A 144,179-nucleotide genomic window follows, 5' to 3' on the forward strand; every position below is an offset into this window, starting at 1 on the left:
AAAGATATTTTCAAAAGAAAAATGACTACAGGGACACCAAACTTAATTTCAAAAATTAAGAAAAATTTTAACTAAAATAAAACTCAAATTTTTGAAAATACAAAATTATCACAAATCAAAAACTAAAAACACGTAATCTAAGCAATCAAACAACTAATAGTTGTTAATCACAGTCAATCCCTGACAACGGCGCCAAAACCTTGTTGCGAATTTTTGAATACCCACAACTTAACCGGCAAGTGCACCGAGTCGTACCAAGTAATACCTCAAGTGAGTGAGGATCGATCCAACGAGGATTGATGGATTGAGCAACAATGGTCGAATGACTCACTTAGTTAGGCAAGAAAAAGGTGATATTTTGAGGTTATAAAACGCAGAAAATAAGAAAGCAAATAATAAAAGTAAAGTAAATTATATGAGAGAATAGTTAATGTCTCGGAGATGTTTATCTTTCCGAATTAAAACTTCTTACTAACTATTTTAACAATGAATGATTCATTATATAGAAAACCATAAGTGATTAAACCCTAATCCCTTAACGATTTAATTTCCTCTAATCCTCATCAAGCGCCACTCCCGTGGTCACTCAATTCATATTGGAGGGTGCAGTTCAGAAAGCTGGTTTATACCACAAAGGCCTTAATCACCCCAATCCCGGCTGAATAGATATTGCGTATTCCCATCAGGTTGTGTGATTAGCCGTCAAGGAGGTGTTTTCAAGCTATAGTTCAAGCGAGATAACTCTTCCGAGAATCACGAGAACTCATGTAAAAAAGGGTCATACTCCCGTTCCACCCAATTCATAAGATTAAGAATGAAAACTACACCTTAGAATTGAATCAAACATATATTAAAATAAAAAAATAATAATCTCAATCTATAGAAATAAACAGAGCTCTTAACCTTAACCATGAGGTTTAGTTGCTCATACTTACAGAGAAAACAAGGTTCTGAAAAAGTGCGGAAGGAAGAAGTCCCCCTCCCGGAGGCGTGATCCGAGAAAGGGTGCATCTTATTCCTTAAAAAGTAACCTAATAATAAATACTAGACCTAAAAAAGATATTGTTTGTAATTAATAATTACAATAAGCAAATAATATAGGCTAAGAAATGCTAAATCCATTTGAGAGGCCCAAAGAGGAGTGATTTGGGCTGCTGCTGGCATTTAACGCCAATAATGGGCGTTAGACGCCCGAAGGGGGTCAAAATTTGTGTATGCTGAAGTCCCATGCTGGCGTGAAACGCTGGGTGGGCGTTCAGCGCCGACAGGGGGAAGTTTCTGGCGCTGGTTCTGTCCCTCTTGGGTGCTAAACGCCAGGCTCAGAGTTTAGCACCAGATTTTGTAGTGATTCTAGAAGCAAAGTATAAACTATTATATATCGTTGGAAAGCTGTAAAAGTTAGCTTTCTAATGCTGTTAGAATCGCATCAATTAGACCTCTGTAGCTCAGGTTATGCTCATTGGATTGCAAGGAGGTCAGAGTTGATAGCATTTACTATCCTTTCTTTGTCTTCGCACAAAACTCTGCCAAATTTGCCCGAATTTCACTTGAAATTATAAAAATACCACAAAAACTCAAAGTAGCATCCAAAGAGGATTTTTGCACTAAAATATAATAAAACTTAATAAAATCTAACTAAAAACAACTAGAAAATGCTAGGAAAAATGGTATAAGATGCTCACGCATCATATGCCCAAAGAGCATCATCAAGTTTCCTTGCCCAATCCTTCCTTGAAGTGATAACAGTCTTCTCTAGGATCCTATTACGTTCTCTGTTGGAGACCTTAACCTGTCCACTATTCTGTGGGTGATAAGGGATTACCACCTTATGACAGACTCTATATCTCTGCAGAAGTGAGTCCAACTGTCTAATTCAGAAGTGACTTCCTCCATCACTAATAAGTGTCTTTGGGACACCAAACCGGCTGAAAATATATCTCTATAGAAAGATCAACACCACTTTGGCATCATTAGGATGTAAGATCCCAGATTTTTTAAAATTAAATAATAAGTTATTTATGAACTATAATATTTATTGAAGATTATATTTTCATAGATTTTTATTATTAATTAGATAATTTTTGTATTCCAAATTTAAGTTTGAGTAATTGAAAAATAATGTGAATTGTATATGCTTTAATTTGAATATGTAGATTTTTAAACCTTATTTTATGAATAAGAGAAAATTAATTTCATTATCTCTAATTCTTGAATTAGAATATTTATTTGAGAATAAATGGTAATATGATGAATAAATAGTATTTTATTTAAAGATAATTTCGTTGGATTAAAATTGATTATCAATTATTATATTACCTCTATTTTTATTAGAAATTACCAACATATCCTTACCCCTTTTTTCCAAATTAAAATCGTAAACCCTTATTTCATCAAAACTCAACACACACAACTCTGACCCTAAGTTTTCTTTTTCATCCACCACCCACCCCCTTCCCAGACTCACCACGGAAAGCAAAAAAGAAAAAGAGAGGGAGCACGCCGAAAGGGAAGAGAGAAACGGAGAGAGATATTGCTGCCCTACTACTACGGTCGAGCTGCTTCCTGCTGGTCACCGCTGTTCATGAAGCCAACCTCGTCGTCACCATCGTTGACAAGGAGAAGAGAAAGAGAGCTCACAGGTGAGAGAGGGAGGTGTCGTGCCAGCCACCTTCATCATCGTTCGTGCGTCGCCACCACTGCACCTACCTGCCATCGATGGGGAAGATGTCACCATGCACGCACACCGACGCTGTCACCAAAGGAAGCCGTTGAACCCTCCACCATCACTGTTGCTGAGGAGCTCGAGGGGGGAGAGAGAGATCAATGGAGGGAGCTTCTGTTTCTTGTGTCGTGCCTCCACTGCCGCTGACCGTGGAGCCACGGGAAGCGTCGTTGCCATCGTTTCTACCGTCGTTGCTGCTGTCTGGGCTATCACCGGCGGAAGTTGCCACTACTGGAGCTCTCAGCCGAAGTTTCTAGCCACCAAGTACGGCTCTGTTGTCGCTGGAATCACTCCAGAGTTGCCGCTGCTCAGTTCTTAGTTCCTTCTGGGCACAGTAAGTCATTTTCCTCCGAAAACCCCTCTTTGTCAGTATTATGTTATATATCACTAAGGATTTCACGATATTAATGTCTTAGAGTTGAGCTATCGAGGTTGCATGCTGCATTCGTTGCTGTCGCAGCGTTACGAAAGAGTTTCTATGGACGTTGCAGCTGCCGCTACTGTGAACAAAGGATAAAACGGAGTTTGTCGCGTAGTTGACCCGCGATTGAGGTAGAGACAATTTCTTAAACTCAATTTACCATCAAGAATTGTTACAAGTCGATATTAATGCAAAAAATATATTTTTATGATTTTTGTAAGTCTTATGGATTGAATTAAATTATTTTGAATGACTCTAATCATTTGTTTGACTGAATTATTGATTGGTTGTGATGGTTAGAAATTATGATTTTTAATTGATTATGTTGAAGTTATTTTAAATTGTGATTTACTGGAACTGGTTTGATTTTGCTGCTAATGAATTAAGATTTGAAAATGATTTGAAAAGACTTTGAGAAATGGTTTGGATGGGACTCGAGAAGGGTGGCAAAGTCCAAGTTCTAGGAAAGGTGCTACCAAAATTTTTATGAGAATTTTGGGAAGTTTTATTTTAGTTAATTTAGATTGAAGAATTATTTTATTTGATTTTGATTCATTTAAGAAAAGAATGAATTATGTTTGAGTTTAAATTACTAAGAAAATACTTATGTTTTGAGTTTGATTAAGAAATTACATTTAGAGGAATTTTAGTGAATTTAAAAAGTAATTGGTTTTTGATTGAATAATTCCGTTTTGCGACATTTTGGAAAAATTGAAGAATTCGAATTTGGATTAACAAAACGGGACAATCTCCGAGCCTTTGGGAATGTTTTAAATTTAAGAATGAAACTGAAATTGGTTTTGGTTTAAATGATTTGGTTTTGAAATTGGCTTGGAACTTTTAGTTTACATAATTTGGTTTTGGTTTAAATAATTTGGTTTTAGTTTAAATGATTTGGTTTTAGTTTAAATTTTATTTTGATCGATTCAAATTGAAAAGCTATTATTTTAAGGATTTTTAATGAATTTAAGGAAATGAGATTGGTTGTCATTCCCCTAAAGTTTAGAGGCCTTGTCGAGTGGTTTAACTAATAAATGATTTTCTTTTGTCTTTTGAAAGAAGAATTGGTTTTAAGTGAAATTATTTTGAAAGTTTTGAAGAATGTCACAAAGAGGTGGTATTGGTTTTAAAGCAAAAAGAGATTTGAGATTTGAATTACCTGGTAAGACGCAAGGATTGTTGTTTGTCTCACTTGCTCTAGGTCAAGATTTTAAAAGATTGTGGTTTTGAATGCGAGCTTTGACCTGGTAAGGATCGTGGTGGTGTACCGCTTGTCCAGTGTCGCAATGTGTGTGGGGATCGTGGTGGTGTATTTCCCACGGATTGTTCCAATTGAAAATCTTGTGAGGATCGTGGTGGTGTACCGCTCACCAGGTAGGGATCGTGTTGGTGTACCGCTACCGGATTTCAAGAGGACGATATCCGGGTTAGCTACCGGATGTGTCGGGTTCTGGCAAAGTAACTAACATGTGAGCTCACATCCAGTAGGATATGCATGCATCATGTTGCATTTGTTTGCTTTATTTGGGTGTGCTTAAGTGTTTTGCTTTGCCTATCTGATGAATTCTGTGTAACTGGTAATTATGATACTTGCTGTAACTATTCTTTAAATGTATTTGCCTTGTATTTGTTTGTGCTTGTGATTGATTTCTGTTTGTGCTTGTGATTGATTGCTATAACTATCCAGAGGTCAGAATTTGATTATATATTGGGAAAGAGCCTGTGATTGGTTATATTTGGAACAAAGGCCGTGATTGGTGGGTTTTTAAATTGATTGACCCTTTGGTATGTATTGAAATGTTATGCGAATAGTCGAGATTGGAACTTTTTATAAGAAAAGATATGAAGTTGATTTTTTTTTGTACTATTAATCGTTGTGGTTTAAAAAGGATTCATAAGACGAACGAAGATCTCTGTTTTCAAAATCCATCCTTCTTTTTATACTTATTTTCTTATGACAATTCTTAAACCCTCTACCGAGAACCTGCGAGGACGACGTTTTCACCCCCTACAGACTTCTCTTTTTAGGACGGACGAGGAAGCTGATGAAGCTTTTGCTAAGTTCCTTAGATGTACTGTTTCTGTTTGTACATATATTAGTCATAGTTTTTTCCTCGCCTTTGTCATTATAATTTTGTAAGAGAGATAGGAGTTGTATGATTTGTATATATATAATATGTATAAGTTACTTGTATAAGAAGTTTTCTATATATATATATATATATATATATATATATATATATATATATATATGCATGTTGATAAAAATTTAAAAGTATTTCCAGTTTTTCCAAGAAAAATAGCGATGCAGTTTCGAGTTAAATGCTCATATCTTATTATTAAATATATGAAAGCCGTTGTAATATTCTTACTATTAAAGTGACGCAGCCAGAAGCGTGACATTCTGACGTATAATAGGGATAGAAACACAATATAATGGAACTGGTTTAAGTAACAGATATCATGATAATATTAAAGGTTGTACTTTATATATACAATTTATTTTATTTCGAGTACTCATTTTTAATTTTTAAAAGAAAATTCAAAAGACAATATACTCCTTGTCTTATTCCATTTTTTACATCCAAAGTTTGTAATTTTTTGTATAAAATTGAATACCACTGCTACTAATTTAATGTCTCAACAAATTTCTTATTTAAACTAGTTTCAAACAATATATAAAGTCAATACTACAATATTTGATGTCTAACTTTCGAAGAAATCATTTGTCTTCAAATAATTCATTTCACAAAATAAATTTAATGGATAAAATAACAACAATAATTTTTTAAAATATTTTATTTTCATCATACAATATGTAATATTTATTCAAAATATTTTTCGTAATGAATAAATTTAAAGATATGTTATTATAACTACTATATAAAATGCCTAATAACAAACAAAATTATGAATTTTATAATAAATAATTAAAATAAAAAATTTTAAAATAGACAATACATTCATAAGACTAATAATAGTAATTTTGTAATAAAGATAATTCTTTTATATTTTATATTTTTTAATTAAAAATAATATTTTAATATAAAATTTTTCTAATATTATAAAAAAATTTTGACACAATAATTGATAATGAATAAAAAATATTTATATTTTTTATGAGGTTATACAAGTTTTATTTATTTATTTAAAAATAAAAGAGATTATATTTGTCATTTTAAATTATATGTAAAAAAATTATTTATTCATTTACCTATTAATATATTTTATATTTATTAAAATCTAATAATATGCATGCATAACATATTTAAATTTAAATGCTTTATATTAAGTCCATAATTTTCTTTGAATAATAAATTAATTTAACAACTAATGTATTAATAAGCATGTTAGTCAACACTATAAACGTAGTTATACTCTAGTTATTAGCTTAATTGGATTTTAAACATGTGTATATAAACTAATGCTCTATAGTTAATTTAGAGTGATTAACCACTAATAAAAATTTAATTTTTGTTTTCTCATTTTTTTTCTAATTTTTGTCCCTTTTGTTACGAAATTGTTAACTCATAGTAAAACAGAGTTATTCAAATATATGTATTTTTATTAAATTCATAACCAAGAAACTGAACTTTTAATTATAAAACTAAAATTAGTTAAAGTACTATAAGACCTAGAAAACTTGTTAGCTAATTAAATTGGACCGGATGAATTATTAATGGGTAGGTTTAGATTAAACTGTGTGCACCCCAAGAGCCCAATGCTCACTCACATATACATATTATTAAACTACTCTTTCATCTTAACTCATGACAACAATAAAAACGTCTTACGATCCACAAATTTAACAACAAAATATACATATTTAATTATAATTTTAATCTTTATCTTATCTTTATTTGTTTTTATCTTTCATAGATCAATACTCTATATATACTTAGTTTTACTTTCATAATTTACATTTTTTAATCAATTAACAATCAATAAAATTTCTTCATCTTTTCTTTTTTTTTTTATTATTCTTTTACAATTTTATTATTTTTGTGTACTCTTTATGTACTCTTTCCATTTTATTAACATCTAAACCCTAAATACACTAATTAAACGTACCATCCTTTCATACAACTAAAGACACACACATCAGCTCCATAAGAACGATTATACATAACGCTTATTGAGATGCTATTTTTAAATAGGGATAGCGATACATAAGCCGATTTGTGAAAAGTTTTTGGGTTTTGGAAGTGACTAACACTTATTATAGACATTATCATGTACATTTGATTATACTAAAGTATAAAAAGAATATAAAAACTAGAAAAGTTTTAAACTTACCACAATCTCCTTGACTTCTTATTTCTGTTAAGTTGTGTGGTGAGTCATTCGATTAGTCTCCGTAGACAAAATAAGTGATTGAAACCAAAATTAATAATCGAATAGAAAACTTTTAAATCTTTTAATATAGCATAACATTGTAACTTAAAAATTTTAAATAATGTTTATTGACTATTAACAGTATGTCCAGTTATAAATATTACCTTAAATATTTTTGATATAGGTGTATTTTTTCTTTTTGGTCCCAGAGTACTGAAATAGTACTACACAAAAAATAGTACTATGAAGCATTGACATCATTTTTATCGATTATTAACCAAAGTATAATTTTTGTTTCAAATATAAAAACACATTATACTAACTATTTTCATTAAAAATAAACTCAAACCAAAAGGTCATATCATCAATTTGATGGGAATTTTGAAACTTCAAATAATAGTGTAACCAATGCCTTCAGTTAAAATCCAAATTAATGAATTATGTTTATAAGTTATTTTTGTCATTTTATATAGGTAGATTGTGTAATGTTGATATAAATTAAAAAAAATGTTAGTCACAGATTTTTTTTTATCTTACATTTACATCAATACTATATAATTTTCTATCTTATTACTAAAAATATTAACTTCCTGACATTTTCTATAAATTATATTTATTTATAGGTTAATTTACATATTTAAAATATTTAGACTATAAAATTACATGAATATCCTAAAAGAAATTTCACTACATGTTTGTGCTCAATTTTATTTTGTAAATTGTGGAATTTGGCCTTGATTTCTGTTTGGTATACGTGATGAAAATCAATGATTGAATTAGAGAAGTAAAAATGGTATAAATCATTAATAATTTCCAGATTTATGTTCACCAATAAATGGCCTTGATTTTACTTCTAGTCAAAGATAAAGAAGCTATGACATTTGTGCTATAGTTCGTTACAGAAAGATCAGTATATTACCACTTGTATAATTCATTAAATTTATTAAATAAACATTGTAATGTTATTGTAACGTTGTAGTAAAGAATCAATCAAAATATACTCAAATATATTAGATGTACTCAATGTTTTTATTACTCAATTTATTTATTATCTTATCAATTTGATAGAAAAATAGATTGAAATCAATTTAACCGTAAATTATTTTTTCAATTATTTATAAAATTCTTTTTTTTCCCTAATTTTTAAAATAATTAAAAAATAATTCAAGTTTAAATTAAAATGAAATCAAGTATTGAAGTGACAAATTTTATATTAAATTTTAAATTAAATTTTATGATATATACTCATAAATACCTATGTGATAATTTATAAAACCCAAAATAAAATAAAATTAAAACTAAACATTGAAAATATGAATAAAGATGGGAAGGTATATAAAAGCAATGCAGAGTTATCGTTTTGCTAGAAGAGATACATGATAAATTCATGTTCTAAAGTTATGATTTAGCAGTCACAAACACAACCAAGAAAGGAGAAGAAGGGGGATCAGCTCAACACACAACAGAACAAAGTGATTTTTATAAAACTTTTTATGGGTTAAATAGAATTGTTCAATGAGATTTTTACTAGTTCATCTATAAAACAGTACCGTTTGAAATTTTAGTGTACAACTAATATTTTTTAACATTCAAATTATATGGAATAACAAAAGAATGATAAGTTTGGACATTTTCATTTAAATATGAAAATAAGGCGCCAAATTATGTTTAATTAAGCCATTTTAAAAATTTAGTATGAAAATGTTTTTGAAAAACTTTACAAGATTACAACCGATATTTTAGATTTTGTGTTGGAATGTGAAAACTGTTTTGATAGAAAAACATAGATATGATGAACTTTATTTGCTGTATTGTTTCTCTCTTGTTCGTTTCTTAGACAACTTAGATATTATTAATATTTGATTTTCACATTTTTCTAAATCTAAAATTTTAAAAATAAAAACTGAATATATTTTCTAATAATAATATCATACATTCATATCTTTTGTTAATTAAATTCAATTAAATTGGTCTAACATTACAAAAATATAGCTACATTATTCTAAATCTTATTACTTAATTTAGTTAGACTTAGTTCATAAAAAGATTTAAATTCATAGCATTATTAGTTTTCTAAAACCAATTACATATAAATTGTAAACAAACTAGTAAAATTAATATAAGATTTAAGTAGATACTTTGTTCCAAATCTTTACAAAATTATTTTTAAATTACAAGACAGATAGCTCTCGAACCAAGTTCACTTGAGTGTGAGTTTTTTATATGACTTATAAGTTATAACTTATAAGCACTATCAGGGCTAAAACTAATTGACAAAACACCCGAAATAAAAGGTAGTCTCCAACTAAGAAGGGGATGAATAGGTACTCAACAAATTCAAAATAAAAGCACACAAAAAGTTATTGGACAAAGAGCATTTTTTTTGACATGGTGAGAAACGGACAAACCCGGCCCACTCCGTGTAGATATACTAAAGATGGATGTGGCCTATTGATTGTTTCCGTACTTGTAAGGCCTTCGAAGAGAGAATTCTTTGGAATCTTTTCAGAAAAAACCTTTCACTCTATTTTTTGGTTTGGACAGTGGCCAAGCCAAACTGACGCGACCCGGATTCTCCACCCAGTCCCAACAGAACCCATCCCAACCCAGATCCTAATCTACCAAGAAATCTTTTCTGCGCTTCTCATGGCCACTGTTAAGACGTTCGGATGACGCCTGGACCTTCACCAACTACAGCTTCTCCATGCTTCCCCGGTCAACATCCACTACTTCTGTTCAACTCTGCTTCTCCCCACATTGACGCTAGTCTCATTCTCATGTTCAAAAGCGCCGTGACCGGATCTTTCTTCTAGCAGCACACTGTGCTCACCTTCATGTGAGCAGAAAACTTTCCCTCTTGTCCATCGAGTTATAATTTATAAAAGACTTGAAATAGTTGGATTTTTTGAATTATCTTCAGTCACGTTTTTTTCACGCACCATTTCATTTAACGATTTCATGGATTAATTCCAAATAAAATGATTGTTTCTCATGGACTGTTTGCTTTTTTTTCCATGTTCTTTAAGAACGGAAAGAGTAAAAAAAAATAATAAAACCAAGACAACAAAGCACTATGCTAAAAACAATACTATTGCAATTAATAAAATTATAAATAAAAAATAATATCACACGTGTCGGTGGATGAAGTACATTAAGTAATAAAAAATAGTATCATCTTCCGGTCGCATTCTTCTCAGTTCCCTCCTTGGCCCACCTTCGTACCATTTTTATTCACTAAATTTGAATGTGCTTTCATAAATGAACATACATTGTTCATGGTTTCATTTATATTAGATGGATTCTAAAGTCACGACAAATGAATGAAAAATAAGATAATTATATAAAGAGAGAAGAGATGGGGAGAGGGAGACAGAGAGAGGAAAGAGAGCGACGGGGGAGACGAAGAGAGGTGGGAGAGAGAGGAGATAAGGGTGTGCATGGGTCGGGTGAAACTGGGTCGTTAACATTATACCGAGCCTATTTGTTAGACTCGAACCCGACCCTAAACCCGATGAAACCTATACACTTTCGGGCCACGATTATACTAGGTGAAAACCGGGTCGTTAACATTATATTACCTTGATACCTTCTTGTAAGTTAGCATGTAAAAATATTCAAATTTCCAAAACTCCAACCATTATTTGATATGGTAAAATTCACTTAGAAAAATATAATAAGAACTATCTCTTCTCTAAAATTAAAGTATAACCATAATCAATACTAATATTGCCTAATAACACCAAATATTTAAATCAATACAAATAACACAAGATTATGCATTAGTCTAAAGTCTTATGCATTTTAAACATAAAACATTAACTTATAGTCTTATATATAATGACTAATAACACAAAATATTAAGATTTACAATATTTAAATTTCACATAATAATAGCTATCATTCATCACTAATAACACAAAATATTAATTGTGTATGATGACCGGATTACCGGGTCATTTAAGGTGACCCGAGCTATGGCACAGACCCGACTCGAAATAATGATCGGGTTTACTTTTGAAACCCATACCCGACCCTAGACTAGTTCCTAAAGTGTTCGAGATCGGGCCGGATCTTCGAGTCGGATCGGGTTATGCACACCCTTAAGAGGAGATACAGAGAAAAGAGAAAGAAAGAGGACTGAAAGAGAGAGAGAGGAGAGGAAGAAAGGGAGAGAAAGGGGGTTAAAGTAAAAATTATAAAAACAAAAAAATAACACCATAAACAATGCAATGAAGTGCTATACAATAGCACTATCAATTCAAAATGAGAAAATTCATGAACTTGTTTAAATTGTTAGGAATTAAAATTCAATCAAAAGTTAAATTTTTTTAAATAATTAAAAATAAATTATTTAATTTTTTTATTTTAATTTTTATTTTTTCTTCATTTGTAAACAAAATAAAAAAAATCTAATTTTTAAATTAATTATCTTTCTTTATTTTTTTTTAAATTTAAATTCTGTTCTATTAATATATTATAATTATTTTAAATTATAGAATTAAATTTTAAATAAAAATAAATTCTTTTTCCTAAAAAATAGAATTTATTTTTTATGTTAAACAATTTTCAAACATATTAAATAATTTTCAAACAAGCTAACAGCCTCGACAACTCGAGAAAAGAAAAATCAATCTTATAATTGCCAAGAAATCGCTGAAAATGTTAAATTAACAAATTGCTAATCAATCAAAAGGTTCGAAACTCAAAAGAGACTAAAAATTTCATTAACAAACTTAAAACAACAAAAACCTAGAAAATAAGCACAGAAGAGACTCCCAATTTGAATCCATTAAAGAACTAGTAGAAGAATGCTTACCTGAGAAGAGAAGACCGGGAGCAATAGAATCGTTTGCCTGGAGTTGATGGCAGAAGTGACGGCAAAGTCCAAGCGTTCAGGACGGCTAGTAGAACAGGGCTGAGTCGAACAGAAAGATGTTCGGCGGCAACGGCACCCTCGGGCTCGACGACGCGGGGAAAACGGGGTATGCAGCCAGGGACTCACCAAGAAAAATCAAGAAGATAATACGGCGAGCCGAAGAATCTAGAAAATCCAATTAACGAACATAAAACAGCAAAAACCTAGAAAATAAGCACAGAAGAGACTCCCAATTTGGATCCATTGAAGAGCTGGTAGAAGAATGCTTACCGGAGAAGAGAATACCGGGGAGCAATAAAATCGTTTGCATGGAGTTGATGGCGGAGGTGAGGCCAAGCTTCACGTCGGCTAGGAGAACAGGGCTGAGTAGTCGAACAGAAGAGATGTTCGGCAGCAACAACGCACCCTCGGGCTAGACGAGGAGGCAAAACAGGGTATGCAGCCAGGGACTCACCAAGAAGAATCAAGCAGATGATATGGCTAGAAGAAGAATCAAGAAGACTACGAACGGAGAGGCAAAGAATTAAGAAGACGACGACCTCCCAAGATGAGAGAGTTTGACCGAGAAGTTTTTGTAAAATTTAAAAAATATTTCTAAAAAATTAATTTGATTTGTCAATTAATTTTTTTCCATTATATCTTTGTTTCTAGGTGTATTGGAAACGAATTAAGCATAAAATAGGCTTTGAAAAATAGGTCGTAGCCCATGGTGAAGGTATTTAAGGCACCACCACAAGAAATTATCAAAATAGCGATTGATTGGTTGGTTGCTGAAATCTTGATGGCTAATTAAAAAAATAGCAACCAATTTCGGTAGCTAACTGTTAGCGACCAAACTAGTATCAAATAATATTAGTCACTAAATCGTTCGGTCATTTTGGTCAATAAAAAAATCGATTGCAGTGACAGAGGCGAAGCAGTGACCGAGAGAGATGCAGCGAAGTAGTTAAAAAAGGGAAAGGGAAGCAAGGCATTATGGAGGCGACATGGCGATGGAGGAGAAAACTGAAGGAGCAACGGTAGACCGTGAAGCATTGAGAGAACGAGACATGGCGAAGCAGCGAAGGAAAGGGAAGGGAGGCATGGCAAGGCAAGGCGACAGATGGCGATGGAGCAGTGGCCGGCAGCGGTATTAAGGGAAGAGAATGAAGGCCCAGAGAAAAGCAAGATCGAAGATATGTTTGTGTGTGATAAACAAAGGGAGCTTGAAACCTAGCCTTATTGTTAGTGGCGATGAGTCGAGAGCATCAGAAGGGGAGAAAGAAGCAAGTCAAAGGCTTCGATGGTGTTGATAAGCATATCATTGTTAAGGCGCCGAAAGAAATTCCGAAGATTGCATCATCCTGCTAGCAGTTGTGCCTTCTCATTGTGCAAGTGATGATGTCTCTTTCCCCCTGCATTTCATTCATTTTTTTATGCTTCTTTGTTCTCACAAGATAGTGTTTGTTTCTCCAAATTGACAAATCTTGAATTCTAGAATTTCTTACCAATGTTGTTTGCTCCTGGTTTCGCTATCTAAAACTGTTATGGCAGTGCCTGAAGATTATGTTCTTATGGAAACCTTTTTCAACAGATAAATGTCCGGATTAAAATTGTTTCTAAATCTCCTTATAGAGCAGTAGCATTGAGCTTTGATAGATGGCAAAGGACTCATCTAAGGTTTTATCGTGGTGCGATTTGAAAAACGTAATTAGAAACCCAAGCAAGGAACTGAGGAAGAGAGTGATAACGAGAGAGGAGAGTAATTATTAATGTGTTTTTTCGTAATTAATTTTGTTAGCCTCCAAATCTTTTAATAATGAGAACTAGAAATTGATAACAAAATTTGACCATGAGTAAACTTTTCAGAATTTACCATGATGAGAAACTGTTTTTTTTGTATTACCATATGATGAGACTATAAATAATGATAACGAAATTAAACAATGTCAAACAATTACTTTTTTTTTTTTTTTGACAGAATGTCAAACGATTACTATATAGCCAGAGCAGTAAAATCCACCAATATACTATGGAGATACTAAATTCAAGCCGAAACTTCGGTTTGGAAGTTTGAAAGAGTTATAAAAATGTGCACTACTTTAGAGTGTCTGTCTACTCACGCTTAGTTAGGAATAACTAAGTTAATAGACATGCTTTTATTTTAAAAAGTGTTCAAACTAGAATGCATACCCAAAACCACTACATAGAAGAGAAACCATAATACAACTATACAAGTTATCCTTGCAAGAAAATATCATATTTGACGAAATATGCTTTACAAAGATAATTCAAATTCTCTGGAAAGAAAAAGTAACGTTCAGACAATGAGCAAGTGTTTCGACTTTCGCATTGTCTTATTGCTAAATGGCTAAATGCCAATCTAACGTTCTAATGTTTTAGAATTGGAACCCATGCCTTTAAAAAATTATTCAAAAAATTTAAACAGTTTAACCATGTCAATTTTAAATATTACAGAACAACATAGTAACAACTAACAAGAAAATTTTAAAAACAATACCTATGGGTTGTCAATCGGCTTATCACTATGATAGAAATCTACATTTTTTGGTAAAAGCTCGTCACTATTTGAAAGACACTATAATTTTGTATTTGCGGTGCAGAGAGTAAAAAAATTTTAGTATAGAATTGACCAAACATTTACATAACTAGATTGAGTTGGTCAGCATGCAACATAACTGACTTGGACAAGCTTCCTGAAACCAACGTAAGATTAAATTAGAAGAGATGCCTGGAAACCTTAAAATTCTCTGTATTTTGAAATGCAGAATAACAGGAACCACGTCAAAAGGCAAAATCTAATACAAACCACAAGGATGAGACATTTGAAATAATTATGTTTATCATTTCTCATTTGTCAACATTCTTATAAACAAGAACATCATAACATTAGAAGAAGATATCTTAAGGAGACAAGAAATGAACTTATGAACCTCACAAGAAGCTACAGTGAATTACAAAAATAACAGGTAAAGCAAAAAAACAATAACTTTCATGGTTAAAAAAGGACAAAAGGTGATATGACTAATATAGTTATGCAGGTGATTTAACAACCGTTCAAATAATTATTCGGAATCACAAAATCAAAATATAAAAACCTTGTTATTAAGCAATAATGCAATGATAGAGAAAACCTCATTTTCATATTATCAAAACACAGAATCTGCAAACAGGTGTCACAGCTCATATATCATATATAGAATTGTAGATGACATACAATTGGTAATTATCTTGCAACAACAATTAGAAGGCAAAATAACAAAGGATTAGACATAAAAACTAAAGATAGGAGGATTGTGTGTATATCTAGCTAACCCAAAATAAACAGAACATCAGAACAGAAGCACAACAAATACAAATCGGGATAATTAAATTAAATTAAACTAAAGGAGATGCTTGTCACCTCCACATTCTTTATTGCAATTCAAATAAGTACCATAAGAACAACATCAGAAGTTGGGCACAAATGACAAATGCTTAAATTCAGTACGGACAATAAGAATATGAAATATTTGAATTCATTACATCTCTAATTTGTCATTTGTCAACAATCATATACATTATCCAGGAACATCAACTAAAAATTGATTTATAAGTCTTAATGGCATACAAACTAAACACATTCTGTCAATAGATGTGAACATTCACCAATATATGGATGATAGATAGAGAATTAGTCAATGTCTACTTTGGGCAGAATATTTAAAAGGAAAAACCATTAGGCATAAATTAAGATCCAAAGGCGATTGGGGTTATGTGCTATATATCTAACTAGTTTAAACAAACAAAACCATAATAAAAAAGCTCATGTAACATTTATACCTGACAAACTCACACATGCTCCTCAATATACTTCTCACAAGACATAACCTGCGAACCTTCGTCCATTATCTTTTTCCATACCCTAGCACGAAAGATTCCATGTATATTGCCAGATTGCGCCCCAAAAGTAATGTAGAACATTGTGCCAGCAACACATTGAGCATTTGATTTGATAAGCTTCTCAAATATAAAAGTTGTATTCTGCATAAGAGTGCAAAGATCCACATGCATAATATAATTAGAAGAATATTTAAGCACATAATATCACCATACATAGATTAAACTTAGAATCAAAATCATTATAGAACCAATATACATTGCTCTCATTGTAGACTTTCAAAGCTTGCTTGGAAAATTCTATCAATGGAGGGCGGTTTGCTTCGGTCAACGTATAGGGCTTAATTGAACCAGGTAGAATGCCTTCAAACCAGTCAACATCGAATCCCTGGAAAGCCAAAATTGAAACCCTAACTAGCAAGATTATTATATCACAGAACACGAGAACAAAATAGTTAAATCACTAAATGTGTTGTGAGAGATCAGAAGGCGTACCTTGCTTTCAGCAACCTGCCTCCGATGTTCACGAATTTCTTCATCAGTCATTAAACGTCTAGGCGTAAACTGCACATATTCGGAATCAGAATCGGAATCAGTATCAACTTCTGTCTCTTCCTCCTCTTCTTCTTCGTCAGAGGCAGCCGTATCCTCAACAACTTTCCCTTCTTCTTCTTCTTCTTCGGAGGAGGTATTGCCTCTGATACAAGGCCGTTTGGCGTGCTGCTCCAGAGTCTCTTGTTTCTCGTTCTCCAATTGCACGATACAATCATCCAAATCCATCTGATTTCCCTTTTCTACTCATACATTTTCCAATCGCAATAATCAGAATATATTATACAGATAACCGAACAAAAATAACAACAATCACAGTCATGATAATAATAAAAGCAGAAGATTTAGAGACGAAGAAGGACTCAACATTCACCTTAAACTTGCAAATTGCAACGTAGTAGCAGAACCTCCTCTTGGAGTTTTCGGTGAATTGGTTCGGGTTAGGGTTCCAATTATCAGAAAACGGTTTTTTTAATTTGATCAGGAGGAAGTGGACCGAAAACAAACGCTCGTATCTTTAATCTTTATTAATACAAAAATCTTAGGGAGAGAGAAGAGAATCAGAGTTTTCATTTAATTTAGAAAATTGTTGTACATAAAGCACCTAAACTAAAAGGCTCTTTATAACTAAGGATAAAGATAAGATAAGATATATAAAATTACAACTATTAGTAAATTATATTTAAAGAAACGGATATTTGATAGCAACGACTTTTATTTTCTCTTGTGCTGTATAGAAAATTATGTCAAAATTATAAATATGATTTAATATTTTTATAAATTGTATATAGATTTGTTAATTAGGTTATTATTTGTGAGTTAAATTAATTGTCAAAGAGTTATAGGATGTTGATTCGAATTTGAAAATTATAGCATTAATTTGTCTCTCAAAAAAATTTTGAAAATTAATGTATTCTTGAATTTTTTGTAATATCAATTCTAGTTTGTGACAAATTAAAATTTAGTAGGTTTTAATTTAGGTATTACATTGACTTCAATAGTTATGAGTTAATTTAAACTCAACTCGTTAATAGTTTGATAAGCTGAATTTGTAAACTAAATTTAAGCCTGAATTTGAGCTCATATATTAATAAGTTGAGTTTGAGCTTGAGTAAGCTCAACTTATTGACTCATAAACGAACTCGATTATATAATATAGGGTATGTCTAAAATGAGCACGACAATTATATGCTTATTAAATATGCCACATTTATATAGACCATTAGATTATATTAAATAAAAATCAAAGGTTAACATAAAAGAAGAACATTGATGGACTCTGATAAATATTTTAAATACAGAATATTCTAGTACATAATTAAATACTTTAAATACAATACTTTAATACACAATATTTTAAATAGTAACATAATATTTTATTTTTTAAATAATTAAATACAAAATATATGAGTTTTTTATTCATTAAGATTAATTATTATGCAAAAAAATTTATAATATCAAAAAATTATATTAAAATAATATTTTAAACTGTAACATAAAAATATAAAATAATTAAAATTTTATTTTATATTACTTAACAAATAATTAGATTATTATATTCAAAAATTATTAACTAACTACTTTTGTTAAAGATATTATTATATAATATAATTTTTTATCAAAATATTTTAAAAATATAATTTATTTATATAAAATATTATATATAATACATGAAAATATTAACTTTTTTATTTTTTTTATTTTTTTAGGAAAACGGAATAAATAATATAATTCTAAATACATACCTATCACATTATATATTTACTTATATTAGTAAGACCTAAACTAATCACACTTATGTAATTAAAAATATAAAACATATAAATATTTTTTATTCATTAAAATTAATTATTATGCAAAAATTTTTCTATAATATTTAAAAATTATATAAAATGATATTTTAAACTACAATATAAAATTATAAAATAATTAAATTTTATTTTATATTACTTAATAAATAATTAGATTATTATATTTAATACTTAACTAACTATTTTTGTTAAAAATATTATTATATAATATAATTTTTTATCAAATATGAATATAGTTTATTTAAAATAGTATATATAATGCATGAAAATATTATTTTTTATTTTAAATAAAAAACTGAATAAATAATATGTACCAACTACGTATATGTATCATATATGTGTATCTAATAGTGACTGATATAGAATTAATATATATTTTTTTATTCTTTAAACTCTAATATATATGCTACCTCATGACTCTCTCTTCTAATCTTTCTTATTCATATTTATTTTGTTGTAATATTAAGTAGATAATAATTTAAAACTATTTTTTAAATTTAACATTTATAGTTTCATATATGTAATATTTATAATTATATAGTTATAATAAGATCATTTTTATTTTTTTTATTTTCAAATATTTTTTTAATTTTCTGGCTAAATTTTTTATTCTTTAACTCGAGACTTTTATATATATATATGAGAAATTGGTGTATAAATGTCTTTTATAAAATATTTTTTTCATATATAATTTATTAAAAATATATTTTGTTAAATCTAAGAGTAAAATATATAACTTTTTAGTTTTAAGGTAACAAATTTAATATGTTATTTGATTTTAATGTTATTATATTATTATAATTATTTAATATATAAAAAACTAATAAATATATATATATAAAGAAAATTATTACATATTTTATTATATAAAAGTAAAATTTTTTGTTTCAAAAAATATAAAATAGATAAATACAAAAAAATATAAATATTTTTTATTCATTAGGATTAATTATTATTTAAGAAAATTTTTATAATATTAAAAAATTATATTAAAATAATATTTTAAATCACAACATAAAAATATAAAATAATTAAAATTTATTTTATATTACTTAACAAATAATTAGATTATTATATTTAAAATTTATTAACTAATTATTTTGTGAAATATATTATTATATAATATAATTTTTTATTAAAATATTTATAAAAATAAAATTTATTTAAAATATTATATATAATACATAGAAATATTAATTTTTTTGTTTTTTCAAATTTTTATTGTGATATTATACATTTATTGTTTTCACGTTAGTTGTGATATATAATATACATGGAAATACGTTTAATATTTTCAAATTAAGTTTGTCAAAATATTTTTTTAAATTATATATAACACATGCAAATATTACGCATTTTTCAAATATTATATAATAATTAATTTTGTTAAAATACTATTATATATACTATTTTGAATAAAATGTATGTTTACAAATATTTGAATAAAAAATTATGTTATATAATAATATATTTTTAATAAAGTTAACTATTAATAAATATTTTTAATGAATAATCTAATTATTTTTCAATAATATTTGTAAACATACATTTTAAAAATTATGGCATTAATTTGCCTCTCAAAATTTGAGAATTAATTTATTTTTGATTTTTTTGTAATATCAATTCTAGTTTTTGAAAAATTGAAGTTTAGTAGGTTTCAATTTAGGTATTATATTTGACTTCTATAGTTGTGAGTTAACTCAAGTTCAGCTTGTTAATAGTTCGATAAACTGAGTTCATAAGTTTATAAGCTAAGCTTGAGTCTGAATTTGATTTCATATATTAAATAAGCTGAGCTTGAACTTGGGTAAACTCAATTTATTGACTCGTAAGTGAAATTGATTATATATATATATATATATATATATATATATATATATATATATATATATATATATATTGTATTTACATATATACATATATAATTATGATAGAAGACATAAATTATAATTGATAAAGACATGACTTTTTATTTATATCAAATTATAAATTATGTTCTTATTATTTATACCAACTCGTGAACTCGAATTAGCTAGTAAACTTTTGCTAAGCTGAATTTGAATTTTTTAAATAGGCTCAATTATAAATAAATTGAACCATAAGCCAAACTCAATTTTTATGAACCGAACTTAAATTTAATCTTACTTGACTCAATTTGACTCATTTCCATCCTAGTTGTGTGAGCCACACAAATTTTTAATCTCTTCCACCATTAGGTTTCATCCACATCTCTCATAAAAGCTTTAAATTATTTATTTTGATCACTTCAATTTTACAATTAACTATATTTTTTTTCTATCTTTTACTTTATTATAAGGCTACATTTAGTAAGATAATTTGCGAAAATCTTTTGTTATGATTGGCATACTTTTTTTCTAGTATTTTGCATATGTATATATTTTTTACATAAAAACTTTCGAAAGTCCAAATTAAAGAGGGTAAAAAAAAGTACTCGGTAGAAATGATCTTTCCCTAACGTGTTTCTCTTTTTCTTATTTAATTATAAGAAATATTGTTAGTAAAGTAAAAATGATAGGTCAAACTTTGTTTAAGTATCAATAAATATATTATTTTGTATTTACATGTTAGATCAATTACTAGTTTAAATCTAAGTTATTTATCAAATAAAAAAATACAGACACTTTCTATATTTTATTAAAAAATTCTACTTAAATAAATAATTTAATATTTATAAAAGTATAAATTGACTGAATTAGTTTTCAATATATAATTATCATTATATTTTAAAAATAAAAAATTTTTATTTAATCAAATATTTCTATTTGTATATATATAAAAAATATAAATTTACAAAATTATTTTTTTATTATATTATTATCATTGTACTATACTACAGTATTTATTATGATATATTTTTTTATTTTAAGAATCATAAGTTTTTATAATTAATTATAAAATAAAAAAATCCTATTGATTATCATCTTAATTATTAAAAAATTATATATAAAAAAATAATTTTAATTTTTCACGCATTGCTCAAGTGTAAGTTTGAATCTAAGTTAAAAGTAAAAGCCAATTTGGCAATTTCAATTAAGTTCGGTCCTTTTTTATAACCCGATATATGTTAATTTTTGGGCATGGCCACCAATGTGGCTGCAGAGGCCCTAACCATGTCAGTCTTAGCCATCCTCTCATCCTTATTTGATGCAGATGAAGCAGTCATTGCAGCCACTTAGATAGTAGCATGCAGCTGAGCATTGTGAGTTCTTGTTTCTTTTTTCTTCTTTTTCCTTCTGTCTCCCTGGCCATGCTGGTAAGTCGGTGCAAATATCTAGCACAACATCTGCAAATTCAAGATTAAAAAGAATTTAGTTAATATATTACTATATGAAGGATCATAAGTAGAAAGCCTTGGTTTCAAAATATATGATCGAATAATACAAACATATAAAAAGAAAAGACAAAAGACAACGTATCCATTGATTACCTCAGCTACTACCACAAGTAACCTGCACATATATCAATGAAGCTTAGTTTTTATTATTGAGATGTATAAAATCTCTTCATCATAACATAATTATTTTAAAACTATACTATTACATTAGAAAATCAAATCATTAATGAGCTGACACTTGAAAATTACACTCATCGCCTCTGAATCAAATTATACCTTTGCTACTTGGTCTTGTTCATATTGAGACGATAAAGATACTTTCATGATCCTGATAACACTAAAAACTATTTTTATGCCTAAGATCAGAATTTTAAAACAGTTGCACAATCACAAAATATGAAGGAGAAAATAAAATCCTTGGTGATGAATGGAAACAAACAGTAAACACTGTATTAGTTGTGCTGAATGTGATCAAATGCCAACTTCTTCACGTCCTGTCACCTAAGGTTTGAAGCTCCATGAACAACGACAGAGTTTTGCCAATATCAACAATCTGCCAAAATTCAAATAAAAAAATCACTACAGCATCACATTTTTCACAATTGCAATAATTCAATTGGCTCCACACTTATGTTTTGACCACTAACATGAATTCAAGTATAATGAGAGTTGAAGAATTTGGCAAGAAACTCTCTTGACTGAATCTATCAACCTCTTCCTCCATAAAAAAATAGCTTACTTACATCCTGAAGCATCAAATAAAAATAATAGCTACCTCTTGGCATTCTATAAAGTCTGTGCTGTCCAAATCATAGAACTTAAATGAAACTGCAAGAGAATTGTAAAATTTATACTGTCTAAATTATAGATCTGCATGCAGTAAAATTCTAATGTCAAAAAGATATCCAATTAACTGAAATGACTAGCACTTAGAGATACCATGAAAAACAATAAAATTTATTACTAAGTGGCAACTAGCAAAGACTCAAAAACACTCATTTCTATATGAAAATTTAAACATAAAAATCCATGTGCTTTTATATCTAAACAAATACTGACCTCTAACTAAATGGGGAGACTACAATGCAGTGATGAGGTACCCAGATTTTTTAATTACACTTAATTCAAATGGACTTCCCCCTTAAACTAAATCAATAAGGCACAAACACACATATAATATATAATGAACATAAATGCAAAGTTATGCAGTGCATGTCTGTAATGTGTATAGTTCATCAAAGTTGTGGAGGCACACGTGCAGGGACAGATCCATAAATATTATTATGGGGTCAATAATATATATAATATTAAAAAATTATGTAAAAAATTATATAATATAAAATATATTACAAAAATATACCGATAGAGAATATATTTTAAAGTACAAAAAATATGTATGTACTTTTTATTAACGAAGTGATCAATTCTTCATATCAAACAATTCATCAATAATAGGACATGTGTCAAATTTTTTAGCAATTTTTTTCAATATAATTAAAAGACAATTAGCAAGAAATTCATATTTTATTTTGTTTAATTAAAAAATATTAGTAATAATATATTTTCAGATTTTTTTTATATTGTTACTTACTTTTTAGATATTATAAATCATTAATATTTAGGTTAGACTGAACTTTTTATTTATATTAGACTAAATACTAAATAATTTTTTTAAAAAATTAATACCTACTTAATAACTTATTACTATTAAAAGCGGGGGGAGGGGAGAGGCCTCCACTCGCTCGTATGTCCATCCCTGCACACGTGCAATGTGTAGCTTAACTTTACGAACCACCTTCAGGTTAGGGGGAGAGGCCTCCACTCGCTCCCAGATGTCCACCCCTGCACACGTGCAATGTGTAGCTTAGCTTTATGAACCACTTTCAGGTTAATTTCCATTAACATACATGGCTTACTTCTCGCCCCAATCTACCCATACATATTATTTAGTAGTAGATGAATCACATGCCCGTAAATTAATGTTTTAAATTAAATAATTACAATTACTAATGGCTTAAATTAAAGGAGTATCTATCTATGCATGCATATGCAATCTCAGGAAGAGCCAAAAACAAATGCAAGCACAGAACATTCTGATTTGTACCAATATCTACTCTGCCTGATCCTATCCTTCATCAGTTGAATCTTCAATTAAATTCTACCATTGTTGGGCCTTTCAAGAGTGGATTATATAATTAATAGTGGATAATTTGTTAATTACCATATTTAAATGGAAGACACAATTTAGCTAAAAAAGGAAACAGAACAAGACTTGACCTTACAACTACTCAGCTAATCAAATAATATATAGATTACAAAAATACTAAACAGCAGCATATATGTAAATTTCAAACTGATCAGCGATCACATTGAGCAGCCTTTAGGTTGAAGTTAAATTATTTTTTATAAGTTAAAGTAGTAAAACAAGTTTTTCATTGAAATAGCTATTGCACACAAAATTCATCAAGCAGCCAAACCATTGTTTACAACTTTACAAGATAAAACTATTGAAATAGCTATTGCACACAAAAACTATCAAATGTTTAAGCACTTGTGGCAGCTGTAGCTAAAACAAAGCTTCCAAGAATTCTCCCTCCTCTCTCTCTCTCCTCTTCTCTTCCTTCTCTCTCTCTCTCTCCCATTTTCTCTCTCTTTCTCTCGTTCTTTTCTCTCTCTCTCCCCTCCTCTCTATCTAACTCTCTCTCCCCTTCCCTTCTTTCTCTCCCTCCCTTTTCTTTCTCTCTCCCCATGCTCTCTCCCTCTCTCCCCTTTCCCTCTTTTTCTCTCCCACCTCTCCCTCTCTTGTTCTCTTTGCTCTCCTTTCTTTTCTCTCTCTCCTTCTCTTTTTCTATCTCTCTCTCCTTCTCTCTCTCTCCTTGCTCTTTCTCTCTTTGTCCCCTTTCTTTTCCTCTTTCTCTCTCCTATCCTTCTTCTCTCTTCTTATCTCTCTCCCTTTTTATTTCTCCTCCTCTCTCTCTTCTCTCTTGCTTTAGAGAGAAGAGGGATAGAGATTGAGAGAAGGTTGAGAGAGAAAGAGAAAAGAGAGAGTAAGAAAAAAAGAGAATAAGGAGAGAAAAGAAAGAGAGGAAGAGGAGGGGAGAGAGAAAATGGGAGAGAGAGAAAGAAGAAAAGGAAAGAGAGAAGAGCAAGAGAGAGAAAGAGAAAAAAGAAAAAGAGAGAGAGAGAAAGAGATGAGAAAGGAGAGAGATATGGGGGAGAGAGAGAAAGAAGGAGAGGAGAGGAGAGAGAGATAGGATGGGAGAGAGAGAGGAGGAAGAGAGATAGAAAAAGGGGAGAGATGATTAGAGAGAGAAAGGGGAGGAGAGAGAGAGTAAGAGAGAGAAGGGAGGGGGAGAAAGAGGCAAGGAGAGAGAGAGAGAGAGAGGAAGTGATAGAGCGGAGAGAAGGAGAGGGGATGGAGAGAGAAGGAGAGAAAGAGAGATATGGAGAGAAGGAGAGAGAGAAAGAGCGAAGAGGAGAGAGAGGGAAAGAAGGATAGAGAGAGAGAGAGAGAGGGAGGGGAGAGAGAGGGAGAGGGGAGAGAAAGAGAGAAAAAGAGAGGAAGAAAGGGAAAGAGAGAGATAGGGGAGAGAGAGGATCAAAGGAGGAGAGAAAGAAGGAAAAAGAGAGAGAGAGGAGGAAGAGATGATGGAAGGAAAGGAGAGAGATAGAGAGAGAGAGAGAGAAGGTGGAGAAAGAAGAAGAGAGGGAAAGGAGAGAGAGAAGGGGAGATGAGATAAAGAGGAAAATGAGTGAGAGAGAGAGAGAGAAGGGAGAGAGAGGGGGAAAGGAAGGGGGAGAGATGGAGAGGGGAGAGAAATAGGAAAAAAAAGAAAAGAGAGAAGGGAGAGAGAGAGGAGGGAGAGAGAAAAAAGGAGAGGACAAAGAGGAGGACGAGAAATAGGAAAATGAGAGAGAGAGCAGGGAGAGAAGGGAAAAAGAGAGATAGGAGGAGAGAGAAAAGGGAGAGAGAGAGAGAGATAGAGATAGAGAGAGAGAGAAGAAGAGAAAGAAGGGAGGGAGAGAGAAAGAGAGAGGAAGGGGGAGAGAGAGAGAGAGAGAGAGTATAATTTGGTTTTGAAATTAGGTTTTGATTTTAATTTAGTTTTGGTTTTAGTTAATCGGTTAAAAATTGATTTTTTAAATTTGGTTTTGGTTAACCAATTCTAAAAAATATGAATATGGTTTTTAAAATTGTTTTAGTAAACTGGTTAACCAAAATGTGGTTATAATTTTTTAACCGGTTAACCACATTTTGGTTTTTTTATAAACACCCCTAAACTTAACTCATTAGATTGTGAGCTAACTCGATTATATATATATTAAAATTTTATAGTCATTTTTTATATATAATTTTGATGTAAGATATGAATAAAAAATTATAATTGATAGATAGTCAATATATAAAATTGATCTTTTTAAATCTTTTTTAATATATATAAGTTATAATTTATTGATATAGAATTATAGATTATGTTCTGTTATTTGAGCTAGGTCGTGAGTTTTAATTTCGGTGAACCAAATTTGAGCTTAAAAAATATATATATTCGATTGTTAATGAACCAAGGCGTAAGCCAAACTCAATTTTTGTGAGCCAAATTTAAACTTGGTTTAACTCGACTTAATTCGACTCGCTTCCAGCTTTACACGTTGATACTTAATATAAATATTTGGGACAATAATGATAATTTGTTGTTTATTTATAAAAAGAATTGTGTTTAGTTTGAATAATGTAAACAACTTTATATATGATATTATGCAATGAAGTCGTATTTATTTTGAATATTTTTTGTTAAACTTTATACTTAAATATAATTTAGATAAAGATTGTTGTCTAAGTTTTTACTTTCCCGTGCGGACCAATGCACAGCCAACATGCTGCATGTGTGGCGTTGGCGTATAGTTTGAGCCGCCTGTGTTGAAAAATCTTTCGAAAGGAATCCACTGTAATGGTGAGAGTGTGATCCTTGGAAATAGAAAGATGCTTGAACACAGCGGTGTGAGAAGAAAAAAGAACTGTATAGTACGTTAGTTTTCATATCCATATTTGGCATTTCTTGGCCACTTGGAGGAAGAAATAAGCACAAATTTCTAGGTGAGTAGACGGTTTACCTACAGATCAGAGAAGATAGGAAAATACATAGGAAGCTGAGGGCTGATAAAAACAAATTTTACTTTTGATAATCACAAATATTTTTAAAACATTATAAAACCCGATAAAATTTTAAAAGTCTAGAATTCGATATTTGTTAAACTTAAGGAAAATTTTTTTTGGCATAAAGTTAATACAATAATAGATAAGTAAATATTAAGCAAGAGAAGGAAAAATTTAAAGAAAAAAAAAACTAATTACCGTTGGTTGAAAAAATTTGATTGCAAGTATATTTCTAATCTTATTGTCAATAATTTTGTATTCATAGTTATTACAAGAGATTTTAAATGTATTTTTATGATAAATAATGTGTTTTAAAGAACTTAATAATAATTTTATTGAAATCTGTTTTTAAGAAACAAGAAGTTATTTTTACTATTATTTGATTGTTTACAATTATTTTTACTATAATCATCATAAATATAGACACACTAAAATCCACCATTATATATGAAACCAGACTCGTTTATTTTCACCGAAAATTCTTTGACTTAACAATTATAGGATAATAATGACATGTATGATCGATCAAGTAAAGTAACTACTTATATTTTATGGGAGTGACTCATGTACAGTGGTAAAAAACGTTCTTAGAAATAGTATTAATTAATTAATATAATCAAAGTTGTAAATATTAGAAAAACAAATTGGTTTATAGTTTCCGATTTTAAGTGAACCAAATGAATAGGATCACACTTTTTTAATTAGACGACAATCATGATATTCGCCTTGTCAAACAAGAATATCTGTAATAGAAATGGCCTGGATTATATATTGGACTTTTATAATTTGGAATTTTTGTTGCTTTGGCATGCATTTTTAAAATTAAATTAAAATTTTTTAATCCATAAATTAACTAATTAAGCATGATAAATTACTAATAAATTATTAGATAAAATAAAATAAAAATAAATTAATTCAACCGAAGAAAACATATAATGAAAAATTTGGAACTATTTTAAGTGATAAATAAAATAGTAACGGTAAAAGATTGAATTAATATAAGTAGATTATAATTAACAAACATAAATTTTATAATTATGTATGTGTAAAATTATATATCATTATTGTGAATTAAAATTATAAAATATAAAATATACGTATTATTATACGTAATTATAATAAGTAATATATAGTTATAAGTTTGATTTATTTAAAGTTAAACTCGATTCATTTAATATATGATCTTACATTTAGGTTCAGCTTTAGGAATAAGTTTATAAATTCAGATTATTTAGTTATTAATGAATTGAGCTTAAAATTGGCTGATGAATTAGTTTGACTTACTTCTAATTTTAGTCATGATAAATTATTTGTTGTATATTAAAATACTGTACTTTTAAACAAATAATTAACATAAATTAACCAGCAATAGTAATTAAAAACTTATGATAATTATACTTTTAATCAACACTTTTAAGAGTAAGTCCCAAAAAAGTATATTGCTAGCTAGTTAGTAGGAAAACAAATCTAAAATATGATATAATTATTTTGGAAAAGTACGATGAGCCAATGGAATATTTGTACAACACGTACAATGGAGGTTTATGGAGTATTAGAAATATAACTATTAGTGTTACCTTTTTCAATTAGCATAAGCTTCCGGGATGAGTAGTATCATGACATGGTATAAGAGCTCTAGATTCGAAAGGTCAAGAGTTCGATCATTGGTGAACCCCAAACTCAGTTTAAGCTTTTGGGATGAGTAGTTTTATGATATGAGATGTTTATTATTCCTAGTTATTCTAAATATTATGGGTGATGTTCATTTTGTAACTCATATCGCCCATTGTACACATTGTACAAATAAGCTATTAGCTTCCTAGCAGGACTCAATTATTTTTTAAAGGAAAAGTATAGGTAAATAATGAAAATATTAAACAATGTAAACAATAGATATATCAGATGTTCATTTTATTAGTGTACGGATGGTTATTTTAATATTAAAATTTAGAGAGTTAATTTAGAGGTGTAGTGTGTTTTTATTTGATTGGTAGTTGTACATATTATTCAATAAAGTCATTGTCCCAGCATTCCCCTTTTTAGAAACAGTTTTGGAAATAATACTTTTATTCAAGAACAAGACCAAAAAAAAAAAACATGTAATTAAACATGAAGTGGTATACCCAAACAAAAATGAAGTTATGGTGATTATTTTTTATATTTATAAAAGTTTGATTATGTGACTGGAAAAACGCTTAATTACTTTGTTATGAATAGCTTGATTTTTTGGTTAGGATTAATTAAAAATAAATTAATTTTAAAAAGTCAGAACCTTTTTATTTTATGTAAAGTTAGTTGTGCAAATCAAGAACTTATTCTTCTAAAAATATTCTTTTTTTCGTCTATTATTTTTTTTTAATTATTCTGTTACTTTCATTCTTAATTTAATAAAATTATTATAATAACTATTGTGACTATTATAATTACGATTTTTTTTATTTAGAAGAAAATTATAATGAAGAAAAAGGATATTTTTGGAAGAAAATTTTTTAATTTTGACCAGATAATTAAAATAGGACAAAATAAAATGTTTAAAAATAAGACGTTTCAAATGTTAGAGATGAAATTAAGATTTAGTTTAAATATTAAAGATTAAATAAGTACTTTACTTTTTTAGTTTTATTTTTCAAAAATGCTATTTGTACACTAAAATTAACCACCAATATATTTGTATATAAATACAGATGTGATTTTATTTATTTTTAATGTGTATTTATATTCCAACATATATTTTATATTGGTAACTAATTTTGGTGGCTGATTTTTAGTATACACGTAACATCATCATTTTTTTTAACGCTTCATGATGAACACAAAAAATAATAATTATATGTTTATTCAATCATGTTATGTGTACATAAAAATTAACTACCAGTATAAAATATATAATAAAATATAAAATATACACTGAAATAAATTGAATAATATGTGTATTTATACACGAATATATTGTGACTAATTTTTATTGTATGCATAATAATTTTTATATTTGTTTATATTTATATATATTATTTCCTTTTTTTTAACAATGACCAACCACGAAACTAATCAAACTTTTCAAACCAAAATAATCAAACTATTTATAATAGAATAATTAGGCGTTTCAAGGTTGCACAATTAAGTCTTTTATAAAAACAAAAAATAATCACTGTACCTTTGTTTTTAATTACATATTTTTTATTTTGGACTTGCTCTTAATTAATTAAAAGTATTATCTCCATAAGTTTTTGTAAAAATTAAATTGCATCATATCTTAGATTTATTTTCAAATAGTAATATTCTTTTTTGGGAGGTGCTCGATATATATATATATATATATATATATATATATATATATATATATATATATATATATATATATATATATATATATATATATATATATATATATATATATATATATAAATAGAAGTTATAACTAGATATTATTTATTATAATTATTTATAATAATACATATATTATATATTTTATAATTTTAATTTACAATAACAACATAAAATTTTACATACACATATATTATAAATTTCATTTTTGTTAATTACAATCTACTTATGTTAATTCAATCCGTTGACGATTTCTATTTTATTTGTCACTAAAAAATTCCAAATTTTGCATTTTTTATGGTTGAATTAATTTATTTTACTTTTACTTTATCTACTAATTTATTATGCCTAATTATTTAATTTATGATTTTTGAAAAAATTCTAATCACATTTTTAAAAAGCATGCCAAAGCAACACAAATTCCAAGTTATAAAAGTCTAATATATAGTCCAGCTGGTCATTTCTATTACAGATATTCTTGTTCAAGAATTCAAATCCCATGATTTTTGTTTAAAAAAGTGTAATCATATCTACTTGGTTCACTTAAAATTGAAAAGTATAAACCAACTGATTTTTTTAATTAATAGCATTTCAACATGCGTACATCAATTCTTTCATCCACGTTGTTGTCCTTAGAAAAAGACGTTTTTGGCGACTGGATGCGAGTCGCTCCCATAGTTTATTTGAGAGACACAGTTTCACTAAAAAGTTTGATGACCATACAATTTTATTCCAGAAAACAAATCAAAGTACACTGCTGATGAGGTAATTAACCCAATGTATGGTGCAATACCCAAACAGCGACTAAAGATAGAAAAGTACATTTCCTCACAACATAAAAATTATTTGATAGTTAAAAAGAGTATTAGGTAGATGAATAATGCTATGCCATGCTAATATTAGAAGCATGGTATATATGTTTTATTTGAAACATATATAATCTAACCCAATACTTATTTAAGATTTATTTAGGGTTAAACCCGTAAAAACACACAAGTAGCAAATTCGAGCAAACCAGCTTAGGGCACAATGTAGAAAGCTTTACGGATCTGCTCTTTATCGTCCTTTGAAAGGTCCACCTTCCTTTGCTGGTCCGGCAAAATGGAAGGATACATAACGGATTCCTTGTGAGACGAGTGGTTAAGCCCCAGAACGTGACCAATCTGGTGCATCGCCACCGTCTCCAAGTCAACCACCCCTAATTTCCACAGCGGTGTGTCAGCCAAGTTGTCGTCGGGATACGCCCAGTACTTGGAGCTATCAATAAGCATGAATATACGATGATAATTGGACTGCTTTACCATAAATGCGGCCCCCACCGCTTCCACTCCAAATAGTTCGTTCATGGCGGCATAGCCAATCTGGATGTTCGCCTTATCGAAAGCCTTCGCCTCCGTGAAGTTGATGAACCCCCGTAAGGGAAGCGACCACCGCTTGAACGAATCTCTGAACACCTTGATCGCCTTCGGCGAGAACTTGCTCGCCGGGTAAAATCCATAGGTGAGCTCCGTGCGGTGCTTGGGGAACCAACCCGTGCCAAGAGGCCATAACAAGGTTTCGGAGAGTTGGAAGGAATTCACGTCCGGTACACCGCACCGTAGCAGGGACATCTGTTTAACAGTTTCTTTGTCGTCTAAGGTTCCGCTAGCTTTCAGATTGAAGAACTTCTGGTAGTCCTCGATAGCTGATTCCGTGCGGCGGTCGAGGACGTTGGTGAATGATTTGGAGCGCGGCATGTATCCGTATCTGGACAAATACTCTTTCACCGTCTTGAGGCCGTCGATTTCCACTTTATTAATTTGACTACTCTTTGGCATTAATTTGTGCCACTCTTCACGAACTTTTGTAAAATTGCTAGGAGGTCGTCGGGTTTTTAAATTTCCCTTTTTATCTGTATTCTTGAAATAGTTAATAATGTAGGTCCTCAATAATTCTTTATTGAGGACTTTGTTAATAACACTTTTTGGGAAACCGGATAAAGATTTATCTAGTGCCTTTTGGATGTTTTTTGTTAGTTTTGGGTTATTGGTCTTTAGTGGTAGTGGCTTAAATTCGAATGTTAGCGATGATGAGATTGTTGGGACTGTGTCGAGAATGACAAAGATAAGTAACAGGGAGAGAAGATATGGTTTCATATTGATGACGATAGCTATTTTATTTCTTGGGGTAGATGAGAGTCTTTGAGGAATATTGTGAGCACTTGTTGGAGATGACAAGAGAGTATTTATAGAGGATTAGAGGAAGACGACCATGAGGGTTCCACGCATAGCCATCATCGTCAGCCATGCATGGGTCTTCGTCAATTCGGAAATTTCATCACAGTTCACCTAGCTAATAATTTAATAATTTAATATGAAGAAATGGTTTTTTAACACCAAATTAATTAAATTGAATATATTTGAAACTGAAAATTTTAGAAACCACCGTCAGATTTTTGCAAGGCGAAAACTTAAGTGTAGTCGACTTCACGTGAAGTTGATATCTGAAAGTCATTAGATGAAAATTTAGTCAAATCAGTCAAATCATCTAACGACTCTCAAGTATCAACTTCACATGAAGTAGACTGTATCTGAGTTTTCACCTTTTAGCAATTGCAAGCACAAACATCAAATTATCTTCAATAAATAAATTTTATTTATTTATATGTATATAAATTTAAATAAATATGAGTATAAATATATTAATTTACCAAAATAAACAAGTGGGCCTCCAATTTTACCAAATTACACATTTTATAAAACGGATACCAAAATATATTTTTTTTATAAATTATGTAATTCGTGGGATTCACGGTTTACAAATGAACGTAAACAGCTATAGGATTTCGTGGATTACGTTCAAAGCCCAAATGCACATAGTCTGCGGTAGCGGTGTTTTGTATATGATGAGATGAGAATATGCATAAACCGTGACCCTTTTCGCTTTTACATCTCCATTTTCTTGCTCTGCATCACCATGCATCACTATACTCTGGCATTAGTCCCACTGCATTACTTTTTTTTTTTGGTTTCCCACGGTATCCCCTGACCCGGCAGGTCAAGGACTAATCCGTCGCGGTACTGAGCTCCATTTAAGGGTTTGCCGCTGGCCAATGGGTTGCTGCATGCACAAGGCGGGATTCGAACTGTCCCACTGCATTACTTGATTCTCCCATCATGTTCTCTAATTCTCAAGTTATTCTGCTTTTTTTTATATATATATATATTTTTTGTTGATTTTTTTAGTGACCCTTTTATTATTTTGTTTTAATTTTATTAAAAGATTAATTTTTTTAGGACACGAGATGTTGTGTTTATTTATTTATTTTTGTTTTTATTTTTTTCAGGCTATGTCTTCTCTAACTATTGGCTCCTTTCATTGGCTAAGTTCTCTGCCATTTGATCAAAGAAATCTCAATGATGCTCCTGATTTTTCTTTCAAATTTAAGAACAATTTATTTTTATATAATATTAAATATGAAATAAATTACAATCTTAAAATAATTAATTGTATTTATACAGATCAACTATTAAAAAATAAGACTAATAAGTTAATCTATTATTCACCATAACTCTTTTAATTTAGGTAATACGTATTCAGTACTAAATAAAAAAAATTTAACAAATATACTTGTTCAATCCTAAATTTTAGAACTATAAATTTGAGAACTAAATTGACTATACTTGTTCAATCCTAAATTCAACAAATGTATTTCATGTTTGATATTATATAAAAATAAATTATTAACTTAATTAAAAATTAAATAACTAAAAACGTACATTTAATAAAAATATAATTTTATATTTTAAAATATTAAAAAATATATTTTAAAAATAGATCAGCTAAACATATTTTTATTATTTTTAACATTTAGAAATAAGGTACTTTTAAAAAAAAATTTAATGTAAAAAATTAAAAATAAAAATTATTTTTAAAAAATGAAAATAAAAAACTAAATCTAAACCTGTTCTTAACAATCACTTCTCTCTTTTTGTGAAACATCCAAGCTTATTATTGTTTAAGTAGGAAGATTCAATATGATCGTTCCTTATTCATCCTAATATTCTAATACAAGTCATTTCGTCTGTAATAGTAGAAAAATAGCCGCTGTTCTATTTTGTAGGCGTCCCATTTCATAGCTGTCAATGGATAAATATAAAAAGATGATTTCAATTTCTAATTCGCAGGCACTATGACTAAAATGATGTGCAATTTCATTTCCTATTTAAAGAAATAACCATTTTATCTTATTTATTTATATAAAAAAGCACAAACCACACCTTGGTCGTCTAGCGTCAGGGCTTTCCACTTCCACTGATGAGATATCAGACATGGGTGAAGCACTGAAGCTAAAGCTGGTGAAAACTATGCTAAAGTTAAAGGTCGAGGTTGGAAAAACGTTCAACTGAGAGCAAAAAAATATATATACATAGAAACCGCGAGACCCCTCGCAGTTTCTAGCCATTTTGCATATCAACATAAACTGCTATAGGAGTGTAGCGGTTTACGTTCATTTGTAAACCGTGGGTCCGCTGTCGCGGTTTACATGCATAGTTTATGAAAAAAAATGCATTTTGGTATCCGTTTTGCAAAATGTATATTCTGGTAATATTACAAGCCATTTTATTTATTTTGGTAAATTGCTCTATTTTATATGTGTAAATCTTTATAAATATGGGTATAAATCATGGACAAATAGTTAAATTCATTTTCGAAAGTTTACTTGTTTTTTAAATTAGTCATTGAAAGTTTTTTTTTAATTAAATTCGTCATTCAAAGATTTTATAAAGTAATTGTGTTAGTTTTTCGGTTATTTTTTTGTTAACGATGCTAGAATTTATTAATGTGGTATATTAAGTGATACTACAACACATATAAGAGTTTTAATTGACTATTAATATGATAACTTTATAAAATTAGATCAAATAATTAAAATTTAATTAAGGGAAGAACTTGAGACATTAGAATCTTTCAATTTATAACCACCAATTAGGACTACTAGCATTATAAAAAAAATAGTATTTATAACAAAAAAAATTTTACAAAAAATGTCAAATTTGTTACGATAGAATTTTGTAATAAAAAAAATTGTTACAGAGTTGTTGCAATATGTCCGATGACAAAAAAGTATTTCTTGTAACAAAAAATAAAATTATTAAATACAAAGTACTATATATTTTATAACAATATTTTTTAATACAAAAACTGAAATTTGTTAAAAAATTAATAATAAATTTGATAAATAAACTCTTTTTTATAACAATTTAGATTTTTTTGTCATAATATTTTATTACAAAATATTATTTATTTTTATAACTTTTTTATTCTTTTAGCTAAAAAAATAGAAGATTCATTTTACAACATTTATTTACATAATTAATTGATATATCAATTGATTTTTTAAACCGACTAACTCAACATTTTTATATAATATATAATGATATAGATATATAATTAAGATTCTTTTATAATAAAATAAGTTTTATAAATTTAACTAAACAACTTTTTTATAACATTAAAATTTGTATCATGTAGAATTTAAAATTTTTGACTCTTCTAATATGTTGCCATCAATTTTGTACCCTACAAATATAAACAATGAAAACCAAAATTAAAAGCAACACATAATACTATCTTCGTCAAAATAAAAATTAAGTTAGAACTCTATAAATTAAAATTAACTTGTTTTTTGATAATTATTCTCAAAGTTTAGAACCAACCAATAAAAAATACAAATTATCAAATTATCAAGAATATTCTCTTTTCTCCCAGACTCATTGACATTCCAGTGGTGGTGGAAGCCCTTCGCTTCCACTACAAGACAGGCAAAACATATCGGTCAAAAATTAACAGCCGTTTATCTAACCGCCGCAAATAGTGGAGATAACAGCAGTTGATATCAGAGCACTTTCATGTGCTGTAGAATTTGATTGATTAGCAGCTATTTCATGAAGAACTGCTGTTAATCAGGACACTTTATCATACTTTATTCAATCCTCTACATCTTCTAACTAATAATCCCCCAGCAGAAACCCGTGAACTGAGAGTGGTAGCATGCAAAACCCCAGTTCTTTGCTCCACCATATGCATTTGCTGCCCATGCATCTTTCTCTCCCCGACGTCGACCTTTCGCCTTTCCTCCACAGTGTGTGAAACCCCTACTCCCTTCTCCACAGTAAGCGAAATCCCTATTAAACTCTACCGTGCGCCTCTGTGTGGTTGTGGAGTCGCGTGGCTACTATCCATCCTTCTCTCACTAGCGTCGACCTTTCCCCTCTCTTCCACAGTGCGTGAAACCCTTACTCCCTCCTCCACGGTGCGCGAAACCCCTATTCTCTGCTCTACCATGCGCCTATCTGTCGTCGTGGATTCGATCACGTGGCTGCCCATACATTCTCCTATCACCGTCGTCGAAGTTTCTCCTCTCCTCAATCGTGTGTGAAACCCTTACACCTTTTTCTACCGTGCGCGAATCTAAGCTATCGTGGCCTACCACTGGTTCGTTCTTCCACATTGCTCTTTCTTTCTTCTTTTTATTCTTGATCACTTACAAAATTTGAATCCTATTTTTCTCAAAATTTGTCTATATCTTCTTAATTAAGATTATGCTTTCAGATTAATTTGATTCAAATCTCGACTATATCTTCTATTAATTTAGGTTAATTATGGCTATTTATAGTTAAGAATTTGAAGGTACTACTATTTTAATTTATTGTGTGCTTTGTAGTAAATTTTCAGTTAGAGTAAATAAATGCAAATAGTTAATGATTGTTTGATCGTTTGATTGATTCAGTTTCAATAATATTTGATTCAGTTTCAATAGTTTTTGCATCATCAAATTCAACAATAATTTACACATTGCTTCAAATGATCATTCAAGCATCATAAATGGCACAATTTCACTTTCAATTCATCAACACATCCATAAATCAACAATTAGGAAACTAAGTAAAATGACTCTTCCTAACTGTTAACTTAATTCCAAACTTTTTAATCAATTCTTGAATATTCAAACCACAACAAAGCCTTTGAAGCTTGAAAGCTTTGCAACCTAAATGTGTAACACCCTACCACCCAAAACTTTACGCTTAAGTCGTAAAATAGAGGTGGCAAGGTATTACGACTTCTAAAAAAAATTAAAATACATACTTATAATAGTAGAAAGAATATAATAGACTAGGAGCCTTGAAAAATGGGTAAAACAAAATCGCAAAATGAAAAGCGCCACGCTCCGAAAACGGAACAACTTGCGTGTGAGGAAAACTATAACTATCAAACGTAAGGTAATAAAAGTAGGAGTAGAAAGCCAAAGGTACAAAATAACAAGCTCCTAACTCAGTCCGCGAAGTTAAGGCTGGCCAGAGAATATTTACATATATATATATATATATATATATATATATATATATATATATATATATATATATATATATACATATCCAAAATCCAAGACGTACATAAATAAAATCCTGCCTCTCCATAAACCTCTAAGAGGATAAAAAAGAATAAGTTATGTGGAGAGGAAGCTAAGTACGTGTATATACATCACTACATAACAAAATAACACAGTAACCACTTCGCTTCAGGTGTCCAGACGCCTAATGAGATACCTTTCGACTTGCATCTGAAAAACAACAACATAGTATGGAATGAGAACCGGAGGTTCTCAGTATGGTAAAGGTGCCTGCATAGTTAATGTAAAAGGTCTCGGGAGAGCCAGAGGCACTCCTAGAACTTCGACACTCAGATTTCAGCTTAAGAATTCAACTAAACCAGAAATTAGGTAAGTTGTCTAAGGTATTCAAGTCCTGAATCTAACTTTAACCGAATACTTCACATTCTGTCTCCTCAAATCCTCTGAATCACTGGTGGAATAACCCTCTCCCCTCACACCTTCGTCAAGAGGGATTTCTCAGAAGACATACACATACAGTTCAAGCAAGGAAAACACAGATAGAGAAGCATTTATAGCAAGTAGAACAAGTAGCGGATAAGCAGAATTAAACAGTTAAGCAAACCAAAACGATGCACACTCAAGCAAACAAACAAATGCATATGATGTATGTCTGTCCTATGGCTGATGAGTCTCATCTGTTGGTTATACAGCCAACCCGACATGTCCTGGTAGTTAACCATTGGACAGTCCCTCTGTGCGCACATCCCCAAGCTCAATAATATTCCATGGAGTCAAACTCCAAGCTCAAATATAATATTCCATGGAGTCACACTCCAAGCTCAATAATATAGTATTCCATGGAGTTAAACTCCAAGCTCAATAATATAGTATTCCATGGAGACGAACTCCAAGCTTAAATATAATATTCAATATTTATATATATATGCATGCCCATGGGGGAATCCGGGGAGTTAAAGTGCCCGGTCACATCTTGCGACAGAGGGTCAACAAATAGTCTCAAATACACAAGCCACATAATAATATCTTTCTTTTTTAAATACCACCTCAAATCAAAACTTCAATCCTTATAGAAGTTTTGGTAGTATCTCCTCTAAAGCTCGAATTTCTGCCCCCCTTCAAGAGTCCCAACTATCAAATCCAACAACTCTCAGTCCTTCAAATCATTTCCGGTAACAAATTATTTCAAAATCAAACAAATACCAATATTAAATCTTTTTCAAAACCAACCAACTTCAATAGCAAATTATTAACAATAGCTAAACCACATAATTTATTCTATATACACAATCCATCAATTATACGTTCAGTTCATTCCTATCTTAAGGTCTTCTAGCCTAAGATTCCACGTGGCATTAAACATTAACTACGAGAAACTAAAACCATACCTTCGTATGGAATCAAAATATTCAAAGCTCCGGAGAAGCTTTTTGACCGATCTATCGAAGAAGAAAACGTCCAGAATCGTCTGTGCCTCCTAAAATTTCCGTTGGCCAAACCCAAGAGATAAAGGAGCTACGTCACTGTCAACTTTCACTAATAAAAAATAATGCCAACGTGTAGAGGAGGAGGTTACGAATACTCTTACTGGATTAAATTTTTTATTGGAGTTACAGATTGCAAGAAATCGAAGCCGTAAATTCGAAGAGATTTACGTTATTTCTTTTTCTCTTCGTTACGCTATTCTCTCTTTTTTTTTCTTTCTTACGATGTTCATATATATATATATATATATGACTTATGAAGGTTTATAAGCCGCCTTGGCTTTCTTTATTATTATTACATATTTATATGTATGTATATATGCATAATAATAGTGATAATATATATATGTAACTTAATCCAAAATATAAACCACCTTTGATTTTCATCCTTTATAATTAATAATAGTAATAATAATACTAGCAATAGCAATAGCAATGATGATCATGTAATAATAATAATAATAATAATAAACGTAATAATAGTAATAATAATAATAACGTAGTGAATATAATAACAATAATGAATACATAATACTAGGGTTTAAAACTATATAAATTTATAATACATATAATACTCATGACAATTGTATCTAATGTTTATAATAATAATAATAATATGGATTTGATTAAATTCAAATTATTATAAAATTAGTTCAATTACTGATAATAAAAATAATTTTCTAAAAATAAGAAATTCTAATTTTATAAAATAAATTATAACTTATTTATATTTATATTTTTAAAATTGAGGGTCGCTACATTCTACCCATCTTACAAAAATTTTCGCCCTCAAAAATTGATATAAAATAGAAAAGATTCATAATAACGTAACTTCCCTTCTTAAACATATCAAAGAAAAACAGAAAGATTTGACATGCTTAGTTTGCAAATCCAGGATATTCTTATAGCTTAAAGTCTACGCAAAGCGAAAGATACAAGATAGATTTGATGCAGAAAGGTTATAAGGCAGGTTGGTATTAGAACGACGGGTTTATCGCTTCTAATACTCGCTTCATTTAGCTCCTAAGTTCTGCTGATTCTAATGGTGTCATTGGTGCACGAAATTGTGATCTCCAGGCTCGAACAAATCCTGGTAATGGCTCCAAAGCTTGGTGCTCTAATCTTAATTCATAATTGTCACAACTTCGATACAACTAACCAGCAAGTGCACTGGGTCGTCCAAGTAATACCTTACGTGAGTAAGGGTCGAATCCCACGGAGATTGTTGGTATGAAGCAAGCTATGGTCACCTTGTAAATCTCAGTCAGGCGGATTTAAACATGATACTTTATTAGATTAAAATAAACAATAAAAGGGATAGAGATACTTATGTAGATTCATTGGCAGGGATTTCAGATAAGCGAATGGAGATGCTTTTCGTTCCTCTGAACCTCTGCTTTCCTGCTATCTTCATCCAATCAGTCTTACTCCTTTCCATGGCTGGCTGTATGCAAGGGCATCACCGTTGTCAGTGGCTACATCCCCTCCTCTCAGTGAATCATATGCTCACGCACCCTGTCACGGCACGGCTATTCATCTGTCGGTTCTCGATCATGCTGGAATAGGATTCACCCTCCTTTTGCGTCTGTCACTAACGCCCAGCACTCGCGAGTTTGAAGCTCGTCACAGTCATTCAATCATTGAATCCTACTCAGAATACCACAGACAAGGTTTAGACCTTCCGGATTCTCTTGAATGCCGCCATCATTCTAGCTTACGCCACGAAGATTCTGGTTAGGAGATCTAAGAGATACTCATTCTAGCTTAATTCATGTAGAACAGAAGTGTTTGTCAGGCACGCGTTCATAAGGGGGAAGGATGATGAGCGTCACACATAATCATCACCTTCATCACGTTCTTGGGTGCGAATGGATATCTTAGAAGCGAAATAAGAAGAATTGAATAGAAAACAGTAGTACTTTGCATTAATCTTTGAGGAACAGCAGAGCTCCACACCTTAATCTATGGAGTGTAGAAACTCTACCGTATGAAAATACATAAGTGAAGGTCCAGGCATGGCCGTGTGGCCAGCCCCCATGGTCTAAGAACAATGCGTTCAAAGATGGTCAAAAGATTAGTAAAAGGTCCTATTTATAATAAACTAGCTACTAGGGTTTACATGAGTAAGTAATTGATGCATAAATCCACTTCTGGGGCCCACTTGGTGTGTGCTTGGGCTTGGGATTGAGTGTTACACGTGCAGAGGCCATTTGTGGAGTTGAACGCCAGTTTCTGTGCCAGTTTGGGCGTTCAACTCTGGTTTTGGATCCTTTTCTGGCGCTGGACGCCAGATTTGGGTAGAAGGCTGGCGTTGAACGCCAGTTTACGTCATCAATTCTTGGCCAAAGTATGGACTATTATATATTGCTGGAAAGCCCTAGATGTCTACTTTCCAACGCAATTAAAAGCGCGCCATTTCGAGTTCTGTAGCTCCAGAAAATCCACTTTGAGTGCAGGGAGGTCAGAATCCAACAGCATCAGCAGTCCTTTTCAACCTCTGAATCTGATTTTTGCTCAAGTCCCTCAATTTCAGCCAGAAAATACCTGAAATTACAGAAAAACACACAAACTCATAGTAAAGTACAGAAATGTGAATTTAACACAAAATCTATTAAAAACATCCCTAAAAGTAACTAGATCCTACTAAAAACATACTAAAAACAATGCCAAAAAGCGTATAAATTATCCGCTCATCAGTCATCATGTGTAATACTATCGAAACTAGTTCAGCCTCTGGCACTAAATCTATCACAACTTACTTTTTCTCTCGACACCTAACTGGTTATCAAAGAGATATTTCTATCGGCCTAAATTCCTAGTCCGTATTCAAGTCCAAAACTACGTCCAGTCTTTCCAGTCCTAAACTTCCATATCCGGTTATGTAACCTAAACGAAAGCAGGGTCCTAGCTCTACATAGAACAAATCTGCCTACGCATTCTATATCATACTTACCTCGATCCTGTCGTGGTCAACTCGCATCTGTGGATCTCCCACGCGAACAATCTCTAGACATGTGTCCCGGTGCTCCACATCGAAAGCACATTCCCAGTCCGTACCTGCGCGGCTCCTCTGGAGTAGTCTCACCAAAGCCTTCCTGTAGCAGTGTCCACTTCATGGAGCAATCCTCTGCGAGCTGGCTCTTCTTAACCAACTCAGTGAAATTTGTTAGCTTTTGTGGATACACGTAATTAAAGATATCTCTCCTTAGTCCTTTCTCATACTGAGCACACTTCCATTCCTCATAATCGGCTGGATTTCCTTGACAAGTTTTTGAGAAACGGCACAGATTATCGAATTTGCGAGTATAGTCAGCAACGGACATATCATTTTGCTTCATCTGCATTAATTCCAATTCCTTTGCAGTGCAAAACGCATGCAAGAAATATTTACCGTAAAACTCTGTCTTGAATCTATTCCAAGGGACATCTGTTAACTCCACCTGCAAGGTATGACACAACTCTTGCCACCAATTCTGAGCATCTCCCTCCAACATATGAGTCACTATCTCCACTGACTGTACTTCAGGAACTTGCTGAGGTGTACAAAAACCTCTCCACTTCTCGGAACCACTGATCAGCCTCCAGGGCATTGGCATTTCCGTTAAACCAGGGTGGACCACTCTTGAGGAAGTTAGTAAGGGTCATAGACCTATAGTATCGACTTATGTTACTTGTACTAGCACTAGGGTTTCCACCTCGACGTCCTTGCATTGGTTCAACCACGGGATTTCCTCTCTGAATACCTCGTTCGGATCCACGAGACGACATTTGGTCCCTGTTCACACCAAACAAGTGATATTAAGTTGATCAGTCTCAATATCGCAAGTTTAATGCTTCAAGTTCCAGATGCATGCTCATGAACATTTATGCCACATATATCAATCAGATATCCTAATAGCACATACACACACCCAGAGTATGCCAGAAGCATAATCAGTCCATCCCTCAGGCTCTACAGGAACGAACGGCTCTCATACTATAATGTAACACCCTACCACCCAAAACTTTACGCTTAAGTCGTAAAATAGAGGTGGCGAGGTATTACAACTTCTAAAAAAATTAAAATAAATACTTATAATAGTAGAAAGAATATAATAGACTAGGAGCCTTGAAAAATGGGTAAAACAAAATCGCAAAATGAAAAGCGCCACGCTCCAAAAACGGAACAACTTGCGTGTGAGGAAAACTATAACTATCAAACGTAAGGTAATAAAAGTAGGAATAGAAAGCCAAAGGTACAAAATAACAAGCTCCTAACTCAGTCCGCGAAGTCAAGGCTGGTCGGAGAATATTTACATATATATATATCCAAAACCCAAGACGTACATAAACAAAATCCTGCCTCTCCATAAACCTCTAAGAGGATCAAAAAGAATAAGTTATGTGGAGAGGAAGCTAAGTACGTGTATATACATCACTGCACAACAAAATAACACAGAAACCACTTCGCTTCAGGTGTCCAGATGCCTAATGAGATACCTTTCGACCTGCATCTGAAAAACAACAACATAGTATGAAATGAGAACCGGAGGTTCTCAGTATGGTAAAGGTGCTTGCATAGTTAATGTAAAAGGTCTCGGGAGAGTCAGAGGCACTCCTAGAACTTTGATACTCAGATTTCAGCTTAAGAATTCAACTAAACCAGAAATTAGGTAAGTTGTCTAAGGTATTCAAGTCCTGAATCTAACTTTAACCGAATACTTCACATTCTGTCTCCTCAAATCCTCTGAATCACTGGTGGAACAACCCTCTCCCCTCACACCTTCATCAAGAGGGATTTCTCAGAAGACATACACATACAGTTCAAGCAAGGAAAACACAGATAGAGAAGCATTTACAGCAAGTAGAACAAGTAGCGAATAAGCAGAATTAAACAGTTAAGCAAACCAAAACAATGCACACTCAAGCAAAAAAATAAATGCATATGATGTATGTCTATCCTATGGCTGATGAGTCTTATCTGTCGGTTATACAGCCAACCTGACATGTCCTGGTAGTTAACCATTGGACAGTCCCTCTGTGCACGCATCCCCAAGCTCAATAATATTCCATGGAGTCAAACTCCAAGCTCAAATATAATATTCCATGGAGTCACACTCCAAGCTCAATAATATAGTATTCCATGGAGTTAAACTCCAAGCTCAATAATATAGTATTCCATGGAGACGAACTCCAAGCTCAAATATAATATTCAATATATATATATATATATATATATATATATATATATATATATATATATATATATATATATATATATATATGCATGCCCATGGGGGAATCCGCTGAGTTAAAGTGCCCAGTCACATCTTGCGACAGAGGGTCAACAAATAGTCTCAAATACACAAGCCACATAATAATCTCTTTCTTTTTTAAATACCACCTCAAATCAAAACTTCAATCCTTATAGAAGTTTTGGCAGTATCTCCTCTAAAGCTCGAATTTCTGCCCCCCTTCAAGGGTCCCAACTATCAAATCCAACACCTCTCAGTCCTTCAAATCATTTCCGGTAACAAATTATTTCAAAATCAAACAAATACCAATATTAAATCTTTTCCAAAACCAACCAACTTCAATAGCAAATTATTAACAATAGCTAAACCACATAATTTATTCTATATATACAATCCATCAATTATACGTTCAGTTCATTCCTATCTTAAGGTCTTCTAGCCTAAGATTCCACGTGATATTAAACATTAACTACGAGAAACTAAAACCATACCTTCATACGGAATCAAAATATTCAAAGCTCCGGAGAAGCTTTCTGACCGATCTATCGAAAAAGAAAACGTCCAGAATCGTTTGTGCCTCCTAAAATTCTCGTTGGCCAAACCCAAGAGATAAAGGAGGTGCGTCACTGTCAACTTCCATTAATCAAAAATAGTGCCAACGTGTAGAGGAGGAGGTTACGAATACTCTTACCGGTTTAGATTTTTTATTGGAGTTATGGATTGCAAGAAATCGAAGCCGAAAATTCAAAGAGATTTACGTTATTTCTTTTTCTCTTCATTACGCTATTCTCTCTCTCTTTTTTTTTCTTTCTTACGATGTTCATATATATATATATATATATATATATATATATATATATATATATATATATATATACGTATGACTTATGAAGGCTTATAAGCCGCCTCGGCTTTCTTTATTATTATTACATATTTATATGTATGTATATATGCATAATGATAGTGATAGTATATATATATATATATATATATATATAACTTAATCCAAAATATAAACCCCCTTTGATTTTCATCCTTTATAATTAATAATAGTAATAATAATACTAGCAATAGCAATGATCATCATGTAATAATAATAATAATAATAATAATAATATAATAATAATAATAATAATAATAATAATAATAATGTAGCGAATATAATAACAATAATGAATACATAATACTAGGGTTTAAAACTATATAAACTTATAATACATATAATACTCATGACAATTGTATCTAATGTTTATAATAATAATAATAATAATAATAATAATAATAATAATAATAATAATAATAATAATAATAATAATATGAATTTGATTAAATTCAAATATTATAAAATTAGTTCAATTACTGATAATAAAAATAATTTTCTAAAAATAAGAAATTTTAATTTTATTAAATAAATTATAACTTATTTATATTTATATTTTTAAAATTAAGAGTCGCTACAAAATGAGAAGTTGTTGTATATAAATTCAAACAACAATTTTTACATGAAGTTAACATGTGTACTAATATGTTATTTTTATCTATTAATTGTAACTTTCAGATATGTTGTACTTACTTTTTTTCGTGACCAAATTGAGGAGAATAACATTTTGTTCTAAAATAAAAAAAGAATTGTGCTGACGCATACATTCACAAAGTAAAAAGACAACTCAACCTTGAGAATTAATTAGAAGAAAAGCTTCTAAAAATAACAGAATAAAAATTATTGTGCAGAAATTAAAATATCAATCATCCAACCATGCAGACAAGTCTATCTGAAAAGGGTGACAAAAAATTAGAGAAAAGTAACAGAGAAATATTATTCCTATTTAATTTATCTTTGTATATCTTTGGACAGAAATTATTTTTGATACGTAATATTTTTTGGTGTATTTGTTTAATATTGGAGAAGCTCCGGTAACCAACGTCTCTGGTCGAAGAAGCTCTATAAATTGAGTGGAATGCATCATGTGTAGTGTGTGTTATATGGTGCAAAATGTGTGTGTTATATAAAGAAAGAAGAAGAAAATAGGTTGAAGAAGAGGAACCTAACTGTATGTTGTAATGCGAAGAGTGTGTGTGTTATACAGAGAGTTAGGATTTAGGTAGTGTTTAAAGAAGAAAAAATATATAAAAGAATTATTAGTTTGTGGTGATTAAAAATGGTATGTGATTATACAACACTCGAAGAACATATCATCAATTACTTAGATCATCCAATTTATGTAAGTTGATAAATTTTATTATTCTATATATTTAAATTATTTTTTTTATTTTTGTTGTTGTTAGTATTATATAAAAATATAATATTATTATTTTAGTCTTATTATTTTTTGTATTTTATTAATATTTTCGAATAATAAAAAAATTTGTCCAACATAATTATATTTTATTTTATATAAATATTATTTATATTTATTTATTTTTGAATATAAATAATAATGATATTTATTATTTGTCTTTGAAAATAAATATTATTTATATTTATTTATTTTTAAAAGTAAAAATTATTTAAATTTTTTATTTTCAAATATAAATATTATTAAATATTTTATTTATTTTTGAAAATAAATATTATTTATATTTATTTATTTATTTTCAAAAATTAATAATACTGATATTTATTTATTTTCTAAAATAAATATTATTTATATTTATTTATGTTTGAATATAAATATTAAATGTATTTATTCATAATATTTAAATAAGTAAATGTTTATTTATGATTAGAAATAACTATATTTTTTATTTATTTAAACTAATATTTAGTGAATAAATATATTGTTGTTGAACCAGCCAAACAGTAATTTGATAGTTCGTAAACTGGATCCGCTGCAGACGTGGAATTTGATGGTCGAAAATTACTTACGCTCAACAGGATTCTACCACGTCTCTAGGATTAGGTTCATAAAAGGATTTTATCCCTTATTAGCTGCTTTGGTGGAAAGGTGGAGGCCAGAAACCCATACCTTTGTATGACTGTTGAGTGAGGTTACTGTGACACTGAAAGATGTCGCTCATATATTTGGCCTATACATTGATGGAGAGCCTGTGAGGGGCTGGACAGATAGTAGTAGCGACTTCCTACAAAGTCAGAGTATCGCGATATTCGGTTGCGAACCGGTTGTCAGTAGTTCTTCAAAATCTTATATAAAGCTGGGTTGGGTTCGACCCTATTGGAGACCGAGGAGTCTAATAAGAGATACACCAGATGCCAGATTTTCTATTTTTTGGGTTCGACCCTATTCACGGATAAGTCGACCACATATGCTAACGTGAAGTATCTACCGTTGCTTTGCGATTTCGAGCGGATCCATACTTATAGTTGGGAGTCAGCATGTCTCGCGCATCTTTACAGGGCGTCCTCTTAATCTGTTGTTTGTTTGGGCATGGGAGCGACCGCCGTGTCTTATGCCTGTACCCAGACAGTCCCTTCCACCGGCTGAGATACCAGTTGCCATGAGGTAACAGTTCCTATTTTAGTTCTGTATTATATTTCAGTTGAACTAGTGTCATTGTAGGTTGTTATTAGGCCAAGAATATATACCAACTACCTTAAGTATTGTTAATTTTGCTAAGGCTTACATATTGATGGCACAATGATGGCACAACAAGGCACCACAAACCACTTCTAACTGTATCTTTAAACCACAAATCTTTACTGCAACACTCTCAAACTCAACTGAGCTAACACATTCTCATATTAATTAAGTACACTAAATTGTGGTCTACAATTCAAAATATTTTTAGACCTTAGGATATATGGCTTCTACAATTCGAAGTAAAAAAGTGACGCGGACAATAAAAAATTCATAAACGGTTCTGGGATCTATCGAGGCCCAATTCTAGTCTCATGGTTAAGAAGAAAATGAAGGATGAATTCAGAGGAATATCAGAAACACTCACTAAAATTATTTGGCTATAGTATCTGCTATCTAAAATCAAAATTCCTTACTTGACAATCAAAGTGTAATACTACTGTGTGCTAACTAAATTTACATAACAAGTCCGATCCAAACACTTTGCGTCCGATCCAAACACTTTGCATCAGATCAATCCTTTGTTAGAAATCAATTGATAAAGAAAGAAGTATTCGCTGAACACATATATATCAGTCCAAGATTAGGTGGTAAACATATTGATCAAACTCCTTTTAACACCTACTTTCCTCGAATTCAAAGACAATAAGTATACAAAACAAACCCTTTAGTTTAAGGGGGAATATTAGGCTAATTTGCAACAGCTAGCTCATTAGTTAGTTGCATTGCTTATGCTAGCTACCCAATTTGTTCAAATTAGTTATACGAGTCAATTATATACAGATTTTGTAACTGTTACTATCAATTAAACAATATTTTGCAAAATAACTTCTCTGTATTTTTCTCTTCTCTCTAGCTTCTTTCTTTCTCGCTTTTTCTTTTCAATTTATTTCGGCTCTTATAGTTTTTCACAACTCTACTTAATAACTTACACATAAGAATTTAATATTGATATAGTATAGAAAAATAATTATATATGTAATTTTTAGAGTAAATAATTATTTTAGTCTCTACAAAATTTTTTATCAACCACTTTAATCTTCAACAAATTTTTATTCTCAAAATTTTTTTATAATTACTCTCATCAGACAGATTGGTCCCTAGGTCACTTTAAATCAATTGTTCCATATGTATTAGACAAATAAATCTCTAATAAACTTTATTATAAGATAATTAGATCCTCAAAAAATTTACTTTAGGACAAATTAGTTTTCTTTCAAAATCACGCAAGCATCAACCTGTTTGACAGAAATAATTCTTAAGCACTTTAATTTTTGAGAATAAAAATTTGTTGAAAATCAAAATGTCTGATATAAAATTTTTTAGAGATTAATTTGAATATTTATTCTAAATTTAAATGATGTATTGTCACATTAGTAAAAATAATTATATTATTTTTTTAATTTTTTCATTTACCGTATACATGGCACTACAAGAAAAAAGGCCTGTCGGCACATTTTTTTTCTTGCCACGCTTTAAAAGCGTGGCCAAAAGTGGTCAATGGCCACAATTTTATGAGAGTGGCGGTTGATTACTGATTTGGCCATGCTTTTTTTTGCCACGCGTCAAAAGCGTGGCCATAGAGGGAAATCGGCACGCTTTTATGAGGGTGACAACTAATTATTGATTTGGTCACGCCTTTTTTTGCCATGCTTTAGAAGCGTGGCGATAGAGAGAAACAAATACGCTTTTGAAGCGTGCCTAATTTGTCTCACTCTGGGCACTCTAAAAAAAGCGTACCGACATAGTATTCACCAATTTTTTTCAAACACTTTAATTTTTTTTCCAATGAAACACTTCAACCCTAAATTAAAGAAGTGATGATCCTTTCACTACTCAGGCCTTCGAACCCTCGCTGCCAGCCCTTCATCTTCATCACTACCATGTCCCAATTCATCACTACTGATGAGAACGCTTGCACGCCCTCTCTCCCAGCCCTTCATCTTCATCACCGCTGAGAACCCTTACACCCAGCCCTTTCTCCGAGCCCTCTATCGCACCTTCTCGCACCTGCTCTGTCGCAACCCTCACACCCTCAATGCAAGCCTCCTCCTCGGATTCGCCACCCTCGCACCCTCTCTCGCAACTCTCTATCGACGTTGCTCCGTTGGCGCACCCTGCATCGGCGTGCCCTCCCTCAGTGGTCTCTCTCTCTCTCGCAAACCCTAAACACTAAAGATGCTACCTCTCTCTCGCTCCTCCCTTAATCGGTGCTTTCTCTCCCTCAATTGGCGCTCAACCCTCACCATGAACACTACAAGGTAAGTAGTTCTTTCTTCTGTTTCTCTATTCCTGTGATAAGTGCCATTATTTTGGTTCCCTGGCTGTTTCGCTATTCCTATGTTGCAGTGATATGAAAATGAAAGTTTAAATATTGACACATTAAATTTAGAAAAATGTTAGGTTCTGATTTTTATCGTAAAAATCTATTTCGCTGTTCCCTGATTTGTTTGATTCTTGACCTATTATCGTAAAAATATTAGGAAAATGTTAGGGTACTGTTCTGTGGATGGAGAAAGAGGAATTCAAAGACTACTTGTATACGAATATATGTCGAATAAAAGCTTAGAATATCATCTTTTCAATAAAGCCTATGATCCTCTTCCTTGGAAAACAAGACTTGATATAGCACTTGGAGTAGCTCAAGGGTTAGCATATCTGCATGAAGAATCAAAAGTTCAGGTAAGCATTGCCATGTTATATTAGTAGTTTTAAACATACTTACATACATGAACTTCTAATGATATCTATATTTTTGTTCAGACACATTTGGCATCCAATTTTCCCAACAAACTAATCTTCTTTTTCTTCTAAAATGTTTTTGACCGAAGGTGATATATCGGGATTTTAAATGCTCAAATATACTACTGGATGAAAATTTTAGGCCAAAACTTTCAGATTTTGGCCTCACTAGGGAGGGACCGGAAGCTGGACATACTCATGTTTCAACTGCTGTAACTGTACTGATTCTGGTGACATTATAGATTTTTAAGTGATGAAGACTTTCTTGCTCGATTATTCCAAGTATCGAATTGTTGTTTTTAGTAGGGAATCTTCAAATGTGTGTGCTTGGTTCTGAAAGCTTTTTTTTCTTATTATTTTAGACCTGAAGATTCAACAATCATGATCAGTCTTGCTTGTGGTAGTCTTTCAGGCATTGCGTCATCAATAAGTGGGTTCTTGATGATAATGTTGTCTTTAATTGGTTTATCTAAGTTCTCAAGTTTGTTTAGATAAAAGATTTTGTATCCTCTTCTGCTAAAGGCCTGCACTGTATGTTGAACAAACTTTTTAATTATTAGGGGAATCTTTCATCTGAACAATCTTTTAAAGGATTACTTCAAAAGCAAACATGAGAAACTTTTCTATGTTTAGATGTAATTCTTAAAATACATTTTTTCCTTTTTTTCATTTAAAATCAAAATTAGAATTTATATGTGATAACTGAAATATGCATATACATTCCTTATAGATGAGTTGTCATGCTTAGTAGATGGAGTTCTATTTATTCGTTGGCTTTAAGTGGGGATGGCAACGGATCCCATGGGGGCAGGGACATGCCCCCCGGCCCCCGTCCCCCGCCGCCAAAACCTGTCTCCATCCCTGTTACGAGTAACGGGGACTCCGTATCCGCCGGAGACTGGGGTCTCCGCAGATATCCGCGGATTTTTGTAAAAAATAATAAAAATAAAAAAAATGAAAAAATAGAAAAAATTTTAAAAAACAAAGATAATCCCAAATTACATTAAAAAACAACTAAACATAATATCATATCCATAATTCATAAACAGTCAAACATAATTCATCACATCATAAAAATATAATTCTCAATCATTCTCTAGCCTTTTTCATCTTGTAATAGTTGTAATAGTTGTAATGGTAATGATGGTAGATTCTGATTTACTTGAATCCTACAAACATAAATTATAGAAATCACAAACATAAGTCATGCAAATCAGAATCGGAATAAAAAACACAAATCATAAATAACCTAACTCAAAAAAATTATAACACAATCACATAAATTATATAAATCAGAATCAAAATGAGAAATTGTAACATAAACAAATAAAATTACATAAATAACAGAATTAACAAAGCATCACATAAATCATAAAAATCAGAATCAGAATAAAAAACATAAATTATAGTTAACTTAACTCAAATCAAAGTTAAAAAAAAGTAAAATTTCTGATGCTTTAAACCACAAACTAAAAATCAATATCAGAATCACAAACTAAAAATTTCTGATGCTTCAAATCAAAATTAGAATCACAAATGCTTCAAATCAAAGTAAAAAAAATTCAGAGTTCACAGAAGCTACTTACCGAAAGAAAGAGCAGAGGCTTGGACGCTCCGGCAGCGAAGATGGCGAAGATTGAGAAGCGGCACAGAGGCTCGGACGCTCCAACGCAGAAGATGACAAAGACTGAGAAGCGGCACAGAGGCTCGGACGCTCTGACGATAATGACTCACTGCAGCTGTAACGTCGAGACTGAGAGGAGAGGATTTTAATGTTGTCGGTGAGGGACTGAGGGGTAGGAGGTGGCGGTCGGCGATTAGTGTTCGGCAGTTGGCAGTGATGAATCCGTAAGAGGAAATGGTTTGAAAGTGATAGAATTGAAGAAAGGAGAGGAGAGGATAGAAGAGAGGAGTAACATGAGTGACGGCTGGGGTTTGCTCCAACTCATATCTTTTATATATATATAACAGGGGCATTTTAGTATTTTCATATAAACAGGGATTAAACGAATCTCCACGGGGCGGGTACCACTATCCGTGCCCCCGCCCCATATAACAAACGGGTCCCCTCCCCCCGTCCCTGTGGGTTCAGAACACTATAAGGGGCGCAAAATCAAAGGCCGACGATTCACCTGACCGCCCTGGTTATGGGTGCCGGGATTAGATTTGGCGGCGATTTTAGGAAATTGCTGGTATAACCGCCGCTAATTACTTAGATGTTGTCAAGTTGGTGCACGTTTAGCGGCGGTGTTAAACACCGCCGCTAAACTGTTCTAAGGTTTCGGTTACAGTTACCGGCGGTTGCAAACCGCCGTAATATATAACAGATTTTTTAAACTTTCAATCATTTATCGGCGGTTTAAAACCGCCGCAAATTAAAACATTTTAAAAAAATTAAATTTTGAGTTTTTATAAAAAGAAAGCATATAAATTTTTAGAATATTATAAGAGTATTTTTTTCTTTTTACATTTTTTACAATTTTAAGAGTTAATATTTTCAACCTTAGTATCTAAACTTGTAGCAAAAACAATAAGATTATATATGCAAAACAAAATAATATATTCATGAAAATACGAAGAAAACAAATATCTTGCAAAGAGTTGCATAATATAATTGAAAATAATGTTTTAATCAATCCAAAATATCTCCAATCCTAACATACTATATTTCACTCTATCATTCGGAATTGCTCATCCCTGCAGTGATGTCTGGTGGCAGCTCCTCACCCTGCCGTTGAAATAGATAAATCAGAGCACTCTCCATCGCCTGCCTCTTTTTCTTCTCTGCTGCTGCCTCATCCTCCATCGCCTTCCTCTTCAACTTCTCGCCTTCCAGCTCTACCTGCAGTTCAAGCAGCTTCCTTTGGGTCTCCTCTACTTGGATTCTGTTGCCCAGCGCATGTGAATTCGAACCGAAGAGTTGACTAGGAGTCGGTCCGAAACCCACACCATGTACTCTACCCGGTTTCTCTTTTCCGAAAACCTGTTCAATAGAATCATTTTTAGACAACATTCTAGAAGACTCATCCTGTTACTCAATCTCCTCAATTATTTCCTACATACACAAATTAGCAAATACCATCATTTTGTTGATGGGTCCATCAGAACACGCCAAACATGACGATTAATTATATCACTTACATCACAATAAAAAACACACAAATATAGTATTAAAAAGATTGGTATCAAAAGTTATTTACATAAAACAACCAAAATAGAAAATCTATTTCATAGAATGCCAACCACTATAAAAATAAATAAGGGATAAGTGAAACTGAATTATTTCGAACATAACAAACAGAATTTTCATAGTAAATGTGAAACTCTACTTAAGGATTGAAATCTCATGCAGTAACAACTATCCTAGGTAACATATTTATAATCTGCAATAATAACTAAGGAATTGTAATCCACAAATCAATGAAATCACAGATGAAACTCAACCATAAGCATATCATTAGGCACTCGAATTAGACCTGAGATTACTTAATCTGCACCCCAAAAATAACCTCCTTTATCAAAATTTGATGTAATCTTCGTTAACTACTATCCATTCATCTAGATTTAGAAATAACACAAACAATAAATCTTATGACACATAAATAAATAAGCCAGAGAAATAAATCACCAAAAAATAGATGAGAAAGATGAGAAAGAACATAATTTGTTGAATCAACTAAATGAATTCTAAGATAATTAGATAACAACAACATCTCCTTTCCCACAAGTCCCCACCATATCTTAGCATTCACCCTTTAAATGTCAACAGCCCTTACCAAAACCTTGTCTTTCAATCTTCCTTTATATTAGCTTTGAAATAATGATTCAATAACTAATAGCAATTTAACCAAAATAAATTCTAAAACCAAGAAAAAAAAGCTCAAATCTTTTACAAAGAGAAAGATTATCAAAGGCTTAAAAAGAGCAAAAGTGTCAACTACGAAAGAAATTTTGGAATTGCATATTTTTCCCTACGAATGAAGCTTATATAAATTATAATCAACATGGTGCCAAAATTTTATAAGATTTAAAAATTACACAGAATCAAATTTGAATGTTTGTCGGTCATATATCATAGTATAAATGCCACAATAAAATTAAGAAAAGATCATATAGCATTTCATATAGAAGTAAACTATTACCCTATTTGAGATCATAATTTTATCGATAATTATAACAAGTAGTACTTACACCAATTGCTCTTGCTTCATCACTGATATATGCGCCATCCTTTTTTTTATGTACTGTGATCCATAACTCTCCTCTACCGACTCTCCTTCCTTGTTGTTTTGACTGTAACAACAAAGTTTTTGCCATTACCGTATTCAACAAAATCAAGAAAAATTAAGTCACAGAGATAGTCTAAAGAGTGAATAAAAAAGTAAAGTACCTTTACTTCCATCCGCCGTGCAAAGCTTTTCGAACCGCCAGTGTCGGTATATAGTTGTTTTGATCGATTGATCGCATTTTTTCTGCACTTCTCCTATTGGTCCATCAGAGACAAAGGGCGATTAGAAACTGATAGAAAAAGACTCAAGGCAACATAAATGGTATTGTTGTGTAACAATGATACACTAGATTACATTCGTCTCAGGTTTGGCGCGATAGTCAAGGAACCATATCTAATGCTCTCGATCAATTCCCAGTGAGCGATGCTCAATATTTTGTTCAATCGTGAATGTTGGCTCATAAAAATCATCATACAACCTCAACCTTGTTTCCTTCCAAGACTTCCCCATACTTTTCAAAATATTTTTCTTGATAGTTCCTTCGCTATTTTCATCAAAGTGGAAAATTTGCTACACAGATAATACAAGTTATCAATAATTATAAAAATAAGCAGATTTAATTCAAAGGGGATATAAACTTTTACCTTGACACATTTGTTATAAACCTTGTCTTTAGTGGTAATCTGACGCCAACTTTCCCTACAGATAGGAAATTTTCCATAATCAGATCCCAGCAGACCAAGCACGCTACTCAACAATCCAGCTTCGTCTCCAATTGCTTGCTTTGCGTTGTTGAACTTGAGCACAATCTTCCTACCGTTAGGCCATTCCAAAGCCTCCCTCACGCTTAGTTTTGACGGCTTGATTGTGCCGTCAGAATCTATAAGCCAAACATAATACCTTATACGTGTATCCGTTGTGGACAGCATGCGAGAAAATTAATATATAACATAATAATATTAACATAATACCTTATTATATGCTTAGCAAAAGAAGCATGATGGATTAGACCAGCATAAAACATGCATAAATTGGTGTAGAATTGCAACACTTGAAACAAATTAAAAAAAATGTCTGACTTTTAATGTAAAAAATTAATAATAAGTACAAATTTGAAATTGAGTAAAGTATTGTTTTTATCTCCAACATTTGAGGTAAGTCCCAAAGTTGTCCCTAAAGTTTGAATCGTTCTATTTAAGTCCCTAACGTTTCAAAATTGACTCAATGTTGTCCTGCTGTTAGGAATCTCTTAACAGAATTAACGGCGGGACAAAATTGAGACGATTTTGAAACGTTAGGGACTTAAATAGGACGAACATATTGGAGACAAAAACGATACATAGAAATAAATTTTAATTTTATTCTTCAATAATATCAATTTTTACGGTACATAGTTATTCAATTAATTTTTAATCACATCTAAGTAAATTACACTTAATCACATTAATTTTATTCTAAATAAATTTATTTTTTATAATTTTATTCTTAAAAATGTTTACTCATCATAAAATGTTTGTAGAATGACTAATACATAAACTTGTGGGAAAAAATGATACATATACAATAAAATAATGTGATTCAAGTCATTTTACAAATATTTCATGATGAGTAAAAATTTTTAAGAGTAAAATTATAAAAAAATAAATTTATTTAGAATCAAAGTAATGTGATTAAGTGTAATTTACTTAAATATGATTAAAAAATAATTAAATAATTATGTACCGTAAAAGATTGATATTGGTGAAGGATAAAACTTAAATTTATTTCTATGTATCGTTTTTGTCCCCAACGTTTCAAAATCGTTTCAATTTTGTTCCGCCGTCAATTCCGTTAACAGATTCCTAATGGCAGGACAACATTGAGTCAATTTTGAAACATTAGGGACTTAAATAGGATGATTCAAACGTTAGGGACAACTTTGAGACTTATCCCAAACGTTAAGGACAAAAGCGATACCTTACTTTAATGTCGGAGACAAAAATTAAATTAATATAATAATTTAGAATTTTTTAAAATATTTTGATAGGCCACAGAATACATTTTATCTAATTAAAAAATATAAAACAAGAAATAAAAAACACAATTCAAACAATGGAGAAGGTCAAATGTCATTGACTGTGTTGCAATGGAAAGCATTTGGGATGAACGAGTTAGAGTATAGTGTAAATTAACAATGGGTGGAGCCTAAATCATGTTGATCGAAGAAAAATAATTAAATACGCTACCGATGATCTTAACCGTCCAAAGCTCTGTAGTCTTGCGTCCTCTGTGACTCTGAGCTCCAGAAGCATCAAGGAGGTCGTCAACTTCTTCATCAAGAAGAGGTACCTCATTTGCATTAGCGTCCAAGTTTAGATTGCCTGGCAGCGAGTTCTGGGCATTATTTGTGCTCATCTATGAAGCAGGCCTTGGTTCACTTCGCGGGGGACGGAAAGGGCGTGAAGTTGCGGGGACACTATCACCACTTGCAGGGACACTATCACCACTGGTCGGGAGAATTTGAGAGCCATCCCATCATGGTGAGAGTCCGAAGTCGCAGTCGCTCCATTTGAGGTTGTTGAAATCCTGGTCCCAATTTTGATTTTTTCGTGTATCGACCTTTCCGAGCCATCTTAAACTCCTGATACCAACAAGCACACAAAAAATTATACAAATAGTCATGGTTCATAGTTGTTTTTTCTGATTCATAATCGCAAGTAGCTCATGAGGCATTTCATTCTTGTTTTTTTAATGCATGTTAATTTTAAATCTTTGAAATCGGCAGACTATGAGGTTTTCAAGAACAGAGGAAGGCAGGGAGTGGAAAGTTACCCTTTGAGGGTGGGGTGTTCAAAATTAAGCTAAAAACGTCACTTTCATTTCTTACTATCTTTTTTTTCTATTTGATCCTTACCCAAAACTTTTATTGTTGTCTCACTTTTTCACCAAAATTCATGTACAGCCTCCTTCTCAACTAATAGTGTGGCCGTTTACTATGTGTGCACTCAAACAAAACAAATATCTCAGCATAATCTGTACTCGACTTAGTTAGTTTACAAAGTAAACAACGAATATTGGAGAATGAAAGTGATCTTGTAGCCACATATAAAGCGCAATATGAACATTTTCCAGGGATGTCATGTAAACGAAAGCCTTGCCTCCAAAGTCACAACTTGGAATCAAAGAAAAATGCTCCTAATACAATACAGTTTCATGAACTATACCCCTGGGTCATCTATAAGCAAATTATACAGCCATGCATGTTGCTAGGTACAGGTAAAAGCTTCAGTCAAAATATATACATAAAAAATCATTGGTGGACGAATGCTTACCCGAGAAGAGAATTGAAGATGGGACAACAGCCTTTCAAAAGGCAAGAGCTGCGACAGACGAGAGAAGCGGCAGGTCAGGCCTTCGTCAGGAGAGGCCTTCAACGGCTTGAGGCTATGGGAGACACGGCTGGAGGTTAGGTTCAATTGGAGTGATGCAAGGGAGAATGAGGATTTGGGCGCCGTTTCTTATTTGATTTCACTTTTGGCTTTAGCAATGTGTTAGTGTGGAAAATTGATTTCCCACTGTCTTATAATAATAATAATAATAATAATAATAATAATAATAATAATAATAATAATAAAATCAGTGATAATTAACAATGGCATCAGCGTAATAATTCACACCCACACATCGCATCAATAATAAGTATCATTTATTATTAATGTATATGTTAATAATAGGAATGATAATAAATAAGTTTTTTATTTCTGAACCAAAAATTAGTTGTCATATCTTTTTTATTGAATTTATGATAAATAAAATTTGTGATCTCTTTTACTATTAAAAAAGGGATATTATTCACATATCGAATATAATGAAAAATGTCTTCTTATTGTACCAATAAATAAGTTATCCCTTTCTAATAGCTCACCCAATCAAACTTTACTTACTGCAAAATTATAATTACCATATTTCATACATAATTACTTAAATAAATTATCTGAAAATTAATATCATAATATTGACCAAAATGTCTAAACTTGAATACGACATAATCTTATTCCAATGCAAGAATATTGGAAAAAAAACAATGAAAGAGATACCTTATTCCTAATTGAAATAAGAATTAAAAAGAAGCATAGTTGGTTTCAATTTCTGAGAGATAATGAAATGAAAGAGGCATAAACAATTTCAGGAGATGTTACCACACATCCAAACTAATTCAGAAATTGAAATGCTTGTACCAAATGCATTTTAGATGATTCACTGTTAAGCACCGCGGCATAAATGCATGTAATAACCCCAGTTCCAGAATTATTGACCTAAAAAAATAACAACTGTACCAATCTTGATTAAATATCAGATTCCCTAAGTCTTTAATATGAAAAACTCTCTAGGAAAAACAATCTCTAATAGCAATATGAATAGTTATAAAGTCACGACAAGATCAACAAATAAGTCTCGGTTATCCTATGCAACCTGAATCGAAATTCTTCACCTAAACTAAAGCATTGCCCTCAAGGATTCAAGTATCGTGTTGCCCACATAGCCAAGTGCCACGCATTCTTCTTCTCAGGAGACATTCCATTATAAGGATATTCATTCTCTTCTGGCGTTCTATTGAGGTCATAGGACAGCATGGAAGCCTTTTGTCCAGCAGAATCTTCGCCATCAGAACTATCGGAGGAGACAACATCCTCTCCCTCCAATGAATCTGGAACCACCTCCCCCGATTCTTCAGATTCCTTTTGAATATTGTCTCGAGACATTCCTGAGAGTTGCAAGGTAGCCAAACAAGCCCGGATTAGGAGGAATTAGTGTGTGAATTGCTTAATCAAAAAGCTCAATATCTAGAGTCAATTGCTTCTTTAATCAGACAATAATAGGATTATTATTATTATTATTAGTGAAGCCAAGGGGTGACCCCTACTTCAAATATGCTGTAGATTGGGATTGAGACCCTATGAAATTCAACTAGGCCGAAGCATTAAAATTAATATAAAAAAGTAAAATATTATATGTACATAAAATTAGTTATTATGATTATATTTATATAAGTATGAATTCATATATTTGTTAATTAAATAATTCGTAATTAGAATAGTCAAACTCATAGTGGATTAAACATAATCAAATTATATAAACATCGTAAAAGCCGAGTCTTTCTTACTGTCCCATAGTCGTTCAAGGCCATGTTCTATGAGTTTGAATTCCTCCCGTGCTGTAATATCCAGTTCAACGACAAGAGAGTTTTCATAGCGTGACTGCACAATATACTATAATTAATGTATAAAATACTGGCTGGAAAAAAAATTCATATTCTAAGCTTGATATGATATTTGACATAGAAAAGATTCAATGATTAATAATAATAATAATAATAATAATAATAATAATAATAATAATAATAATAATAAGAATGAAAACACACAGAGATCAGTTATCAAATAAAAAGATATTACCCTCGGATATTGCTTAAGGTTTAAGAAACTACTCAGTGATAACTACATAGTTTTGGAACCAGTTAAGATACGAGAACAATGTCATGCTCCAAGGCTGGATAGAATATGTAATTCTAGGCAGCTATAAAGTAACAATCATTGCTTGCTATGTTGAATAAACAAAAGATAAATTACAATAAACTACAATTATAAAAAAAGGCACAATAAACAATTAGCTCCAGGCTTGAGTCAAAATATAACTCCTTCCTGAACAAAGTACATGTTGAGTGTTCCTGTCATCAAACCACTACAGCCCACTAGCAAGGATATATTACTATTCTCTCACAGTTCAATATGATTAAAAATATCACCGTAAAAGAAAAATGGGGAGCTCACATTGAGCAGTCGCACATCATGCCAAGGCAAACAATTTAAAAGGAGTCAAGTTATAACCCCCCAAATTTGTAGAGGGTAGAGACATGAAGGCACTTTAAAGGATCAAAGACCATCCATTCTTGAGTGCCACAAAAGGGTCTCTATTTTATGCCATTATGCTTCCTCCAGCAAGTGCAAATAGAGTTTGTCTTGCTCTACAAATTACAATTAAATTATACACCCTCAATGGTGATATGACATGTTCAATTAAAACTTTTAACATTTGTTGTTCTTTTTGCATGCAAACATAGATAATCGAATCTAATTTATCATAGTAAAAAAACTGAAATCAGAATTTAACTATATAGTTAGAGAACTTTGATATACGTTAGATAAATACAAAAGTAAAACATGAATATTTACCTTCACCTCGTCAAGTATTTTCTATGAGCACCACGTATTCGTACTTGTTATAAACTGAAACCCAAATTTGGCCTTGTACCTACGGTCCCATTGATGCAATTCCTAAAATTTTAACATAACCACCTGAATTGGATTTCATCCACGAATTTGAAAAAGAATTCGGAATTAAATTGGGCAGCAGCAATCAAACCTTCATCATTGAAGCCGGCACATGACCAATGGCTTGAGTGAGGTGTCTGTGTCCAGAGAAGGCATCCAGCCATGATTGTATACTAGAATTTTTGGACCATAACTTCCTTGCAAAGGATGTTACGTCGTCCAACGAATAGAATGGAGATGCCTCTATCATCTTCTCTACAAAACAACGGCTTTTGCAAATGAGATAGAAGTCTCGGCACTCCAATTTCCATGATAGGCCACAGACATAGAAAGAGTGTACAAGGACAATAAAAAAATGTGATTGTAAGAAGACTTGAAGGAGAAGTTACAGCATTGTGAAGAACCAGTTAAATAAAAGAGCTTTATATGAGAGGATAAGTTTTAAAAAATCTAAAATAACTCGATCAATCCTATCTATTGTCTAATGATATGACTAAAATACAATCCAATATCTATCATAGGTGAATCATGATAGTAGTATATATGCAGAATCATCCATGAATATGAGCTACATGCATGATGGAGAAATGTATTTTAGGAATCGGTGGCCTCATCACAATCTTCAACGCTGTCATTAGTGAGTTCCTCTAAATCACCGTCTCTTGTCAATCGCAGGCCTTCGGCATCAAATTCAGGCAAGCTAGTCATACAAGACTGGGGATGAAGGTCGACCTCACAATGTTCATAATCCTCGCCCATGTCAAACAAATCTCTTGGCTTCACATGGACTACTACACTCCATCCATTCTCCACCTCATCCTCCACGTAGAACACAAGACGCGCCTCAAATGCTAGGATGTACGGCTCATCGTCTTCTCGATCACTGGTGTGAATCGGAGTGGCAAAATTGACACAGGTGTGGCTTAAAACGTCTTTTCGGATGCTTCTACTCGACGTGGTGTTTGCCCAAAGACACTTGAACAATACTAAAGTGAATTGACCGTTGTAATTTAGCTCGATGATGTCTACTAATCTCCCGTAATACAAGACACCGCCAACAGCAACATTGGTATCCCGTTTACTTGCATAACTTCTAGTATCCGAAGTGACATAAACCTCACTATTCTGTGTTTTCATCCCTTCCTCCCTCGACATGGTTCTAAATTTAAATCTATTGATGTTGTAAGCCTGATAGCGTCTGGCCTGAGCAAGGGGACCGCAGGCGAGCCACTACAACTCGTTCGAATGATTGGTGCTTCCAAATGAGACTTGGCATTGAACCATTAGAGGCAAGAAAGCATCAAAGGGTAGTAGGATCCTGAGATATTAAGGATTACCTCATGCCTGAACCAATTGGAAAATTCTCTATGCACAACACTATCTATGTGAGACTGGGACCTTGTTTATTTCATAGTTTTCTCTTTGTGATGGCTCTGTACTCACTATGCATACAAAAAGTTTGTTCAAGTTCAATACTATCAATACCATATTGGCTCACTCTATGATTTTAGAACTCAGGCTCTATACTTACTCCAAGAATTTCTCTACAGCAATGCAATTGACCAGTACATGACGATGTACTTGAAGCTTTTTGGTTGCTGTTAGAGTAAAAAATGAAGCTGCCCCGGCCGCCTTTCCAACCTCTGGGAACATGCTGGCAATCTCGCTCAGCAGAGCATCGCTCGGCCGGTCGTCAATGCGTGTCGGTTGGTTGATCCTAGTCTCGACATTATCTAGGTATCTTGAACAGAATGTGAGAATCTCCTCGGATAAGTAGCCCTTTGCAATCGATCCTTCTGGTTGTGCCCTGTTACGCACGTACTACTTGAGACGACATAGGTACCTTCGAGAACATAACATATAAATTACTAGATGACAGCTATCCTAATAAAACAGGTCGAGAAAGCTTAAGTAGATCTTTACCTCTCAATTGGGTACATCCACCGGTAATGCACTGGGCCATCGAGACGTACCTCCTCGACCAAATGCACCGTTAGATGAACCATGACTGTGAAGAAGGAAGGTGGAAATATCATCTCCATGTGGCACAGAGTATGGACCACACGATCCTGAAGGAGAGGAAGTTGTTGAGGATCTATTGATTTACTGCATATTTGTCAGAAAAAGGCTGATAATTCAGCCAAGACGGCAAACACTGGGGTGGGCAATACGTGTTTTGACGCAATTGGCAATAGATGTTCCATTAGAATGTGACAGTCATGACTCTTCAAGCTGAATAACTTGCCCTGTTTTAAATCAACATAGCGAGAGATGTTGCTAGAGTACCCGTCTGGAAAGACCACATTCTTGATGGTCCTAAGAAAGACATCCTTCTGTGGATTTGACATGGTAAAGATTGCAGCGGGATACTTTCCACCTTCAAGTGGCCACATATCATGCCTAATTCCCATCAACTAGAGATCATTTCTAGCTTTTAGATGGTCTTTGGATTTATCGCTCTCGTTCAACATGGTGAAAACAATGTTGTGGCATACATTCTTCTCTATGTGTATCACGTCAAGGTTGTGACGTAATTCATTGTTCTCCCAGAATGGCAGATCAAAGAATACACTCCTCTTTTTCCAGGGAGACTCGTCTTGCACCACAGTCTGTTGTCCGTGCCTTCTTTTACCGCCCACCGCTTGCACCTTGCCCTGTGAGATGAGCACACCCTTCAATTGTCTCAGGACATCCCTGCCAGTTAATTTGGTAGGTGTGGATCTATCCTCTACCATGCCATCAAATCTACTCCGGTCCTGCCTATATCTGTGATCGCGATTCAAGAAGCGACGATGACCCATATAACACCATTTCTGACTGAAGATGAGTCTCCTAGTCTCGGCGTCCAAATTGCACGTGGGGCAAGCTCTCCCGCCGTATGTATTCCAGCCAGATATATTGCCCAAGCCAGGAAAATCACTGATAGTCATATCAATACAGCATGCATCTTGAATGTTTTCTTCTTACTGGCATCGTACGTATCAACACCGGCCCACAACTGCTTCAACTCATCGATCAGGGGGCTGTAGGTAGACATCTATGTCATTGCCAGGCATTTTAAGACCGGAAATAATCATAGAGAGAATAAAGTTGGTTTGTTTTATGCAAATCCATGGGGGTAAGTTGTACGGAATAAGAATCATTGGCCATATTGAGTACTTTGAACTGAGGTTTCCATAATGATTGAAGCCATCACTGGACAGGGCTAAGCGAACATTGCGCAGATCGCTAGAAAAGTCAGTATATCTCTTGTCAAATGCTTTCCGACCCTTGCCGTCCCTGTGATGCCTCAAGGAACTGTCAGAGTTGGTTCCTCTCTTGTGCCACAACATGTCCATGGCTGTCTTGCTGGACATGAATAATCGCTGCAACCGTGGAATCAGAGGAAAATAACGAAGAACTTTCGCTGCCTGAGGTTTGCCATTCTTCTTGACAATGGCGTTGATCCTTACTAAAGAATTCTTCCTGGTCTTTTGCTTCCACCTGGATGCTCCACATTGTTTGCATCCAGACAAGTCTTTGTCAGAACCCTGGTATAGCATGCAGTCATTTGGACATGCATCTATCTTCTTGTACTCAATACTGAGCTTCCTTATGATCCTCTTGGCATCGTGCAAGGTCTTCGAAATCCTTGCATGCTCAAAGGCATCCCCAATAGCTCTAGAATCAATCCGAAAGCCTTGTCGCTCACTCCGCACATGCACTTTATATGGTACAGCCTCACCAAGAAAGACAGCTTCGAGAATCTTGAGCATCCCGGATATAATCCCTGCTCGCCGTCCTCAAGCAAGTCGTGAAAGGCATGAGCCTCGCGGCTAGGTTCATCAGATAAGTACGGCAACCCCTCCACAACGTCTCCGACATGCCCATTTATCGAGTCTTCATCATCACTCTGCAGTCCCAGCAAGTTGAATGCATCGTGGACCATGTCACGCATTTGATCTCCTGAATTTACAGTGGGTTCTAGTTCTTCCCTACCACTGGATCTCTCGTCTACGATCCTTTCACCGTGATGTAACCAAAAGGTATAGTTAGGGGGAAAGGGTTTCATCAGAAGATGATCGTAGGCATCCTCTCTAGTTTGGAAAAACCGGAACCCACACAAAGGGCATGGACAATGTATCATCCCATCGGATGATACATTGGCAAATGCAAAGTTAAGGAATCTATTGAGACCATCCCTATGTTCTACACTACCTCGTGGCTTTGTAATCCAGCTCTTGTCAATGTCTAAATAAATGAAATAGCACAAACAAATAAATAAATAGTAAAAAATACATAAAACTAAAAAAATGGGGTGTGTGTCAAGAGAACCAATAACAGTTTATCACAATTATGAGACGGGAGAGTACCATACGTAATAAACTCGACAATATCTTACAAGCAAAACCATGAAGAGAGCGACGCAATAACTCAAAACAGAAACAGAAACAAAGTTACTTGCATCCCAGATAACATGTAGCACACGAAAGGTATTGGGGAGGAGGCTTACTCATTGTAAAATTATGTGCTTTCTTAAAAGAATACTGGTAGAAAGAATTGCTGGTTCCAAGTCTAAAAAATGAAAAGATAAAGAAAAACTTCCTTAAAAATTGAAAAAGAAATCAGGAATAACTGTTAAAATTAAAAAATAAGTAAGTCAAGAAATATAACTAGACAATCATAATGTACAGAGAATATAATCTTCAAAATATCTTAAAAAATGGAAAACATAACAGGATTGAAAGTTAGATTTAAAAGACAATTAAAAAAATATAAATAAACAATTATAACAGATAGAGGATAGAATCTTGAAATTGTAGATATATTATTTTAGATATGCTTCTAAGAAAGTCATATTATAGTTCTCCTGTCCTGTCTTCTACCGTGTAAATACAAATAATTAGTTCAATGAAAAAAATAAATTATTAACCCCTCAACTCAAGATCAATATATATTTCGAAACTAACACTTGTAGCAGGTTTATTATACTAACAACCTTTGAGTTGCTTATTTTCATGCAGAATCCACCTCCATTAGAGGCTCCTCTAAAATTGATAGAAAAAGTTCCAGTGGCCAAGGATATAAAGTAGTGGGAAGATGATGGTGTTCTTTCTACCTCAATTGATATGGATAATATTTTTTGAAAAGGGTTAAACACAAGTTTCTCATCAAGATGCTTTGTTTAGAACCATGCCTAATCTATCCTTCAAGAATTAATCAATGGAGACTTCAAGAACAAAAAGTTTGTCTATGGTTTTGCATTGAATCCAGTTGCAACTTTTGATCTTACAATAGAAGAGCATAACCAAATCCAATTATCCAAACAAATTTATGAAGGATCAGCATGAAAGTATTATGTACATTGAATAAATCCATAGTTTTTTCAATAATATGTTTTGTAGAGTTAAAAAATATCATATATGTTGCTAGTCACTTTGTATAACTTGTTTGTAATCTAATTTGTATCAGTGCCACCATTGTAAAAAAATGATGAGTTTCTGTTGTAATTTAAATTTACTAAATATAGTTGTTAAAATTAGTACCCTTGAATGTGTCTTAAATTTCTGTCAAATAATGGAAAAAAAATAAAAGAAAATCCAATTCAAACTCAAAATTAGATTGGTTTGGACCACCAATAAGGGATGGTTTTTCTTTGGGCAGGTTATTGCTTCTTGGTTTAACAAGTAATAAATGTTTGTAAAAAGAGTGGTATATCACAAATTAAAAACTTCATACATTTAAGAAAAATGCTCCATGAATACCAAATGAATATAGTGTAATCAAAATCTTCATACATTTAAGAAAAATCAATATTTTCTTTACTTGGATAAAAAAAAAGACAAACAAAAAAATTTGGACTTAAGAATCTGAATTCTGAGAAATAAAATTAAAAAAACACATGGATATGAATGCATGAAACTAGAACCTGTTACAAATGGGCATAGTACAGCCGAATTATTGGGGGTACCCTTACCCTTATTTGGATTTGAGCCATGGAAGGAAGATGCTATAACATTAATAATTATAGTAATAATAATAAAGCATATAATTGAGTTCTTTTGATATTTTGGCTTCATTTGCAATGAAATAGGAAACTGTATTAACCAAGGAAGAAGAAGAAAGAGGATACTTTGGTCAAGCGAAAGAAATTGAAGTCAATTAAATAAATGTAAACCAAAATTAAACACGCAGAGTCTATAATAACTCCATTGTTTTTCATACTTGTAAAAACATCAAAATCCTATCTTTTGTAAACCAATTTCTCTACCAATAATTAATATATAAACTAGCCAAGCTAGCTAGCTGCTCAAACTAGTTAAGTACTATTTTCAAATTTCCCATAAATAATAATACAAAAGTAGCTTCTATATTCTGCAGCATTTTATTGAACATAACAATTACTAATCAGACAAATAAAAAATGGGATAAGGACCCATGTGTCTATATGTTTGTTAGAACTTAGAAACTCTTCTTGATTTCAACATTTCATTCATCAATCAGAGTTTATCAAAATTAGAATGTCATCCGATACACTATATTATCAATTATCCAACAATATCCAAAACTCCCAGAATATTGCTTATAACACTTTGATAATACTGATAATAGGCAAAAGTTGTAGTGTTAAGAAGTTTACAATGCTGAATATTGCTTATAACACTAAAAAAAAATATAGTTTGCATTAGTCTCAATTTCTTCTTATTATTTTTCTTTTCCTAACTAAGAGAATGGTCAATTCTACTATTCACATAGGCAAAAGATGTATAGAACAATAATAATAAATCAGAATCACCATACTCATAACAAATAACAAAATTGAAAGAAAAATAACCTTGATCAGAGTGTGCTCTAGAAGCTTCTCTACTGTAGACAATTTCGCAATTTCTTTCCCGTGTTTCTAGGAGAAGGGTAAGGATTGAGGATGATGATTCTGATGAATATTCACATGCTTTTACTGTTCCTGCTACCCAACAAACTGTCTGAAGTCGTTCGCAGAGAGCAAGTAAAACTATAGCAATGAGCAAGATGTCTGCAACCAGATCAGTCAGAATTTACGAAATTGAAGAACAAGAGGAAGAAGACGACTCTGATGTAACATCTGAGGATTCTGATGAATACTGATCAGTTAAGTTAAACGTTTTGTTGATACGTCTTGTGGTCCTTCCTTTGTTATTATTAACACATTTATGTTGTTGTACTGTAATGTCTAATTATCTAGATTTTAGGTTTTGTACAGAAGAGCGCATCAGTAGTCTGGCTTGCATTTGCTCACAAGCCAATGGGGTATTAGTATTATATTCAGTTGGGGTGAATGAAATTCTCCTGTTTGGCAATTATGGTAACTCCATTATCCATCTGTTGCCCATTATTTGAACGAGCTTTCTTGTGAATTTATTATTGTATGATATCAGTGTGTGTTAGTAGTTGGAAAGAAGCAAAGGACTTATCTCAAGTATGTATCCCAATTTAAGAAGAAAACCATGACATGTTCAACCTATGTGGACTAGTATGTATATCTTGAAGAAAAATGGTGTGCCAAACTATCGAATTATGAAAGATTCGTTTACACGGAAATCTTAACATAGAAACTTCTCCGACATCTATATGGTGCTTCATTTGGGTGTAAATTCTTAAATATCAGATTAATTGGAAACTAAATGTATTTATCTAACCAATTCAGACTATCTAAATAGCAGCAATTAACCCCAATTAATAGAAGATATAGACAAATTCCTTTTCAGAATCCTGAACCAAGAATGAAAACAAGAAGGAAAGTTCAGTGTGGAAGAACGAACCAGTGATAGGGGAGAGGCTACGATAGCTCGGATTAGCTCAAAGTGGAGGAGGGTGTAATGGTGTCGCGCACGATCGAGGATATAAGAAACTTCGATGCCGGTGAGAGAAGCATGGATGTGGGCTCTCGGACTCGAAAACCCACACAGAGACACAGGGTAGAGCTGAGGAGAGGGATTTCACACACTGTGGATGAAGGGGTAGGGTTTTAAGAAATGTGGACGAAACGACAGCAATGGCGCACGGTAGAGCAACGAAGGCAGTGTTTGGCGCGCTACGAAGCTCAACTCGCGGGTTTCTTCAAAATTGGGAGAAATCAATTAGTGGTTAGAATATAAAAAGGGGAATTGAAAAATGAATTAAGATAAGAACGTCACCTAGCGGTGTTTCTTGCAGCGGTCGCCGAGGATTTTGCGGCACAGGGAGGGTGGGTTGTTGCGTGCCCCTGCTCCCTCTCTTGTTCGCGCCAAACAGATAGAATTATCCAAAGAAGCTTGAAAATATGTATGCAGATTTGGCAGCGTTTTTCACTGCCCAGCCGCGATACAGCCATACAGGACTGTTTTGCGGCTTCTACTAGACCGTCGCTCAACTCTGCCGCGATCCTTTCAATCTGCGGCGATTATGGCCACGGCCGCTACTCACTCGCCACTACTCTCCGCTTCTGCCGTAGTGGAAAGCCCTCCATATCTGCCCCCTGACGGGTAAATCTCCGCGGATACCCGCCCCACCGGGGATTTTTGCCATCCCTAGCTTTGAGAAAATGGTATAGTATTTTGTCACTATATGCAATACAAGGGGTAGTTGATCTTCATGTTTGGTTGAATACATTTGCTAAAATTTACATTCAATTCCCTGATTGATCTAATTAATACCGAGGTTTTAATTTAAATTATGTAAGACATATATCAATGGTGTGACTGACTTATACTTTTGAGTTTGTTTTAATTTATACCAGACTTAAAAAATGTAGTATCTGTCATGTAATATTGTTATATTTTAGAGTTATTTATCTTGTCTTAAACATAAAGGTCTCACATTATATTGTAAGATACTCATTCTTTCTTGTCTTTTTAGTAACACATTTTTTTAAGACAGGATCTGGAACCAGTACCATTTTCAGGCAAGTGATTTGTTATTTAATAATTTAGTCTAGTCCTTAATAATTAATTCAGTAGTGACAAAGAATGCATAGTAAGAGTCAACAAATTCGTAGAACTTTAAATAATTATGACAGGCCAAGATTCTGTACAACAGTGTCCCCTTATCAGATGCCTATCTTGGCGTACTTTTGGAGGGTCGCGAGCATTTTGAAGACGAATGTTTGGGGCGTTTAAAGAAAGGGCAGTCTTCTACTCCTGGTAACACAGGTATGAAACCATTTTTATCCTTTCTATACACTTCTCCTGCCAAAGTTTGGCTCAGCAGCAAAAAATACATGGCCTAGTGTTCAACTGTCTGTTAACCGCGCACCTTGTACTTGTTTGTCTAAAATCTAAATGGTTAGCAGCATGCTTAGATGTTTGTTTAAGGTGTTACATGATTGATAATTCCTTCCAAAATTAACACAAAACCCCCTTATTATTTGGACAGTGATTACTGTATAAGATAATAAGAGGTATGCAGATTTAATATTTAGCTTGCCATTTATGTTGAAAGATTTTGCTTATGTCTCACAACAGGGTTTGGACCAGAATCAAATGAGAAGACGATGTATTCCATTGGTACAAGGCTGAAAGAATTCTCTAATTAGTTGCTGAAAACTATGGTATCGGGCAAACTTGATGCCATCTTTTTTGCTGTTACACGCCAATATACGCTATTGGTTGAGGAGTTGTGGAATGATGCAGCCATTAAGGCCACATATGCAAGAAGAAGTGAATTAGAAATGTTGCCTAGTGTTGCCAAAAGAAGTAAATTAGATTAGATTTTTTTTAATATAGAATTGTAATTTTTTAAATGTTTATTTTGGAAGTTGAATTTATTTATTTTTAAATGTACCATTCATATTTTATTATGTACATAATCCATAAATCAATGGAAGATTAATTTTTAGTATTTTATTTTATTTTAAAGATTAACTTGTTAATATTTCTATTTTACTTTCTATTTTTTCTTTTTTTTTTATTTGAAAAAGATTAGGCCACGCTTTGGAAGTGTAACGACAAGTTTTCACTTTTCGGCACGCTTTAAAAGCGTGGCTATATATCTATTTTTCGGCACGTTTTAAAAGCGTGGCTGTATGTCTATTTTTCAGCACGCTTTAAAACTGTGGCTATAGGGTTATACATACAGCTATGCTTTTAAGCGTGCCAATAAATAAAAGCGTGGAAAAAAAGTAAAGCGTGCCAATAGATCGAAAAAAGCGTGTAGATAGATCAACCGGCACGTTAGCAGATGTGACCCTTTCGAAAACGTGCCGGTAGCTCAAAAAGCATTGCAAAAAACTTATTTTCTTGTAGTGTGGTCATAAAAAAGTAATTAAATAATTGTATAAAAAGGCTTTACAATGGTCAATATATTAAAATTTACAACCATGTTTAGTATATGTAAAAATTAAATTCTGTTAATTGCTTTTTAGTGTGTATATAATATTTTTATAAAATTAAATTCTGTTTATTTATAATGCTTAAAAGGTATACTTTTTTCTGTCGAAACAAAACAATGTTTAATATTAAATTTTGTTGGTCCAAAATAATTGCGCACGCATTTAAAAATTTAGACAATATTAATTTTTGTTTTTTTTTGTGACTGAACATAACAAAAAAAAAAAAAAAAACTAAGAGAAAGAGTAACACTCTTCTCTAATAATAATGTCTAAATTATTAGGGGGTTGTAACCATTCTAGGTACACCTGCTTGTTTAAAGCAGCAGTCTTAGCCATTAAATCAGCCGCTCTGTTTGCTGTACGCTGGATGAGTACTAAAATAGCTGTCCAATTGCGCTGAAGCATCTCTTTGATTTTGCCAAGCAGATCAGAGTCATTCGTAATCATGCTGGTTGTGCCTCGCGAAACAAGAAGAAATGCATCAAGATTATCAGATTAATTTTTGTTTTTTACTAATAACTTTATTAAATGAAAGAAAAACATAATATAAGCACGAAGGAAAAGGAAATATAAAAATACAATATTAATAAAAGTCATCCTTATGTTTTCACTTAACTTTATTTGAATCAATATATTTTAATCCATATATACATGCAATAATAATTACACAGTTTAAATTTTGTATGGAAGATAATATTTATTTATAGGAACTACACGAGGACAGTTAACGCTAATAATAACATAAAAAACTGAGATTCCTCAATAAAATTGATTATAAACCATCATTCAGAGATATTAATTAAATCCGAGAGAAAAATTGTGTGTATATGTTACTCAATTTTGTATGTTTTTGTTAATTTTTGATATATTGATGCGATTTTCTCTTCAGTAAATAAACTCCTATTCACAAACTAGAAAACTAAAGACAATCATATCCAACTATGTCAGCCTCTTGAGGAAGTTTAATCTTTAATGTATCCTTATATTTTCTGACAATGCTTTGAAAATTCTCTCCAAATAATAACATGTGTGCGTCCATAAGGATCGGACAAAGAAGAATCAATGTCTAGGGACGGATCAGAAGAAGCCCAGCCAGTGGTTTTGGAAGCTGACTCGGTAAGTTCTTGGAGGTGGAACCCATTATGATACAGATGAATGTGGAAACATATATGCTTTTATGTGCGTGCTAAACTAAAATTTTAAGAGACTATTATTTATTCATAATAAAATGAGGTAATATATGGAACAGTATATATGTATGTAAATCTTTATCTATATATATCCGCCCATCAAAAATCAACTTCTATAACAACTTCGGTTGGTCTAATAATTACTTTACTAATTCACTTAAATAAGTAAATAAGTATTGGAGATTCGAATTTCACTTTATACATATAATAATCCATTAATAACAAACTTTTAAATAAAGTTTAAATTAGTGATTGACCTATCAAATTAAAAAATACTATAGAACTAAAAAATAATCGCATACCATTAATAGATTATGAAATGTGAATTCCATTAACATTCATATATCAATTTAATTAACATAAGATTATAAATGGGTCATACAAAATCACTAAACTTAAGGTACGAACCTAACATGTGACTCACGGGTATGTACCTACCTATCCATTAACTAGTAGAGGATACTACTGATACCCAACAGGCCATCAGTTTCAGCCGTTTGTTTTGAAATTTGAATAATCGACAGAAGATGAATATAATAATAAGTATATATAACTTTCCGGGAAGATAATAGTCATAAAGACATATACACGTTGGTTTCCATATTGATGATTGGCATTTCGTGGCACGGGACTGACGAATACTAGGCCACTTGGCCACTTGCTTCGTGTTTAATTTCTGAAGTGTGGTAACAAACTAATTAAGCTTCAAATTATGGTAAGCAGTTAATTAATTAATTACTTACGTTGTGTTCTACTTGATTTCGTTTTTGTTTTCGATATTGTTTTGATAGCTATGGAGACACGGAGAATGCTATGAAATTGTTATGAATGTAAGAAAAAGTCTTGGGAACAATATAAATTTAAATTTAACAAAAACTCATTTTAAATAAATTTTATACTGGGCTTGTTTAACAATACACTTTAGTGTTAGTTAAAATTAGCTGGTATATTATTAAATGTTAATTCTCTAATATTACTTTGAGTAATGTTAGAGAATGAATTTTTTTTACTATCATAAGTCAAAACTTTTAAAATTATTTTTTATTTATTTTAAATTTTATATCTAAATCATAAATTATAAAATAATTCTTTATATTTTTTCTTATTTATATATCTTTTTTATCAATTTAAGTATTTTGACTAAGTGGATTTAAACTCATAATATTATATTTTTCTCTCAACAACTAAAATTTTTGAAATGAATAATTTTATAATAGAAATATATATGTATCTTCTACATGGTTATTAAAAAGATGAAATTAAAAACCCAAAAATAGAACAGTAATTATTTTAGTATTATATTTTTAAGAAAGAGAAATCATAATAGCCACAATTTTGATAAAACAATAAAGTTTATAATATATACTCAACTATTTTTTTTTAATTAAAGAAAAGGGTGTCAGTCAACAAAAGGCGGTTCAACATTATTTTATAGAGTTAATAGTTAAAATCGTCCCTAAAAGATACTTCGATCTCTATTTTCATCCCCGAAAGATAAATTTAATCAAAATCCTCTTCGAAAGATTTAAAATTAATCACGTTAATCCCTCCGTCCATTCTATCACTAACGGCGTTAAATTAGAACCCCAACCCAACGATCCAATAGCTTTCCTTCTCCTCTACGCGTCTCAGCCTCCATACTAGTTCCAACAGCTGCTGCCTCTTCATCGATGCCATTCTTCAAGCAATGGTCTTTATTCCAACTTGGCGGTGTCCATGGAAGAGCACAGAGGAAGATCGACACAAGCAGAGCAGATCGGTGTAAGTTGCAGTGGAAGAAGAAACCACGTTCCACCAGAAGTCAGCAGTGATGATTGAGGAAGAGAACAGAGAGGAGTTAGAGGGCGCAGCAACGGGTGTTCCGCAAAGCAGCAGCTACCTATTCCCAAATTGCTAACCTCTCAATCGGAATCAAATGCTTAACATAAAACTAACCAATATTTTGATTACCAACAACACCAGTCCCTGCAGCATTCTCAGCACCACGTTTCTGCTTGTTATGTCCTCCTTTGTGTGAGGCGCAAGTGCCAAATCAGAAGGCATGGTGGTCTTGTAGCTCTTATGGCTTTCTTTGGTTTCATCTGTGGTAGCAACCACCGTGTCACCACCCTTAGGAGACTTGAAACAAAGACTCCTATATATTATATCAAAGTTTCAATCTTTGAGCAACTGGAGTTCTGGGATTGAAATCCCGAAAAACAAGAAATGAGTATAGAGTAGCAAGTGTGTATGTTTATCTAAATCAGGAATCTATAGAGAAGAAGAGTTTCAGTGTTGGTGGCGAAAAGAATAATAGAAAAGGATGGAAGAGGAGGAGAAAAGGAATTCTGGAATTGGAACAAAGAGAAGAACTACGGATAAGGACCGGCAGCATCGTGGTAGAGGAACGTACAGGGACTGATGGCGACGTGGAACACCTTGCAGGGCGGCTGCGTGGTGGAGCTTCAGGTAGAAGATGAAGAAGCTGTTGAATGTGGGAAGAAGGAACGCTGTTTCTTGCTAGGTTTGGGTTTGGGTTGGATTGGAAGCGGGTATAATCTGGATATGCTTTGGGTTGGATTGTCAAGCTAACTGCCACGTCAGCAAACTTAACGTCGTTAGTGACATAATAGACGGAGGGATTAACGTGATTAATTTTAAATCTTTCGAGGACGATTTTGATTAAATTTATCTTTCGGGGATGAAAATGGAGATCGGGATATCTTTCAAAGATGATTTTGACTATTAACTCTTATTTTATACAAAAATTCGTACAAAGACATCAAACGAAAATGATAATTATCTAATTATATCAAAACCCCCAAGTCCTAGAAAACAAGACTTGATGGCTGTGGTGGCTAGCAATTTTTGTGATTAGTAGCCATCAAATAATCATCAATGATAATTTAATGGTGTAAGATTGGTGTGAAATTTTATTTAATGGCTCACCTTTTTTCTGCTGATTACATGCTGGCCAAAATTCAATAAAATTGTTGGCTCCTTAGATTTTTCTTTATTATATTATATACCCGCAGAAAAATTAAAGTTACGGTTTTGATCAGTCATACTAATCTCACTGGCTATGGAGCCATCTCACCAACCTGGCTAGCTAAAAGAAACCCTATCAACCTTAAACTTTAAGACAGCAGCTTTATTATAGATAGACAAATGTACCTGCCTTCAGGTTGCAAGTTGCAGCTTTTTTTATTTATTTATTTTATTTATTTTTTTATTTGGAATGGGCATCCTGCATAGTGCATAGGGTGTCAAAAATCTCCAGGAGGCGGGGATTCTCGCGGGATCGCCTCGAATAAGGCTTTAATGGTGGAAAATTTTTTTTATGGGGATGAAAATAGGGAACGAAATTTTTCCGAAGTAGGCGCAGGGATTTGAGCGGGAATTCCCGTCCCATCTCCGATAATTTTTCGAATTTTTGAATTTACTTAATAACCCTTACTTTATTTCTAATATAGGAGTTTTTTTAGTAATTTCACTCATTGAAAAACCCTAACCCTATTGTTCAATATTTTATTTTATGGACTATGATTTGCTATGTTATATTTCTAGACTTATAATCTTGGATAAGATATGCTTGTGTATTTATAATAATATTTTGTAATTTGTTTTTTTTTTATTTTATATTTTTTATTATAATTTCCATATGAATGTTAAACATAACGAGATGGGAAATGGAGCCCCGCAAAAAATGCGAAAACGCGGAAAATAGAAATGGGGACAATTATTCCCCCATGACGGAGAATGGAGTGGGAACAGGAATTAATTCTGGGGACGAAAATAGAGAGCAGGGAGTCATTTCCCGCCCCATTGACATCCTTATTCCTGCATGGAATGATAATTTTCTTTTTTTTTTTTTGGACATATACATCCACACACACATTAACTCCAGTTATTGCTGGAAGTGGAAATCGATCTTGGGTGTTACTTAATTCGAGGCAAACTTATTTGGTACTCACATACTGTCTCAGCCACGGAATGATAATTTTCAAAAATCAATTTTTTTTTTTTTTTTTTTTTTTTTGGACTTGGGCTATGCCCAACAACCCAAACCCGACTCCAAGAACCACCCGAAACCCGACCCACTCCCTAAATTGAATGTAGCGCTACTCATGTGTTATCCCTGGCCGCCATTACTTTGAAGTTTGAATAGACTCCATAGTCTATAGCCATGAATTAAGCTACCATGTAGCTGCGGATGACGTCCTCTCCACGGCTCAGTGAGCTCCTCTATACAGTGCACTCCAACAAAACCAACGATGATGACTACGACAAACTTCTTTGTACAAAAGGCTCCGATGAGGTCCGCGAAGAAGACGACGGGCAGCTCTTCTGTGCAGCAAGCTCCGGCTGGGTAAGCGACGAAGATGACGAGAAAGCTCCTCAGCGCAGTGAACGAAGATGACGAGATGGGTCTTTCAAGGTCGCTCCAAGACGTCCGATTTGGTCTCCTCCATGAACAGAGCTCCAATGTGCCTCTGTGTAGGAGGGAGGTCACAAATCCCTAGGGAGAAGGGTTGCATTGCTGACCAACAGTTCCGTGAACCACCAACGCCATGGATTATGATGACGCGTCCCTTCCGCTTAGAATCCAATTAATTTCGTTCTCTTTTAACATGGTCTCCCGTTGAAGAATATTTGTGAAAATGGTATTAATTGTTACCTTCTTCTCTGTTCTTCTTCTTTCTTCTTTTTTCTTCTTCTTTTTTTTTTTTTTTTGAGGATTTAATTTCTTATTAGTTCAATGATAAACCTTTTTTCATCACCTCAAAATTTGTTGCACTGAATCCCATGATTTTTCTCAAGGTTGTGTTCTCAAACTTTCTTTTTGTATTATATTACAAATTTCTGTAGGTGGTTGAAGACTCCAATTTGGGGATAGGGTTTCTGCTTCTGCTGCTTTAGCCACTGCGTGTGCTAGGAGGTTGCCATTCCTGGGAGTCCACGTTAGACCCTTTTCAGGTAAAGCTTCTAAAAGTATCTGGATATCTTGAATTATTGCCCATGCTCTGCCGATGGAACTTTTGGATTTAATAGCTTGCACCAATCTTTGATTGTCTGATTCAATTAATGTCTTTCCCAATTGTAAATTATTTACAATGATGAGGGCTTGTCTTATTGCCATGGCTTCAGCTATAATGCTTGAGTTAGCTTGAATTTTACCTGTGAATCCTAATAGGACCTTCCCTTCTTTGTCTCTAACTACAGCAGAAATAGTTCCATTGCCAGATTCCTTCTTGAAAGTAGCGTCCACATTTACTTTTAGCCAATCATTCGGAGGCGGTCTCCAACGGACCAGGTTAGCATTTCTTCTTCTTATTTCTACAGTCCTTGTCTCTGCCTTTTTTCCTGCAGCACTCCAATAACTGTATTCCAATAGTTTGGCTTTCTTAATTGTCCAACTAGGATTAATCTCCTTCTGTTGAAACAATTTATCATTTCTAGATTTCCATACTTCCCAGAGCAAGAATCCTATTCTGCTAATTCTTTTTTCCTGGTCTTCTCCGCCTTCTGCTCTAATCTTCTTAATATTGTCCATTAGCCAATTTTCTAATGATGAGACTGTTTCTGTTGTTGGAATGCATTGACATTCTGCACCAAACCAAACAGCCCTTACCCACTCACAAAGTAAGAGGGCATGCTCTACTGATTCATTTTGTTTTAAGCAAATTTGGCATAAAGGGCTGTCTAAAATCCTTTTTTTGTATAGAATAGTATAAACTGGCAAAATGTTTTGGCTGGCCTTCCATAAATGCATCTTAATTTTTGGCGGAACCTCCATTTTCCAAATTTCTCTCCATAGATCCCTTTTATCTGTACTGGTAGATGGATTTTCTTGGTTTCTGGCTAAATAATCCTCTTTCGCAGCATAATAGCCTGTTCTGATAGAATAAATTCCATCTTCCTTTCGCGGCCAATATAGACAGTCTTTCTTATTCACTACACTAATTGGAGTTCTGATGATGGCTTCACTTGTTTGTTGTGAAAACATGCTGAATATTTTGCTCTTATTCCATCCCACACCCTCTTCAATAAGCTCTCTAACTTTGGATGCATCCTGACTTTCTCCCTCCAATGCTCGGCTAGCTTCGTCAATCCAAGTGTCCCTCCAAATACTTATTTGCGATCCATCCCCCACACTCCATTTACCTTTTTTTCTAAGAAGTTCTCGTCCATGTATTAAACTCTTCCAAACCCATGACGATCCCTTGTTTATCTTAGCCTCCCAAAAATTGCCATCTGGAAAATAGATTGCCTTTAGGATCTGAACCCAAATAGAGTTTGGGTTCTTCAAGGCTCTCCAAGCTTGTTTCGCCAGATACGCAGTGTTTTGAAATTCTAAATCTTTAAACCCCAAACCACCATCTCTTTTACTCATTGTGATTGATTCCCAATTTTTCCAATGTATACCTCGTTCTCTTCCTGCCGCAGCCCACCAAAATTTAGCTACCTTAGAATTTATTTTTCTCCAAAAGACTCTTGGAAACTTGATGATATTCATAGCATAAGCAGGCACCGCCTGCACTACTGCTTTAATGAGTGTTTCCTTGCCTGCCTGGTTAAGGAGTTTCTCTTTCCATCCCTCTAACTTATTCATAATCTTCTCCTCAATCCATGCTAGAGCTCTGTATAAAGATCTCCCCCATATCGCAGGTAGGCCAAGGTATTTGCCAGGTGAATCCCATGCCGGCATCCCTAGTATTTCTTCAATGTTAACCCTATTTTGAATGGATACTTGATTACCAAAGGTGATACCTGATTTATTGAGATTTATTCGTTGACCCGAAGCTTCTGTGTATTCATTAAGAATTGTTACGATCTGAAAAACTTCTTCCTCGCTTGCCTCCGCAAAGATGATGCAATCGTCTGCAAACAGCAAGTGAGTGATATTTGGGGCTGTGGGGACAATCCTAAAACCCAAGATTCTTCCCTCTCTTCTTGCTTCATCCATAAGGATAGTAAACACTTCTGCTGCTAAGATAAATAGGTAAGGCGAGAGTGGATCACCCTGCCGAAGACCTCGTTGAGGCTTTATCTTTCTCGATAGCTCTCCGTTAATTTTGAATCTATAGTTCGCTCCTCTAACGCATTCCATTACTAACTTAACCCATCTTGTCTGGAATCCGAAGGCCAAAAGAACCTTTTCCAGAAAATCCCATTCCAGCCTATCATACGCTTTATTCATGTCAAGTTTGATTGCCAAACTATTTGATCCTCCCTTTCCTTTCCTATTTAGGCTATGGTAAACTTCTTGAACAATAACAACGTTATCCTGAATGAGCCTTCCTCCAACAAACGCGCTTTGTGTTGGAGAGACAATAGCTTCCATCCACTTCTTCAGTCTTAGCACAATTATTCTTGAAATTATTTTATAGATGAAATTGCAGCAACTAATGGGTCTAAGCTCATTTAGACTTTCTGGATTCTTTGTTTTTGGAATAAGAACCACTGTGGTCTCGTTTATCTCTTCTGGTATATGTCCGCTACTGAAAAAAGCTCTTACTGCCGCACAAACTTCCTTACTAATTACCTCCCAATGCTTCTGATAAAAAAGCCCATTCAATCCATCAGGCCCTGGAGCCTTAAGGCTACCCATGCTGAACACTGCCTTTCTTACCTCCTCATCTGTAATATCCATGAGTAGCTCTTTGTTAATCTCTTCCGTAACTCGTTGTGGAATCTTATTGATTGTGCCTTCGAATTCATGTCTAGTAGTAGAAGAAAAAAGTTTTTGAAAATGTTCTTCAATGTGCTCCATAATCTCGCTTGTGTTATTTAACCATTGACCTGAGGCATTCTTCAGTCTTTCTATTCTGTTCCTTTGTCTTCTATGAATAGTGGTGGCATGGAAGAAAGCTGTGTTTTTGTCCCCCCATCTGAGCCATTTTAATCTAGATCGCTGTCCCCAAAACTTCTCCTCTTGTCTCCATAATGTTGCTATGTTCTCCTTCAGAAGTTGCATCCTTCTTTGGTTCTCCTCTGTGAAGTCTGAATTGTGTAATTTTTTCAATTCATCTTTCATTTTTTGGATCTCTCTATCGGCTCTTTTGAAGGTAACTTTACTCCACTTCTTTAATTCCTCCTTGCAATTGTTGATCTTCCTGCTGATTTTGTCCCATTCATCGCCATTTTGCTCTTCCTTGCACCAACCCCTCTTGACCACATTAGAGCAATCTTCGTGATCAGCCCAATAAGCTTCAAACTTAAAGTATTTCCTTACTCTGTGGACCGGAATCACATCCAAAATAAGAGGACAATGATCCGAACTAACAGCTGACATTAACGAGAGTGATGCATTTTGATACATAGACATCCATTCCCAGTTCGCCAAAGCCCTATCTATTTTTTCTCTTGTCACAAATCCATTCCTTGGATTGCTGAACCAGGTAAATTTTCCTCCCTTTAGATCAAGGTCCATCAAAGAGTTGGAATTCACAAACTGTCTAAATTCTTGTATTTGATTCTGCGGTTTTGGGTGTAGTCCAACTTTCTCTTCCTGACTTAAAATGTCATTAAAGTCTCCAATAAAGAGCTGAGGGACTCCTTCATTGTTGTTGCCAGCTGTGATACTCCTCCATTGATCTTTTCTCTTGTTATAATTTGGGTTTCCATACACAAAACTACCTATCCATGAGTTTCTATTTTTATCTTCAATTCGAGCTTTAATATAATTGTCACACCAAAAATAAACATCAACTTTATATATTTCATTCCAAAAGAGACATAGCCCTCCGGACAAACCCCGGGGTTCTACCCAAAAAGCGTTTTCAAAATGCAACCTTTTTTTCAGCCTAGTAATAGTTTTTTCCTTAGCTCTAGTCTCTATAAGAAAGACAATGGCGGGCTTAATCTGTTTACACAGACTATGTAACTCCGAAACTGTCGCAGAGGCCGCCACTCCACGACAATTCCAACTAATAATACTCATGGCTGAGTTGGGGGCATGATAAGGCCCGCCTCCTCAGCCGTTGAGTATTTCAAAACATTGCTTCTCCCCTGTAATTTCTGGTAGCTAGTCCCTGCCCATTCTTCATTTAAGCACTTCTTCCTTTTTGACACATTTTGAGAGTACAACATAGTTTCTTCTTTTTCACCTATGTCTTCCATTTGCAAGTAATCTTCTTCATTTCTTCTTCTCTTCAGGCTTAGATTATTTTGCATTCTTTGAGCCAACTCCATCTCATAATCTTTTGCTATCGTTATCGCCTTGTCATTGCTTGTAGTTTGATTTTCGTCTTCATCCACCAGCTCTACAAAATAAGTATCTCCATCTAGTGTCTTATAAATCTGTTTGTTACTTTGCAGCATCTCATTACTGTCTTCCTTATAACCACAGCAGATTTCTATGTCTTTGCTTATAATCTTTTGTTGGGTTGTAAAATTGACATAAGCCTCTAAACTCGTCCCCATAATTTCTTCATCTTTGTTGCTCACATGGTCTTTTAAAAGTTGCCCAATAGACATGTTCCTTTCCTTTTCAACTAGCATATCCTCTTTTTGATGCTTCTCTACATTGGGCTTTAGTGGAGATTCAGCCCAATCCTCATTCAATTCAGCTCTTATAGGTGTTTTGTTTGGCCCACCCCTTTCTTTTTCCTTCCTATATATCCTTCTTTGTTCCTCAAAATCCCTAACAATCATTTTTAATTTCCTACCAGTTTTGTCGTTATTTCCTTCTCTCTCTTTATCTATGTTCAGCGGAGATTCAGGGATATTTTTTACCTGTTCTTCTACTCTCTGACAATCTCCATCTGCTACTTCTAGAGCCTTCTTTTCAACAGAACTTTTCATGCACCTCCCTTTTTCCTGTTCACTTCCAGCTCTGCTTTCTATGTGGCTGAATGAGAAAAAATCAATTTTGAAAGCTAGCTTAGTACTTGAGATTTTTTTTTTCTGGTTAACAAAGGGGCCCTGAGGCCCAGTACTTGAGAATTGAAAAAGTAAGATCCATATTTTCACAATGGGCCACTACCAAATAACAAGAAGTTTTCTATCATAGGAGATTTACACACTGGATCAATGAGGTCTTCTAATTAGGGCCTAAAGAGACGTATCCATCTTTCTAAACCCATCACCTCAAGAGTAAGATCTTCTTTGGTAAAAATATTAGTAAAATAATAAAGAGGATTAATCTCTCACTCTATCGAGTCACCAAAAAAAAAAAAAATCTCTCACTCTATCTTTTCAATCACTCTTAAAAAAAAAAAAAAAAAAAAATCACTCTTAAAGAATATAAATTCTGACTTCAAATAGAGAAAGAATATAAAAGAACAAAATCAACGTGTTGATAATGGGACTGGAACTACCAGATTCAATGAGATTAACTCGGAACATAATCATCACAGGTTGGTTCGGTTTAGGCTAAAAAATTTATTGTAAAAAACTATCAAAATAATCAAAACGCCTGAATGGATACAGTTTTTTTTTAATAAAAAAACCAATTAAAATTTTAAGTTTAAAAAAATTATATATATAATATTTTATTATAATCGATTAAATCTTGATTAAATTTTTTAAATTTTAAATACTTAATTTTATCAATTTAATGGTTACATGAATTTTCATAATCTTACTAAAATAAGGAGAAAACTAAAGAGACTTTGAGAGAGAAATAAAAAAAAAAGAAAAAAAAAAGAGGAATAAATAACAGAATTTGGTAAAAGATTAAAAGACAATGAAAATTGACATGCATGATTGCATAGTTGGATTAGTAGGTATTTGTGGATTACTTGAAATATCAGGATCTACAGTTTTTCGGCTGGTAAGCTTTACGGTTTTCGGTCTGGTGAATGATGGGGATGATCTACAAAGACACTTCAATGGTCAAGTCAAAATCGATTTCAGAGATAAGATTTTAGGGGGTGTGTGTAGCGTACTTAGGGGAGCCTACGACTCCCCTTTATATAGGTTTGGTCATCTTCTCTTATCTTCTAGTCACTTGAGATATAACTGATATTTGAATTTGAATATTAGTTAGTGATCCGGTGATTTGATAGGCGGTGGGATCTTAGGTCTACAAGAGGTGATCTAACTTCTGGGCCGAGTCATCGTTAGGCCGTAGTGGTTGGAACTCGGGTCCATAATAGTGCCTCTAAACATGGCGTGTCTGGTATGGGCGATGACACATTTCTATGGGCCCAAATCTTTGCTGCCTGGCTAAGTCGGCTGGTAGTGAGCGGTCACATGAGGGCTTCTGACCCTAGTGATCGTGCATGCACTCTTTGATGTATACACATTATGTTGTGTTTTCTATATTTTTTCATACAAGAAATAAATGCATAATTCTTAATTATAGTGTTTTGGTGCCTAAATTTCAATTATGTTTGCATGCAAAGAATCATTAAACATTAGTTGATTTTATGTTCATTGGTGCACGAAATTGTGATCTCAGGCAACGGCGCCAAAAACTCTGTACGCACGTCTTAATAAATTGTTTTTCATTCACAACTTCGATACAACTAACTAGCAAGTGCACTGGGTCGTCCAAGTAATAAAATCTTACGTGAGTAAGGGTCGATCCCACGGAGATTATTGGTATGAAGCAAGCTATGGTCATCTTGTAAATCTCAGTCAGGCGGATAATAATTGATTATGGAGTTTTCAAAAATAAATAATAACTAGACAGAAAATAAAGATAGAAATACTTATGTATATCATTGGTGAGAATTTCAGATAAGTGTATAGAGATGCTTTCGTCCCTCTGAGCTTTTGCTTTCCTGCTGTCTTCATCCAATCAGTCCTACTCCTTTCTATGGCTGGCTTTATGTAAGGACATCACCGTTGTCAATGGCTACTTTTTATCCTCTCTGGAAAATGGTCCGATGCGCTGTCACTGCATGGCTAATCGTCTGGAGGCATCACCCTTGTCAATGGCTGCATCCCATCCTCTTGTGAAAATGGTCCGATGCTCTGTCATAGCACGGCTAATCATCTGAGATTCTCGATCATACTGGAATAGGATTCACCCTCCTTTTGCGTCTGTCACTACGCCCAGCACTCGCGAGTTTGAAGTTCGTCACAGTCATTCAATCCCAGAGTCCTACTCGGAATACCACAGACAAGGTTTAGACTTTCCGAACTCTCATGAACGCCGCCATCAATCTAGCTTATACCACAAAGATTCTGATTAAGAGATCCAAGAGATACTCATTCAATCTAAGGTGGAACGGAAGTGGTTGTCAGGCACGCGTTCGTGGGGGAATAATGATGATTGTCACGTTCATCACATTCATGTTGAAGTGCGAATGAATATCTTAGAAGCGGAATAAGTTGAATTGAATAGAAAAACAGTAGTACTTTGCATTAATCTTTGAGGAACAGCAGAGCTCCACACCTTAATCTATGGAGTGCAGAAACTCTACCGTATGAAAATACATAAGTGATAATGGTCTAGGCATGGCCGAATGGCCAGCCCCCATGAAAGTCTAAGATAGCATAAAATTGATCAAAGATTTATAATACAATAGTAAAAAGTCCTATTTATAATAAACTAGTTACTAGGGTTTACAAAAGTAAGTAATTGATGTATAAATCCACTTCCGGGGCCCACTTGGTGTGTGCTTGGGCTGAGCTTGAATGTTACACGTGTAGAGGTCAATCTTGGAGTTGAACGCCAGTTTGTAACGTATTTCTGGCGTTCAACTCTGGCTTGTGACGTGTTTCTGGCGTTTAACTCCAGACAGCAGCGTAGAACTGGCGTTCAATGCCCTTTTACGTCACCTAAACTCGACTAAAGTATGAACTATTATATATTTATGGAAAGCCCTAGATGTCTAATTTCCAACGCAATTGGAAACGCGCCATTTTGAGTTCTGTAGCTCCAGAAAATCCACTTTGAGTGCAAGGAGGTCAGAATCCAACAGCATCAGCAGTCCTTCTTCAACCTCTGAATCTGATTTTTGCTCAAGTCCCTCAATTTCAGCCAGAAAATACCTGAAATCATAGAAAAACACACAAACTCATAGTAAAGTCCAGAAATGTGAATTTAACATAAAAACTAATGAAAACATCCCTAAAAGTAACTAGATTCTACTGAAAACATACTAAAAACAATGCCAAAAAGCGTATAAATTATCCGCTCATCACAACACCAAACTTAAATTGTTGCTTGTCTCCAAGCAACTAAAAATCAAATAGGATAAAAAGAAGAGAATATACTATAAATTCCAAACTATCAATGAAACATAGCTCCAATTAAATGAGCGGGACTTGTAGCTTTTTGCCTCTTGAATAGTTTTGGCATCTCACTTTATCCATTGAAGTTCAGAATGATTGGCATCTATAGGAACTCAGAGTTCAAATAGTGTTATTAATTCTCCTAGTTCAGTATGATGATTCTTGAACACAGCTATTTTATGAGTCTTGGCCGTGGCCCTAAGCACTTTGTTTTCCAGTATTACCACCGGATACATAAATGCCACAGACACATAATTGGGTGAACCTTTTCAGATTGTGACTCAGCTTTGCTAAAGTCCCCAATTAGAGGTGTCCAGGGTTCCTAAGCACACTCTTCTTTTGCTTTGGACCTTGACTTTAACCGCTCAGTATCAAGTTTTCACTTGACACCTTCACGCCACAAGCACATGGTTAGGGACAACTTGGTTTAGCCGCTTAGGCCAGGATTTTATTCCTTTAGGCCCTCCTATCCACTGATGCTCAAAGCCTTGGGATCCTTTTTATTACCCTTGCCTTTTGGTTTTAAGAGCTATTGGCTTTTTGCTCTTGCCTCTTGGTTTTAAGAGCTTTGGCTTTTTCTGCTTGCTTTTTCTCTCTATTATTTTTTTTCGCTAATTTTTTTTTCTGCAAGCTTTGTTCTTTGCTGCTTTTTCTTGCTTCAAGAATCAATTTTATGATTTTCAGATTATCAAATAACATGTCTCCTTGTCATCATTCTTTCAAGAGCCAACATATTTAACATTCTTAAACAACAACTTCAAAAGACATATGCACTGTTCAAGCATTCATTCAGAAAACAAGAAGCATTGTCACCACATCAATATAATTAAACTAAGTTCAAGGATAAATTTGAAACTCATGTACTTCTTGTTCTTTTGAATTAAAATATTTTTCATTTAAGAGAGGTGATGGATTCATAGGACATTCATAACTTTAAGACAAAGTAACCAAACACTAATGATCATGTAATAAGACACAAACATGGATAAGCACTTAACATAGAGAAAATGAAAAACAGAGGATGTAAGAACAAGGAATGAGTTCACCTTAGTGATGGTGGCGTTTCCTTCTTGAGGAACCAATGATGTCCTTGAGCTCTTCTATGTCTCTTCCTTGTCTTTGTTGCTCCTCCCTCATTGCTTTTTGATCTTCTCTTATTTCATGAAGGATGATGGAGTGCTCTTGATGTTCCACCCTTAATTGTCCCATGTTGGAACTTAATTCTCCTAGGGAGGTGTTGATTTGCTCCCAATAGTTTTGTGGAGGAAAATGCATTTGAGGCATCTCTGGGATCTCATGGTGATGAGCTTCATGCGTCTCTTGAGATCCATGAATGGGCTCTCTTGCTTGCTCCATCCTTTTCTTTGTGATGGGCTTCTCTTCCTCAATGGGAATGTCTCCTTCTATGAAAGCTCCAACTGAGTAACATAGATGGCAAATAAGATGAGGAAAAGCTAGCCTTGCCCCAGGAGAGGGCTTTTCGGCTATTTTGTAGAATTCAAGGGAGATGAATTCATGAACTTCTACTTCCTCTCCAATCATGATGCTATGAATCATGATGGCCCGATCCACAGTAACTTCAGATTGGTTGCTAGTGGGGATGATGGAGCGTTGGATGAACTCCAACCATCCTCTAGCCACAGGCTTGAGGTCCAGTCTTCTTAATTGAACCGGCTTGCCTTTGGAGTCAATCTTCCATTGAGCTCCTTCTACACATATGTCCATGAGGACTTGGTCCAACCTTTGATTAAAGTTGACCCTTCTAGTGTAGGGGCGTGCATCTCCTTGCATCATAGGCAAGTTAAACACCAACCTCACATTTTCCGGACTAAAATCTAATTATTTCCCCCGAACCATTGTAATATAATTCTTTGGGTTTGGGTTCTTACTTTGATCATGGTTCCTAGTGATCCATGCATTGGCATAGAACTCTTGAACCATTAGGATGCCGACTTGTTGGATGGGGTTTGTTAGAACTTCCCAACCTCTTCTTTGGATTTCATGTCGGATCTCCGGATACTCATTCTTCTTGAGCTTGAAAGGGACCTCGGGGATCACCTTCTTCTTGGCCACAACATCATAGAAGTGGTCTTGATGAGCTTTGGAGATGAATCTTTCCATCTCCCATGACTCGGAGGTGGAAGCTTTTGTCTTCCCTTTCCCTTTTCTAGAGGATTCTCCGGTCTTGGGTGCCATCAATGGTAATGGAAAAACAAAAAGCTTATGCTTTTACCACACCAAACTTAGAATATTGCTCACCCTCGAGAAAGAGAAGAAAGAATAGATGAAGAAGAAGAAGAAAATATGGAGGAGAGGGGGGAGGGGTGTATTCGGCCAAGAAGGGGAAGAGAGGGTTGTGTTGTGTGAAAATGAAGAAGAATGGAGGGCTTTATATAGGGAAGGGAGGGGGGTAAGGTTCGGCCATAAGGGTGGGTTTGGGTGGGAAATTGATTTTGAATTTTTGAAGGTAGGTGGGGTTTATGAGGTAGGTTTATGGGGAAGAGTGGATGGATGTGAGTGGTGAAGTGGTGATAGGGAAGAGAGATTGAGGTGATTGGTGAAGTGTTTTGGGGAAGAGTGTTTATGGGATTGTGTGAAAGAGGGGTGAGAAGAAGTGAGTGGAGGTAGGTGGGGATCCTGTGGGGTCCACAGATCCTGAGGTGATCCTGTGGGGTCCACAGATCCTGAGGTGTTCAAGGATTTACAACCTTGCACCAAATTGGGCATGCAAAATGCCCTTGCACACAACTCTGGGCGTTCAGCGCCAGATTGGTGCTTGTTCTGGGCGTTGAACGCCCATTTGTTGCCCATTTCTGGCGTTGAATGCCAGAACCATGCTTGTTCTGGGCGTTCAGCGCCAGCTCTTCTCCAGGGTGCGATTCTGGCGTTCAAACGCCCAGATGCTGCCCATTTTGGGCGTTCAGCGCCAGAACCATGCTCTGTTCTGGCGTTGAACACCTGCCAGATGCTTCTTACTGGCGTTTAAACGCCAGTGAGATCCTCCTCCAGGGTGTGATTTTTCTTCTGCTGTTTTTGATTCCGTTTTCAATTTTTTTATTTATTTTGTGACTCCACATGATCATGAACCTGATAAAACATGAAAGAACAATAAAATTAGATAAATAAAAATTAGGTTGCCTCCCAACAAGCGCTTCTTTAATGTCAATAGCTTGACAGTGGGCTCTCATGGAGTCTCACAGATGTTCAGAGCATTGTTGAGACTTCCCAACACCAAACTTAGAGTTTGGATATGGGAGTTCAACACCAAACTTAGAGTTTGGTTGTGGCCTCCCAACACCAAACTTAGAGTTTGACTGTGGGGGCTCTGGTTGACTCTATTTTGAGAGAAGCTTTTTATGCTTCCTCTCCATGTTTACAGAAGGATGACCTCGAGTTTTAAACACAAGGGAGTCCTCATTCAATTGAAGGACTAGTTCAGCTCTGTCAACATCAATCACAACTCTTGCTATGGCTAGGAAGGGTCTTCCAAGGATGATGGATTCATCCTCATCCTTCCCAGTATCTAGGACTATGAAATCAGCAGGGATGTAAAGGCCTTCAACCTTTACTAACACGTCCTCTACTTGTCCATAAGCCTGTTTTCTTGAATTGTCTGCCATCTCTAATGAGATTTTAGTAGCTTGCACCCCAAAGATTCCTAGTTTCTCTATTACAGAGAGGGGCATGAGGTTTATCCCTGAACCAAGGTCACACAGAGCCTTTTCAAAGATCATGGTGCCTATGGTACAAGGTATTAGGAACTTTCCAGGATCCTGTTTCTTCTGAGGCAATGTCAGTTGAGCCAGATCACTCAGTTCATTGGTGAACAGGGGAGGTTCATCTCCCCAAGTCTCATTACCAAATAAATTGGAATTCAACTTCATGATTGCACCAAGGTACTTGGCAACTTTCTCTTCAATAACATCCTCATTCTCTTCAGAAGAGGAATACTCATCAGAGCTCATGAATGGCATAAGGAGGTTCAATGGAATCTCTATGGTCTCTAGATGAGCCTCAGATTCCTTTGGTTCTTCAGAGGGAAACTCCTTATTGATCACTGGACGTCCCAGGAGGTCTTCCTCACTGGGATTTACGTCCTCCCCTTCTTCCTTGGATTCGGCCATGATGGTTATATCAATGGCCTTGCACTCTCCTTTTGGATTTTCTTCTGTATTGCTTGGGAGAGTACTAGGAGGGATTTCAGTGATCCTTTTACTCAGCTGGCCCACTTGTGCCTCCAAATTTCTAATGGAGGACCTTGTTTCATTCACGAAACTCACAGTGGCCTTAGATAGATCAGAGACTAGGTTTGCTAAATTAGAAGTATTTTGTTCAGAGTTCTCTGTCTGTTGCTGAGTGGATGATGAAAAAGGTATGCTATTGCTAAACCTGTTTCTTCCACCATTATTAAAGCCTTGTTGAGGCTTTTGTTGATCCTTCCATGAGAGATTTGGGTGATTTCTCCATGAGGGATTATAGGTGTTTCCATATGGTTCACCCATGTAATTCACCTCTACTATTGCAGGATTCTCAGGATCATAAGCTTCTTCTTCAGAAGATGCCTCTTGAGTACTGTTGGATGCAGCTTGCATTCCATTCAGACTTTGAGAAATCATATTGACTTGCTGAGTCAATATTTTATTCTGAGCTAATATAGCATTCAGAGTATCAATTTCAAGAACTCCCTTCTTCATAAGCGTTCCATTACTCATAGGATTCCTCTCAGAAGTGTACATGAATTGGTTATTGGCAACCATGTCAATGAGTTCTTGAGCTTCTGCAGGCGTTTTCTTTAGGTGAATGGATCCACCTGCAGAAGTATCCAATGACATCTTAGCCAATTCAGATAGACCATCATAGAATATATCCAGGATGGTCCATTCTGAAAGCATGTCAGAAGGACACTTTTTGGTCAGTTCTTTGTATCTCTCCCAAGCTTCATAGAGGGATTCACCTTCTTTTTGTCTGAAGGTTTGAACATCCACTCTAAGCTTACTCAGCTTTTGAGAAGGAAAGAACTTGGCTAAGAAAGCCTTGACCAGCTTATCCTAAGAGTTCAGGCTATCCTTAGGTTGAGAGTCCAACCATATTCTAGCTCTGTCTCTTACAGTAAAAGGGAAAAGCATGAGCCTGTAGACTTCAGGATCTACTCCATTAGTCTTAACAGTATCACAGATCTGCAAGAATTCAATTAAGAACTAAAAAGGATCTTCAGATGGAAGTCCATGAAACTTGCAGTTTTGCTACATCAGAAAAACTAATTGAGGTTTCAGCTCAAAATTGTTTGCTCCAATGGTAGGGATGGAGATGCTTCTTTCATGTAACTTGGAATTAGGTGCAGTAAAGTCACCAAGCATCCTCCTTACATTATTATTATTTTCCGCTGCCATCTCCTCTTCCTGTTCGAAAATTTCTGAAAGGTGCTTGCTGGATTGTTGTAATTTAGCTTCTCTTAGTTTCCTCTTCAGAGTCCTTTCAGGTTCTGGATCTGCTTCAACAAGAATATTCTTGTCCTTGCTCCTGCTCATATGAAAAAGAGGGACAGAAAAATAATAATAATAGGGATCCTTTTTACCATAGTATAGAGGTCCCTGTGTGAGTAGAAGAAAAAAAAAGAATAGGAAATCTGAACTCAAAGAGAGAGGGTTCGGATTTTTGGTGAGATGAAGTGTTAGTAGATGAATAAATAAATAGAAGGAGATGAGAGAGAAAGAGGATTTTCGAACATAATTTTTGAAAAAGAGTTAGTGATTTTCGAAAATAGTTTTTGAAAAAGGTTAGTAATTTTCGAAAATTAAGATAAAAAATTAGAATAATTAGTTAATTAAAAAGAAATTTTGAAAAAGAGGGAAGATATTTTCGAAAATTAGAGAGAGAGAGAAGTAGTTAGGTAGTTTTGAAAAAGATAAGAAACAAACAAAAAGTTAGTTAGTTAGTTGAAACAAATTTGAAAATCAATTTTGAAAAAAATAAGAAGATAGGGAGTTAGAAAAGATATTTTAAAATCAAATTTTTGAAAAAGATAAGATAAGAAGATATTTTGGAAAAGATATGATTGAAACTAGTTTTGAAAAAGATTTAATTTTTAAAATCACAATTAATGACTTGATTCACAAGAAATCACAAAATATGATTCTAGAACTCAAAGTTTGAATCTTTCTTAACAAGTAAGTAACAAACTTGAAATTTTTGAATCAAACCATTAATTGTTGAAGATATTTTCGAAAATTATAAGAAAAATTAAGAAAAGATTTTTTTGAAAAATATTTTTAAAATTTTCGAAAATAAAAAAAATGAAAAAGATTTGATTTTTGAAAAAGATTTTGAAAAAAGATAAGATTTTTAATTTGAAAATTTGATTTGACTAAAAAAAACAACTAGATTTTACAATTTTTTGAAAAAGTCAAATCTAATTTTCGAAATTTTGAGAGAGAAAAGGAAAGATATTTTTTTGATTTTTGAATTTTTAATGATGAGAGAGAAAAATTAAAACGTCATTTTCATGTTTTTCTCTTTTCTTTTTGGATCAAAACAAGGAATGCATGCAAGAACACTATGAATGTCAAGATGAACACCAAGAACACTTTGAAGATCATGATGAACATCAAGAACTTATTTTTGAAAATTTTTAATGCAAAGAAAACATGCAAGACACCAAACTTAGAAATCTTTAATGCTCAGGCAATAAGAATTCAAGAATGCATGTGAAAAACACCATACAACACAAAACAATATAATATGAAGATCAATCAAGAAGGTTTACCAAGAACAACTTGAAGATCATGATGAATGCAATGCATGAAAAATTTGGCCCAAGACTCAAACAATAAACACAAAATATTTTTTATTTTTATGATTTTATGATTTTTTTTGGATTTTTTTCGAAAATTATTTGAAAAATAAAAATAAGGATTCTAAAATTTTTAATATGAATTCCAGGAATCTTGCATTCTTATTCTGAAGCTCCAATCTGAGGGTTAGGTATGGCTTAATAGCCAGCCAAGCTTTAGTATGTAACTTAGACATGCCACGGCAGACATCCCAATTGACTTGCCTCTATGCTGATGGTTGGAAGCCCCTATCCAAAAGAATTAGACATGGCTTTACAGCCAGCCAGGCTTCAACATGCTTCATGAAACTCTAGAATTCATTCTTAAAAATTCTGAAGAAAAATATATTTTTGAAAAATTTTTGAAAATAAAACAAAAAGAAAATTACCTAATCTAAGCAACAAGATGAACCGTCAGTTGTCCAAACTCGAATAATCCCCGGCAACGGCGCCAAAAACTTGGTGCACAAAATTGTGATCTCAGGCAACGGCGCCAAAAACTCTGTACGCACGTCTTAATAAATTGTTTTTCATTCACAACTTCGATACAACTAACCAGCAAGTGCACTGGGTCGTCCAAGTAATAAAACCTTACATGAGTAAGGGTCGATCCCACGGAGATTGTTGGTATGAAGCAAGCTATGGTCATCTTGTAAACCTCAGTCAGGCAGATAATAATTGATTATGGAGTTTTCAAAAATAAATAATAACTAGACAGAAAATAAAGATAGAAATACTTATGTATATCATTGGTGAGAATTTCAGATAAGCGTATAGAGATGCTTTCGTCCCTCTGAACTTCTGCTTTCTTGCTGTCTTCATCCAATCAGTCCTACTCCTTTCTATGGTTGGCTTTATGTAAGGACATCACCGTTGTCAATGGCTACTTTTTATCCTCTCTGGAAAATGGTCCGATGCGCTGTCATTGCATGGCTAATCGTCTGGAGGCATCACCCTTGTCAATGGCTGCATCCCATCCTCTTGTGAAAATGGTCCGATGCTCTGTCACAACACGGCTAATCATCTGAGATTCTCGATCATACTGGAATAGGATTCACCCTCCTTTTGCGTCTGTCACTACGCCCATCACTCGCGAGTTTGAAGTTCGTCACAGTCATTCAATCCCAGAGTCCTACTCGGAATACCACTGACAAGGTTTAGACTTTCCGAACTCTCATGAATGCCGCCATCAATCTAGCTTATACCACGAAGATTCTGATTAAGAGATCCAAGAGATACTCATTCAATCTAAGGTGGAACGGAAGTGGTTATCAGGCACGCGTTCGTGGGGGAATAATGATGATTTTCACGTTCATCACATTCATGTTGAAGTACGAATGAATATCTTAGAAGCGGAATAAGTTGAATTGAATAGAAAAATAGTAGTACTTTGCATTAATCTTTGAGGAATAGCAGAGCTCCACACCTTAATCTATGGAGTGCAGAACCTCTACCGTATGAAAATACATAAGTGATAATGGTCTAGGCATGGCCGAATGGCCAGCCCCCATGAAAGTCTAAGATAGCATAAAACTGATCAAAGATTTATAATACAATAGTAAAAAGTCCTATTTATAATAAACTAGTTACTAGGGTTTACAGAAGTAAGTAATTGATGTATAAATCCACTTCCGGGGCCCACTTGGTGTGTGCTTGGGCTGAGATTGAATGTTACACGTGTAGAGGTCAATCTTGGAGTTGAACGCCAGTTTGTAACGTATTTCTGGCGTTCAACTCTGGCTTGTGACGTGTTTCTGGCGTTTAACTCCAGACAGCAGCGTAGAACTGGTGTTCAACGCCCTTTTACGCTGTCTAAACTCGGTCAAAGTATGGATTATTATATATTTCTGGAAAGCCCTAGATGTATACTTTTCAACGCAATTGGAAGCGCGCCATTTTGAGTTCTGTAGCTCCAGAAAATCCACTTTGAGTGCAGGGAGGTCAGAATCCAACAGCATCAGCAGTCTTTCTTCAACCTCTGAATCTGATTTTTGCTCAAGTCCCTCAATTTCAGTCAGAAAATACCTGAAATCACAAAAAAACACACAAACTCATAGTAAAGTCTAGAAATGTGAATTTAACATAAAAAATAATGAAAACATCCCTAAAAGTAACTAGATTCTACTAAAAACATACTAAAAATAATGCCAAAAAGCGTATAAATTATCCGCTCATCATTCATTCATGAATACGTGAGCTAAGATTGATGCACTTGTGTACATTGGTTTCTTTTGCGACTATAAGAACTAAACTTGTTGCACTTATGTACACTAATTCATCTTGTGGTTATTCATTAGATTATGAACCAAGATTTGATGCACTTATGTTTAATGATTTTTAGGAGAATGATAATGAAGAATGATATTGGATTCAAGGTGCTCAAAGATGAAATTTATGAAGCAAAGAGAAGTTCATGAAGATTTTGCAACCTGACCTTCTCACCTTCAAATACAGATAACTTGAGCTACAAAACTTCAAAATGAGGCGATTCTAGTGTCAATGGAAATTAGACTTCAAGAGCTTTCTAACCATATATAACACTTTAAAGTGGACACTGGATTTGAGGTTGCAATTTACCCTGAAAAACACAAGTTGAGCATAGTACCAGCATTACTACAAGAAAAACACCCATTCTGGGCTACGGCTACGTTTTTTGGGGTGATTCCTATTCGGCCGTTGCCTATTCTCAAAGGCTACGCTTTTCTGCACCAAGGGCTACGCTTTTAGTGTTTGGGAATAGGGTGCGCTTTTCAAGTGATGCTGTCCAGGACCAAAGGTTACGCTTTTCAACTTCCATTTTTGCCAGAATAGGTTACGCTTTTCAACGCTACTACATCTCCTGTAAAGCGTAGCCACATTGTATACTATAGCTACTCTATATAAGTGTAGCCTTAGGTCCCTCATTATTTTATATATATATATATATGATATTCTAATAATTTTTTTCTAAAACCTAATATTTAGTGAAATGATTATATATATAATCTTGTATTTTTAATTAAATTAGTAAAAAATTATAAAATAAAAATAAGTACATAATAATATCATACGATATTCTTTGAATAATAAAAATTATCCTTAAACAAAATATATTTATAATGAACTAAAAATATTATAATAATCATAATTGAGTATTCATACATCTCACACTAAATTAAGCATGTCCATATCAAAATATACACTAGATCATTTAGAATTTACTACTAATAAACTACTCAAAAATAAAATATTGTATCCTACATAATTATCTTCTAATAAAAGCCATAAATCATTTGATAGCAGAGAAAAAATTGTTGACATCAAATAGAGCATCTAACATGACCAAATTGAACATATATTGAAGCAAATTCTTGGCTTCTCCCATTGAGCGCAACTGATTCCAGCGTCCCCTATTCATAAAGGCCCGTTCTCATTCCTTTGCCTCGAAAAACTAAGAAGCCATTGCCACAAGTGATATTCAGAAACAAAACATATAATTTTTATTCATAATGATATCAAGATCTAACTTAAATACTTAAACACTCAAACCAAAAAACTAATTATTGAATAATAGATAATTAGAGAATTGAATAAAAGTTCATGAATCAGAACTATTTAATAAATAAAAGTGTACATCAGTTGAATAAAACTCTTAACAATGTGATAACTCTTCCTTTGTGATAGCAAGTTAATCTCTTAAAAAATATATCTTTATTCTGCTTTCGTTTGCCCTTGAGATCCCTTGAGAAATGGATAACTTATGAAGGTATCAAAGTAACAAACTTCCCTATCTAATGTACGTATTTCAGCAGCTCTAGAACTAGAATCTCATAGACATGAGAGTAGCCAATATGAAAGGAATCTATTTCAGCTAAATGTAAGTGGTCACTAAGAGAATACCAAATTCGTTTAGTAGCTAGCCACCTGGCATGTTTAAGGATATTCACATAGAAAACAAAGTATAACAGTAAAATGACATTAACTGAGAAAACAAACCTTTCACACAACAATGAAATCAGCCTTTGAAAAGTTCAACTCTTTTTCTGATTCAGCACTAAAAGAATGCATTGCCTTCAAGATTGTTAAATGTTAGTGACATCAAAGTAATCCTCAAGAATCAAATTGATACTTCAAAAACAAAATAAAATAAAAATAAAAATTCAAGAACCACAATGGGGATCAGATTTACTCATTGTTTTGTGATATCACATGCCACAAATTTTTATCAATGGTCAATAGTTCTAGTTTATATTTCAGTAATGTAATAAGTAAGCCAGATTTTCATGGTAATGTTTGATTTCCATGATTGAAGTAATTAATTAGTTTTCAATATGTTAAGCAATTCGAAATAAGGAAATGAAATAGAGAGAAATAATAGGAATAAAAGTCAGAATAACCAATCCCCACCCCCCAAAAAGTCTCAGAATAAAAAATACCAGAAAAGATGAAGCTCAAACATGTTCCAGTTATTCCATTTCCAGCACAAGGGCATGTGAACCCTCTAATGTACTTGTCTCATAAATTAGCACAACATGGCTGCAAAGTTATCTTGCAAGAAAATTTACAAGAGCTCATTGATGATGGAATCATGGATACCAATGGTAAGAGTTATAATTTTCACTCTTTACTCAACTTTACTATTTCGGATAAATCGCAAAAACTACTCATGTTAAATTTCATAGAATCTACAAAACATTGAGAACAAAATTGGAAATGAAACTGATTTTAGTTTAAACCATGTTGTAGATGTACAAATTAACATGTCCTTAAAATGAATCAAGCAAGAATATATTATTATTTTCTCAATTGTTCACTTTTCTATAATATATGATGATACAGAACAGCAGCATTAATGCATAAAAGTTTAGTAAAAGAAGAAGTATAAAAAGGCAATCACAAACACCATTATAAAGTGAAAACTAACAAGCAATGATACATCTTTATTATTACTAGCTATAGTAAATAACACACATAATAAAGTAGAAGAAGGAGTTTTTGCAACTTTGGATTAATTTCATTATTAACAGCACTACTAGGACGTGGAGGTGGAACTCTTCCTCTTCTTCTTCTTCTTCTTTCAGCATAATAATAAAGTGCTCCTTTTGTATATGCTCCCTTCAAACCTGCATGCGCTTTTGTATATGCGTACCAAATTGGTCGATTAATAAATTGGTCTATATTGCTTAAATTAAAGATACCTAATATGTCAGAAGAATATATATCATACCCACAAATGGTAAAAGCCTTCTAGTGGGTCCTTTCACTACCTGAAAATTTAAAGCATTATTTGTTACAATGCAAATTAGAACTTATTAGAACACAAATTAAACATAGGATGGATGATATGATATACAAACCATATTGAAGGAGCTGAGTACTCTATCTTACCTTTGATTGGTTGGACCTCTCGAGCTGCAGGAAGGCCATGCAAGCCAAAACTAACAATGCAATAAAAATCCCCTTCATGCTGTGATTATTGAAAGGTATCAAGAAAAATTGAACACTTGTTTATAATCTAGTTAAATCTAAAGAGACAAGCAAAATTGGATGAACAGATCTTGCAAAAATTAATAAAAAACACCCAACAAAAGAAAAATAAATTAAGAGAGTAAAGAAAGCATAATGGATTGGCAAAGTTAGCAAAAGCAAATGCAGATTATTAGATCAGTGTAATACATGAAAATTCTGAGAAATTGACTTGAAGGAGATGAATAAGCACTTAAAAATATGTTCCTTTTGCTTCACTCAAATTTTAACTCCAGTTGGCATAGTCTTAGAGAAAGACCAAACTTTGAAATGATGAATTCAATTATAGGAATATTTAGGAACATGAAGCTCAACCCAAAACATATGGAATTAGTTAACAGATAGAGTGAAGAGGAGGTACCTGTCACGAATTTGAACTTGTTCCATCATGGACGCCATTCTTTGCTGATAAGCTTCTGGAAGTGATTCCAAACCAGCTAACATGCTCTTATCCATGATTCAATTCAATTCAACTCAACCTAGTGTTCTTCATTCACATTAATCATATATGATCTGTTAAACACGATTTTACAATGAAATAATATGTTGAACTGATTATGCCGAGATATATGATCTGGTATTAATCAGCCCAATTAATTAGCAGATGGATCAAAATCGAATTGAGAAAACTAATCCAAATAGAAAGCGAAACCTAAAGAAGAGGTCTGGTGAGATTGCAACAGAACTTTTCAAAGGAGAGAATTGCATCCGCACCTTTGGCGTTGAAAACGGCACCGATGAAACACCTGCAGAGACATCGAAATTAAAATGAGAATGAAATGAAAGTTGGAGAGAGAGAGAGGTTGGGAGTACGAACAGGAAGTAATCGTAGAAGCCGAAAGTGAGGATAGGAGCAAGGCAAGCCCTAGCAGCGGCGGTGGCTTCAATTGACCCCAGGAGCGACGACAGTGCATAGCGGAATAGCCTCCTTCTCTCTCGCGTCGCGTCTTCGTCCTCTCTCTCCATCTCGTCTGTGAATCGTCTTTCTCTCTCTCCTCCGGACTCCCTCCTCCACGACGGCGATGATGGCGGTGACCCCCTCTCACTCTCTGTTCTCTTGCTCGTGCTCTCATCTCTGTCTTCCTCCTCTCCTCCCTCTGGTTCACTCATTCTCTCGGATCTGGGTGTATGTGTGAAAGGGTGCGTGGCGAAGGTGAGTTAGGGTTAGGGTTTGGAATAATTAATTGGAAGGTGAGTTGCGAAGGTGGGGGGTGAAATTTTTCTCTGATCTGATGGCGAAAGTGAGGGTGCTCGAACGTGAATGTGATTTAGTGATAAGGAGAAAAAAATTACTAATTGTTGTGGGTGTATTTGGCTCTAGATACATTAGGCATCACTTTTAAGACGCGCCCAAAACTTAACAATAGGCTACTCTCTAAAAGCATTATCTTTGATACGAAAAGTGAATCTATAGATATCAACATACGGCTACGCTTTATAAGTGATTTCTATAATACCTAAGGCTACACTTTTTAAATGATACCACAATTGTGTATCTTTTTCTCTTATAAAAAGGCAACACGGAGAAAAGCGTAGCCTATTCATAGAATTGGCTATGCTTTTCAAGTGTAGCTTTGAAAAAAGTGTGGCTGAATGGGTATTTTTCTTGTAGTGATGGAAGGCGCCAGCTGACCTCTTCACATTCTAAGGAGAATAACTTGAGCTACAGAGACTAAAAGAGAATTGAGTGAATTAACCCTATGCACTCACATCCAGTGAGAGTTCGATTGCTCAATTCTATATTTTTACCTTTTATTATCTATTATCTTTGGTGCACGAAATTACAATCACACTTTTGCAACTCCGCACAACTAACCAGCAAGTGCACTGGGTCGTCCAAGTAATACCTTACGTGAGTAAGGGTCGATCCCACGGAGATTGTCGGCTTGAAGCAAGCTATGGTTATCTTGTAACTCTTAGTCAGGATATCAATAATTCTCAGATTTAACTGTAAAAAGTAAAAAAACATGAAATAAATACTTGTTATGCAGTAATGAAGAATAGGTTGAGGTTTTAGAGATGCTTTATCTTCTGAATCCCTGCTTTCCTACTGTCTTATTCTTCATGCACGCAAGGCTCCTTCCATGGCAAGCTTTATGTTGGGCATCACCGTTGTCAATGGCTACTTCCCGTCCTCTCAGTGAAAATGTTCCAAATGCGCTGTCACCGCACGGCTAATCAGCTGTTGGTTCTCGATCATGTTGGAATAGGATCCATTGATCCTTTTGCGTCTGTCACACGCCCAACACTCGCGAGTTTGAAGCTCGTCACAGTCATCCCTTCCCAGATCCTACTCGGAATACCACAGACAAGGTTTAAACTTTCCGGATCATCACATTCATCAGGTTGAAGTGCGAATGAATATCTTAGAATAGAAGCAAGCGTGATAGAATGGAAAACAGTAGTAATTGCATTAATTCATGAAGAACAGCAGAGCTCCTCACCCCCAACAATGGGGTTTAGAGACTCATGCCGTAGAAGATACAATATGAAACATGTAGAATGTCATGAGGTACAAAATAAATCACTAAAAGTGGTTTTTATAATCAACTAGTGACCTAGGGTTACAGAAAATGAGTAAGCTAGGGTGTTTAGTGTAAAAATCCACTTTCGGGGCCCACTTGGTGTGTGCTTGGGCTGAGCATTGATGCTTTCATGTGTAGAGACTTTTCTTGGAGTTAAACGCCAGCTTTTATGCCAGTTTGGGCGTTTAACTCCAGCTTTTATGCCAGTTCTGGCGTTTTGACGCCAAAATTTCTATGCTGACTTGGAACGCCAGTTTGGGCCATCAAATCTTGGGCAAAGTATGAATTATTATATATTTCCGAAAAGCCCAAGATGTCTACTTTCCAATGCAATTGAGAGCGCGCCAATTGGGCTTCTGTAGCTCCAAAAAATCCACTTCGAGTGCAGGAAGGTTAGAATCCAACAGCATCTGCAGTCCTTTTTCAGCCTCTGAATCAGATTTTTGCTCAGGTCCCTCAATTTCAGCCAGAAAATACCTGAAATCACAGAAAAACACACAAACCCATAGTAAAGTCCATAAAAGTGAATTTTAATTAAAAACTAATAAAAACTAACTAAAATATACTAAAAACATACTAAAAACAATGCCAAAAAGCGTATAAATTATCCGCTCATCACAACACCAAACTTAAATTGTTGCTTGTCCCCAAGCAACTAAAAATCAAATAGGATAAAAATAAGAGAATATACAATGAATTCTAAAAACATCTATGAAGATCAGTCTTAATTAGATGAGCGGGGCTATTAGCTTTTTGCTTCTGAACAGTTTTGGCATCTCACTTTTTCCTTTGAAGTTCAGAATGATTGGCATCTATAGGAACTTAGAATTCAGATAGTGTTATTGATTCTCCTAGTATAGTATGTTGATTCTTGAACACAGTTACTTTATGAGTCTTGGCCGTGACCCTAAGCATTTTGTTTTCTAGTATTACCACCGGATACATAGATGTTACAGACACATAACTGGGTGAACCTTTTCAGATTGTGACTCAGCTTTGCTAGAGTCCCCAATTAGAGGTGTCCAGAGCTCTTAAGCACACTCTTTTTGCTTTGGACCACGACTTTAACCGCTCAGTCTCAAGTTTTTACTTGACACCTTCACGCCACAAGCACATGGTTAGGGACAGCTTGGTTTAGCCGCTTAGGCCAGGATTTTTTTTCTTTAGGCCCTCCTATCTACTGATGCTCAAAGCCTTGGATCATTTTTATTTTACCCTTGCCTTTTGATTTATAGGGCTATTGGCTTTTTCTGCTTGCTTTTTCTCTCTTTTTTTTCTTCTCTTTTTTTTCGCATATATCTATTTTTTTCTTTTTTTTTCTGCAAGCTTTTCACTGCTTTTTCTTGCTTCAAGAATCAATTATATGATTTTTTAGATTATCAATAACATTTCTCCTTTTCCATTATTCTTTCAAGAGCCAACAGTTTTAACATTCATGGACAACAAATTCAAAAATATGCATTGTTCAAGCGTTTATTTAGAGAAACAAAAAGTGTTGCCACCACATCAGAATAATTAATCTGTTTTAAAATTTGAAATTCAAGTACTTCTTTTTCTTTTGCAATTAAAAACACTTTTTATTTAAGAAAGGTGATGGATTCATAGGACATTCATAACTTTAAGACGTAAACTTTAAATTTTATTGATCATGGAATGAAAATAAGACTCAAAAATAAATATAAGAGCAGACCCATAATAATAGAAGACAGAAAATTAAAAACAGAAAAATAAATGACTCTTAAAATAGACTATTAATAATAAAGGTCATCACAGAGTTAGGACTCAACAACCTTGATTTTGAGAAGTGGATGCTCCTTCAATTTGTGGGGTGTTCGGTCCTTCAAGGGAGAGCTTTTGACGCTTCAACTCCTGTAGCTCACGCCCCTGCTTCTCCTGTTCCTTAAGCAGTTTGCAGAGCATGCAGTTTTGATTCTGCTGTTCTTCCTTAAGTTGGTCCACAGCTTCTTGCAGCTTGGTGACAGATGCTTCTAGGCGGGTCCAGTAGTCAATTTCAGGGATTTTTGGGAGGAACTCCTGCGCCCTCCTTTTGATGGAGTTGTCTTGCACTTGTCCTTCCATTGACTTCTTGGTGATTGGGTGTTCAATTGGGATGAATTCATCTACTCCCATCCTCACCCCAGCATCTTTACATAGCAGAGAAATTAAGCTTGGGTAGGCCAGTTTGGCTTTAGTGTAGTTCTTGTTTGCAATTGTGTAAATTTCACAAGAAATCAGATGATGAATCTCCACTTCTTTTTCCAGCATAATACAATGAATAATCATTGCTCTTTTGACAGTGACCTCAGAGCAGTTGCTAGTGGGCAAAATAGAACGTCCAATGAAGTCCAACCAGCCTCTTGCAACTGGTTTGAGATCTCCACTCTTGAGTTGGTTTGGGACACCTTTTGAATTGGTTATCCACTTAGTTCCAGGGAGGCATATGTCCTCTAGAATTTGATCCAACCCCTTATCTACTCTCACCATTCTCCTATTAAAGGATTTTAGATCATCTTGCAGTTGAGGTAGTTTGAAGACCTCTCTTATTTTGTCCAGATGGAAGTAAATAAGCCTCCCTCTGACCATAGTTCGGTAGGTGTGAAAGGCGGTTCCAGTTATTCTCTGCTTATCTGTTAGCCATAGATTTGAGTAGAATTCCTGAACCATGTTTCTTCCAACCTTTGTTTCAGGATTAGCTAGAATTTTCCATCCTCTGTTTCGAATTTGCTCTTGGATCTCCAGATATTCATCTTCTTTCAGATTGAATTTAACTTCCGGGATCACTGACCTCAGACCCATTATTTTGTGGTAATGGTCTGCATGTTCTTTGGTTAAGAACCTCTCTTGATTCCAAAGATTCTTTGGAGTATTCTCTTTCTTGCCTCTTGAATTGGTTTGTTTTCCCTTAAGTGCCATGATCTTGATGAGTCTTAGCTCAGTGATCACGAAAAAACACACCAAACTTAGAGATTTGCTTGCCCTCAAGCAAAAGAAAGGAAAGGGGAGAGAGAGGAGAAGAGGCAAATTCGAATGGTGGAGAGGAGGGGATGGCCGAATGTGTATTTATAAGAGGAGGGGAGGGATTTCGAAAATTTTGAAAGAGATATGATTGGTGGAAGAAAATAAAATCATGATATGAAGAGGTTAAATCTGAAAATTTGGTTATGCATCTAAGAAATAAGAGATGATATGATGAGTTTGAAAAGATTTGGAAAGAAACTGAAAAGATACTTGAGTTTTTTTGAAGAAGATTTGGGAAGGATTTGAAAGAAAATTGAAAAGAGATTTAGGAAATTGATGAATTTTTGAAAATTGAGGATGAATGATGCAAGTTTGAAACATATTTATGCAGAAAATTATGAGTCAAAACATGAAGATTTGAAAAATTTTGAAGTGGAAAGAAAAATCCCCTCCCCCTGTTTTTCTGGCGTTAAACGCCCAGAATGGTATCCATTCTGGCATTTAACGCCCATAAGTTGGCCATTGTGGGCGTTTAACGCCTAGCCAGGTACCTTGGCTGGCGTTAAACGCCAGAAATCCTTTGTTACTGGGCATTTTTCTGAACGCCCAGGATGCTGCAATTCTGGCGTTAAACGCCCAGAATGGTACCCATTCTGGCGTTTAACGCCCAAAATGGTACCTTTACTGGCGTTAAACGCCCAAAATGCTCCTTACTAGCATTTTCTTGCCAGTAAGCTCCTTTTCTCTGCTTTTTACGTTGAATCCTTCTGTAACTCTGTGAATTCCTTCAATTTCGATGATTAGTCTTTGAATAGAATTTATTTCAAACTTCTGCAAGTATTACTTAAAACAAATAACTTGCTAATGGCTGGGTTGCCTCCCAGCAAGCACTTCTTTATTGTCTTTAGCTGGACCTTGACTGAGCTTTATTCAAGCCTCAGTTTTGAGCATTCTGGCTAAAAATTGCTTTCAAGATAATGTTTGATTCGCTATCCATTAACAATGAACTTTTTATCAGAGTCAAAATCCTGAAGCTCAACATATCCATATGGTGACACACCTGTAATCACATATGGTCCCCTCCACCGGGATTTTAATTTCCCGAGGAATAGTTTGAGCCTAGAGTTAAACAACAGAATCTTCTATTCTGGTTCAAAGACTCTAGATGACAGTTTCTTGTCATGCCACCTTTTTGCTTTCTCCTTATAAATTTTTGCATTTTCAAAAGCATTGAGCCTGAATTCCTCTAGCTCATTTAGCTGGAGCAGTCTTTTCTCTCCAGCTAACTTAGCATCCAGGTTTAGGAATCTGGTTACCCAGTAGGCTTTATGTTCCAGTTCCACAGGCAGATGACAGGCCTTTCCATACACAAGCTGGTATGGAGAGGTTCTTATAGGAGTCTTAAATGCTGTTCTGTATGCCCACAAAGCATCATCCAAGCTCTTTGCCCAATCCTTTCTACGGGCAATTACAGTCTGTTCCAGGATTCTCTTTAGTTCTCTATTAGAGACTTCAGCCTGCCCATTTGTCTGTGGATGATACAGAGTTGCCACTTTGTGGCTAATTCCATATCTGACCATAGCAGAGTAAAGCTGTTTATTGCAGAAATGAGTGCCCCCATCACTGATTAGTACTTTGGGAACACCAAATCTGCTGAAAATATGTTTCTGGAGGAACTTCAGCACAGTCTTAGTATCATTAGTGGGTGTGGCAATTGCCTCTACCCATTTAGATACGTAGTCTACTGCCACCAGAATGTAAGTGTTTGAGTATGATGGTGGGAAAGCACCCATGAAGTCAATACCCCATACATCAAACAATTCAATCTCTAAGATCCCTTGTTGAGGCATGGCATAACCATGAGGCAAGTTACCAGCTCTTTGGCAACTGTCACAGTTACGTACAAACTCTCGGGCATCTTTATAGATAGTAGGCCAGTAGAAGCCACATTGGAGGACCTTAGTGGCTGTTCGCTCACCTCCAAAATATCCTCCATACTGTGATCCATGGCAATGCCATAGGATCTTCTGTGCCTCCTCTCTAGGTACGCATCTACGGATCATTCCGTCTGCATATCTCTTAAAGAGGTATGGTTCGTCCCATAGGTAATACTTTGCATCAGAAATTAGTTTTTTTCTTTGTACCCTACTGTACTCCTTGGGTATGAACCTCACAGCTTTATGATTTGCAATGTCTGCAAACCATGGTGCTTCCTGAATGGCAAAGAGTTGCTCATCTGGAAAGGTCTCAGAGATATCAGTAGGAGGGAGGGACGCCCCTGCTACTGGTTCTATCCGAGACAGATGATCAGCTACCTGGTTCTCTGTCCCTTTTCTGTCTCTTATTTGTATATCAAACTCTTGCAGAAGCAACACCCATCTTATGAGCCTGGATTTTGAATCCTGCTTTGTGAGTAAATATTTAAGAGCAGCATGGTTAGTGTACACAATCACTTTTGATCCTACTAAATAGGATCTAAACTTGTCAATGGCATAAACTACTGCAAGTAGCTCTTTTTATGTGGTTGTGTAATTCTTCTGTGCGTCATTTAGAACATGACTGGCATAGTAAATAACGTGCAGAAGCTTGTTAAGCCTTTTTCCCAATACTGCACCAATGGCATGGTCACTGGCATCACACATTAATTCGAATGGTAATGTCCAGTCAGGTGCAGAGATGACTGGTGCTGTGACCAGCTTAGTTTTCAGGGTTTCAAACGCCTGCAGACACTCTGTGTCAAAGACAAATGGCGTGTCAGCAGCTAGCAGATTGCTCAGAGATTTTGCAATTTTTGAAAAATCCTTTATAAACCTCCTATAGAATCCTGCATGCCCCAGAAAGCTTCTGATTGCCTTAATATTGGTAGGTGGTGGTAATTTTTCAATTACCTCCACTTTAGCTTGATCCACTTCTATTCCCTTGTTTGAAATTTTATGCCTAAGGACAATTCCCTCAGTCACCATAAAGTGACATTTTTCCCAGTTTAAAACTAGGTTGGTCTCTTGGCATCTTTTCAGAACAAGTGCTAAATGGTCAAGATAGGAGCTGAATGAGTCTCAAAATACTGAAAAGTCATCCATGAAGACTTCCAAAAATTTCTCTACCATATCAGAGAAGATAGAGAGCATGCACCTCTGAAAGGTTGCAGGTGCATTGCACAGACCAAAAGGCATTCTTCTATAGGCAAATACTCCAGATGGACATGTGAATGCTGTTTTCTCTTGGTCTTGAGGATCCACTGTGATGAGCGGATATTTTATACGCTTTTTGGGGTTAATTTCATATAGTTTTGAGTATGTTCTAGTTAGTTTTTAGTCTATTTTCATTAGTTTTTAGGAAAAATTCATATTTCTGGACTTTACTATGAGTTGTGTGTTTTTCTGTAATTTCAGGTATTTTTCTGGCTGAAATTGAAGGAGCTGAGCAAAAATCTGATTCAGGCTGAAAAAGGACTGCTGATGCTGTTGGATTCTGACCTCCATGCACTCAAAGTGGATTTTCTGGAGCTACAGACCTCGAAATGGCATGCTTCCAATTGCGTTGGAAAGTAGACATCCAGGGCTTTCCAGCAATATATAATAGTCCATACTTTGCACAAGGATAGACGACGTAAAATGGCGTTCAACGCCAGTTCTCTGCCCAATTCTGGCGTCCAGCGCCAGAAAAGGATCAAAAGCTGGAGTTGAACGCCCAAACTGGCACAAAAACTGGCGTTCAACTCCACAAATGGCCTCTGCATGTGAATTGCTTAAATCTCAGCCCCAGCACATACCAAGTGGGCCCCAGAAGTGGATCTCTGCATCATCCATCATAGTTTACTCATTTTTTGTAAACCTAGGCTACTAGTTTAGTATTTAAACAACTTTTAGAGACTTATTTTGCATCTCATGACATTTTAGATCTGAACTTTATACTCTTTGACGGCATGAGTCTCTAAACTCCATTGTTGGGGGTGAGGAGCTCTGCTGTGTCTCGATGAATTAATGCAAGTATTTCTGTTTTCTATTCAAACACGCTTGTTCCTATCTAAGATGTTCATTCGCGCTTAACTGTGATGAAGGTGATGATCCATGACACTCATCACCATTCTCAACCCATGAACGTGTGCCTGACAACCACCTCCATTCTATATCAGATTGAATGAGTATCTCTTAGATCTCTTAATCAGAATCTTCGTGGTATAAGCTAGAATTGATGGCGGCATTCATGAGAATCCGAAAAGTCTAAACCTTGTCTGTGGTATTCCGAGTAGGATTCAAGGATTGAATGACTGTGACGAGCTTCAAACTCCTGAAGGCTGGGCGTTAGTGACAAACGCAAAGGAATCAAGGGATTCTATTCCAACCGGATCGAGAACCAACCAGTGATTAGCCGTGCTGTGACAGAGCGCGTGAGCGTAGTTTTCACTGGAAGGATGGAAGGTAGCCATTGACAACGGTGATCCACCAACACACAGCTTGCCATAGGAGGACGTGCGTGCGTGAACAAGAAGACAGAGGAAAGCAGAGATTCAGAAGACAAAGCATCTCCAAAACTCCAACATATTCTCCATTACTGCACAACAAGTAACCTTTAATCCATGCTCTCTTGTTTATTTGCAATTCAACTGATAAACATAATTGACTTCCTGACTAAGATTTACAAGATAACCATAGATTGCTTCAAACCAACAATCTCCGTGGGATTCGACCCTTACTCATGTGAGGTATTACTTGGACGACCCAGTGCACTTGCTGGTCAGTGGTACGAGTTGTGAAAAGTGTGATTCACAATTTGTGCACCAAGTTTTTGGCGCCGTTGCCGGGGATTGTTCGTGTTTGGACAACTAACGGTTTATTTTGTTGCTTAGATTAGGAAAAATTTCTCTTTTTGTTTAGAGTCTCGTATTATTGTCGTGTTAAAACTTTAGAATCCTTATTTTCTTATTAAAATCTTTTTCAAAAAAATAATTTTTCTGTTAAATCCTGTGCCAAACTTTAAGTTTGGTGTTTTCTTGTTGATTTCTCTGTGTTTTTCGAAAATTTTAGTTTGGGTTTCTAAAAATTTTAAGTTTGGTGTTCTTGTGAGTCTTCAAAGTGTTCTTGAGTTTTCCTTGTGTCCTAATCTTAAAATTTTTAAGTTTGGTGTTCCTTGGTGTTTTCTCTCCAAAATTTTCGAAAATAAGAAGCATTAGATCTAAAAATTTTAAATCTTCTGCTATCTTGTTGTTTTTCTCTTTCCTCTAAAAAATCAAAAATATCTTTTCTCTCTACTTTAAAAACAATTTTTCGAAATATATTTCTAAAAATTCAGATTTTTATTTCAAAATTTAAAACTTTTTTTCAAAAATCATCATATCCTTTTCAAAACTTCCTAACCACTTTCTCTCTCCTCAGTTTTTCGAAAATCTTCACTCAATTTTTATTTATTTTAATTTATTTCATTTTCGAAATAAATATATAAATAAATAAATAAAAATATTTTTTCTATTTTACATCATCTCCCTTTCTCCATCATGGACCTAAGCGGAAATGAACAGTCCAGGAGGACTCTGGGTCATATTCTAACCCCTCTACTGCTTCATATGGGAGTAGTATCTGCATACTCTCCATTGGAGTCAGTAGCTTTGAGTTGAATCCTCAGCTCATTATCATGGTGCAGCAAAATTGCCAGTATTCCGGTCTTCCACAGGAAGAACCTACAGAGTTTCTGGCATAGTTTCTACAGATTGCTGATACAGTACATGATAAAGAAATAGATCAGGATGTCTACAGACTATTACTGTTTCCATTTGCTGTAAAAGATCAAGCTAAGAGGTGGTTGAATAACCAACCTAAGGCCAGCATAAAGACATGGAAACAGCTAACAGAAAAATTCCTGAATCAGTACTTTCCCCCAAAACGGATGACACAGCTAAGGCTGGACATCCAAGGCTTTAAACAAGGAGATAATGAATCTCTTTATGATGCCTGGGAAAGATACAGAGAGATGCTACGAAAATGCCCCTCTGAAATGTTTTCAGAGTGGGTTCAGCTAGACATCTTCTACTATAGGCTTGCAGAAGGAGCTCAGATGTCTTTAGATTACTCAGCTGGTGGATCTATCCACATGAGAAAGATAATTCAAGAGGCTCAAGAGCTCATTGATACAGTTGCCAGGAATCTGCATCTGTACCTAAGCAGCAATCCTTCCATGAATGAAGAGGTTAAAACAGTAACTGCTGAACTCTATCCTGTAAAACAAGCTGCTGAATTCAATCAGCAATTGGACTTTCTAACAAAGCAGCTAGCCGAATTTAAAGACAGGTTACAAGAGACAAGGATGGCTAATATACATATGGACGAACAGTTTAAGCAAACAAAGCAGCAGGTGTCAAGGCAAATAGCAGAAGAATGCCAAGCAGTCCAACTAAGATGTGGGAAAACATTAAATACCCCACCTCAAGGCAGCAAAAAGCTAAGAAATGAGCAAACCACCCAAAATTCACCTGAGGACAGTAAGAGCCCAGGGAAAAGTAATTCTGGAACTAAAACGCCAGAAAATTGATGGAAGGCTGGCGCTGAACGCCCAGACCATGCTCAGGACTGGCGTTCAACGCCAAAAACAAGGCAGGACTGGCGTTCAATGCCAGAAATGGGCAAGGATCTGGCGTTGAACGCCCAAAATGGGCAAGATCTGGCGCTGAACGCCCAAAATGGGCACAATTCTGGCGTTCAAACGCCAGGAGCAGACAAGGAGCTGGCGTCCAGTTTCACTCCAGCTTCTAACTCTGGCACTCAATTGCCAGTGAGGGATCAGACACACACAAATGCTGATAACAACCCCTCTAAAAAGGCTTCTTCAACCACTTCTGTAGGCAATAAACCTACAGCAACTAAGGTTGAAGAATATAAAGCCAAGATACCTTATCCTCAAAAACTCCGGAAAGAGGAGCAGGATAAGCAATTTGCTCGCTTTGCAGATTACCTCAGGACTCTTGAAATAAAGATTCCATTTGCAGAAGCACTTGAGCAAATACCTTCTGATGCCAAGTTCATGAAAGAGATCTTGAGTCATAAAAAGGATTGGAGAGAAACAGAAAGAGTTCTCCTCACTGAAGAATGCAGTGCAGTCATTCTGAAAAGCTTTCCTGAGAAGCTCAAAGACCCTGGGAGTTTTCTGATACCATGCATATTAGAAGGTCAATGCACCAAGACAGCCTTATGCGATCTTGGGGCAAGCATCAACCTAATACCTGCATCCACTATCAGAAAGCTTGGCTTAACTGAAGAAGTTAAACCAACCAGGATATGTCTCCAACTTGCTGATGGCTTCACTAAATACCCATCAGGCGTGATTGAAGACATGATTGTCAGAGTTGGGCCATTCACCTTTCCCACTGACTTTGTTGTGTTGGAAATGGAGGAGCACAAGAGTGCTACTCTCATTCTAGGAAGACCCTTCCTAGCAACTGGACGATCCCTCATTGACGTCCAACAGGGGGAAATAACACTGAGAGTCAATGATGATGAGTTCAAGTTGAACGCTGTCAAAGCCATGTAGCATCCAGACACATCAATAGACTGCATGAAAGTTGATCTTATTGACTCTTTGGTAAAAGAGATCAACATGGCTGAGAGTCTCGAATCAGAGTTGGAACATATCTTTAAAGATGTTCAGCCTGATTTGGAGGACTCAGAGGACATGAAAGAGCCTTTGAAATTTCTTCTGGAAGAGGAAAAACCTCCTAAACCCGAGCTCAAGCCATTACCACCATCCTTGAAATATGCGTTTCTGGGAGAAGGTGACACTTTTCCAGTGATCATAAGCTCTGCTTTAAATTCACAGGAAGAGGAGGCACTTATTCAAGTGCTAAGGACACACAAGACAGCTCTTGGGTGGTCCATAGGTGACCTTAAGGGCATAAGCCCAGCTAGATGCATGCACAAAATCTTATTGGAGGATAATGCCAAACCAGTGGTTCAACCACAGAGGCGGCTAAATCCAGCCATGAAGGAAGTGGTGCAGAAAGAGGTCACCAAATTACTAGAGGCTGGGATTATTTATCCTATTTCTGATAGCCCCTGGGTGAGCCCTGTCCAAGTCGTCCCAAAAAAGGGAGGCATGACAGTGATTCATAATGAAAAAAATGAACTGGTTCCTACAAGAACAGTTACAGGGTGGCGCATGTGTATTGACTACAGAAGGCTCAATACAGCCACCAGAAAGGATCATTTTCCTTTACCATTCATAGACCAGATGCTAGAAAGACTAGCAGGTCATGATTATTACTGCTTTTTGGACGGCTACTCAGGCTATAACCAGATTGCAGTAGATCCTCAGGATCAAGAGAAAACAGCATTCACATGTCCATCTGGAGTGTTTGCTTATAGAAGGATGCCATTTGGGCTATGTAATGCGCCTGCAACCTTCCAGAGATGCATGCTCTCTATTTTCTCTGATATGGTGGAAAAATTTCTGGAAGTCTTCTTGGATGACTTCTCAGTATATGGAGACTCATTCAGCTCTTGTCTTGATCACCTGAAACTTGTTCTGAAAAGATGCCAAGAAACCAACCTAGTTTTAAACTGGGAAAAATGTCACTTCATGGTGACTGAAGGGATTGTTCTTGGGCATAAAATTTCAAACAAGGGAATAGAAGTGGATCAAGCAAAAATAGAGGTAATTGAAAAATTACCACCACCTGCCAATGTTAAGGCAATCAGAAGCTTTCTGGGGCATGCAGGATTCTATAGGAGGTTTATAAAGGATTTTTCAAAAATCGAAAAACCTCTAAGTAATCTGCTAGCTGCTGACACGCCATTTGTGCTTGACACAGGGTGTCTGTAGGCGTTTGAAACGTTGAAAGCTAAGCTGGTCACAGCACCAGTCATTTCTGTACCAGACTGGACATTACCATTTGAGCTAATGTGTGATGCTAGTGATCACGCCATTGGTGCAGTACTGGGACAGAGGCATGACAAGCTTCTGCACGTCATTTATTATGCTAGTCGCGTTTTAAATGATGCTCAGAAAAATTACACAACCACAGAAAAGGAATTACTTGCAGTGGTTTATGCCATTGACAAGTTCAGATCATACTTAGTAGGATCAAAAGTGATTGTGTATACTGACTATGCTGCTCTTAAATATCTACTCACAAAGCAGGATTCAAAACCCAGGCTCATCAGATGGGTATTGCTTCTGCAAGAGTTTGATATAGAAATAAGAGACAGAAAAGGGACAGAGAACCAAGTGGCTGATCATCTGTCCCGGATAGAGCCAGTGGAAGGGACGTCCCTCCCCTTTCTTGAGATCTCTGAGACGTTTTCTGATGAGCATTTATTTGTCATTCAGGAAGCACCATGGTTTGCCGATATTGCAAACTATAAAGCTGCAAGGTTCATACCCAAGGAGTACAACAGGATACAAAAGAAGAAATTAATTACTGATGCAAAGTATTACTTGTGGGATGAACCCTATCTCTTTAAGAGATGTGCAGACGGAATAATCCGTAGGTGTGTGCCTAGAGAAGAGGCACAGAGGATCCTATGGCATTGCCATGGATCTCAATATGAAGGCCATTTCGGAGGTGAGCGAACAGCCACCAAGGTCCTCCAATGTGGCTTCTATTGGCCCACACTCTATAAAGATTCCCGAGAGTTTGTACGTAACTGTGACAGTTGCCAAAGAGCTGGTAATCTGCCTCATGGTTACGCCATGCCTCAACAAGGAATCTTGGAAATTGAGTTGTTTGACGTGTGGGGAATTGACTTCATGGGACCTTTCCCACCATCATACTCAAACACTTATATTCTGGTGGCAGTTGACTATGTATCAAAATGGGTTGAGGCTATTGCCACACCCACCAATGATACTAAAACAGTGCTGAAGTTCCTCCAGAAACATATCTTTAGCAGGTTTGGTGTCCCTAGAGTACTAATCAGTGATGGGGGCACTCACTTCTGCAATAAACAGCTTTACTCTGCCATGGTTCGGTATGGAATTCGCCACAAGGTGGCCACTCCATATCATCCACAAACCAATGGGCAAGCTGAAGTCTCTAATAGAGAATTAAAGAGAATCCTGGAACGGACAGTAAATACCCGTAGAAAGGATTGGGCACGGAGCTTGGATGATGCTCTGTGGGCTTACAGGACAGCATTCAAGACCCCTATAGGGACCTCTCCATACCAACTCGTGTATGGTAAGGCATGTTACCTGCCCGTGGAACTGGAACATAAGGCCTACTGGGCAACCAGATTCCTAAACTTTGATGCCAAACTAGCAGGAGAAAAACGATTGCTCCAGCTAAATGAGCTAGAGGAATTCAGATTCACAGCTTTCGAAAATGCCAAGCTTTATAAAGAAAAATAAAAAAAGTGGCATGACAGAAAGCTGTCATCTAGAATCTTTGAACCAGGACAGAAGGTTCTGTTGTTTAACTCTAGACTCAAGCTATTCCCACCGGGGACCATACGTGATTACAAGTGTATCACCATATGGTTATGTGGAGCTTCAAGATATTGATTCTGATAAGAAGTTCATTGTCAATGGACAGAGAATCAAGCATTATCTTGAAGGCAACATTGAGCAAGAATGCTCAAGGCTGAAGCTAGATTAAAAAGCTCAGCAAGGTCTAGCTAAAGACAATAAAGAAGCGCTTGCTGGGAGGCAACCCAGCCATGGGGCAACAATCCTCTAAGCATTTTGCCCTACTTTTATTTTTATTTTTATTTTTATTTTTTTATATAAAGTTCACTGACACTAAGGTGAGGAATCATTTACAGAAGACCTCGGCACACAAAACAGAGAAAAAGAGCTCACTAGCAAGAAAACGCCAGTAAAAGTGTATTTTGGGCGTTCAACGCCCAAAATGGGCATTCACTAGGCGTTGAACGCTAGTAATGGTAGCAATCTGGGCGTTCAACGCCAGAAATGGGCACCCACTGGGCGTTGAACGCCAGTAATGGCAGCAGCTGGGCGTTGAACGCCCAGGAGAGCAGCAATTGGGCGCTGAACGCCCAAAACAGGCAGTGTTTGGGCGTTCAAACGCCAGGATGGCAAGGAGGAGCCAAATTCATTTTTCCACACGTTTTTCCATTCTAATTTCAAATTTTATGTTTCAATGCATGATTTTTACATAAACATGTTAAGAACCCTGATTTCTAAAATCCTTAATTTCTAAAAATCCCTCTTTCCAAATTCAATCCAACTCTTTTCAAATCTATTCTAAAAACAAATCTATCTTTTTCACTCTAAAATCTTTTCAACTAATCAATATCTTTTTCAAATCTCCATATTATCTTTTTCAAAATCTAGATTTACGTTTTTCAAAAATCTATCATATCTTCTCAATTTTAAACTATATCCTCTATCTTATCTTTTTCAAATCAATCTTTTTATCCTATCTTTTCCAATTTTTCGAAAACCCACCCCCCATCCCTTTAAATATGGGTTCGGCCCCCCTCCTCCTCCATCAACAATTGCACCTAGCTCTCCTTCCATCCCTCTCCTTTCTTTTCTTTTGCTTGAGGACAAGCAAACATCTAAGTTTGGTGTGTTTATCCGAGATCACTAAGATCATGGCTCCTAAAGGAAAACAACCCACTCCAAGAGGCAAGAAAGAGAGCGTTCCAAAACCACTTTGGAATCAAGGGAAGTTCTTATCTAAAGAACATTCAGACCATTATCATAAAATAATGGGACTGAGATCAGTGATCCCGGAAGTTAGATTCGATCTGAAAGAAGATGAATATCCGGAGATCCAAGAGCAAATTCGAATCAGGAACTGGGAAGTCCTAGCTAATCCTAAAACGAAAGTGGAGAGGAACATGGTCCAGGAGTTCTATGCTAATATGTGGCAAACTGACAAGCAAAAACTATATGGGACTGCTCTCTATGACTATCGGACCGTGGTCAGAGGAAAGATTGTTCATACCCACCCTGACAGGATCAGGGAGATCTTAAAGCTACCTCAGCTGAAGGATGATCCAGACTCCTTCAACAGGAGGATGATGAGAGCAGACAAGGGCCTGGATAAGATTCTAGAGGACATATGTATCCCTGGAGCCAGGTGGACCACCAACACAAAGGGTGTCCCAAATCAACTCAAGAGAGACGATCTCAAACCAGTCGCCAGAGGATGGCTAGACTTCATTGGGCATTCTCTGTTGCCTACTAGCAACCGTTCTGAAGTCACAGTTAAAAGAGCAGTGATGATCCATTGCATCATGATGGGAAAGGAAGTGGAGGTTCATCAGCTGAACTCTACAAAATTGCTAACAAAAATTCTAAAGAGGCCAGGTTGGCTTATCCAAGCGTGATTTCTCTGCTCTGCAAGGACGCTGGAGTAAGGATGGGAATAACTGAGTATATCTCAGTTGAGAAGCCAATCACCAAAGCATCAATGAAAAAACAACAAGCACAAGATGATCCCATCAAGAAGAGAGCACAGGAATTCCTCCCAGAGATCCCTCAATCTGAATACTGGGAGTATCTTGAGACGTCTGTTACCAAGATACGGGAAGCTATGGAGCAAATAATAAAAGAACAGAAGGAACACAGTCAAATGCTGACCTATATGTTTAAAGAACAAGAGGAGCAAGGGCGTGACTTAAGGGAATTAAAGCGCCAAAAGTCTTCTCTTGCAGGACCAAGCACCCCAAGGATCAGAGGAACCCCCGTTCCCCCAGAATAAAGGTTGTTAATTTCCAATTTTTGCCTTAACTCTGTGACAGTGTCCTTATAGAAGTTTACCTTAGATGTCATATAGTAGTAATTAGTATCTATTTTGATTTTATCTCTAATTAAGCTATAGTTTATTTTTCTCATCATCAGCAAACATGAATAAAGTAGTAGATCTTTTGAATAAGAGGCAATAAAATTTCGAGTTTCAATAAGAAAAATTCTAATTAGTTAAATGTGGTGGCAATGCTTTCTGTCTTCTGAATGAATGCTTGAACAATGCATATGTATTTTGAATTTGTTGCTTAAGACTGTTAAATATGTTGGCTCTTGAAAGAATGATGAACATGAGACATGTTATTGATAATCTGAAAAAATCATAAAATGATTCTTGAAGCAAGAAAAAGCAGCAAAGAACAAAGCTTGCAGAAAAAAAAATTTAGAAAGAAAAAGAAAAAGCAAGCAGAAAAAGCCAATAGCCCTTAAAACCAAAAGGCAAGGGTAATAAAAAGGATCCCAAGGCTTTGAGCATCAGTGGATAGGAGGGCCAAGAAGGAATAAAATCCTGGCCTAAGCGGCTAAACCAAGCTGTCCCTAACCATGTGCTTGTGGCGTGAAGGTGTCAAGTAAAAACTTGAGACTGAGCGGTTAAAGTCAAGGTCCAAAGCAGAAAGAAGAGTGTGCTTAAGAACTCTGGACACCTCTAATTGGGGACTTTAGCAAAGCTGAGTCACAATCCAAAGGGTTCACCCAATTATGTGTCTGTGGCATTTATGTATCCGGTGGTAATACTGGAAAACAAAGTGCTTAGGGCCACAACCAAGACTCATAAAATAGCTGTGTTCAAGAATCATCACACTAAAATAGGAGAATCAATAACACTATCTGAATTCTAAGTTCCTATAGATGCCAATCACTCTGAGCTTCAATGGATAAAGTGAGATGCCAAAACTGTTCAGAAGCAAAAAGCTACTAGTCCCGCTCATCTAATTAGAATCTGAGCTTCACTCAAAAATTCTGAGATATTATTGCTTCTCAACTTATTAGTCTTCTATTTTATTTGTCTAGTTGCTTGAGGACAAGCAACAGTTTAAGTTTGGTGTTGTGATGAGCGGATATTTTATACGCTTTTTGGGGTTAATTTCATATAGTTTTGAGTATGTTCTAGTTAGTTTTTAGTCTATTTTCATTAGTTTTTAGGAAAAATTCATATTTCTGGACTTTACTATGAGTTGTGTGTTTTTCTATAATTTCAGGTATTTTTCTGGCTGAAATTGAAGGAGCTGAGCAAAAATCTGATTCAGGCTGAAAAAGGACTGCTGATGCTGTTGGATTCTGACCTCCCTGCACTCAAAGTGGATTTTCTGGAGCTAAAAAACTCGAAATGGCATGCTTCCAATTGCGTTGGAAATTAGACATCCAGGCTTTCCAGCAATATATAATAGTCCATACTTTGCACAAGGATAGACGACGTAAACTGGTGTTCAACGCCAGTTCTCTGCCCAATTCTGGCGTCCAGCGCCAGAAAATGATCAAAAGCTGGAGTTGAACGCCCAAACTGGCACAAAAACTGGCGTTCAACTCCACAAATGGCCTCTGCACGTGAATTGCTTAAATCTCAGCCCCAGCACACACCAAGTGGGCCCCAGAAGTGGATCTCTGCATCATCCATCATAGTTTACTCATTTTTTGTAAACCTAGGCTACTAGTTTAGTATTTAAACAACTTTTAGAGACTTATTTTGCATCTCATGACATTTTAGATCTGAACTTTGTACTCTTTGACGGCATGAGTCTCTAAACTCCATTGTTGGGGGTGAGGAGCTCTGCTGTGTCTCGATGAATTAATGCAAGTATTTCTGTTTTCTATTCAAACACGCTTGTTCCTATCTAAGATGTTCATTCGCGCTTAACTGTGATGAAGGTGATGATCCGTGACACTCATCACCATTCTCAACCCATGAACGTGTGCCTGACAACCACCTCCGTTCTATATCAGATTGAATGAGTATCTCTTAGATCTCTTAATCAGAATCTTCGTGGTATAAGCTAGAATTGATGGCGGCATTCATGAGAATCCGGAAAGTTTAAACCTTGTCTGTGGTATTCTGAGTAGGATTCAAGGATTGAATGACTGTGACGAACTTCAAACTCCTGAAGGCTGGGCGTTAGTGACAAACGCAAAGGAATCAAGGGATACTATTCCAACCGGATCGAGAACCAACCGGTGATTAGCCATGCTGTGACAGAGCGCGTGAGCGTAGTTTTCACTGGAAGGATGGAAGGTAGCCATTGACAACGGTGATCCACCAACACACAGCTTGCCATAGGAGGACGTGCGTGCGTGAACAAGAAGACAGAGGAAAGCAAAGATTCAGAAGACAAAGCATCTCCAAAACTCCAACATATTCTCCATTATTGCACAACAAGTAACCTTTAATCCATGCTCTCTTGTTTATTTGCAATTCAACTGATAAACATAATTGACTTCCTGACTAAGATTTACAAGATAACCATAGATTGCTTCAAACCAACAATCTCCGTGGGATTCGACCCTTACTCACGTGAGGTATTACTTGGACGACCCAGTGCACTTGCTGGTCAGTGGTACGAGTTGTGAAAAGTGTGATTCACAATTTGTGCACCAAGTTTCTGCAATTTGGTTGTAGCCTGAATAGCCATCCAAAAAGCAGTAATAGTCATGACCTGCTAGTCTCTCTAGCATTTGGTCTATGAATGGTAAAGGAAAATGATCCTTTCTGGTGGCTGTATTGAGCCTTCTGTAATTAATACACATGCGCCACCCTGTAACTGTTCTTGTAGGAACCAGTTCATTCTTTTCATTATGAACCACTATCATGCCTCCCTTCTTGGGGATAACTTGGATAGGGCTTACCCAGGGGCTATCAGAAATAGGATAGATAATCCTAGCTTCTAGTAACTTAGTGACCTCTTTCTGCAACACCTCCTTCATGGCTGGATTTAGCCGCCTCTGTGGTTGAACCACTAGCTTAGCATCATCCTCCAATAGGATCTTGTGCATGCATCTTGCTGGGCTAATGCCCTTAAGATCACTTGTGGGCCACCCAAGAGCTGTCTTGTGTGTCCTTAGCACTTGAATTAGTGCTTTCTCTTTCTGTGGATTTAAAGCAGAGCTTATGATCACTGGAAAAGTGTCACCCTCTCCTAGAAATGCATATTTCAGGGATGGTGGTAGTGGTTTGAGCTCTGGTTTAGGAGGTTTCTCCTCTTCCTGAGGAATTTTCAGAGGATATTTTAATTCCTTTGAATCCTCCAGATTAGGCTGAACATCTTTAAAGATGTCCTCTAGCTCTGATTCGAGACTTTCAGTCATATTGATCTCTTCCACCAAAGAGTCAATAATATTAGTGCTCATGCAGTCATTTGATGTGTCTGGATGCTGCATAGCTTTGACAGCATTTAACTTGAACTCATCCTCATTGACTCTCAGGGTCACTTCCCCTTTTTGTACATCAATAAGAGTTCGTCCAGTTGCTAGGAAAGGTCTTCCTAGAATGAGAGTTGCACTCTTGTGCTCCTCCATTTCTAGCACTACAAAGTCAGTGGGAAAGGCAAATGGCCCAACATTGACAATCATGTCCTCAATGATGCCTGATGGATATTTAATGGAGCCATCAACAAGTTGAAGACATATCCGGGTTGGTTTGACCTCTTCGATCAAACCAAGCTTTCTGATAGTGGATGCAGGTATTAGGTTGATACTTGCTCCAAGGTCACATAGAGCTGTCTTGGTACAAGCACCCTCTAATGTGCATGGTATCATAAAGCTTCCTGGATCTTTAAGCTTCTCTGGTAAGCTTTTCAGAATGACTGCACTGCATTCTTCAGTGAGAAACACCTTTTCAGTTTCTCTCCAATCCTTCTTATGACTCAAGATTTCTTTCATGAACTTAGCATAAGAAGGTATTTGCTCAAGTGCCTCTACAAACGGGATCTTTATCTCAAGAGTCCTGAGATAGTCTGCAAAGCAGGCAAATTGTTTATCCTGTTTCGCTTGGCGGAGTTTCTGACGATAAGGCATCTTGGCTTTATATTCTTCAAGCTTAGTTGCTGCAGGTTTATTCCCTACAGAGGTGGTTGGAGAAGCCTTCTTAGAGGGGTTATGATCAGCACTTGCAGGTGTCTGATACCTCATTGACGTTTGAACGCCAGGATTGGGTGTTGGATGGGCGTTTAACGCCAGCTTCCCACCCTTTTCTGGCATTTGAACGCTAGAATTATTCCTCTCTTGGCTCTTGCTGTCCTCAGAGGGATTTTGGGCAGCAGTTTGGTCATCCTCTGTCAGTTGTTCCTTTCTTGGCTTTTTGCTACTTTGAGCTGAACTATTCAATGTCTTCCCACTCCTTAGTTGAACAGTTTGGCATTCTTCTGTTATCTGTTTAGATAGTTATTGTCTTGTCTGATTTAATTGTGCTTCTATATTCTTGTTAGCATTTTTAGTGTCTTGGAGCATCTCTTTAAATTCTTCTAATTGTTTTGTCGTAAGGAGTAATTGTTGATTAAGTTCAACAATCTGTTCTTGAGGATTAGGATCAGTAGTTACTGCCATAGCTTCTTTTTTTATGGAGGACTCACTGCTTGAGTATAGATGTTGGTTTCTAGCAACCGTATCTATGAGTTCTTGAGCCTCCTCAATTGTCTTTCTCATGTGTATAGATCCACCATCCAAGTGATCTAGAGACATTTGAGCTCTTTCTGTAAGCCCATAGTAGAAGATGTCTAACTGTACCCACTCTGAAAATATTTCAGAGGGGCATTTCCTTAGCATCCCTCTGTACCTCTCCCAGGCATTATAAAGAGATTCATGATCCTCTTGTTTAAAGCCTTGGATGTCCAGCCTTAGCTGTATCATCCTTTTTGGAGGGTAAAATTGATTTAGGAATTTGTCTGTTAACTGTCTCCATGTTTTTATGCTTGATGTGGGTTGGCTATTTAACCACCTCTTAGCTTGATCTTTTACAGTAAATGGAAACAGTAATAATCTGTAGACATCCTGATCCACTTCTTTATCATGTACTGTGTCAGCAATTTGTAGGAACTGTGCCAGAAACTCAGTAGGTTCTTCCTGTGGAAGACCGGAATACTAGCAATTTTGCTGCACCATGATAATGAGCTGAGGGTTTAGTTCAAAACTGCTTACTTTGATGGGAGGTATACAGATGCTACTCCCATATGCAGCTGTAATGGGGTTAGCATATGACCCCAGAGTCCTTCTGGACTATTCATTTCCACTTATGTCCATGATGGAGAAAAAGGGACTTGATATGAATTGTAATTAAATTATATTTTAAAATTTTGTTATTTTATTTAATTAAAAGTAACTGAAAATAAAACAAAATAAATGGAAGATAAAGTAAACTTTCGAAAATAATGAAATAAAAGCAAATTGAAAACTAAATTAATTAATTAATTAAAAAAATTTTGGAATTAGCAATCAGAAAGATATGATTGAAAATTATTTTGAAAAAGATATGATTGAGAAGATATGATTGCAATAAAAAAAAGATATGATTGAAGAAATTAAAGAGATTTGATTTTCGAAAAAGATTTGAAAAGATCAATTTTTGAAATTGGAATTTTGACTTGACTAAAAAAAAGATATGATTTTGAAAATCTTTGACTAATTTAATGCAAAATTTCGAAATTTATGAGTAAAATAAGGAAAAGATATTTTTTTATTTTTAAATTTTAATGAGGAAAGAGAAAAACAACAAAATGACACTAAACATAGAAATTTTAGATCAAAACAAAGAGAACAAACAAGAAAACTTTGAATGTCAAGATGAACACCAAGAACAAATTTTTGAAAAACTTTTAAGCAAATAAAAGCACAAAACACACCAAACTTAAAATTTTTAGAAAATCAAACACAAATTTTTGAAAATTTAAAGGAAAACCCAAAGAAGACACCAAACTTAGAATTTTTAAAGATCAAGAAAGAACTAAAAATATGCAATTTCGAAAATTAAAAGAAAATAAAAGCATGCAATTGACACCAAACTTAAAATATGAAACTAACTCAAATAAAAGACTCAAATTTAGTGACTCTAAACCAACAAAAATAAATTATTCCTAATCTAAGCAACAAGATAAACCGTCAGTTGTCCAAACTCGAACAATCCCCGGCAACGGCGCCAAAAACTTGGTGCACGAAATTACAATCACACTTTTGCAACTCCGCACAACTAACCAGCAAGTGCACTGGGTCGTCCAAGTAATACCTTACGTGAGTAAGGGTCGATCCCACGGAGATTGTCGGCTTGAAGCAAGCTATGGTTATCTTGTAACTCTTAGTCAGGATATCAATAATTCTCAGATTTAATTGTAAAAAGTAAAAGAAGATGAAACAAATACTTGTTATGCAGTAATGAAGAACAAGTTGAGGTTTTGGAGATGCTTTGTCTTCTGAATCTCTGCTTTCCTATTGTCTTCTTCTTCATGCACGCAAGGCTCCTTCCATGGCAAGCTTTATGTTGGGCATCACCGTTGTCAATGGCTACTTCCCGTCCTCTCAGTGAAAATGTTCCAAATGTGCTGTCATCGCACGGCTAATCAGCTGTTGGTTCTCGATCATGTTGGAATAGGATCCATTGATCCTTTTGCGTCTGTCACACGTCCAACACTCGCGAGTTTGAAGCTCGTCACAGTCATCCCTTCCCAGATCCTACTCAGAATACCACAGACAAGGTTTAGACTTTTTGGATCTTAGGAATGGCCGCCAGTAATTCTAGCCTATACCACGAAGGTTCCAATCTTAGATTAGAAACCCAAGAGATACACATTCAAGCTTGATTGCATGTAGAACGGAGGTGGTTGTCAGGCACGTGTTCATAGGTGAGAATGATGATGAGTGTCACAGATCATCACATTCATCAGGTTCAAGTGCGAATGAATATCTTAGAATAGAAGCAAGCGTGATAGAATGAAAAACAGTAGTAATTGCATTAATTCATGAAGAACAGTAGAGCTCCTCACCCCCAACAATGGGGTTTAGAGACTCATGCCGTAGAAGATATAATATGAAACGTGTAGAATGTCATGAGGTACAAAATGAATCACTAAAAGTGGTTTTTATAATCAACTAGTGACCTAGGGTTACAGAAAATGAGTAAGCTAGGGTGTTTAGTGTAAAAATCCACTTCCGGGGCCCACTTTGGTGTGTGCTTGGGCTGAGCATTGAAGTTTTCATGTGTAGAGACTTTTCTTGGAGTTAAACGCCAGCTTTTATGCCAGTTTGGGCGTTTAACTCCAGCTTGTATGCCAGTCCCGGCGTTTTGACGCCAGAATTTCTATGCTGACTTGGAACACCGGTTTGTGCCATCAAATCTCGAGCAAAGTATGGACTATTATATATTGCTGGAAATCCCAGGATATCTACTTTCTAACGCAATTGAGAGTGCGCCAATTGGGCTTCTGTAGCTCCAGAAAATCCACTTCGAGTGCACGGAGGTCAGAATCCAACAGCATCTGTAGTCCTTTTTCAGCCTCTGAATCAGATTTTTGCTCAGGTCCCTCAATTTCAGCCAGAAAATACCTGAAATCACAGAAAAACACACAAACCCATAGTAAAGTCCAGAAAAGTGAATTTTAATTAAAAACTAATAAAAATATAATAAAAACTAACTAAAATATACTAAAAACATACTAAAAACAATGCCAAAAAGCGTATAAATTATCCGCTCATCAATCTTACAAGTTATTATATCTTTCAAAATTTAAATTAATTCATGGGATTGCATTAGTTGCTATATTGAGTTAGCCCTTTATGCATATATGTTTTCTTGGAAATTGATTTGTTTTAACCAAGTAGATACTAATAAATACAAGTAGATAGATATATAGATATATAGATAAAATTGGTATACATAGTTTACTTTCAATAAATGTTGAATATCTCTTGATTTTATCTTTCTTGATGTTTAGCATGAGAACATACTATTGTTTAAGTATGGAGAGGTTGATAAACTCCTATTTTATGATGATTTTTGGATAGAAAAATGTGGAGTTTATCAACTTATCTTATATTTATTCATAGAAAATGTATAATTTTGTAAATTTCTCCTAATTATGTTTAATTGTAAAAAATATTATTTTTATGCTTGAAAATTGTCAAATTTAATTCACTTTTATTTCATTCGATGCCTTGATATGTTTGTTTGAGTGATTGATGGTTTAGAAGGTAAGGATGGCTTGAAGAAATGAAAAAAAAGCATGCAAAAGTGGAGAATTCATGAAAAAATAAAGATTGGAGATTTTCATGGTTGTGCGTACGCATGCCTTATGCATACGCACGAGTAGCGGGATGTGATTCACTTAAGTGAACACGTGGATCACGATTTCAGGCCCAATTTTGGCCCAATCCAACTTATTTCTAAAGCATTTGTGGCAAGAATGCAAGGGAATTAAGAAGGAGTCATAGTAGTAGTGTAGAACCATGTTTTAGGTTAATTTCTAGAGAGAGAAAAGCTCCAAATTCTCTATAGAATTTTAGGATTTTTAGTTTAGTTTGTTCTTAGATTTAGATTTTAATTTTTGTTTCAGTGTAATTTTCTTTACAATTCCTTGTTCTAGTATCTTAATTTATTTAGTTGTACTTATTAGTTTCTTTATTTTTGTTAATTTTAGTTTACGAACACTTGTTTGAATTCTAATTTTTCTTTAATACAATTTTATGTTTTCATGTTTATTGTTGCTTTTTTTAGTTTTTATTATTGCCTTATTTAAATTTGGTAGCTATGGTTTTTATTAGTTCTTATAATTTATGATATTTTCATTTTATGCCTTCCAAGTGTTTGTTGAAATACCTTCTTTGATTTTAGAGTAGATTTTGTATTCTTGGCTTGGGATTAAGGATTTAGGTGACCTTGAATTATTGGTGTCCAATATTGATTAGTGATTTAGGGTTTTTAGTTGATTTTGTTTCCACTAACACTAGTCTTTCATTAAGTCTAATTAGTGAGTTAGCTAGGATTTGTGGATTAAGATCAATTATGCATATTTGACTTTTCTTCGATGTTTGGGGATGACGAAGTAGGATTAAATATTCTTAATTACCATGTTTGTGGTCAATGACTTGGATAGGAAACCTTAACTTTCAATTCTTGTCATTTGATTTCTTGTCTTTTGCATTTCAAACCCCTTTTTCACATAGCCAATGATGCGTACACACCTCACCGCAATTCCTTATTGAGAGATGACCCGGAATTTAAAACTCTTGGCTTTTATTGAATTGAATTTGTGACAAACAAACTAAATTTTGATAAGGGTCATTTGTTGGTTTGGAACTTGATATGGTCATCATCAATATGAGCTATAACTCGGTATTATGACCATCATCAATATGAGCTATAACTCAGCATCACCCGTTATAGCTCGGCTTTTATGAGCTATAACTCGGTTCCGTTCATTTTCTTATCATAACCGATACCCAAACGGTATAACGACCAGATACGTACCAATCCCCTCCAAGCCGACGTAAATGCTTGAATCGTAACTGACGAAAAGCTCACCATACAAAAGCAAGGTAAAGTATCTTATTCAGTAAGTTCCGAATATACAATATACTGACTTAAGCTTCGGAGTGCCTTTGCAGGTACACTCCCCCCTTTTTTCCGACGATCATATTCTAGCATCACATTAAAAGGTAAACCTCGGACTCAAGAGTTGGATGATTAGCCTCCGAGGATATAGTTCAGAGGCCGACCTATTCTACAGACAAGAACAAATTGGCGCCCACCGTGGGGCCAAAAAATAAAACTTTTCTCTTGGTTCCATTACTCCTTGTCGCATCCATGGCTGACGTGCCACCCCCTTCTCCATCCGAGCTCATGCGGATGGTAACCGAGCTATAGCAAGCCAATCAGCGTATGGAAAAGGAAAATCAAAGAATGGCTGCCCAAATTGCCGAACTGAATAACGCCCGGATCGAAAACAATAACGATCACCGACATCAACAAGACGATGAAGAGCATCATTCAGACCCGTCCCACGTCTCGAAAACCATCCGAGTCGAGGAAGCCCGGCCTGAGGACAAAGACAAAGATCCTGACGAGCTCGTGGGACCCTTCACGCCAGAAGTAATGAATTTTGAGCTACCAAAAAGATTCACTTTGCCACTAACCCTCACGCCATACGATGGGCTCGGCAACCCAAAGAAATTTCTCAAAAAATTCTAATCAATAATGATCGTTAACGGTGCATCAGATACTGTTTTATGCCGTTGTTTTCCGAATTATTTAAACAGTCCTACACTTGATTGGTTGTGTGCTTTACCTGTAGATTCTATCTCACGATTTCAGCAGCTGGCCAAGCTATTTGAAGAACATTTTGCTGGATCTGTAATTTATCTCCATGACTCCGATTATTTGAACACAATCAAGTAGGGACCAAATGAAAGCCTGAAGGAATACATGACCCGCTTCACGAAAGTCGCCATCAATATACCCGACCTCCACCCTGAGGTCCATCTGCACGCAATCAAAAGCGGACTCCAACCTGGGAAGTTCCAAGAAACCATTGCAGTAGCCAAACCAAAGACCCTTGCTGAGTTTCGCGAGAAAGCCAAAGGCCAAATTGATATCGAGGAGCTTAGACAAGCTCAGAAGTCTGACAAAATATATTACCGAAATGAGGAAAAGACTCTAAGTGCTAAGAAAAATTTTAAACTAACCCGCCGATTTGATTCTTATACACAGTTTAACACCAAAAGAGAGGATATCATCAAAGAGATCCTCAATTCAAAGCTCATCAAGCCACCAAGAAAGGACGGAACCTATCAAGATACCAAAAATGTGGACAAGTCCAAATATTGTGCCTTCCACCAGAAGCACGGCCACACCACCGATGACTGCGTAGTTGCAAAGGACCTCTTGGAACGGTTAGCTCGGCAAGGACACCTTGACAAATATATTGCCGGACACATCCAAAAGCACACAACACCTACCTCAAAGAATGACTCATCCGAGCAACTAAACCGAGGAAAAGAAAAGGCATCCTCGAACTAATACGAAAAACCATGAGGTATAATTAATTGTATTTCAGGGGGATACGCCAGTGGAGGGCAATCAAATTCAGCCAGGAAAAGATCGTTCCAAGCTATCTGCTCGGTAGATGGACCACAGCGTGATATCAAAGCCACAAACCAACTTCCCCAAGTCACTTTTACACATGCAGACTTTGATTCGAGTATTCAGAACTTAGATGATCATGTAGTTATTACCCTTCAACTGGGAGATCTGTTGGTAAGAAAAGTACTCCTAGATCCCGGGAGCAGCGCCGACGTTCTGTTTTATTCCACATTCCAGAAGATGAAACTCAGCGACAACATACTCCAGTCAACAGGCAGAGACCTCGTCAGTTTCTCGGAAGAACGAGTTCCAATCTTGGGTTCAGTGTGGTTGCAAACCACACTGGGTGAGCACCCTCTTTCTAAAACATGTGATATTCAATATTTAGTAGTAGATTACTTTAGCCCATATAATCTCATACTTGGCCAACCTTTCTTAAACAAGTTCGGCGCAATTGTATCTACAGTTCACCTGTGTGTCAAGTTTCCTCCGCAGGATGATCAGGTTGTAACTATTCACGGAGACCATAAAGAAGCACGACAATGCTACAACATCAGCATGAAATTCCCAAATCGTTCAAGGCAACAAGTCAACAATGTCGACCTAGGCACAAAAAGCTCGGCATTAGCCGACTTAGATCCAAGAGCCGACTTTCTTGAACGACCTACACCATCAAATGACTTACAGAAAGTGTATTTCAACAATGATCCTAATAAATTTACTTATGTAGGCACATCAATCAGTGCAGCAGAGCTAAGGGACATCGCTACCTTTCTACAAGAGCAAGCCGACCTATTTACATGGACGCCTTCCGACATGCCCGGAATAGACCCACAAATCATCAGCCATAAACTAGCAATAAATCCGGCCGCCAGACCAGTACAGCAGAAGAAAAGAAAAATTGGCAATGAAAAGAAAAAGGCATCATTAGAAGAAACTCAAAAGCTAATAAATGCGGAATTCATCAAAGAAATCAGATTCACTACCTAGCTTGCGAACGTGGTAATGGTAAGGAAATAGAACGGTAAGTGGCGCATGTGCGTCGACTTTACCGACCTAAATAAAGCCTGCCTAAAGGATTCTTATCCTTTACCATCCATAGACACTTTGGTGGATAACGCCTCAGGTTATGCCACCTTAAGTTTTATGGATGCGTATTCAGGCTACAATCAAATCCTTATGCACCCGTCCGATCAAAATAAAATGGCATTTATCACTGATTTTGGTAACTACTATTATAAAGTTATGCCATTTGGATTAAAGAATGCAGGAGCAACTTACCAACGTCTTATGGACAAGGTCTTCGCCAAACAAATCGACAGAAACATTGAAGTGTATGTCGATGATATGGTCGCCAAAACAGAAACTGGCAAAAGCCACATCGATGATCTAGCAGAAATCTTCGGCGAAATTCGCTGTTCAAGGTGGTAAGTTTTTAGGTTTTTTACTAACAAGCAGGGGCATTGAGGCAAATTTCGACAAATGCCGAGCTGTTGTCAATATGGTAAGCCCAAAAATAGTAAAAGAAGTACAGCGCCTCACAGGAAGACTTGCTACACTATCAAGATTTGTACCATGCTTGGCTTCAAAGTCTTTTCCTTTTTTTTTTCAAACAATAAAAAAGAAAAACAATTTTCAATGGAACCACGACTGTGAGATAGCTTTTTCAAAACTAAAAACAACTCTTTCACAGCCGCTGATCTTGCAAAAACCCCTCCAAGGGGAAGATCTGTTTTTATATTTATCAGTTACTGATTGGACAATAAGTTCTGCTCTTGTTACAGAAAGAAACACAGTTCAGCATCCAATATACTTTGTCAGCAAAACTCTTCAGCACGCCGAGCTCAATTACCCGAAAATAGAAAAGCTCGCTTTAGCCCTAATATTCTCGGCGAGAAGGCTCCGACCTTATTTCCAGAGTCATGTAATCTATGTCTGAACAGATCACCCATTAAGACAGGTGCTACACAAACTAGAAATAGCAGGAAGGCTTATTAAGTGGGCAATTGAATTGTCGGAATTCGACATCAGATACCAATCAAGAGGACCGATTAAGTCCCAGTTCTTGGCCGATTTTATTGCAGAGCGTACGGTTCCTACAGAAGAAGACCATACAAAGCAATGAACTTTATATGTAGACGGCTCATCCAACAATGAGGGCTATGGAGCTGGAATCCGTCTGGAAGCAGACGATGGCTTTATCTTAGAACACTCCTTACACCTATCTTTCAAGGCCAGTAACAATCAATCTGAATATGAAGCCCTAGTCGCAGGACTCCGACTTTGTTTGGATCTCCAAATATTTGCCATTAAGGTATACTGTTACTCCCTATTGATTGTACAGCAGGTAAATGACCTTTTCCAGGTACGAGACCCTCTTCTTTCCAAATATCTACTGTTAGTCAAAGATTTGAGTTCAAAATTTTCACAATTTGAAATACAACACATACCACGAGAAGAAAACCATAGGGCCGACGTTTTATCCAAACTAGGCAGCACACAATCTGACTTATGTACACTACATCAATTCGCTATAACGTCTCCAAGTGTGAGCCTAACAGATGTGTTAAGTGTTATACAGGAATAGGATTGGAGAAACGACTTCATCAAATATTTACAAGCATGTCATATACCAGATTATATAGACAACAGAAAGAAGTTTCGCCGACAAGCGTCTTTTTTCACACTACTCAATGGAGTATTATACAGGCGAGGATGCACTCGCCCACTGTTAAAGTGCCTTAACAAAGCTGAAGCCGACATAGCATTGGCAGAGGCGCATGAGGGAATTTGTGGAACACATACAGGAGCTCGGAGCTTAACATCAAAAATCTTCCGTGCTGGTTTCTATTAGCCGATGTTGAAACATGATAGCCAAAACAAGGTAAAGACCTGCGACAATTGTCAAAAACATGCACCAATCATACACATTCCTGCCGAACATATTCATCATTCCAATGTTACCTGGCCTTTCAACCAATGGGGGCTGGATATCCTCGGTCCGTTCTCAACGGCACCAGGCCAGGTAAAATTTCTCATCGTTGCAATTGTTTATTTCTCAAAATGGGTTGAAGCCCAACCTTTGGCTAGAATTACATCCCAACAAATGATCTCTTTCGTTTGGAAATATCTTATTTTCTGATTTGGCATCCCACACCATATTATCACTGACAATGGTCGCCAGTTCGTCGATCAGAAGTTTCAAAATTTTTTGCAGAACCTTAAAATCAAACAGCATTTTGCTTCGGTCGAGCATCCTCAGACAAACGGATTAGCCGAAGCAGCAAATAAAGTCATCTTGCATGCACTCAAGAAAAAGTTAGACGACGCAAATGGACTCTGGGCCGAATTAGTACCTGAAGTCCTTTGGGGATATAACACAACTCCTCAATTAGCAACAAAAGAGACACCATTCCGACTTGTATATGGCTCTGAGGCAATGATACCACTAGAAATTTCACAAAGCTCTATCAGAACTAAGATCGGTAATCACAATGAAGATCGGAGAGCCGAGTTAGATATCATCGAGGAAATAAGGGATATAGCAACACTCCGACAACGTGCAGCGCAACAGGCAATAGCTCGGCGACACAACAAAACAGTAAGAAGCCGATCATTTCACAAGGGTGACTTAGTACTTCGAAAGACAGAGAATGCTCGGAAACCAACCTCCCATGGAAAGCTCGCAGCAAACTGGGACGGCCCATACCGAGTAACACAAGTCCTCAGTAACGGAGCATATAAGCTAGAATCACTAAATGGTACAATCCTACCTAACACTTGGAATGTTTCCTCCCTTAAGAAATTTTATAGTTAAAAGTCAGGGCCAGGCTTGTACTCTTTTTCCTACTACCAAAATTTTTTCCCAAAAGAGTTTTGCTTGGAGAGGTTTTAACGAGGCTAGCCTACCTGCACCTTTGTATTCAAAGGTCTAAACATTTTACTGTACATGATAAATAAGTTCTCCTTATCCTTTTTTAACAAACTATACTATCAGCCATCTTCATTATTAAACGATGCCATCTTATGTATTGATTCATAAAGATCGAACGACGAAAATACTCGTCTAATCACAATCCGCCTATACTCGGCAATTATATTATACAAACGGATATATTCCGATCAATTGAGCAAGGCTCTTTCCCAAAAAGCAAATCCAAAAAATGCCACATAATCAAAGGCAAACAATCCTGACATACAAACAACATAATCAAAGTTCAAAAGCATCACATGCTACTATCTATTACATCCACAGTATTAAAAAAAAAAGCATATAAAGTTTCATAAAACCACACAATCATAAACAGAATACATTAAACATTATCAGCCTCATCTTCGGCATCACCATCATCCTCAACCATCTTGCCATCACTAACAATCTTTCCAGGATCCATCTCGGATAAATCCACTTCTGGTGCCAAAAACTTTGCTTGTAAGAGAGCCCTTTCAAATCCTTCAACAAATGAGTCCAGAATCTCATCACTTTTCTTTTTCTCTATTTCTTTTAGCTGAGCAGTTACTTCAATCAGCCGAGTTTGCATGCTCGCCAAGTCAGCTTTCTTCTTTTTCAAATCCTCAACATCGTTAGCGTAATTATCTTTGGTCTCTTTCAACTGCCTCTTAACATCAGCCAATTGAATCTCAAGCTCGGCAACCATACCTTGACTTTTACTTAACTCTTCTTTCATAAGCAAGTTTTTCTCCCTTTCGATCGTCACCTCCTTATGTTTCAACTCCTGCCTACGCCTCAAACTAGCTAATCTTAGGCCAACAACCTACAACACACCATCCCAAAAGATTAAAGGTCATTGCCACAATAAAATTAAAATATACACAAGGTCAGACAATTACCTGCATATACTGTCCAATGGCCGTTTCCCCAACCTCATTAGCCAGAGACACATCGGATGAAGATTGGCAATATTCATCTGCCACAACCATATAAGGATAATCCCTCCCCCCACACTGATAAATCCTCACTCTAATCAGACATCTCATGAAGCCTTCCATGATTATTCATGAAAGCCCGAATTTCTTCCAAAGGGACGCCGTGCTCTTTCCCTCCAGAATCTTCTGATAACTCCACCACCTCCGATTTCCTCTTCTTCATAACCACTTTTGTCCGAACACGAGGCGGCTGCGTAACCTCTCCAGCCACAACCACTTTTTCTCGGTTAGATGATGACACTTCTTTCTCAAGGTTTTTATTTTTAAATCGGCACCTCAGGGATGCAGCTGAAACTCCAGAATATTTACCACCTGCAAAAATACACCATAGGTTAGACATCAATAGAAAGAATAATATATACATCACATAAAACCCCAAACTCACCCAAGTACTCCAAAACAGCATCTTTATTTTCTTCCCACTTTAGTAACTCATACATAGATATCAGCTCCTTACGGTCAATGTTTTCAACCAAGAACTCAATCAAACAAACATTTCTCGGAGATATAACCTCGGGGCCAAGTATGTTTTGAGGTTCCGAACACCACCACAATGGAAACCTCTCGGCCAAATCCTCATCAATATAAAAAGGGAAATCCTTTTCAGGACTCCTAACCTTAAGGAACATCTCCTTAAAATCCTTAAAAGTGGATTTATATAGCTTAAAAATACCAAACCCAGGGGTGCTATTCAAATTTATCCAGCCTCCCTTTCACACTCCCTTTGCTTGGAACAAAGAAAAGAACAGATCCACTGATGGCTTCTCTTCAAGAAACTCCATCAGAATCTCAAAGGAACAGAAAAACGCCCATCCATTCGGATAAAGCTGGGAAGCAGCACAGTTTAACTGTTTTAAAACCTGGCATTCAAACTCTGTAAATGGCAGCTTAACCCTTAACTCTTCTAAAACACAGCTATGCATATAAAAAAATTCGAACCCCTGCCCTCGATGATAAATCCTATCATCAACACTACATGGCAACAACTCAACCTGAGCTTTGCAACCAGCCCTTACAACTTTCGCTGCACTCACTTCCTTCACAGCAGCTTCATCACAGAATAATGAAACTCTCGATCTCACATCCTCACTCACCCAGTCGTAGGACCAGTCTATCTTATTCTTCTTCTCCTTCTCAAACCCCATCAGAACAGAAGAACAGAAGCACGAAAGGAAGAAGATGCAGAAGAAAATAAAAATGAGAGAAATGGCATGGATACCTCTTTTACTCATTCTGATTTTCCAAGCAGCAGAAACCAAGGGTCAGTCATAAACAAACTTGGTACCCACACCATCACCTTAACCATACCCCAAAGTAGCTGTTACTCTATCAAATCAAACGGTCAAGTTGCTTTGGAAACATAACAAGCTTTAAATGCTCCAATAAAACTTTCTCTTTCCCCACCAAAAATGGACACGACCTCCCACATCCAATAATAAAATTTTATTTTTAATGAAGTACGTTGAAATGGGGGCTCACCGAGGTTACCTATTTAAATCGAGTTATAACTCATCAAGAAGCTCAACCTGCTTCATTAAAAAACTCTCCTCAGGCTAAGCCTGGGGGCTGTGATATGGTCATCATCAATATGAGCTATAACTCGGTATTATGACCATCATCAATATGAGCTATAACTCAGCATCACCCGTTATAGCTCGACTTTTATGAGCTATAACTCGGTTCTGTTCATTTTCATATCATAACCGATACCCAAACGGTATAACGACCAGATACGTTACCAATCCCCTCCAAGCCGACGTAAATGCTCGAATCGTAACTGACGAAAAGCTCACCATACAAAAGCAAGGTAAAGTATCTTATTCAGTAAGTTCCGAATATACAATATACTGACTTAAGCTTTGGAGTGCCTTTGCAGCACTACAAGGTTTTTGTTTATTTGTGGCAATTTTTTTCTTATTTGTGGAGGTTTATAACCCCCACCAAATAGTTTGTGGGGGTTTCTAAAACCCCCAAAATTTGAGGTGCCACGAGGTCTTTTGTGGGGGTTTTTAAAAACCTCCACAATCTATTCAGTGGGGGGTTTTGTATGTGATTAGTGAAGGTTTTATATTGAACCCTTGTGGCAGTTTTAAATCACTTTTGTGGCAGTTTAAAACTCCCACAAATTGACTTTTCAATTTGACACAAATTAACTATTTTGTGAGATTTTTAAACCTCCACATATCCTGTATTTAATTATTTATTTTTAATTTCAAATCATTCATTAATCTCATTTCATTTATATGCTCTCAAATTAGAAATTTATTTTATAATATCAAAATTTAGAAACTAAATCTTTTATAACACAATTCCTCAATATAAGACATAACTCTAAATAAAAAATTCTCAAAGTCAATAATTCCAAACATAATTGCATATGGTATTGTTTTACATATCTATTATTATTTTTCTTTAAAAAGTAAAATAAAACAACTTCAATATTTCAATGTCATCTAATTACATAAAAGTTTCAAATATTTGTCCTCGGATATCCATTACTATCACCAGCTGATCTCCTAGCATCAAAGGGAGTAGTAGGCTCGCTTTCAGCATCATTAGCCTATATGTAAACATAAGATGTTATTAATAATTTCAATAAAGTTAAGAATCAAGATAATCCGATATAAGCTTTATAATTCAATTTTAAAGAGCATCTAAACCTAGTGTATTTATCAAAACACAGCAGAGCAATTTCCCATGTTTAATGGACAACAACCACTAACAGAATGCAAGAACATTGTGATGTCCATGTTCTTAACTATTCTCAACCTAATTTTTGGCATCTAGAGTCGTGGGTTACCATTGATAATGAACAAGTTGGTAAAATAATGTAACAACTTTAACATAATACTAGCTTTTCTATAACTATTAAACACACCAATTGTTATCATTTGAGCCTTTTACTTTTAGTGTATCACGTTTATTTAATAATTAGAATTGATGATATGAACATGTTCAATTTCAATAATTAGACTCCATTATTAATTATTATTCCATCTAAACTTATATTTCTAACAAATGAATTTATTATAAAGTTACCTCGCGGGCAGAAAAGAAGCCAACAAGCGCTTCGGGGATTCCTCCTTCCTTCATCATTAGATATGCTTTCATCATATCAAATGATTGCTGCAATTTAGACTCTAGACTAATGACCTTTTGCTGTGAATTATGCAAGTCAGACTCCAAATTATTGATCTTTTCCTGTAAAATTGCAGCAGTAGTAGGCGAAGAAGATCCAGCTGAATTAGTGGAGATGGTCATCCCATTAAGCGGACTTCTCACATTCCTAAAGGTATTTGTAGGCGCTGCTCCCATGCCCATGCAACGAACTCTCCCAGAGTGTTCAGGCCCCAAAACTTTACCAACAGCATTATTAGGGGACACCTCAAATTGTGTATTTGACGGTGTCATATTCAGCTCAATTTGTTCCTATTTAAAAGAGTAAATAGAAACTATTCAATTTAAAAGTAGCAACACATGTAACCAATGGCATTGTAGATTATGATTATTCTAATGTTCCTAGACCATTATCACAACCAAAAATTTAAAGTGAAAAGTGCATACAAGTGAAGTGAACCACTTTCCTATAATCATTACATATCTCAATCCACCAGCAACCACACTTAAATCCCATTTTCACATGATCACATACAAATAAATAAGATAAGATAGCAAAGGTTTACAAAATACTTACCACTATAGTTAATGCCTCGCTATTTACAAAAGACCCATCCTTTCTCTTATGTGTTTCAATGTACATCATTCCTCTACTAGGCTTTTTTCCCGTTTCCAAGTACTAAAAAAGAAGGAATAAAGAGTTAAAACAATTAACATATCTAATGCAAGTAAAATCACACATGTACCAAGTATGTGTATATATATACTATCTCATGTCGCCTCCAAGTACTAAAAAAGAAGGAATAAAGAGTTAAAACAATTAACATATCTAATGCAAGTAAAATCACACATGTACCAAGTATGTGTATATATATACTATCTCATGTCGCCTCCGAGAGTTGGATTTAGATCCACAAGTGTGAGGAATGGTTTGCTTGCTTCGATTTTCCTTATTTTTCATGCAAAGCTCCTAAAAATAAATATAATAACTTCAATTAAGATTTTTTTAATTAAAGTACAACAATAACTAAATGAATTGTTTAGTGTCTTACAACTGTAGACGGTTTTAGTCGATAATTAAAGTACAACAATAACTAAATCATAGAACTCATTCCACAATCTTTGTCTATATGTTGCCCACTTCTTTGCAATACTTTGAATGCAATACCTGTAGGCAATCTTTTCTGTGCTTGTAAAATGGAAGTGGGGCTTCAAACAAACAAATAAATAAATAAATACTTGAACTAATAGAAGTTTCAAATAAAATGAATTTTACCTTTATCATTGTATCAAAGCACTCATCCTTAAAAGACTTAGGCATGCCACCATTTTCTTGTCCTGACCACTTTTCAAAGCTAATTGGAAAGATACGAGCATTAGTTGCTAATATACCACAATAGCCAGCAAGTAAACTTTGTGCTTCACCATATGCCGCACCCTCTTCGTCAACCTCTATAATTACACGGTCTCCCCTAGGTAAGTTGCAAACATCCTTGACTTTGATCTTAGCCTTCTTCTTCATATTTGTAGAGTCTTAAGGAAAATAAAAAACTTAATTATTGAAAACATTCATAAATAATGCATGTATATTAACGTAAAAGAGGAGACTCCTTCCTCTTCCCAGCTACATATGATTGTGGAACAAACAATAATAAAAAAAAATTCAATCATTAAGTGTTATATGGTTAAAGTCACACACCTAATGTGTATATATAATTTTTTTTTTTTGTAGGGTGGGTAACTTTTTTTATGACTAGTAGTGGTACTAATAATAACTAATTAAGCTAATAAGCACTGACGTAAATTAATAAGCTAATAAATTAAGCTAATAAGCTCTCTAAGTCAAAAGAAATGGTTATTAACTTATTATGAAAGTTTGCTCATGGTTGACTCCAAAGGCATCCAAGGGCTACTACTATTATATACCACTTATATAGAACATCATCGTTTTTTTAATTTTGACAGATTTTTCTTGTAATTTTTCTTGAAAACCATAAAAAAGACTACTCTAATATTAGATGAAAATGTTACAATAATTTAAAATTGAAGGCAATAATTGACACATAATATTGATCTAGTTTTTCTGGATTTCTGTTACAATTATTTCAAGTACTATCTTTTTAACCAATGATTAATCTTTCTCGTGTAGTAGTGTCATTATTGAAACGAGATCAAATACTCTGAGGTCAAGTACAACTAATTTAACCAACAAAACTAGTAATTTACTCAAAACAGATAGGTGAGTCATATAATGAAACTAAGTACTACTAGTTTTCATGAGCAACTGTTGTTGCATAGGCATTAAAAGCAAAATTGGTGAAGTTGCTCAATTAGTATGTGAGACAAAAATAAAATAACATGTTTATTTTGTTAAAAGGAAAAAAAATGGTACAGTATAGCTAGCTTAGATTAGATGATCCCTGTACATTGAAATTGCTATCTTAAGTGTGGTTAAATGATTATATATTTCTGGTGATTTGATTTTATTCCTTTCAGTTTTTGTGAGGACAGTATAGAAAAGAAAAACTATTCTTGGTGGTCTAATTGGGTTCTTTTAAGCTAACAGTTATATTTGAGAATAACAACCTTTTAAGCTAATAAATGATTATGGATCAGGACATGTTCAACCTAATAGCATAAATGATTTAAACTATGCTTTAATCACATTAATTAGTTATGCAATATAAATTAATACCAATTATCTCCACATTCCAAGCAGATGAAGACTTTGAGTTAGAACAACGTGTGACTCCATCAGATGAAATGGAATTTGCAGCGGTTTGAGAAGGAGCTTGAGAAGGATCTTGAGAAGGAGCCTCACTAGCCTCTACACTAGTGATATCTTCAAATGCTGCTGGTGCTGGAGCTTGAAGGGAATGAGAAGCATTGTTGTTTTCCCTTTCATCTACAAACTTTAATGGATTTTTTATGCGTTTGCCCCTTGGCATGACTGCACATCAACAAATACAAAACTGTTAAGCATTAGTTTATTCTCTTCTATCCTCCTTACCACCCTGTGGAATATTAATGAATTCAGTGGCCAGAAATCTTTTCATGCGGTCAGCTATGAAGCTGTAAGATTTCACTTTAATTAAGTGGTTTATAATGTGTTACATCAGAATATATGGCTTAGTGCTAATGTTTTGCCAGAAAGAATATAATGAGAATAATAGCATTATCTGAGGAAATTAAATATATACACATATATGAAATAAAATCGTTGCAGATTAAACTAAGGAAATTATTAATAAGTTTTATAGAGATAAATATACTAAACTACATGATCACACTAGTTTTCAAAAGTAATTATAACTACAAATTGATAAGAATTAAGTGAACTAGAGGATTCTCAAGAAGGGATTGAAACAGTTAAACCTGAATTTATTAATAATGCCTTTCGAGTCAGTGGTCAGGAATAAAACATGTGTGCTAGGTTCTGGAGGAGGACCTCAGTCTTCAAAATCTAATATGGTTTAGCAGCTGCTGGCTGAATTAGAGGCCCAGAAGAGGGAGATAGGGAATGCTAGGAAGGAATGCAATGAAACGAGAGCTAAGCTTGTTGAGGTTGAGTCCCAACTAGATGAAGAGCTGAAAATAATCTTGTTCCTGAAAAGTATTACAGGTTTAGAACAATTACCAGCAATAGAATAACTAAATTTAAAGCAAGTAAATAAGAAGGAAGCTAAACAATGAAAATGGAAGCAAAGAAATACTTTAGAGTTTTCCTGTACAGAACATGATTCAGGGAACTTTCAAGGGATCTAAGCAAATCTAAAGCTCTAGTCATCCTCCTCACATCACTGATCTGAATAAAAGATGTTGGCATGTGTGTGTACAAAGTCTGCATATAGAACTCGAATTTTCCTTTCAATTCCCTGAATTTCTTCTAGCTAAAAATATCTTCTAGCTACCTTACTATAATTGGTGTAGTAGCTTCTCCAGTTTCATTGGCTTGTGCCTCATATCCTGTATTTTATTGCAGAAAGAATCAAATCAAATTTAAGTTCATCTGCCAAATAATTGAACAAACTGCATGAAAACATAAGTTCAGAGATATAGCTTACCTCTTTAGCCAATTCTCTTCTTTAGAAACCATGTAAAATGCACAAAAAGATTATACTAATTAGAATGAACCAAAAGAACCACCTCAAAACTCTTAATAAGTCTAAAAGTATACATATTTCCCGTCAAAATTTTAATTATAAATTCAGTCAATCCAAAAGTTAAACCATAGATTAAAAAACAAATCACATATCAGAACTTCATAATTAGAATCAGTCTGACCTTCAAACAGACCACCTAGGAATCCAACCTTCAGGATAAACTGCGTGCGTATGCGAATTCACTTAGAAAATATATAGCAAGTAGATGCCAAAGTCTAGAATTAAAGCATAATAATCACTAATAATATATAAGTCTAAAATTAAAACACAATGGCCATTAATTTGCGATACAATAGTACTAATAGACAGTCAAGAACAATAAAGAACAAAATTGGTAACAAAAACAACAATAAAGTACAATCAAACTAAAACCATAATCAAGTCAAGACATAAACTACATAAATAGTTAAACATGACTGAGTACTAGCAAGCAGTAAGCAGCACAAATTCTTTGAACACAATAAGCAATGAAGCATAGTAAATCAATGAGAGAGAAACCAATATCTCTGAAAAATATCTTCCTAAGCATATATTATTTATATAATCGATAATTAAAATATTTTAAGAGATTATAATAATTTTCACAATTATGTTCAATGTTTCTTTTATGTTAAAATCTAACAATAAAAAATACAGAACAAAAGATCATAACAAGAGGAGATACTAGTGAGACAGCAGCAATAGAACTGAGGAGGTGAGACAGAGAAGAAATTTATTGTTAACAAAGAAGAAATATTCGCAAATTAATAGGGAAGAAGTAGAAAAGGAAGTACCAGCAGCAGTTCAAAGGAGAAATTAGAGTGAGAGAAAACGACGTTGTACCGTGGCAACTATGGTGGCATCAACGGTAGAAACTGTGGCGGCAATGGCGGCGGAAACTGCAGTGGCAACAACGATAGTATAGAGAGAACAGATCTAAAAACGCCTTGATAGAAGAGGTGGCTCGATCCAGAAGCTTTCTACCACAACGGACACGGCAGTGGTAACAACGCCGGCGACAGAAACGGCAGCGGAAGCGGCGGCGGAAGCGACCGAAACGGCGGCACAGAACTTAGGGTTTCATCGTGGTTCTCTTCTCAGCTCAGTCTCATTTCTACGAAAGAGGAAATTAAGTTTTGTCGTTTTGAGGGAGAATTTTAAATTTTAATAATGAATTAATTATTAATGGAGGTTTTTTAAATTGCCATAAATAGAATATATTGTGGAGGTTTTGAGAAACTTCCACTAAAATACTCCCACAATTAAATATTAATCTTGTAGTGCAGGTACAATCCCCACTTTTTTCCGACGATCATATTCTAGCATCATATTAAAAGGTAAAGCTCGGACTCAAGAGTTGAACGATCAACCTCCGAGGATATAGTTCAGAGGCCAACCTATTCTATAGACAAGAACAGAACTATATTTGCGACGACATTTTTTTTTTGAGAAATTCTGAACCAACGTTTGGCCCTCCTCATCGGCCATCGACAAGTCCTCCTCAAAGAGATCCTGAAAAAATTTATTGTTAAATGTTAGTCATTGAACTAAAGACTTATAATTTAATTAAAATAATCGATTATTAAGTATTAGTCAAACTAAAGACTTACGTGAGTATCAGAGCGCTTGTTGACCGACTTTGACCGATCGGCTTTTGTGTTGGGGTCTTCATAAACAACTCGCTCCTACGGAGCTCAGCTCAGCCTCCTATCAAAAGGAATACTTGATGAATGTGATATTATGTAAGTTATATTGTGTGCTATTGTTAAAATGTTAAAACACATACCATCTTTTTAGTCGTAGCCTCGCAGGTGGTGGATCTCTAGTATGTTCTGATCCTCCAATGGTAGATGCCCGACTATGGCTATGGCTGGCTACTAGTCCTAGGTGTCGGGATCATAGTAAGTTGTGGCAACCCATCCTCTGCAGCTTGGGACTTGGGTGAAAGGGGGAGTAGGAATGACAAGAGGAGGAGTAGTGATAATAGCGGTGATGCACAAAGATGTGTCGCCTAAGTCAAGCGGTACACTCGCATTCTTCTTTGGCCATCCCTTACTACGACCATCATTAATAATACGTTAATAAACAATTATATAAGTAATAAAAAGATGTCCAAGAATATCCACATCACAGCCCGAATGTCCTCCTTATCTAGAACTACTCCTGATTTGTAAATCTTATTCGCCATATTTGTACCCACACCCAATAATTTGGCATAAACTCCTTTTTCATAAAATCATACCTTACATCCTCAGTTGTATTTAAATTTAGTGCATTTACATTTAGCACACGAATACCTAATCTTTCGCAATCTCAAATAATCGTCCGATTTTATGCATGTGTCTAAGAATTCATCCAAACCATCTATAAATGACGATTTAAAACCCCTATTAAAAGTGTTTATCATTCATCAAGATCGATTTTGCGCCATTTGATCCCACTCACCTACATTTTTTCAAAAAGCTTTTGCTATTTAAATTGTATTAATCTCTAAAAGTTTTTTTTTTTTTTAATTTTTCCAGAATTTTTTCTACCATTAGGACCCTCCAATTTATCAAATTTCAATTCCATATTATATTTTAATATATTAGCAATATTTTTACACAACATAAACTAATCATCATACAATTTACAAATTAAATACATTATTTAATGCTAACCATTCTAATCACCTTATTTTTAGTCCACAAATAAATATGGAGCAAACACAAACAAATTTCATAGCAAATAAATCGGAAGAATCTCTATGTTGCCCTTACACATAATCATTTTGGCTCTTCCATTCTATAAATTTATTGTAGAAGTTTAAATCTCTATCTTAAACATTTAATATTGCCAAAGTAAATACTTTTTCAATTTAAAAAATTCTTTCACTTATATTATTTATAAGTTTTAGGTTCAATTAAGTTTAATAGCAATAAAAACATAATTAAATAAATAAATACCAATCTCATTGGACAAATTAAATTATTAAGCCTGTCTAAAATAGTAAAAATAATCGAACAATTCCTGCATTGTAGCAGCAACATACAGCAGAAATGTCCTAAAGCCACTAAGTATCTAAAAAGGAAAAGTATAGGTAACCAACAAGATTTTTGAACAATGTGTAAACAATGTGAATTAATAGAGTTAAAAGAGTAAATTTAATTAGTAGCATTAAATTAGGATGTAGTGTATTTCCATTTGATTGGTCGTTGTTCATGTTGTTCAAGATTTTTATTGTTCTCCTAGCACTCTCCATCTAAAAAAATCACATTTGGACCAAAGCTCAAAATTCAAGATAAAAAAATAAGAACACTAAAAAATGAATGAAAAAACTCAACTAATCAAACAAACTAAACCAATTAAATTGAAAAGGAACTCACCGCGGTTAACCTAATGTTGATCGAAGTTTCGAGCAGTAAAAAATTATAGAGAGAAAGTGCGGGTAGTGAGAGAGAGAGAGGTTACTGAAATGGGAAGGAAAAGAGAAAATAGGTATGAATTTAAATTCGAATTCATTTATTACTGATGGTTTAATTATCGGTAAAATAATTTATCGATAGTATTGAATCGCTGCGTTTCTTTAAATTAATTTTATTGACGGCAGCTTAAACTCCGTCTCTATAAAGGTCATCGTAATATTAATCGGTAAAGCAATTTAGCGTCGTAGTATTCCTTTGTTTTATTTAAATGAGATTTTAAGACTTTGATTATTATATTTTTAAAGTGCATTTTAATATTTATATTAAAATATAAGTATATTTTTATGTTTTATTTTTTATTTTATAAATTATTATAAATTATTTTATTATAATTTAATTATTTGGATTAGACTATATAATCCAATTGGTTGAACGTCTAAATCAATATGATTCAATTGATTGAACTTCTCAATCAATATGTCATTAATTAGATTAGTTTGATACCCAATTTGGTTTTGAAAACCTTGTTGACGAGACTTTCGCAACTATTACTTTTTTTTTTTTTAATTCTTTATCTTTTTCTTATACATTAACATAATTATTACATTATTTTTTATTGGATTAAAGGTAAAAAAATCGGTCCAATTCGACCTCTTAATTAAACCTCATATTCGTGTCAAGTATTTAGAAAAGAATTCAGAGAAAAACAAAATATTCTTTTATATATTTTCCCTACTTTTTATACAAAAAAAAAAAATCTTTACGCATTAGACACTACCAATTTTTAATTTAAAAAACATTAAATCAAATTTTTTTATCAATGAACCCCAAAAAAAATGTGGCAAGACGGTAAAGAGGTAATGTATTAAGAAATAAAAACAAAAACTAAAAAACATTCACACAATCACGTAGCGGTAAGACAACTAGTACAACAGGAACATGCATGCAAATCCAAGT

General features: G+C 34.8%; 9 protein-coding genes, 1 long non-coding RNA gene and 1 other non-coding gene across 31 annotated transcripts in view; 3 read left to right on the top strand and 8 right to left on the bottom strand.

The window, feature by feature from the left end:
- Positions 1 to 9,600: 9,600 nt before the first annotated feature.
- On the bottom strand, positions 9,601 to 13,115 carry LOC140179643 (uncharacterized). The gene is made up of 2 exons (XR_011873352.1): positions 12,625 to 13,115; positions 9,601 to 12,519 (listed from the first exon to the last, which is right to left on the bottom strand). It is a non-coding gene; the product is annotated as an uncharacterized lncRNA (long non-coding RNA).
- A 1,637-nt stretch (positions 13,116 to 14,752) lies between these two features.
- Positions 14,753 to 17,422, bottom strand: LOC112750091 (uncharacterized). Its single transcript, XM_025798626.3, has 5 exons — positions 17,159 to 17,422; positions 16,729 to 17,027; positions 16,493 to 16,621; positions 16,177 to 16,377; positions 14,753 to 15,050 (listed from the first exon to the last, which is right to left on the bottom strand). Exons 2-4 carry the CDS (start codon positions 17,011 to 17,013, stop codon positions 16,186 to 16,188), a joined length of 606 nt encoding a protein of 201 aa, XP_025654411.1. The 5' UTR covers positions 17,014 to 17,027; positions 17,159 to 17,422; the 3' UTR covers positions 14,753 to 15,050; positions 16,177 to 16,185.
- A 13,704-nt stretch (positions 17,423 to 31,126) lies between these two features.
- On the bottom strand, positions 31,127 to 32,636 carry LOC112750092 (metalloendoproteinase 1). The gene has a single exon (XM_025798627.3). It carries the CDS (start codon positions 32,563 to 32,565, stop codon positions 31,450 to 31,452), a length of 1,116 nt encoding a protein of 371 aa, XP_025654412.1. The 5' UTR covers positions 32,566 to 32,636; the 3' UTR covers positions 31,127 to 31,449.
- A 17,619-nt stretch (positions 32,637 to 50,255) lies between these two features.
- On the top strand, positions 50,256 to 51,061 carry LOC112748208 (probable serine/threonine-protein kinase PBL19). The gene is made up of 3 exons (XM_025796419.1): positions 50,256 to 50,338; positions 50,561 to 50,759; positions 50,909 to 51,061. Exons 1-3 carry the CDS (start codon positions 50,256 to 50,258, stop codon positions 51,059 to 51,061), a joined length of 435 nt encoding a protein of 144 aa, XP_025652204.1.
- Positions 51,062 to 53,362: 2,301 nt separating this feature from the next.
- On the bottom strand, positions 53,363 to 55,234 carry LOC140179489 (uncharacterized). Its single transcript, XM_072218385.1, has 2 exons — positions 55,011 to 55,234; positions 53,363 to 53,802 (listed from the first exon to the last, which is right to left on the bottom strand). Exons 1-2 carry the CDS (start codon positions 55,134 to 55,136, stop codon positions 53,497 to 53,499), a joined length of 432 nt encoding a protein of 143 aa, XP_072074486.1. The 5' UTR covers positions 55,137 to 55,234; the 3' UTR covers positions 53,363 to 53,496.
- Positions 55,235 to 55,441: 207 nt separating this feature from the next.
- On the bottom strand, positions 55,442 to 57,442 carry LOC112748209 (uncharacterized). Its single transcript, XM_025796420.1, has 3 exons — positions 57,274 to 57,442; positions 55,693 to 55,928; positions 55,442 to 55,618 (listed from the first exon to the last, which is right to left on the bottom strand). Exons 1-3 carry the CDS (start codon positions 57,440 to 57,442, stop codon positions 55,442 to 55,444), a joined length of 582 nt encoding a protein of 193 aa, XP_025652205.1.
- A 6,925-nt stretch (positions 57,443 to 64,367) lies between these two features.
- LOC112748211 (uncharacterized) lies at positions 64,368 to 65,714 on the bottom strand. The gene is made up of 3 exons (XM_025796421.1): positions 65,681 to 65,714; positions 65,076 to 65,589; positions 64,368 to 65,019 (listed from the first exon to the last, which is right to left on the bottom strand). Exons 1-3 carry the CDS (start codon positions 65,712 to 65,714, stop codon positions 64,368 to 64,370), a joined length of 1,200 nt encoding a protein of 399 aa, XP_025652206.1.
- Positions 65,715 to 90,929: 25,215 nt separating this feature from the next.
- On the top strand, positions 90,930 to 91,037 carry LOC112753958 (small nucleolar RNA R71). Its single transcript, XR_003178317.1, has one exon. It is a non-coding gene; the product is annotated as a small nucleolar RNA R71 (small nucleolar RNA).
- A 39,432-nt stretch (positions 91,038 to 130,469) lies between these two features.
- On the top strand, positions 130,470 to 131,429 carry LOC140179183 (uncharacterized). The gene is made up of 2 exons (XM_072217841.1): positions 130,470 to 130,637; positions 130,848 to 131,429. Exons 1-2 carry the CDS (start codon positions 130,470 to 130,472, stop codon positions 131,427 to 131,429), a joined length of 750 nt encoding a protein of 249 aa, XP_072073942.1.
- Positions 131,430 to 134,872: 3,443 nt separating this feature from the next.
- LOC112750093 (uncharacterized) lies at positions 134,873 to 141,065 on the bottom strand. Of its 21 annotated transcripts, none has more exons than XM_025798635.3 (11): positions 140,662 to 140,999; positions 139,961 to 140,000; positions 139,741 to 139,756; positions 139,588 to 139,642; positions 139,052 to 139,282; positions 138,372 to 138,626; positions 136,953 to 137,209; positions 136,533 to 136,646; positions 136,254 to 136,355; positions 135,599 to 135,988; positions 134,873 to 135,119 (listed from the first exon to the last, which is right to left on the bottom strand). In XM_025798635.3, exons 6-11 carry the CDS (start codon positions 138,622 to 138,624, stop codon positions 135,030 to 135,032), a joined length of 1,206 nt encoding a protein of 401 aa, XP_025654420.1. In that variant the 5' UTR covers positions 138,625 to 138,626; positions 139,052 to 139,282; positions 139,588 to 139,642; positions 139,741 to 139,756; positions 139,961 to 140,000; positions 140,662 to 140,999; the 3' UTR covers positions 134,873 to 135,029. The 21 variants fall into 21 exon arrangements, with proteins under 21 accessions (XP_025654420.1, XP_025654416.1, XP_025654414.1 ...); XM_025798631.3 differs by having other exon boundaries at positions 139,390 to 139,642; XM_025798629.3 differs by having other exon boundaries at positions 139,741 to 139,759.
- A 2,994-nt stretch (positions 141,066 to 144,059) lies between these two features.
- The window catches only part of LOC112750095 (metalloendoproteinase 1), a 1,759-nt gene continuing 1,639 nt past the window's right edge, over positions 144,060 to 144,179 (bottom strand). Inside the window, exon 2 of the mRNA XM_025798642.3 lies at positions 144,060 to 144,179. This exon is cut by the window's right edge and continues 420 nt beyond it. The gene's annotated coding sequence lies outside the window, so the exon portion shown is untranslated.

The sequence above is a fragment of the Arachis hypogaea genome, chromosome 15, assembly GCF_003086295.3.
Source record: "Arachis hypogaea cultivar Tifrunner chromosome 15, arahy.Tifrunner.gnm2.J5K5, whole genome shotgun sequence".
In the NCBI taxonomy this organism is placed as follows: Eukaryota; Viridiplantae; Streptophyta; class Magnoliopsida; order Fabales; family Fabaceae; genus Arachis; species Arachis hypogaea.

Bases quoted from the DNA above. Each gene is read 5' to 3' on its own strand.
- LOC112750091 (XM_025798626.3), bottom strand. From the start codon at position 17,013: ATGGATTTGGATGATTGTATCGTGCAATTGGAGAACGAGAAACAAGAG. The intron at 16,622-16,728 runs GTACGCCTTCTG...TTGGCTTTCCAG, and splicing joins GGCAGGTTGCTGAAAGCAAG to GGATTCGATGTTGACTGGTT. The intron at 16,378-16,492 runs GTATATTGGTTC...ACTCTTATGCAG, and splicing joins AAGTCTACAATGAGAGCAAT to AATACAACTTTTATATTTGA.
- LOC112750092 (XM_025798627.3), bottom strand. From the start codon at position 32,565: ATGAAACCATATCTTCTCTCCCTGTTACTTATCTTTGTCATTCTCGAC.
- LOC112748208 (XM_025796419.1), top strand. From the start codon at position 50,256: ATGCTACCTCTCTCTCGCTCCTCCCTTAATCGGTGCTTTCTCTCCCTC. The intron at 50,339-50,560 runs GTAAGTAGTTCT...TAAAAATATTAG, and splicing joins CTCACCATGAACACTACAAG to GAAAATGTTAGGGTACTGTT. The intron at 50,760-50,908 runs GTAAGCATTGCC...TTTTGACCGAAG, and splicing joins ATGAAGAATCAAAAGTTCAG to GTGATATATCGGGATTTTAA.
- LOC140179489 (XM_072218385.1), bottom strand. From the start codon at position 55,136: ATGGCAAAAACTTTGTTGTTACAGTCAAAACAACAAGGAAGGAGAGTC. The intron at 53,803-55,010 runs GTAAGTACTACT...TCTATTGAACAG, and splicing joins ATGAAGCAAGAGCAATTGGT to GTTTTCGGAAAAGAGAAACC.
- LOC112748209 (XM_025796420.1), bottom strand. From the start codon at position 57,442: ATGAGCACAAATAATGCCCAGAACTCGCTGCCAGGCAATCTAAACTTG. The intron at 55,929-57,273 runs GTAGCGTATTTA...TTTGGCTTATAG, and splicing joins TTGGACGGTTAAGATCATCG to ATTCTGACGGCACAATCAAG. The intron at 55,619-55,692 runs GTAAAAGTTTAT...TTATCTGTGTAG, and splicing joins TTTATAACAAATGTGTCAAG to CAAATTTTCCACTTTGATGA.
- LOC112748211 (XM_025796421.1), bottom strand. From the start codon at position 65,714: ATGGTACTCTCCCGTCTCATAATTGTGATAAACT. The intron at 65,590-65,680 runs GTTATTGGTTCT...TCATTTATTTAG, and splicing joins TCTCATAATTGTGATAAACT to ACATTGACAAGAGCTGGATT. The intron at 65,020-65,075 runs GTACCATATAAA...GATTGATTCTAG, and splicing joins CTGTCTTTCTTGGTGAGGCT to AGCTATTGGGGATGCCTTTG.
- LOC140179183 (XM_072217841.1), top strand. From the start codon at position 130,470: ATGTTGAAACATGATAGCCAAAACAAGGTAAAGACCTGCGACAATTGT. The intron at 130,638-130,847 runs GTAAAATTTCTC...AAAATCAAACAG, and splicing joins TCTCAACGGCACCAGGCCAG to CATTTTGCTTCGGTCGAGCA.
- LOC112750093 (XM_072218974.1), bottom strand. From the start codon at position 138,624: ATGCCAAGGGGCAAACGCATAAAAAATCCATTAAAGTTTGTAGATGAA. The intron at 137,210-138,371 runs GTATTAATTTAT...ATTTTCCTTAAG, and splicing joins TTGGAATGTGGAGATAATTG to ACTCTACAAATATGAAGAAG. The intron at 135,120-135,598 runs GTAACTTTATAA...GTTTACATATAG, and splicing joins GCTTCTTTTCTGCCCGCGAG to GCTAATGATGCTGAAAGCGA.